Source organism: Anastrepha obliqua, chromosome 3, assembly GCF_027943255.1.
Source record: "Anastrepha obliqua isolate idAnaObli1 chromosome 3, idAnaObli1_1.0, whole genome shotgun sequence".
Lineage (NCBI taxonomy): Eukaryota > Metazoa > Arthropoda > Insecta > Diptera > Tephritidae > Anastrepha > Anastrepha obliqua.
In genome coordinates, this window is record NC_072894.1 from 10300914 (window position 1) to 10414427 (window position 113514).

Below are 113514 nucleotides of genomic sequence, written 5' to 3' on the forward strand. Positions count from 1 at the left end.
ATACAATAGAACGGGCATGATGAGAGACTTATACTTCAGAATTTTTCTTCGCTCGATAAAGATAAGTATTTCGATTTTAGAGGTACTTATTTTAAAACTTTCCACATAGGTAATAGTACCGTTGAAAATCTTTGCAATACCATGAAGACAAACAAGAGGAACAACCTTTAAGTTAAGTTAGAGCAGGTACTGGAGGAAGCGCATTATAACAACAGCAAAATTGCTGAATTTGGTAAATTTAGTGCCGCAGTGGGTAAAATAAATTAAATAAAAATAAATTTTTAATAATTATATTAGGTGCGCCACTAAGTTCTCGCTGTTTTTTTGATGAAAATACAACTTTATTCTGAAAAAATGGTTACAAGTGAATGATTGAAAGTATTGCCCATAGCTGGCTACTACTTTTCCCCATCTTTCTGGTAGATCTCGTATACCGTCGCGGTAAAACTGTTCATCTTATGAGGCTATCCACGGATCAAGCCATTTTTTGATGTCTTCATATGAATGGAACTGCTGGTCAGCTAGACCATGAGCCATAGATCGGAACAGGTGATAACGGGACGGCGCAGTATCTGGAGAATATGGCGGGTGGGGTAGGATTTCCCATTTCAGTGTTTGCATGTAGGTTTTAACGGGCTTGGCAACGCGAGGCCGAGCGTTGTCATGCTGTAGAATCACTTTTTCATGCCTCTCCGCGTATTGCGGCCGCTTCTCGCGCAGTGCTCGGCGTAATCGCATCAATTGAAGTTGATACCGATCCCCAGTGATGGTTTCGCTTGGTTTTAACAGTTCATAATAAATAACACCAACTTAGTCCCACCAAATACATAACCTTCGCAGCGTGAATATTCGGGCGAGAAGCATAATCGGGCAGTCCCCATGACTTTCTTTTCTTTGGATTGCTAGAATGAATCCATTTTTCATCACCCGTCACGTTGCGACAAAAAAAACCGTTCCTTTTTTGCCGCTAAAGCAGTTGTTCACAGGCGAAAAAACGACGATCAACATTACTTGGTTTTAACTCATAAGGAACCCAAATCCCCTGTTTCTGAATCATTCCCAAAGCATACAACCGTTTGGAAATGGATTGGCGGGTAACTACTAATATTGAAGCAAGCTCTTCTTGCGCTTGACATGGATCCTCATTGAGCAATGCCTCCAATTCAGCGTCTTCGAAGGTTTTTGTCCTTCCTTCACGCGGACGGTCGTCAACATTAAATCACCATCTTTTAAGCGACGGAACCAATCTCGACACGTTGTTTCACTTAAGGGGGTGGTAGGGTTTAGCGCTAAAAAAAAACACTTTTTTTTTGAATTTTTTACAGAAATATGGCTTAAGATACTTTAATAAAATCAGTTGCATGTTATTGTACATCTTTTCAATAAGTTTTTAAAAAATATTAATAATAAAATATTGACAAATAAGCCCATGACAGAGTTTTTTTGGAGATATGTTTTTCGAGAGGTGCTCTGCGGTGCCAATCGGCATTCGTCGTAGAATCATCTGAAACTAAAAAAGTCGAATTTTTCAGTTAAAGTATGACGTAATGTGCCAAATTTAAAAAGAATCGGTTGAATAGTTTCGAAGTTGTGATCGCACCAACTTTTAAGAAGTCGTTTCGGGAAAAACGCGTTTGAAAAAATGACTCTGAAAAATTATCGATGCTCCGCATTCGAGGTAGAGTGCCTACAAAGGCTATAACTTTGAGAGTTCTGCTCCGATCCACTTAAAATTTTTACACAACATTCTTGAAATGATTTACTATAAGATGAGTGAAGAAAAAAAATTTCGATTTTGTGACCTAAATGCCTTATGATTCCTTTATGTAGAATATATTGTGATTATTTTTTTGAAGAATAACACATCAAAAACGAGTATAAACAATATAAATATATTGCAAGCGTATTATAAAAAAGTTTCTAAATTACTTAAGTTTGTGTTAAGCAATCGTTAAAAACTTAGATATTAAAAATCATGATTTTCGAAGTGACCGGATATAAATACTCGCAACTGTTACTTATCCCTCTCATCTCTGGCAATTATTCAATTAAATATTCTAAAATAAATTTATTTCTAAATAATCAAGTGGTGGCCATGTGAGTTCGCCCACAATAATGTGACATATGAAATGGCGTCATAGCAATCGAGTTTGCTGGATGTTCGAGCAATTGAATAATTCGAGAGAGCGAAAATTCCATTACAGTGTTTGTTTATCATCCATTAGCAATTTTCGACAGTCCGAGGCTTTGACTCAGTAATATTTGAATTTTTTGTATTTTTTGTCAATAGAAACAAGTTTTTTCGAATTTCTCGCAACGTACGTACATATTTATCATTCTTACTTACCCATAAACAAGTAAAAATACTTAGTAAATAATTCAGCAAGCGCTCATGCTTTGCGTCGCCTCAAGCTTACGAGTAAATGTGAGATTGTTTGACTTGTACATTGAAGTGTTGAAATTTTGTTGAGAAGCGTAAAGCGCGTTGCCAATTGGTTAACTTGATCTTCGCCCTGAAAATAGCGATACTGAATTGCGATATCGAAATGAGACTTAGTAAATGTGTTGTTGGTACTGAAAATGCAAAATATACTTTTTTCACTAATTAGCAAAGCAATTCAATGTAAGAATAGGAATGAGGCAACGCTCAACGCATATACAATGAATTGACTTTGTCATGCAAAATTTTGAAAACAATTGAGATCTGATAAAAAACCACAAGCACCCAGCAAAACTTTTGTTGCGCCGTACGCGCAATGAATAACTGAAGCGAAATTTGAGATGTTCTAACGAAACATCCCCAATTTTAAACGGATAGTTAATTAATCTTCATGAAGGTATTTCTGTAACTAGCGCAGAAAAAAAAAATTTTAAGGGGGAAGTCTACTGTGAATTTTTCAAAAAATCGATTTTTTTTTATTAGCTTAAAAAATACTTTGAACCCTCTTAAATAAGGTACAATATGTGTTACAGCTGGCTAAATTTTTCTTCGTTGAAATTTCGACCTTTTCCCGAAGCGCTCCAAAGCGCGTACCTGCGGCACCTGAAACTTTAAACGCATTTTTCTCGAAACTAAGTTTTTGTATACGGTGTACACGACTTCTCGAGTTCTGATAAATGAATCAGCTTAAAAATTTAATTATATATTCTCTGTAATAGTGTCTCTCGTCTGACATAGGATTTTTTTGATATCGTTATTTGTTAAATTGTTATAAACAATAGTAACATCAATTTTAGGCAAAAAAAAAAGAAAAAAATTTCAAGAATTTTTTTTTCAACGCCAAAATTTTTTATCGACATAATCCTACGTCAGACGAGAGTCAATACTATGTATATGATAACAATATTTTGTTTTTTTGTTTTAGATCACCGAAACGTAAGATTTCATGTACACCGTTTAGGCACCTAAGAAAAGCGGACCTGCGCTTGCAGAAGTGCCACAGCGGCCATTTTGAATATTTTGACTTAAAATTTTTTTTTCAAAAACTTAAATATATAATAAAGATAAGAGTTTAAATAGATTTTATGTACGAGCAATATATTGTTAGAAATAAAATCCGGAAAATAAGCCTGTTTTTTCCCTTGTCACAGTAGACTTCCCCCTTAATTAATTTTGTTTGGGTGTGACTATCTGTTGGTACTGCCCAGTTGAAAAAACTCGCTGTGGGCACGAAAAACCTGCCCCTCGGCAGGCAATGGCATGCCTCCGAAAGTATTTCTGCCATAAAAAAGTTTGTCACAAAAGAACCATCTGCTGTTCGGAGGTTATAATAAAGGGTGGTTAAATTTCAAAGGCCGATGTTGAATGTGAACCACAACGAAACGTCAACGACACCGTTGGACTTCTTTCTTTGAGATTATTTGAAAAAAAAGGTGTACGTCGATAAGTCAGCAACAATTGAAGAGCCAAAGGATGAGATAATTCGGCACATTAACGGCATAGAACCTCAATTATGCCTCAGCGTCATCGAAAATTTGGACCATCGGATGGAGGTGTGCCGTCGAGGCCGCTGATATTTTATCTCATACGTAATTGAGCCATACCAATATTAGCATAATAAAGAGAAATGATAATAATTTCTTAAAAAAATTGTATTTTATTCAAAATCAACACCGGCCCTTGAAACTTAACCACCCTTTAATCGTTTGCTCTTCGGAGGCGGCATAAACTGCACGTCTCTCCATTTCTGAAAAAAAAACATCAAGACGCTCACCACAAATAGTAGGAGTGAAATAATTGATCTTGGTGTGGTATTTGACTCTAAATTCTCTTTGCAAAGACATCAAAATCACCACATTTCAAAGTCATATCCCATACTTGCTTTTATTCGACGTTTTCGTTCGGACCTTGTTGATCCATATGCGAGGTATGCTCAAAATATAATGTGACCTGGTCTACGAAAAGGTACCTTACGTGCGATAACAAGTTTTCGAGAAAACAGCAGTTAAAACTTAAAATTCTAAAAACCCTTGTAACTTTTTTAAATATAAATATTTTTCAATCCGGTTTGGCTTATTTTCTTCAGCATAGATCACAGTATCAATAAAATCACAGAAGCAGTGAAAAGTTAATGCAAATCGCAGAAATCGTTTTAAAAAATAAGTTAGCTTTTGTACCGACATCCATGCAAAAAAAAAACATATGAGACCCGGTGACACAAATTTTTCGAAGTACTGATTACGATTCTGGTGTCAAATTTGAAAAATTGTAAATGGCATATCCAAGATGGCGCTCGAAACATAGAAAAAATAATTTAAGTTTTCCAAATAGCAACAAAAACTATAAATAAGTGGCACATGTTTGTAAAGGTTTTTAAAGCCACTGACTACGAATATGATGTCAAATTGACAATTTTACAGTTAAGTAGTCTTTTGTTCACGAAACAGTGAAAAATGAGTGTTGACGAGGAGTTTAGTGCCGTTTACAGTAAATATTTTCCTAAAAACGAAGAAGACGCCATTTTGATTTTAAATAATCTTACTTCATATTCATATTCCCCCCCCCCCCCCCCCCCCCCCAACAGTTTTTAAATATTTTAATTAACTTTTGATATTAAAACAATGCTACAATTCGTGACAAAAATTTTGACAAATCCTTAAAAAACACCATTTATAAAGTTATGAATACATTTTTTGTTACAAATTTTTTGAAAACAGACTTCAGTATTGTATTCATTACACCTCAGACTGTCCAGAAATGGTTCAATTTTTAATTTGCACAAATTATTATCTTCGTTATTCTAATTTGTATCATGACAAAAAAATCAGTCTTTTTCGTATTTGTACTTTTCTTTTTTTTACTTTTAACAAACTTTTAAACAAATTATGACTTTCTGGTTTTCATCATTTTAAAGAGCCTTTCACACTCTATTCGAATCAACAAAAAAGTGAAAAATGATTTTTTGACACGTAAGGTACCTTTTCATAGACCAGGTCACATATGGCGAATTTTAGTTTATCTCAAAAAATATTTATTTATTCATCATTTTCTATTTTATCTCCTTCACAGTAGTCCTCCTCAGATATAATACGCTTGGGACCGCGTTTTTCCAATCCTCGAAGCAGTTCTGATTTGCACTTTTTGGTAATTCCTTGAGCTCTCTCAGCGATTCAAACGCCGTCCTTTCATGGGTGTCTTCAATCTTGGGAATAGGAAAAAGTTGCAGGCGGCAAAATCTGGTGAATGCGTTGGCTGAGGCATGATAACGGTGTTGTTTTTGGCCAAATAATCTCTCACAAGCAAAGATGAGTGAGCAGGTGCATTATCATTATGCAAAAGCCATGCATTTTTCTTCCACAATTCCGAGCGTTTTTTCGTATTGCTTCACGCAACCGCGCATACCATCAAGGTAATACTCTAAACTCTTACCGTACGACCCTGTGGTAAGAACTCCTGATGCACTACGTCTTGGTAATCGAAGAAAACAGTAAGCAAAACCTTCACATTGGATCGAACTCGGCGTCCTTTTTTTGGTCTTGGCTCTCCTGGACTCCTCCATTGGGATTATTGGGTTTTGGTTTCGATGTCATAGCCATATACCCATGATTCGTCACCAGTTATGACCCTTTTAAGCAAATTTGAATCATCGTTTATCATTGACGTCATTCAACAATTCCTCAGCGATGCTCATGCGCCGTTGTTTTTGGTCAAAATTCGGCAATTTTGGAACGAACTTCGCTGCCACACACTTCATTCCCAAAATTTCCGAAAAATTCTATGACATGAGCCAACCGATATGCCGACATTCTCAGCAACTGCTCTAATTGGGATTCGACGATTCTCTATAACAATTTTCTTCACTTTCGCAAAATTTTCATCGGGTGTTGATGTGCTGGGGCGTCCAGAGCGAGAGTCGCATTCATATCTTCTCGACTTTCTGTGAAAAACGTGTATCACTTGTAAACATTTGTTTGACTCAGAGTACTCTCACCGGATGCCACTGTCAACATTTCAAGTGCTTTTGAGCACTCATTTCCTTTTTTTACACAAAATTTGATGCAACTTCTCTGATTCATTTCTTTCGATAGCAGAAAATCGCCGAACACGCAAAACACTTGTCTTATAGTACGAGTATTTATGCCTCTCACAAACAAAGTAAAAATGCCATATTGCTAAAACCGTGAACACATCTTCGAGACGAGTGTACCAACATAAAAAATAATAATAATCGAACGCCGAATGTACGCAGCCCTCGAAATTTGAAAATTGACCTTTATTTTGAACACACCTCGTACTTGTTTTTTATTCATTCATTGTAATGGTCACAATTTTTTAATTTTTTTGTTGTTGAATAGTTGAAGAGCAATTTTTGTTAATTGATATGTCCATGGTAAGCAATAAGTTGAAAGTAAGATGTAAATTGAGGCTGTGCCTATTGCGGAAACAAATACCATTACGATCAAGTGCAAGTGGTAGGAAGTCAGTTTTAAATGTACAAATATTCATTAATATTTTAATTTTGGTATTTTATTGTGCTTTTGTTTTTGAGACGAAATATACCCATAGTAAAATGCATACATCCTTGTAAGTTACTTAGACCAAGGCTCTTCATCAATAGGGGTGTGCGTCTTGATATTTTTCCACAAACGAAGGCCTGTACAGTTTTATGTCATATTGGGTCTACGAGAAGTTCTTTCATGGCAGAAGTGAACTCGGAAATTTGTCATTGCCTTGCGAGAGGTGACTACTGTTATAGTTAGGTAGGTAGGTAAGATGGCAAGAGTACCCCAAATACCCTACAAGTAGCACTTACGTGCCGTTTTGATACCATAATGTGGACCACTACCAGTGAAAGAATTTAGGGAGGAGAGAAAACCGTCTACAGCCATCGAGTGCTGTTGATGTAACGGAGGAGAGAAAAAGGATCTAGGCTGCAGAATTTATTCAAGTCATCCCCAAAGGGCACGTTAAGGAATCTCAAGCGCCTAGCCGCCAGAGCCGGACATTTGCAGAGAAAGTGTTCCACAGTCTCTTTCTCTGCAGGATCCCCACAGCTTCTGCAACAGGGGTTGTACGGAATCCCAAGCTTCTCCGCATAAGTACCGATCACCCAGTGACCAGTGAACACCGCAATGAGTTTGGAAATTGAATAGCGGGGGATTCCCATCACCTTAAGCGTGTTATAAAAAAGGCAAATGTTTTCCAGAGTAGAGTTGGTAAACTGAGTGCCCTTTGTTGAGCATTCAGTAAATGAGCCTTCGCATAAGTGAGCTGGTTCACTTTAATTCAGTAGTTAACTTTTGTTCTCTATTATTCTTAGTTTGATTTTCTTGTTTAAGCCCAACAACTATGGAGAATTTGATTTTTAATTTTATTTGTAATCAGATCAAATCTAACAGAGCTTCAAACACGGCTACTTAACAGTTCAGTTCTTTTTTTTTTTGTACATACAGGTATATTTATTTATTTAAGACTAATGTAACAATAATTTTCTTTTTCATTGGTGGAGAATTTTTACGTGGATGTTACCAAATCCAGCGCAAAACCAAATATTCTAAGTTGTTTCACCTTCTCACATTAGCTCGCTCTCAAACGGATGCCCAAAAGATACGTAGATGTTACCTGGCTAAGGCCCGGAAGTTGTGACCTGCTTAGACCATATGCAGAATACTCGTCCTGGCCACCCCCAAGTGAATGTGTGAGCTTCTACATAAGGAATCATCCTCCCCTCTCTCTACGAGCAAAACTAACACTCTACAAGACTCTCATCATGCCCTTTCTAACGTATGGCGCAGAAGCTTGGACGAAGACAATACCCAATGAGGCGTTCCTTGGAGTGTTTGAGAGAAAGATTCTGCGGAAGATTTTTGTACCGACGGAAGAATGAGCCGTATGAGCTTTACTATGGCATAGAGATAGTACAGCGAATAAAGATCCAACGGCTTCGTTGGCTGGGTCATGTTGTCCGAAAAGCTCCGAGTCTGAAAGGATTCGATGCGCCACCGGCTGGTGGTACCAGAGGAAGAAGAAGTCCTTCTATGGGTAGTAAGATCAGTTGGAGAAGGACTAGGCTTCACGTGGTGTATATAACTGGTACTGGTTGGTACGAGAAAGAAACGACTGGCGCGCTTTGTTGAACTCGGCCAGAGAAGCAGAATAAGAAGAATGTACTAGTAGTTTACTTATAGACTATTGAAAATTTTGTGCTTAAACTACGAGAATTAATGTAACACTAAAATTACTCGTCCATAATTTAGAAATAAAAGTATTTTTACAGGCTTAATGTATCCAAGTCAAATTAACTGTAAAATTCATTTCATAATATTATAAATTTAGACTCCGAAAAAAATAAATCGCAGGCCAAAGAATTTGGAAAGGAATTCAATTCTCTTAAAGCCCTATAAACTGGAGCATTGATAGCATAACTAATTCTAACTTGTTTCAAGAAAAAAGGTTCATTATTCCGTAGACAGCTTTATGGGATGTGAAACTTAATGCATTCTAGAAGAAAGCTGGCAGTCAATTATCTCATTAATAATAACGAAGGCAAATGAAAGGGAGAGAATAGTTCTGATTAGCTAAAATCGGCACTATTCGATGGGATTGGGTCCAAAAAACTCGGAGATCGGAGTCATATAAGGTCAACATAAGATTTCCAAATGAGGATCGATGTCGGGACGCATGCAAGAGTTTCAGGGTATACGGATCAATAAAATTAGAGCTAAAATGGCGAATAAAAGTTAGCATGGCATATTTTTTGGTAATAGTACAATTCATTTTACTTAGGAATAAAAACTTTGAGTCAACTATAACACCCAGGTCGGAGATGTCGTACAAAGTAAAGAGACGAGAACTGCCAATAGAATAGAAAGTGGGGAAAGCGAAACGAAATTTTGCGAAAAATACTTTTTAAACATTTATGAGTAGATTAGGTTAAGTTGAAGCGGTTGTCCGGTGGGACACACTCAGGCTCATAGCCCATTGTGATGTCGCGTGGGGAGGTTGTCCCTATCTCTCCCAAAACCAGTGTGTGCTTTTCAAAAATTTTAAAATATCTCTGATTTCTGTAGAACTGAGATTTTTCAACTCATCAAAAATTGCTCACCCAGAATAGTAAACCTGCGTCTGGATAGAGCAGGACAGTGGCACAGCAGGTGCGAGATTGTCTCTTCCTCGTCCTCATCTAGACAACTTCTACAGAAGTCATGTGTTTTCACACCCATTCTTTGGGCGTATCTACCTATTAGGCAGTGCCCCGTTATGACTGAGATCAATGTGCTAAGACTGTGTTTATTTTGGCTTAGCTGAGATTCTGTGCGTTTAGCATTTAGAGTCGGCCACAGTTGACGGGCGATTTTGCAGGTGGCTTCATTACGCCATCTTTCGTTTGCTTTCTTTACAATTTCTTCAAGGATGAGTAGCTTACATATTTGTAAGGGTATCCTTATGTCATTATCTATGTGCTCATTAGTCAATTTAGTGCCGAGTCTCGCTAGTTCATCGGCTCTACAGTTACCCTTAATGTCGCGATGGCCAGGAATCCGCGTTACCTTTAGGTGAAATGACTCAGCCGTCTCGTTAAGAGATGCGCGGCATTTCATGGTTACCTTGGAGGGTGTCGACTGTTTTGTGAGGGATTTTATCGCCGCTTGGCTATCAGTGAAAATGTAGATATCATTTCCGGATATCGCATCACACTGTATCAGTGTCGCGGCTTTTATTATTGCCATCAGTTCAGCCTGAAAGACACTAGAGTAGTCGAGGAGCCGAAAGCTGAAGGAGATCCCCAGATGCTCGGAATATACACCTCCGCCCATCGAGCTTTGAGCCATCTGTGTACATATACATGGTTACGAGTAAGTTGTAGATAATTTTTTTGATACCGCACATTAACTCTAAAAATATCAGTTTGGAGCTTAATTGAATCGGACGGATCACAAATGGTAGAATAGATTTTCAAGTCGTCCAGCATCTACATGGGATAAGGATATCAAAATACTACACTGGAGAACACCAAAAGAAGCTACAAAATAATAAGAGGAAATAATATCGACAACGAGTACAAAATTAATACGGGCGAGATACGAGATACGATTTTATCCAAGTTAAGAAAATTTAATGAAACCGCAGACCAACTAGTTTGGCCTCTACGTAGAGGGGACTAACTTTGTGAAATGCCTTGCTTAGGTGGCCATAACAACCCGTTACCGAGTTACGGCCGACCTCACTAGCTTTCTCCAGGTTTGTAAAAGTCGATCTGTGTCTGCAAGGTCACGGTACAAGCAATACAGGAAATGTTGCTCGAAAATGTCTAAGACAACCCGAAAAATTTGGGAAATGTTTGGAGCTCGGTGGAGAATATGTCAAAAAATGAAGAAGTATTTTACTGTGCTTTAAAACCAAATAAAATTGACTTGGATAAATTAGAAAAACTTTGTTTTAAAACGTATGAAGACCACTACACAATATATCCATGGGCCAGACTAAGTCCAACAGTACATAAACTTTTAAGGCATGGATGTGAAATTGCCCGTCAATTTAGTCTTCCTATTTCATATTATTCGGAGGATTCAAGCGAGGCGTGGCATAAACACAACCGTAGAAACATGCGAGATCATGCTCGACAAAGCAGCTGCGTAAACAGAATTACCGATGTCTTTAATTACGCAATATACTATTCTGACCCAAAAATATCGCTAACGTTCCTCAATAATCGATTAAAATTTCAAAAGTTAATGGAAATCCCTAATGATCTGGAGGAGTACATTTTAAGGTAACATACCTAAGCTTAAGAATGTAATTTTTTCAAAGATTATAACTTCTAAAGAATTATATAAGATAGTTTTGAGAGAAAATTCAATTTTATGTATATTTTTAATATTTTTTTCAGTAGTACCAGCAATATAGGGGATTTAGAAGATTAGTCATAACAAAAATTTTGAAGTATTTATAAGAATTTTGTTGATATTTTGATCGCATATTAAGCGTTGTGGTTCAGTTTTGGATAATAACGAAAAACAAATTAAAAATGAAAAAATCGACATCTTTAAAGTATCATAACTTTGGGTCTGTAGCACCTACAGACATGAAAAAACTATCAAACTTCCATTTCACTAATACTTTTCTTAAAAAAAGAAAAAATTACATTTAATTACCTTTCAAATGATATATCAAACATATCCGTAGCTCTTCTCTAAGAGGCGGAAATTAGATATGTCCCTCGCAACCCCGTTTGAGACTACTGTGCGCCTCTGCTTCGCGCGCGCCTTCTCCAATTCTGTACACCAAGCGAGCATAGGGTTTCCTCCACCTGGTCTTTCCACCAGAGCAATGGTCTTCCTCTGCGTCGGCTGCCTTGGACTTCGCCCTCGAACACCTTCTTTACTGGAATTACCGATGTCTTTAATTACGCAATATACTATTCTGACCCAAAAATATCGCTAACGTTTCTCAATAATCGATTAAAATTTCAAAAGTTAATGGAAATCCCTAATGATCTGGAGGAGTACATTTTAAGGTAACATACCTAAGCTTAAGAATGTAATTTTTTCAAAGATTATAACTTCTAAAGAATTATATAAGATAGTTTTGAGAGAAAATTCAATTTTATGTATATTTTTAATATTTTTTTCAGTAGTACCAGCAATATAGGGGATTTAGAAGATTAGTCATAACAAAAATTTTGAAGTATTTATAAGAATTTTGTTGATATTTTGATCGCATATTAAGCGTTGTGGTTCAGTTTTGGATAATAACGAAAAACAAATTAAAAATGAAAAAATCGACATCTTTAAAGTATCATAACTTTGGGTCTGTAGCACCTACAGACATGAAAAAACTATCAAACTTCCATTTCACTAATACTTTTCTTAAAAAAAGAAAAAATTACATTTAATTACCTTTCAAATGATATATCAAACATATCCGTAGCTCTTCTCTAAGAGGCGGAAATTAGATATGTCCCTCGCAACCCCGTTTGAGACTACTGTGCGCCTCTGCTTCGCGCGCGCCTTCTCCAATTCTGTACACCAAGCGAGCATAGGGTTTCCTCCACCTGGTCTTTCCACCAGAGCAATGGTCTTCCTCTGCGTCGGCTGCCTTGGACTTCGCCCTCGAACACCTTCTTTACTGGAACTTCTTCATCCATACGCACGACATGCCTTAGACAACGCAGGCGTTGGATGGCGTAGAGCTCATACAGCTCGTGGTTCATTCTTGAACGGTAGTCTTCGCCAACGCGCACAGGACCAAAGATCTTATGAAGAACTTTTCTCTCGAAATGCCTTAGAAAGCTAAATACAGGTACAGAATACTTGCAGATGATCATTTAAGGCAGACATGCAAAACTCAGAAGATTTTTTGTAGCCTTTTCAAATTTGGCAAAACTAAGTTCGTCGAGTGAAGGGAGTTGCCAATAAATAGGTTTTTGAGAAATGCCAATGACTTTACGGATGTGTACAAAAATTTAAATCTAAAACTATTCAAAGTGGGATTTGGCTCCCCTTCTTATCTCTCATCTACTATGCCCAAGTGCACAGGTTATCTTTCCATAAAATTACAGGTGAAGTGTGCAAAATTTATCACGATCATAATAATTCTGTATAATTTTAGACGTTGAAATAACACGATTTCTTCTCTATATGCCCTTGCATACATATGTGTGGATGTTTGTGCTGAAATTAACCAAATATAAAATTAGTCGAAATATCTCGACCCCAGAACAATCTATTGATAACGTTCGAAAAATAATTATGCTTGACAGCCCAACATCTTACCTAAGCGCCATTGCAATCGTCTGCGCGGATAGGAAAGACAAACAACCATTTTTATAAAGGGAGGTTCAAATAAAAATTTATTTCAAAAACTACAAATTAAATAAATAAAAATTGTTTTTTGTTGACAGATATACGAGCGGTTGTTGTAAAATAGAAACACTGATGTTGGGATGTACAGGGTCCGGCACTCGCAGTGTAACCAACTGCAGACCGCTCGCGCAGCTCATGGACGGGCATTAGATGTCTGTTAGTTAGCTAAATGGTATTGTTTACAAGCGCGCCGAAGTATTTTGCTGAGAGTAAACGCGAAAAAAGAAAATAAGTAATGGACTTCAAACAAAATAGTGTGATGCATTATATTTGGAAAATTACAGCCAGCACTTTTTCGTGAACTCGAGCACCTTAAAGTGAATAAAGTTTTTGTTTAACGCACCATTACTCATTACAATGATACTCGTACTGGTAGCATGGCGAAACGTCATGGAGGTGGTCATCAAAAGACTGCAACGTCACGTGAAATGGTGCAAAAAGTGAAGAAGCGACTTGAGCGAAATTCCCGATGAAGTGCCAGTCAAATAGCGAAAGAACTGAAAATATCTTACTGTAGTAGCCGCCGCATAGTAAAAAATTATCTCAAAGTCAAGCCTTACAAGAGCCAAAAGGTGCATGATCTCACACCAAAGCAGCCACAAGTCAGACTTGAGAGAGCGAAGGAGTTGAAGCAACTGAAGCTTGGCCGAAAGCAATCGACTTCTGAACATTGTTCTCTCTGACGAAAAAAATTTTCAAATTGAACAATTCGTAAACTCCCGAAACGATAGGGTTTATTTGACCGACCGTTCATACGAGAACTTGAGTCATCGCTTGGCCACCAGAAGGCAGCACGCGCCACAGGTAATGGCTTGGGCTGCTTTTCATCGAGCTTGGCGTCAAGGTACATGCGAAATATTATCGGGAAAGTATTCTGGAGGTTGCTTTAAAGCCGTAAACAGACAAACATTTCTCTGACATACCATGGACGTTTCAACGGGACTCGGTATCGTTGCACAAAGCTCGAGTGAACCAAGAATGGCTAAAAAACAACGTTCTGAACTTCATAACGTCCACATAATGGCTCTTAAATTCACCAGACACGAATCCGTTGGATGATTCTCTTTGGGCCATTTTGGAGAGCAAGGTCCGAACTAAAACATTCACCAGTCTTGAGGCGCTGAAAAAAGCCATTGTCCGCGAGTGGGTCAAAATACCTGCATCACGTTCTGGACCGTCTCAAGGCCATAGTCAAGGCAAAAGGTGGTCATATCGAGCAAAGGTAAATTGATTCTTAATTTTGTATTATTTTCACACATTTTTTACTTTGAATTGAATAAAAGTAATTTTCTAAACCAAAATGTATGGCCTTTTTCATTGGTTAATCTTCGAGTGCCGGAGCCTTTAGTATCCGAATATACACCGCCTCCCACTTAATCGTTGAGTTTAGAACCGTCGTTATACAAACTGACTCCGTTTTCATAAAATACTAAATTATTTTTCCAGTCTTCTGTAGATGGAAATTTGATCGACCTGACACATAACTTCTGCAGAAGTTGTCTAGAAGAGGAAGTGGAGCAGACGATCCCGCACCTTTTGTGCCATTGTCCTGCTCTATCCTGATGTAGATTTACGATTTTAGGTAGACAATTCTTGAATTGGAAGATCTTAGTTCTGTTGAAATCAGGGATTTTTAAACAATTTGAAAAGTGCACTCTGGTTTTAGGGGAGATAAGAAGAAGTTGCTCACGCGGCATCACAATGAGCTATGAGACTGAGTGTGTCCCACAGTGGACAACCGTTTCAACCGGTAACCTAAGGCCTGTCAAGATGTAAATCCACCAGTTAGTAAATGTCGGAATGCAAGGAAATAGTCTGAGAATACCTCTTGTTATTTATTTCCAGCATTGACGATTCTCTCAATCTTAGGGCCGCTTTAATGGCTGGTTGTTTACACGGCTGATTTTTTATAGACGTTGTTGTCAAAAAAGTCTTGCGGTAATTCCGCAAGCTTGTCTTTGCAAGCGCGTAATTCTAGTTGTATTCGTCGCATCGGTTCACGCTAGAGCTTTTTGGAAAGCTCTTTTCATGTGCTAACACGTGTTTGATTAATTGTTGTTTGCTTTTAGTCGTTCGTGAGTTATAGCGTCGCAAACATGGAGCAAAATAAAGAGAAAATACGGCATATTTTACAGTACTACTACGATAAAGGCAAAAATGCATCTCATGCTGCCAATTAAATTTGTGCAGTTTATGGACCCGATACAGTTTCCATTTCCACCGCAAAACGATGGTTTCAACGTTTTCGTTCTGGTGCAGAGGTGATCGAAGATGCGCCACGGTCCGGAAGGCCTGTTGTCAAAAACTGCGATAAAATCGCTGAATTGATCGAAAGAGACCGGCATAGTAGCAGCCGTAGCATCGGCCAAGAGCTGGGCATGAGTCATCAAACCGTTATAAACCATTTGAAGAAGCTTAGATTCAAAAAGAAGCTCGATGTATGGGTGCTACACGATTTGACGCAAAAAAACATTTCTGCCCGTATGGATGCTTGCGAATCGCTTCTGAATCGCAACAAAATCGACCCGTTTTTGAAACGGATGGTGACTGGTGATGAAAAGTGGGTCACTTACGACAACGTGAATCGCAAACGGTCGTGGTCGAAAAGCGGTGAAGCTGCCCAGACGGTGGCCAAGCCTGGATTGACGGCCAGGAAGGTTCTTCTGTGTGTTTGGTGGTATTGGCAGGGAATCATCCACTATGAGCTGTTCCCCTATGGCCAAACGCTCAATTCGGGCCTGAACTGCCAACAACTGGACCGCTTGAATGCAGCACTCATGCAGAATAGGCCATCTTTGATCAACAGAGGCCGAATTGTCTTCCATCAGGACAACGCCAGGCCACACACATCTTTGGTGACGCGCCAGAAGCTCCGGGAGCACACCGTATAGTCCGGATCTCGCACCAAGTGATTACCACCTATTTCTGTCCATGGCGAACGAGCTTGGTAGTCGGAAGTGGTCCTCAAGAGAGTCCTGTGAAAATTGGCTCTCCGAGTTTTTTGACAATAGGGAAGCGAGCTTCTATAAGAGGGGCATTATGAAGTTGGCATCTCGTTGGGAACTCGTCATCAAACAAAACGGCGCATATTTGACTTAAATCGCATTATTATAACCAATTTTATGAACAATTGAAAATTCAATAAAAATACCGCAAGACTTTTTTGACAACCATATATAAGTATTTTTTTTCCTTGCTCACTCCTCCCAGGCGCATAGCACCTCCACAAGACTCTTCCATCGTACATGGTTCTGTGCTGTTGTTCTTGCACCGTCCCTTGAGATTTCGGCATCAGATAGTTCGCGCAATATCGACCTTCTTCAAGTGTTTTTTGGTCGACCGCGACCTCTGCTCCCTTGCGGGCTCCAGTCCAGTGCCATGCTCGTGATGTTATCTGGTGGTTTTCTCACCGTGTGACCTATCCACCGCCGCTTTCCTCCTTTGGGTTCCTCATTCGTTAATCTCCACAGTGCGCCGTTACTGATGGTGTGTGGCCAGAATATTTTACAGATGATGCGGACGCATTTGTTGACGAAAGATTATACATAGAATCTGTGTGATGGTGTTAGAGACCAGCCATGTTTCGCTTCCTTACGGAAATACGGACTTCGGGATTCACTTCGGCCTCCCCCATACTGTATGCATTCGCCCGATTGCCGCCCTTGCTTTGTTTAGCCAGCAGTTCACATCTTCATCTGCTTCACCATCTGCCGTGATGTTGCAGCAGATAGATATATTTTCCTTTAATTCCTAGTAGAGCAAAGGGCGTCTACTCGTATGGAGTAACCTGCCTCCCATCAGTCGCGTCCCCAGGGGGCGGATAGGGAAACGCACGGCAAATATGCAAAGTAGCTGAGAAATAAAATACCAGCCGCGAACCAAAACGGGCAACACCTGTTTGGAGGTGTAGATAGCTTTCATCTATCACCAAGCCAGGATTGCCCGCCTATTCTACTTATTCGAATCTAAATTGCTAACAAATCGTTATAAACGAGTTTCATGTATGAAATTTTTGTTCAAACTTCAGTATAGTTAGCCACAGCGATCACATGCTAATCGGTAGACGTCGCGCGGCAACGGGATCATAAAACTAATTTTTTCCCTCCTAAGATTTAAAAAGAAACTTGTGTACGAACCACCCTCTATGCACAGATAAGAGAATTTAAATAACTTTCATGCATTTGCACATTCGTTTATTTATTGAAATTAAATACACGTTTCTCGAGGTACAAAAATACGTAGTAGTGGTAGTAGCAGACGAGCCGTATCTGATTATAAGTAGATGAAAAACATATGGCATGTTTTTGCAAGCCTAAGTTTGTTTACCCTTTTTTTATCATATTTTGTTGTTCACCTTAATCAATTGTTGTTCATACTTAGTATTCTAACTTTGGCACGGTTTCTAGTCTTTTCGCACGAGCAGCAAATGCGAAAACACAGACTTCCAAAATGTTATCGGGCCTTTAAATACTTATCAGCAGCCGTCTTTCAGCTTCTTTTATACAACTAACGTCGCGGTGAAGTCATTGGCGCTCCAATGTTATCTAACTGGAATGGAAAAGTAATCTTAGCACACATACCATAAACTCAGTTGTTTGTTGCTTAGTAAAATTTGAAAAGGCTAAATTTAATTAAAACCTTCAGCTGCTCAGACATGTTTTAAAACTGGTACCATTTAAAAAGCAGCAAAAAAAAAAGCAAGAACGTTTTTTGTTTTTGTTTTTATTATCATTTTTAATGTTGCTTTGGTTTTTTATTTGAATTAAAAAAATAAAATAAAATGCGCTTAGAACTGCGATAGCAGCAAATTCATTTACATACAAAATTTTACGACATTTAGGCACAAATTGATATGTAAGAATTTATGTACAGTCATTCCTGGCATATAAATTTACATACAGATATGTAAGACATTATTTTCAAAATGCATAATCGAAATGCAGATAATGCAAAGGCACACAATTCATAATTTTTTTAGTTAAATAAAGCAGAGAGGTTGGATCTTTAAGCGCTCGGCTAAAGCCGCACAAGTCTTTAATTGATTTTCCAAATACTGGATGCCACCAACTTCGTCCACTGCTTTCATGTTTAAGTCCTCTTTGTCGCCAGCGACTAAAACGGGCTTGGATGGGTCAGTCTGTTGATGAGAAAAAGTTGATAAGTTTGTATTAGAGTTCGAGAGCTAAATGCGATATATTTATTTTCTACATGATTGAATGATTGGAAGCAATTTATTTTATGTCGAAATTCAAAGACCTTTTTAGTGACCACAAAGCAATGAAGTGATTTGATATTTATAAAAAAAAAATTATTTTGACTCATTATTTATAAGTACTTTTTTACATCAAAATGTTAAGAAATATTTTTGGGAATTATTTATGTTTGAAAATAGTTGCACAGTGTAGTAAAATAGTGTATTCAAGTTATTTTGTTTTACTCATTTTTATTTTTTTATGCTATTTTTTTATTTTTATTTATTTTATGTTTCTTTTTTTTGTTTTTTTTTTCTTTATTTTATTTTTATTTTTTTTTTATGTTAATTTTTTATACTTTTGTGTTAGTTTTTTGTTTTTTATTTTTATTTTTATTTTGTTTTTTCTTTCTGTTTTTGTTTTAAGTAATTTTGTGCATTAAAATATTTAGAAATATTTTTGTTAATTATTCAAAATAGTTACACAGTGTAGTAAAACAGTGTATTCAAGTTATTTTATTTTAATCATTTTTATTTTTTATTTATTTATGCTATTCTTTTTTTTATATAATATATTTTGTTTCTTTTTTTGTTTTTTGTTGTTTTTTTCCTTATTTTATTTTATTTTTTTTTTTTTAATGTTAATTTTTTATATCTTTGTGTTATTTTTTTTGTTTTTTATTTTTATTTTTATTTTGTTTTTTTCTTTTCTGTTTTTGTTTTAAGTAATTTTGTGCATTAAAATATTTAGAAATATTTTTGTTAATTATTCAAAATAGTTACACAGTGTAATGAAATAGTGTATTCAAGTCATTTTATTTGACTCATTTTTGTTTTTATTTTTTTTATTCAATTATTTTTTTTTTACTTTTTTTTATTTTTTTCATCCTTATTTTATTTTTATTTTTTTTTATTTATTTGATGTTTGCTTTTTTTTATGTAAGTGTTTTCTATTTTTTTTTATTTAGTTCTTTAATTTTTCTTTTGTTATTTATTAATAAATTTTAAATTAAATTAATTTCTTATTTGTTTTAATTTATGTTTATTTTTCATTTAACTATTTTTTTCTTTTAATTTCTGTTTATTTTTTATTTATTAATTTTATTTTTTTTTTCTCTCTTGATTGTTATTTTTTTATTATTATTTTTTATTTATTGTTTTTCTATTGTAATTTTTTTTATTAATTTTATGTTCATTTTTTTCTTTTTATTTATTTTATGTTTATGTTTTTATTTTTATTTGTTTTTGTGTCTTGTTTTGTTTCTTATTTTTTTCGGGTTTTCAAGTAATTTTTTTATTGTGTATTTATTTACTGTTATTTAAGTTTTTATTTATTTTAATTTTTTTTTAATTTATGCTTATTTTTTATTTATCTGTTTTTATTTTTATTTTTTTATTAATTGATTTTTATTCTTTTTTCTTTTTTTATTTACTGATTTTTTAATCTTTTTTCATTTGTTTTATGTTCTTTTTTTATTTATTCCATGTTAATGTTTCTGTTTTATTTTTTATGTTATTTTTTTTGTGTTTTAATTATTTCTTGAAGTAATTTTTTGTTACATATTTTTTTTTGTAATTTTTTTTTGTTATATATTATTATTTATTGACTTTTATTAATTGATTATTTTATTTTTATTTATTTTACGTTCTTTTTTTATTTAATTCATGTTTATTTTTATTTAAATTTCTTTTTTATTTATTTTTTTTATTATTGGTTTTTATTTTTTTATTATTTTTTTTATTTAGAGATGTTTTTTTATTTTTTTATTTATTTATGTTATGTTCATTTTTTTATTTTCTTAAAGTAATTTTTTTGCTATTTATTTGTTTTTATTTCATTTTTTTTATTTTTTACTTTCTTATTTATATATTTTTTTTAATTGAATTTTTTATCTCATTTATTCTATGTTTATTTTTTTATTTATTTTTTTTTATTTATTTTTTGTTATTATTTTTTCATTTATTGGTTTTAATTTTTTTTTTGTATTTAATTTATTATTTTTTTTTAAATTAATTATTTATTTTTTTAATATAATTTATGCTTATTTTTTATTTTCTTATTTATACACTCTTTTTAATTAAATTTTTTAGTTTATTCTACGTTTATTTTTTATTTACATCTTTCTTTTTATTTATTTTTTTATTTATTAATTGATTTTTATTATTATTATTTTTTTTAAGTTTTTTTATTATTTTTTTATACATAAATATTTTTTTCACTTTAACATAATTTGCTAGCTAAACAAATAATTCTCACTTACTGGTTCGCATCCTCTAAGGCGGCCATTGAAGTCAGTTAGCCGTTCTTCAAAGCCTGGCGCAAAACAATTGGGATCTACGGCAATGAACACTTGTCCCAAATCAGCTGCAGTATTGGCGCCTGCATGCGTCCATTTGCGAACTTTTGTCGAATAATTGGCACCCGCTGATACGCCAGAAAGAATATCCACCATAGCGCCAAGTCCATAACCTTTGTAACCGGAGGAGATTTCAGCGCCGCCAAGTGGCATTAAGCAGCCGGTGCTGAATGCCAGCTCAGCATCATTGGTCTGCTTGCCTGTTGGATCCTGCGCCCAACCGTCGGGCAGTGGTTCGCCTTTGCGACGTTGTATTTCGATTTTACCCACTGCTACTGCAGTCGTGGCCATATCTACCAGAAATTTGTCATCTTTTGCAGGTGCACCGAACGCCAATGGATTAGTGCCCAATGCCGCTTCCTTAGAGCGAGTGGGTGCCATCAATGGTGACGTGTTGGTTGTGGTTAAGCCCATCAAACCCTCTTTCAGAGCGCGTAATACGTACCAACCTGCAATGCCATAATGGTTGGAGCCCTTCGCACATACCCAGCCTACACCAACGGTTTTCGCTTTCTTTATGGCCAAATCCATGCAGAAGTTACCCACAACTACACCCAAACCATTGCACCCATCCACCCAAGCGGTGGCTGGTGTCTCCTTGAGTATTGTAGGTATGGCAGCTCCATTCGTTGAGTTGATCGCCAAATCGTTAATGTACATTTCGAGACGATTCATGCCATGGCTGAAGTGACCACGATAATCAGCAGCTACTAGCAGATCTGCCATGGCCTGGGCATGATCCTTGGGCACATTGACAGCCAAGAAGCAATCGGTCATGAAGCGCTTGGACTCCGCGACTGCTACCAGTTTGGGTTGCTGACAACTCGACATCTTTCTGTGCGATATGTGTTGACTATCTACAAATATGTGAATAAGTGAAACTTAGCAGAGCGCACTTAGATTCTTAAATTGATGAAAACTACGACAAGAAATCAAATACAAAAACGAACTGAACCGCCAGCGAAATAGAAACGACGATCGCGCTCGATTGTTGGCGAACGAATGAGAATAATTGGGTTGCTGTCTCTGCGTTCAAATACAGTGAATAAGAATGAAGCCGCGTATGACGAGCTTAGGAGCGGAGAGGAAAGCAGAAATTGTTTTTTTATATTAACATTTGTACAAATAAAGGGTAACAAAACAAGAACGATAGGCAACAAAATTTAATAAAAAGCTAGGGTGTTAAATTGATATATTAAACTGATACTTCCTTTATTTTGAAGGTAGCACAAATTATAATAATTATTGGTAGTAACTGAGTCGAAATTTCAAAATTTTTAAATTATTTTTAAGCACTCGGAAAGTATGATTAAACAGGCACTTAGATGCCCAATACATCTCTGCTAATGGTCTCGTGCATTCATATTGGAAAAACCAACAACTCTATGTGGTCACCCGTTATAGATGTACAGGTATGTTTTGGATTTGCAGCAATGGCTTTTTATTCGAAAGAATCTCTTCGAAAATGTGTTATCGGCTGTGTCGTATAAAATAATAGCAATAAATTCAACACGAGCGGATGCCTGGCTAGCAAAAGTAGTCGTCATGTGCACATTATTTGTTCATGAGTGTGTGTATAAATCTTCTTATGAGCCATACACTGCTTAAATCGCACACTTATATGTGAGTTTATACTAAAGCATGCAGAAAACATATGTACAGTTGCGGCCATTGAAATCAGAACACTTCCAAATTATGGTTTTTATTTCAGTCGAATGTTCGGGATTTCATTTTCCAACAATTCCACATGTTTTACAACAATTCCAAAAAGTTTACAAGTGGTACAAGCTTTTCACAGAAGATCGAGAATATGTGAATGACGACGTTCCCTCTGGACGCCCCAGCACATCAACAACGGATGAAAATGTTACGAAAATGAATAAAATTGTTATAGAGAATCGTCGAGAGACGTTGTTGAGGATGTCGGCATATCGGTTGGCTCATGCCATACAATCTTTTCGAAAATTTTGGGCAAGAAGTGTGTGGCAGTGTGAAAGTTCGTTCCGAAATTGCTGAATTTCGATCAAAAATCACGTCACATCAGCATCGCTGAGGAATTGTTGAATGACGTCAATGATCAACCATGATCCAGATTTGCTTAAAAGGGGCATAACTGGTGACAAATCATGGGTATACGGTTATGACATCGAAACCAAAGCCCAATCGTCCCAATGGAAGAGTCCAGGAGAGCCAAGACCAAAAAAAGTATGCCGAGTTCGATCCAATGTGAAGGTTTTGCTTACTGTTTTCTCTCATTAATCATGGCGTAGTGCATCAGGAGTTCTTACCACAGGGTCGTACGGTAAATTTAGAGTATTACCTTGATGGTATGCGCGGTTGCGTGAAGCAATACGAAAAAACGCTCGGAATTGTGGAAGAAAAATTCATGGCTTTTGCATAATGATAATGCACCTGCTCACTCATCTTTGCTTGGGAGAGATTATTTGGCCACAAACAACACTGTTATCTCAGCCACCGTATTCATCAGATTTGACCACCTGCGACGTTTTCCTGTTCCCAAGATTGAAGAGACCCATGAAAGGGCGGCGTTTGGCGACGATTGAGGAGATAAAAGCCGAATCGCTGAGAGAACTCAAGGACATACCAAAAAGTGCATATCAGAACTGCTTCGAAGATTGGAGAAAACGCTGGGACAAGCGTATTATATGTGAGGAGGACTACTTGGAAGGAGATAAAATAGAAATTGATGAATAAAGAAATATTTTTTGAGAAAAATTAAAATTCCCCTTATTTTTTGCACACACCTCGTATGCTGACTTCCTGCCTGATTTCAATTTTTGCAACTATATGTTATGGCAAAGAAATCAAGGGACTATGGTATTCCACTCGGACAGAAGCTGCTGTAGGATCAGTTTTCTATACCAAATCGAATACAAAAAGCCAATGACAATCATCGGGGATGCAGTGGTTTTTTTTGTTTTTTTTTTGTCGGGACAACTAGCAAGTGCAGCAATCAGACATTGGATGCAGTGATTACTGATTAAACTCCGATAATTTAAGCAACATTTTTAATAAAATCGTTAAGCTCTTTTTGCATCGTGTCCATTTCTATTTCGTACCTATTTTAATGTCCACATCAATATTGCCTTTTTGTTTCTTTTGTCCCGGGTTTCAGTTTCAAAAGATCCTCAAACTATTATTTATCTTTGTTATATTAAACTTTACTTGGGTTAAAACCAGACTAATTCGGCCGCAAATATATTTATAAGAAAAGGTCAGGAGAATTGCTCAACCTCTCAAGAGAGAACATCTCGAAGGTTGTAGCTTGTGTTACCGGTCATTAGATGTTAGGTTGGCACTCTTCTCCGCTAGGAGTATTTTCTCGGGAATCCTTCAGAAGTTGTGGAGACGAGAAAGAGGAAGGGGAATAGTAGACCACTTTTTCTGTAATTGGCCAGCCTCAGCTAGAAGTAAGGCAAGATTGTTAGGAAAATACTCTTTTGACTCTCTTCTTGAACTATCTGATGTTGAGATAAAACCTATTCTACGCTTCATAAAAGCGTCTAAATGATTCCAATAATGAATAAACACTGAGGATCCCGTATCACACAGTGGTACCACCACGGACCTACGTGGCCTAAGGAAGTTGACTATTCTAAACTGACTGCCATAAAAACTTAACCTCACCCCTGTATGAATTAAAAATAGATACAACGGAATATCTATTAGTATTAATAAAAAACTTGCATTTTCAGTATGAACGTGGGGCTTACCTATTTTAATGGCCATATGTGTATATAAGTAAGTATGAATTTATCAAATATTCATACTTTTATGGATTTAGATTGGATATAAGCCAAGTAAGAATTAGTTAAGAAATATATGCATATGTGCATGTGTATGTGCATTAGGCCGGGTCGATTTGTGGGGAGGCAAAAAAATCGCCCATTGCTCTGTGAAATTCATATTTTAGGGATCAAAATAAGAAACTTTGCCGAAGGAACCATACCTCTAAAACGAATTCTGATGTCCTCCAATTTGGGTCGAACTTTTTAGTTTCTTTTCTATAACTCACTTAAATCAATTTTTTCATTTACATATCGCTCATTTGCTGCAACGTCGTCATAACTCAAAAATCGTAATAAAAATTTTAGTTAACATCACTAATATATCGGAAATAATATGTTTGATCAACTGACAAAGTGTTATATCCGAAGTTTTAACATTTCACGCAGCATCGCGATAGATGCCTTTCGCTCTAATTAGATATCCTATTGCATCGTATTTGCAACAACGTATTATCTCAGTTGTGCGTCGGCTTTTGTGTGGTTAACATCGTGAAGTTCTCTAGAAAAGTGTCATATTTCGTTTTGTGACAATATTAATAAAAGGTAAGTTCACTTTTATATCTCTTTCTCTATCGTGTATATTGCATTATTTTAAGATATGACGTTGTGCATGTAAAAATTTGAGTGAACTCCTGTAGTGTTTTTGAGTGTTATGACGTTTTTGCAGAAAATAATAATTTTTATTTCAGTACTATTTTGTCTTGAAACACTATTACAAATAAGATGTATTAGTGAAGCAATAGTGTATTAAAGAACTATTCACTGTTATGACATTCTTGCACTAAATATTTTTTAAGTATAAATTATTTGCTATGAATCATTTCCATTTATGTCAGTATTGTTGTCATTTTCAGACAAAAAATAATGGAAACTAATTCTCCATCCGCCAAAATGGTGGGAATGGCTTTAAAAAACAAGATGGAAAGGGTAAAGAATGCCAGATAAAAAGTACATGAACAGTGAATTTTGTTGAAATGAAATCAGACTCATTAAGCTCGAGCTCATTTTCTGTGGATGATGACGATTCCGTACGTGATACCACATACATTCCACCCGATATTGTCAGTAAGAGTAACAGTCACTGCGAACCAAATTCAACATCAGACAGTTCTGAGGCTAACACAACCGGTGTCGAAACTCCGATGATTTTAACTAGTCCACGAAAACGAATTTAAGGTGGCAAATAATATCATTAAAAAGAAAAACATGAAGGATATTACAATGACAAGAGCATTTTATACAAAACCTCAGATAGCGGACCGCAAAAAAAGATCTGCTAGAATTGATACAGAAAAATCACATTCCTAAGTATTATAGACCTTTTTACGAGCAATTGTAATCCTTATTCAATTCATTTTTTTATTTAAAATGAATATTATTTTTTACGTAATTTATGTTAATTTTTATGTTACAATAAAATATGCAATGAATGCAATAAATTTTATTTAATATCCATATTTTTGTCTCTTATAATGTTTAGTAAGGTGCAAATATAATATAGTCACAAGTCAGAATTTGCAATAGATTTTCAGCTATAAAACTTTTTGTTATATGCAGTAACGTCACAATTTTAATTATGTCAGACCATAAAACCTATTTTTGCAGCAACAACGTCATAAGAAAAACTCGGAGTACTTTTGAAGCTACAGAACCTTTCAACCTTTAATTTACATACATATACGTCTTAACCAGATGCTATTTCAGCAAATTTAACCATAATTTTCTTTTCATATACAATTTTAATATATATAAAACAATTTAAAAACTGAAAAATGCGTCTCCTGTAAAATCACAATTTTTGAGTTATGACGACGTTGCAGCAAATGAGCGATATGTTCTGACTAAATAAATTTCTTAAGAGAAAAAATAGATATTATTATAAATAAATAATAAATATTATTATAAATAAATAAAAATAAAGAAAAACCATAGCCATTTAGCTGATTTTTTCATGTAAAGGCCAAAAATGGTGAAATTTTGAAAATACATATAAATATACATATACATATATACATACATACATATATATATATATAGAAGATATAAAATACTTTTGTTTTTTTTATTTCTTATCTTTATTCGTTCAGGCGAAACATCAATCACTTACGATAATTCTCTGTATTTTATCAACTGCAAATACGACTAATTCACGTTTCTTATATTACTACACCACTTCATTTTATATCAATGAACGAATTACAATCAAGTATACATACATACATACATACATACATACATATGTATCTATTTTAATATCACATTTTATGAATGGCATTTACAAATTGCTTTTCTTGAGCGTAAACTAACATAGCGCACGTGCGGCCAGTGAGTGCGTAAATTCAGCAGAAGAAGACCTGGCGCATGATTTCAATAAAATTCTTTAATCCTAACCACATGAAGATCGTCGTCTATTATTATTCGGGTTGGCACTTGTATATAGACGCACGGACGACCAAAAATAAAAATGTATTTTATAAATGAAGTGGGTGTGGTTGAGGTGTAAATTTGTTAATATTTTAATCACACTGAGGTAAAATAAGTCGCAATATGTTTATGGAGGTTGCGGCATTGGATTTTGCTTTAATTTCATGTACAGCCAATGCGCATTCATTAAAGGTGGAGGACCTAAACCAACAACAATGTTGATTGTCAAAGCAAAGTATTGGCAAAGTAGAGAACAAAGAATGAATTCGCCTTGTTTCAATCTGGGCTGACAGAAACGTGAACACGGTGGTAGAAAAAAAAACAAATCAGATGATTTACCGATACTACCTTTAAAAGATTCGTCTTGTGCGTACAGCCATAGTCCAAAGTAAGCTGAAATTTAGCATGAATTCAAGCGCTTGCTTAATGTAAAATCTACCGTTGGTGTCCTTGAATTTGCACTAGTTATCTTTGCATACTCTAAATATTTCAACAACAACAACATTTTTCAACAAAGTTGTTTAACAACAACAAACAAAGACTTCCTAGCAAACATTGTGAATACTTTTGTGTAAATACTTTTGACTATGGGTGTATATAGCTGAAACTGAAGCCCCACTCATTTTCGAGAAATGGTACGCATACAAACCCTATGATCAAAAAGTACCGGGAATGTTTAAGGGGGGGGTAGGGTCACAAAATCGAAATTTTTTTTCTTCACTCATCTTATAGTAAATCATTTCAAGAATGTTGTGTCAAAATTTTAAGTGGATCGGAGCAGAACTCTCAAAGTTATAGCCTTTGTAGGCACTCTACCTCGAATGCGGAGCATCGATAATTTTTTAGAGTCATTTTTTCAAACGCGTTTTTCCCGAAACGACTTCTTAAAAGTCGGTGCCAATCACAACTCCGAAACTATTCAACCGATTATTTTCAAATTTGGCACACGTTTTCTAAATCAAAAATACCTCCCCCCACACTGTTTTTTTTTTATTTATTTTTTTTTAAGGTTGTTTTTCACTTACAAATATGGCGAAATTTTTCGCCAAAAATGCTCGTTTTACGTTTTTTTGCCACCAAAACTACAAAAATGAAAAAAAAAAAATTTATTAGTGGGGGGGGGAGGGGGGGGACTCGCATTACGTCATACTTTAACTGAAAAATTCGACTTTTTTAGTTTCAGATGATTCTACGACGAATGCCGATTGGCACCGCAGAGCACCTCTCGAAAAACATATCTCCAAAAAAACTCTGTCATGGGCTTATTTGTCAATATTTTATTATTAATATTTTTTAAAAACTTATTGAAAAGATGTACAATAACATGCAACTGATTTTATTAAAGTATCTTAAGCCATATTTCTGTAAAAAATTCAAAAAAAAAAGTATTTTTTTTTTAGCGCTAAACCCTACCACCCCCTTAATTTAAACGAACCGCGCATGTGAGAACCGGTCCATATTTTTTCTTATGTTGGAAGGACTGTAAGACACACGTATGTCACTATTTATCCGTTTTGAAGCAGTTGAGAGAGATGCTGTACGTCGCAAACGGCCGGAAATGTGGACAAACAATTCTTAGATTTAGCATGATGATAACGCGCCAACGCACTGAGCCCAAATTGTGCTGGTTTATTCGACCAAACACCAAGTAAATACCATCGTGCAAGCACCGTATTCACCTGATTTCGCCCAGTGCGACCTCTTTTTGTTTCCCAAGTTGAAGTTACCACTTCGTGGAAGGAGATTTCAGCCGATAAAGGAGATCAAAGAGAATGCGACGAAGGAGCTGAAGGTCATCCCTTCGTCGGCCTACCAGGGGTGTATGGAGGACTGGGTTAAACGTTGTCACATGTGTGTTGCTTCGGACGGGTCATATTTTGAAGGAGATACATTTGCCTGATTTATGTTCCACTCGTATACAAATTTTACACAAATTTTCTTAACTAGGCAATGAAAAATTGTAAACAGAAAATTGTATGAATTTTCTATGAAAGGCGGGCGTGATTATTGACCTTGATTGTTATTGATTATTAACTTCAGAAACATTGACAGATAACATTTGACGCCGTCAAAAATCTAAGTTATAGTGCTAATTACGCCTAAATTTCAGCGAATTTTTTATCATTTATAAATTGTAGACAGATTGTAATAATAACCAAATAATTAATTTTTATTTAATATAACATATGTATATTTTTTTGAATTAAAAAAAAAAAATTCAAAAATAAGAGACCTTATTCTAAGTAAGACCAAAAATAACACATGGGCTGAAAAGTCTCGGACCTAACAAAGAAAACACTTTTTCTTTGTTCGAAGTTGCTTTTAGTTTTATTCATCAACGTAATTTCCATCAAGAACAATACAATCATTCCAGTGCAGCTCTAACATTTCAATACCACTTTTTTAGAACGATTTATGTTTTGCCTCAGTTTCAGCGATAACCTCTTCATTAGAGCGAAATTTCTTACGGGCGAGCATTCTTTTAGGTCTGCGAGCAGACAGTAGTCGCTGGGAGCGAAATCTGGCAAAAAGTGAAGAGGCGACTTGAGCGAAATCCCCGACAAAGTGCCAATCAAATAGCGAAAGAAGTGAAAATATCTTACCGTAGCATTCGCCGCATACTGAAAAATTATCTCAAAGTCAAGCCTTACAAGAGCCAAAAGGGGCATGATCTCACATCAAAGCAGCAACAAGTCAGGCTTAAGAGAGCGAAGGAGTTGCTTCGCTTGGCCGAAAGCAATTGATTTCCGAACATTTATTTTTTTTTTTTTGACGAGAAAACTTGCACATCATTTACTCTCAGAAGCTTATCCTGAATATGCTCCAGAGGTTAGAGTATGTCAGCAGTGGTTTGCACGATTTAAAAGTGGTGATTTTGACACAGAAGACAAAGAGCGGTCAGGTCCATTAAAAAAGTTTGAAGACGAAGAATTGGAGGCATTACTCGATCAAGATCCATGTCAAACTCAAGAAGAACTTGGAAGTCACTCAACAAGCCATTTCTAAACGTTTAAAAGCAGCTGGATACATTCACAAACAAGGAAATTGGGTGCCACACGAATTCAAGCCGAAAGACGTTGAGCGACGATTTTGCATCTCTGAAATGCTGCTTAATCACCACAAAAAGAAATCGTTTTTGCATCGTATTGTCGCTGGCGATGAAAAGTGGAATCATTACGACAACCCAAAGCGTAGAAGATCATATGTGAAGCCAGGCCAACCAGCCAAATCGACACCAAAGCCGAATATTCATGGTTTGAAGGTAATGCTCTGTATTTGGTGGGATCAGAAGGGTGTGCTGTACTATGAGCTGTTAAAATCGGGTCAGATGATCACGGGAGAGTTATACAGGCAACAATTGATACCTTTGAAGCAAGCAATAACCGAAAAACGACCAGAATGGGCGACCAGACACGAGAAACTGATTTTCCATCATGACAATGCTCGGCCATATGTTGCAGTACCGGTCAAAAATTATTTGGAAAATGCCGGATGGGAAATTCTACCTCACCCGGCTTATAGCCCAGACATAGCTCCTTCTGATTACCACTTGTTTCGCTCGATGCAGAATCACTTTTTTGGAATACGGTTCACCAATGTTGAAGTTATTAAAAAATGGCTTGATGACTTTCTCGGCGCCAAAGATGAGAAGTTTTTTTGGAATGGAATCCATAAATTGCCTGAAAGATGGGGAAAAGTTGCCGCTTCCGATGGACAATATTTTAAATAAAATATTTTTTCACTTTTATATAATACTTAAATAAATGGTTTTTCTTAACAAAAAAAACGAAATTAATTAGTTGTACAGCCATAAATTTATGGCCTTTTTAATTGGTTACACTTCGAGTGCCGGACCCTGTATTTGTGTGGTTTATTTATATGTTACGCAATGAATTCAAAATTGTGCAGCATCATTTGGTGGCAGTCTTACAATGATTTGTAATGCTCCCCAATTGATGCCAATTGCAGCTTTTTTTTTCAAATAGAAAATTATTAGAACAAATGTCACTGAGTTAGTTATTGCGTTGTGACCTTTATTTTCAACTGTACACAATTGAAGTGTTGTATTCATAATTGCATATAAAGAGTCAAAAGTACTAGTTGGGGAAAATCCGGAGACTAGTATCATACTAAATTCAACTAGTTCCACTCTAGTCTAAAAGCAATCCATTATACGTCAGGAATATACACATATTGTATTTATATATAACATACATATGTATATTAAGTCGTATGTGAAGGCGTGAGTAAATAGATTTTTTTTTTCAATCGTGTGTAGTGTGACTTTGTGTGTATGTACATATTTATATATGTGCATATGTATTTTTGCATTCATTCTTGCTATTTCTACAACACTCATGTTATTATGCAAGAGAATTAGCAAACTTTTTAATTGTGTGTGCCAAAAATATACGCACACAGTGAAACTTTTCGAATTGGAACTCGATGAAAATTATATTTTTATGCCCAGAAGGGTTGTTTGCATCAGTTTGTGCCCGCATCGAAATAAATAAAGACAAATGTATATGAAAATGTTTAGCATGAGCAGACTAATCGGTACATTCACACGCGTACACGGATTTCAATGAAATTTTGTAAACTCGCTAGTATTGAAAATGAATAAACTCGAACAAGTACCCCGCCCAGTGCATTCAAAATTGATTAAATCCGTTAAAAGACTAAACTCAAATGTAGATATCTGATAGTTTAAAGTTTTTTGGATAAGCAACTTTCTTCTGCACGTTTTTCTATGTATATAAATGGGCAATAACCGGAACAATAATTGAGGCCTTTTAAAGAAACTTGGCAAATATGCTAATCTCGTATGTAACGATCAGTTTTACAATCGCAAATAAGATATTTTATATTACAATATTTTTCAGTAAGCAAAAATAAAAATTTGTATAAGATTAATTTTAATAAAATAATTTATGAAAATAAAAAAAATGGAAAACAGAACCGACTATTCATTCATTTAGTGCCTTGAAAAACTTACTTAAATCACTTAGTTTTAATAATCAGTAGGGTTTCGAAGAAAACATTAAGGGGGGGGCCTGCTTTAGAGGCTTCAAAACATCAATTTTTCGTGGATTTTTTGGGGAAGGAAAGAAACATTCGATTGAAACGAAACTTTCTGGTTTTATAGTTATATATTTCAACAGTCTTCTCAAATGTTTTCATTAAAATATATGCCATATTATGCCTGGTACAAGCATTTTGCCGAGGCGCCTCGAGTGTGCATGTGTCGTGCGGCGGGAAAGATGCAGGTCGCAATTTTCATCTGAAACCAAACGCCCAAAAAGTTCTTTATTTTGGTATAGTATAGCTTCTAGTTAAACCAAGAAAATTAAACAAAAAGTGAGAAATTCAACAATTTTTCGCTAATTAAAAAAAAAAAAACTCATTTTTTTGGAAGAAAAAATGCACTTTAGGTTGTTTAAAAAGTGGGTTGATCATAACTTTCTTAAGGTTTTTTAGGTTCAAGTAGAAGAGAAATTAATTCCAAATACAATCAATATTATCTCGTTTCGATAGGACGTTTAACTTTTTCCCTATCTTTCCCGCCAGTTAGGAAAAATTGAAAAAATTAAAAACCGAGGAATCAGGCGTTTTTGTATATAAAAAATCCGCTCGTATACCTGCTCGACGCTTGCTCACAATTTCTTCTGTAACTCCGAAAATATTTTTAATTAGCTTCTGAAATTTTGAGAACACATTCTTGAATAGTTTGGGAAGACATTTATGCAAAAAAAAATCGATGTTTTGAAGCCTCTAAAGCAGGAAATGTTGAATAAAGGAATTATCAGATAAAACTTTTGCTTTGTGTTGCTTAACAGATTCGCTTTGACGAAATGGACGAAATTCATACAAAATATAATATATCACATAAAACATTTAAAATGCAGTCCAAAGCAGGCGGCTGCCTTAGCCGAAAGATTTGTGCGTCACTACCATTCGGAAGAGGCTGAGTTCGAATCACCAAGCACGAAACGCAAAATTATTGAAACAATTTTTTCTAATAGCAGTCACCTCTCGGCGGGCAATGACAAACCTTCGAGTGCGAATCTGTCATGAAAAAAGCTACTCATAAAAAAACCCATCTACCGTTCGGAGGCGCTGTAGCATATCAAGCACATCATAAATTAGAGGAGGTAGAGGAGGAGCTCGGCCAAACACCAAAACAATAACCTTATTTAATTCTCCGACATCGAAATGTACAATTACGGCAATAAATACTTGAAAAAATAAAATAATGGAAACTTATAGAGGCTATGAAAAGGCAACACGTCAAAAAATACAGAAGGCTACTCTTTTGAAATTTATCCTGGATCTCGTTGGTGCATTTTTGCAAAGCTGAAAGCGAAAAGGCCTGCATTGTCACGATCTCGCTAGAGCTTTCGCACGCAGCATTGACATTTTGAAGTTTTCTACAAGCACTCCGATGCCTCTTGCATCAAAAGCAGAATTAGTAGTATTTATAATATATTGTCAAATAACCTTTTGAAAGTTTTTGATTTTTTTTACAATATAAAAATTATTTAAATGTATAAAATTCATAGTCGGCTTCGCAAGTAAGCAAACAATGCGGAAGTGCTGTAAATTTTTTCATCGTGACATACATCTTTCGTTTTACGCGTGCGGGTCAAAGTTAGAAATGCCAAGCGAAGTGACAAAGTTTTTTCTGACATGAGCCACTCAGCAAGGCGCTGAATACTCGAAAGCATATGAAGGAATGATTTTGCTTTGTTTTTGTTTTTTTGCTTGTTCACTCCTCTCGGGAGCATAGGGCCTCGACAAGACTTGCCTTGCATTGATTGCGTTAATCTATTTGATTTCTGACAAGGTAGGTGATTAGCCTGCCGCTACCAGTCCTAAATAGTGGGAATGCCCACCTGTCGTTGCTTAGGAAGAACGCCTTCTTACTGCTTGGAGCGCCATCTGTGTTTCACAATTTTCTGCCAGAAGGATCGCACAGATGGTTGGGGACTTCGATAAATTTGGTGTGTCTGCGCTACTACCGCAGTTGCCCGCTTCTCTTGCTGGCGCCACTGATGCAATGTGTAACTGTGTGGCTTTCTTTGTTTTAGCAGCCACAATGCAAATAATGCGCTGACTTTTGTGCGGGAGTAAGGATGGAAAGGATAAGTTTTTTTTTTTTTTTGTTGAGTTTTGAGATATGGGATTTTTTTTCTGAAACAGGGAAATTAGCATCCAAATGCTTTAGGACGGTGCTTTACGTGGGACTTAAGGATTAAAATATTTCTAACGTGTCGAAAAAAATAGTAATTATAAAAATAAAACAATATAATAAATATCGTAGCCATATGTAAATATGTAGTAAACAAATCCGGAAATTTACTTACCGCAGTAAAAGCTTTTCGCAGCTGCCTGGTTTCGCTTTTCGAAGTTCTGCTCACGTTTCATCGTTAAGCTGCTGGCATTTCTTATAAATGCAGTCATCAACAAGTTTTGTGTGTTGTCTGGATATTTTTCATGCAGGAATTTGAGAATCAGGGATGACGAACAGCGCCACTGTGCATTGCCAACCAACCGCGAAGCAACAGGGCAGTTTAATATCAAAGATGTCATTTTGTTATTGGTACAGAGTCAGGCGAATTCATAAGCCGAAATACTAAAAGGTTCTCTGAACTATCTCTTATCTTTTGCCCTTTGTTTTGCTATTAGTAATCAGCTGTTCTGGCTATGCGGCGTGGTTCTTGTTGTTTCTAGACACAGGAAATCATTACTTCATAATAACTTTAAACACAGAAAGTGATAAATAATACAAATATAATAGTAACGACATGTGTACATAACTATGTTAGATTTGTGTATGCACGTGTAGATATGCGAACATACATACAAACACACATACTATGTACTAGGCAATAAGCTGAAGCTGCACACGCATATCCATACATAAGCACATATGTACATATATACATTTAGTAATATAAAAGCCCAAGTACACAAATATATTGAAAATAATGCACTCGAATTTTGATTGAAAATAAATGCATTTTTGTCACTGCTTTATTATATCTTTTTTTTTATACGAATGAAGTAAAAGCAGCTGCATTTGCTTCATTCATTTGATAAAAATGACCAACACTCACTTTAATAATAACAAAAAATTCTTTAATTTTTTCAAGCTCCCAAATATTCGTAACCTTAGCAGATAACGAACGCCAATCCGCCCAGTATTGTGCCCGCGTCCAGCTCTCGTCGCCCACTGTTTGAGTCCGCCGAATACTACTGCTATAATTGTCCAAGTAACACGCTTCTACTTATATATATGTAAGCATGTTTATACAACCTTGCTTAAGAATATTAGCATTATACAGCCTACAGTCAGTGCGAGAATATTTTACGCGGCTCACCATTTCTCGCAGTCTCTTTTTCAGATATTATTCGCCTAAGCGATTGCGAATCAAATTGGTATTTATTTACTCAATGTGTTGTTGGTAGAAGCCACAGAAAAAAATTAGCGATTTGGCACTTGAGAGCAGCCAAGAGAAATCGCAAAGTCTATCTACAGCTGCTCATATTCTGTATATGTGCATATGCATGTGTGCACTTTGGCGCTGAGAGAGCAACAAATTTAAAAGTCAATTTTAAAATAGTGACTGTGGGCAGTATTCAAAGCTCATACCTACACAAATATTACAAATCAATAAATACATTGAATTAATCAATAATTATTATTTTCCGCCTTAAAAATATGCAGTTACTAGTTGAACGTTTGATGCTTTTAAAGGTATTAAAACTGTAGAAGTTTTTTAATACAATTTATATCATTTTATTCTATTGCTGTTTTTGTATCATAACCAAATATAAAATAAATATTAAGTCTAAAATATGAGTGAAGAACGGATCATGAACTAATGTTTTTGTGAATTACTACAAAAAGCGGCATCCAATACTTTCCAAACATTTTTTCTTTATTAGAACTTTCTTTATTTAGCACTCTCTGAACTATTGTCGAATATTTTGGGTTGTTCAGAAAGTAATTTCGTTGTTTTGTGGATGGTTAATGGTAGTAAAGGGTTAAGGTATGGCCCTTTAGCACTGCGACCATATTGATCTATTGTGCACCCTATGCTGTCTATTGAGTGCTAAGTATGCTTATGAATTGTACCAGCTCCTTCTGAGGGAGTGATTGAAGGTCTTCATCTGTAAGCATGAACTTGTTTAAAACCCTTTTCCTTCTATACGTCAACCCCGGACATTCGATGATGAGATGTTCTATAGACTCCTCATCTTCGCCGCAAAATCTGCAGGTGCTGCTGTTAGTTATGCCTAATTTATGTAGGTGTTTGTTGCAGGTGAAGTGACCCGTGAGGGCGCCTGTGAGAGTGCGAATGCTCTTTTTGTTTAACGTGAGGGCCATGTTAGCTCTTTTAGCGTTGAAGCTAAGGAACTTTTTGGAGTGTCTAAGACCCTCTACGTTGTTCCAATGCTGATTTAATAGAGTTTTGGCCCAGTATTTTACTTTTTGTTTTAGGCTGTTTTTGTTGAATTCAAACATGGGACTAGGTCCGATGAAGTTTACATCTGCCCCTTTTTTGGCTTGAAAGTCTGCCTTTTCGTTGCCGTCATATCCCTCATGTCCTCGTACCCAAATTAATGAGACATTGTTTTTGGATGCCAGGTTATTGAGTGCCTTGTGGCATTCTAAGAGAGTTTTTGAGATGTAGCTATCTAAAGCTTTTAGAACTGATTGGCTGTCCGAGAGTATTTTAATCTTTACTCTCTTGTGGTTTCTGCGTTGCATGATGTTTGCTGCTTCCATTATTGCGTATAATTCCGCTTGGAAGATGGTGGTGTCCCTGGTGAGAGTGAATGATTTGTGGATTCTGGGCCCCACTACTCCTGCTCCTACACCATAGGGTGTTTTTGATCCATCAGTCTATCATTTTTGTGAATAATCATTCATCCATTTTGGGTTTGTTTTCCGGTCGATCCTCTCAGGAATGTGGATTATCGAGCTTTGAGGTTAAACCGAGGCCTTTCAGGTGATCATAAACAGTTGAATTCGATAAATTTAACCTCTCACCAATCTCACGTGTTGTTATTCGCCGGGTTGCATCAACTAATGCCTTTATCGCGCTTTTTATCTGCGTCAATCAGCTTTCCAGACATCAAAATTGCCGGATCGAAATTTTGCAAAGCAGTTCTGGCACATCGGTTAATTTCTTTCTAGCTTGAACAGCATTTTTACCTCTTCTATAGTAAAAAAGTAAAATATGATGAAAATGCTGCTTATTGCTCTCCATATTTAAAAGGGCACCGACCAAAAACTACAGCGTAAAATCAATTGAACTTATTCACACAGAAGCCCTGCTATATCAGCTGTCAAAACATATGTATAATGACAATGGGACTTAAGTGTGAAATTAGCTGTGAAAAAATACAATTAAATCCTCTGTCGGGAAAAAACGAAAACACTTTCCGAACAACCCAATAGCTTCATTCAAAACCTATCACTGCTGGTCATGCAGTAACCTAGCGTATCAACATATTTTGCAGCACATTTCCGATAGCTTCGGTCCCTATATCAGCATTAACGTGAACAGTATTGAGTTTAGGTGCCTGAATTGTTTCTGTACTGTCGTAATAACATCGATCTTTGGTGGCACTTCAAAAAATATTTTAACGGTGTCAAAGCGCAGTGAATGCTAACTAACACCACCAAAACATCTCATTACACCTGAATCGTAGCGCGTAGTGTCAATGCATTTCAAACATTCCACTGCAATCAGCAAATTGGTTAACACAAGGCTTTTGGCTCCCCGTTGACCAAAAAGTTGCTTTCGTCGTGGTTTTAGAAGGTACTTTTAAGTCAGTCCAGCAGACATAAATCTTAACATTTTCCCCAAATATTTTGGCGGAAGTCTTAAATTATAATACATCTTACAAATCCGATGGAAAACAGGACCGATTTTGTTTTGTATGGAAAGTGATGAACGATGAACCAGAGCAGAAATGTTTAATTTTTCTTATCTTGATCCATTGATCTTTTACGGGAAAAGCTTCCGGACCGTGTTATCTCTTGAAGTAGGGATCGCAATTGGCCACCGAGATCTTTTCTTTGAGGCCACGTGAAAGAGAAGGCCTACGCCAACAGTCCAGGGTCGATTCAAGACCTCAAAGATGGAATTAGTGAGGTTAACGAGGACAAAGAGCAGCCACTTTACAATTCGGATATTGTCCTGTAAGCGTGGTCGTTGTGGTCATTTGCCTGATGTTATTTTCCACTATTAACGGAATACTTTCCTCTTTATTAGGAAATAAACATCCGCTCATTTATATTAAAAAATAGCATTTTTCCTTGATTATCAAAATAACACCTCTGTTTGGAAAACCCTATAAGTTAAAGTTGTGTGAAAACGTCGTGAAGTTTCCTTAAATGTTATTCAAAATAAAAGAAAATTAGTTTTACTTTCAAGTTGTACCCAAATTCTGCACGGGCAGGTGAGTTAATTCACTTCCGAGTGAGTTTCATTGAAATTATGTGGCAATTGCATTGAAACCCACTCGGAAGTGAATTGCTGCCCGATAGTTTCGAACTTTGGGTTTCCACTCGTTACACTTGCCAACGCTGAATATCTTTCGCCGCACACACTTGGCTGTGTATAATCTGACTGCCACATCGCCGAACATTTTCGTCAGTTTTGCTCAAATTTCTCTTGTTTGCGAGTATGACCCCTCATTTGATCAATAAAAAGTTTTTGTGGTTGACTGTCAACATTGAGTAAGAAGCAATTATTATAATTTTTTTTTAATAACATTTAATGAAACTTCACGCATTTTTTACAGAGTCAGAAGGCCTTATTGCTTTTTTGTCTAATAATGTTAATCATAAAGGGCTAATCAATGGGAATATTTCCAGCGTTGCACCCATTTGCCTCTTTTGTGGCTTGCCTTTTTTTTATTAGTTTATGCGACAACACAGTGCAACAAGATTCTATGTATACTATATAATTGGCTTGTACACCCTTTTTAGGTGTTTGGCCGAGCTCCTCCTCCTATTTGTGGCGTGCATCTTGATGTTGTTCCACAAATGGAGGGACCTACAGTTTCAAGCCGACTCCGAACGGCAGATATTTTAAGGAGATTTTTTTAATGGCAGAAACACACTCGGAGGTTTACCATTGCCTGCTACCGCTATTAGAAAAAAACTCTTTCTTCATTCCACTGAGATTCGAACCTTTGTTCTCCCTGAATTCCGAATGGTAGTCACGTACCAATCCATTCGGGTACAGCGGCCGCCGTATTTATAAAACCAAAAGTTGATGAAAGTTAAAACCTCTAAAAACAAAACGCAAATTTTTAGCCTATAAAATTGGGTATGAGCAGCTAATGCATAATGGATTTATGTAAAAGCAAAAAGAAATCGAGATAAATAGATATAGATATAAGAACATGGAATATACCAAATGCTCAGGATAATGAGGAGTCGATTTAATACACTTGCTGTGCTGCACAGGAACCCCATTTACTTTCATTCGTGGAATCATTTTGTGGCTCTTATGAAACGTAGAATTGATCCCATCCCCACGCCAGACAGCTCTGCAAGAGAATTGAAAAAGTATTAACCTAGACAAACTGCTCTGATTTTAGCTAGGAATGGATAATTGTTCAACTGTTTTTTCCTCTTCCTCATCTCTACATCTTCTACAATATTCATGGGAGAAAACTCCTAGTCTCCAAATAGCCAATGACCGGTTAAACAAGCCACGACCTTTGGATTATCATCTCTTGAGAGGCTAAGTAGCTGTTACACATGTATCTTCATCTCTCCATGAACTATTGGCCTCTCGGATAATGTTGCTTTTGATTATTAGTTTACTCGTGGCCAAAGGTATTCCAATAGTACTTTTATCACTGAGCAGTTGAAGAGCAGTACCTTTCCTGGTTAGCTCATCGGCTTTACAATTTCCCCCAGTATTTCTGTACCCCTGAACGCATATAAGGCTAGCCTTAAATACGACGCTAATATCATTTAGGGCTGCCCGGCGTTCCTGTGCAACCTTCGATCTTAGTATAGCCGCATTCATTGATTTAATGGCCGCCTAGCTATCCGAGATTATATTTAGTATAGTCGTTTTGTCACGGCATGCGTATTTAGATATGTAGCCACTTTTTTATAGCTAGAACTTCTGCTGGACAGACGCTGCAGTAGTCTGATAGTTCCAGTCCTAGTTCCTTCGAAAATACTCCATAGCCAACCTTATCGTCTAGCTTGGAACTATCTGTATGCGGTATACTCGTCTTGGAGACCCTGTCGAAGATGAGTCTACGAATAGAGTAGTCTATTTCTTGTTTGCGACATAAATGTTACTGAGATCGAGCAAAAATCACTCCTACTTAAGACTAAATCTCTGTTCGTCCATCAGGGTTAGAGATAGTCAGAATTTGCCAAAAATTAATTTTCTTAAAGTATAATATCTTAAAAATATTGTGTGAACATTTGAAGTGAATCAGACAAATTCTTTTCGAGTTGTTCAACAATTAGCAAAGGGCGCTCGGGTGCTCCGGAGCGTTCCAGAGCAAGTAGCTAGCAGCAACTGTAAGCAACCGACTTCTCGGGTTTTTGACGTGATAACGTCTTATAATTCGATTTAACAGGCTGCACGCACGAAAAAATGTGTCGTTACCTTGCTCACTAGTGTTACCTTGCTCATTGCCGTTACCTTGCTCATTTGTCGTTACCTTGCTCATTGCCGTTACCTTGAATGAACTGCAAGCGAAAGCGCTGAACGAACGACAAAGCAAACAAAGCAAACAAAGCAAACGAACGGCAACGTTCGACATCTTGCTCTCTCCTACTTAAGTGAGCGTATATGTGTATGTATATGCGCATATGTACATATATAATATAAATTCACGTATTTGTATTTGCATATGCCTTCTTATTGATTATTATTAATTTGATTTACTTGAAGAACTTAAAATAAAACCAAGTTTGTTAATAATACCTGTTATTTTAATGTTATTATTATTTTTTGACGTGACAACGTCTTATAATTCTATGTAGCCGGCTGCACGCACCAAAAAATGCGTCGTTATCTTGCTCATGCGTCGTTACCTTGCTTGAAGAGTATGTTATGTTATGTTATGATATGTTATGTTATGTTATGTTATATTATGTTATGTTATGTTATGTTATGTTATGATATGTTATGTTATGTTATGTTATATTATGTTATGTTATGTTATGTTATGTTATGTTATGTTATGTTATGTTATGTTATGTTATGTTATGTTATGTTATGTTATGTTATGTTATGTTATGTTACGTTATGTTATGTTATGTTATGTTATGTTATGTTATGTTATGTTATGTTATGTTATGTTGTGTTGTGTTATGTTATGTTATGTTATGTTATGTTATGTTATGTTATGTTATGTTATGTTATGTTATGTTATGTTATGTTATGTTATGTTATGTTATGTTATGTTATGTTAAAGTATATTATGTTTTGTTAATGTTAACTCATTCTCTATATCCATACAAAATATCTATCAAACAAATAAAATTAAAATTTTCTTTTGAAAAATGCAACCATTCAATCAGTATTTTCTTATGACGTTATCACGTTAAACTATCGTCAGTAAACCGACTTTACAGACAACCTCTTTTTTTGTTATGAATGTTCATTTTGATGTATTTACATATAGGTAAGTATACCTAATTATATATATACTCTATATATACCCTTCTATATATATTTACAATTTCTAGGTAGTACAAGTGCTGAAAAATATTTCTTGTATTCGTTGCACTGAGCAATCGATAGTTGTGTATTAAAATAAATTATTTTGTAAGTAATTTACCATGGGACGTGATTCTAGAAAGGTTTCAAGACAACTTTGGAGTTCTGAAAATATTAATAAGTCGCGTTAATATATTAGTAAACAGCGTATAACTCGTATAAATCTCCATAAATCGATAGCAAAACTTTAAATGCGTTTTGCTCAAAACTATGTTTTTTGAACTGGTGATCACTGTAACTTGAAAAACAGCTTGGTAGATTTCATTAACTGCTTTTAAAAAACCATAAACAACTCGTGCCTGATCGAAGGATTTTTTTTAATTTCAATTTTTTTTTAAACAATTAATTTTTGGTTTTTTCTCTCGAAAATCTGAAACATATTTTCTGAGGCAGCCATATTAATTTTGAAAACAAGCTTCGATCAGGCACAATATTATCTATTAATAAAACTAATTTTCTTGTCCGATTGATTTTAGATGAATCTTCAAAGGCTTATGATGATCATCGCAAGAGACTTTTGGAGAAACGGGCTCCACACAAACAACGATAACTTTTAGAATTAGTAATTTTTTTTTTTTTTTTTGAAATTTCGCTAAAGTCAAGTCGAAACATGATGTATTAATGTAATGTTTTTATTTTTGTAAAATAAAGCAATTGACTAGCAAAACAACATTTTTTTGAAAATCATCATTTTTTCGGGTCTCTGACTATCCCTAATCCCATAAGTGAAGATGAGAGAGAAATTGCAGTTTTACAAGGAAAATTACTTTTTAATTAAAATAATATTTTTATTACAAAATACGTTGTTCTATGCATCTCGAAAAAAAATTATGATATGAAAGTATACAAAAAATGGGGGCAAAAACTTATGAAAAGGAAAATCCAGAAATTCCATAAAACAGATGCATTTTTGACTGACGCGCTTGTTTGCCAATGTGGCAGTTACCTAAACCTACTTTGCGAGAGAAAACGTAGATAGCACATTCTCATGAGCGGCGAGACTCGTTTCACGGCGAATTCTCAAAACAACAAACACACGAATACAAAATTCCGAGACAATAAAAATCATAATGAACTATGCTGCTCTAATTCTTTTTTTTTTGCTCAATTTTTTTACATTTTCAATCTGTTCTGCTGCCCCACTACACAACTTCGTTAATAAACTTTTAATTTGATCTAAGTTATTTTGCAATCGGCTGCGGAATAGGTTGAGCGAGCTGTTCGGAACGGAATTGCGACAATTGAAAATAAGTGCGTAAATTAGCGGGTCCGAGTTGTTCGTTGTGTTTACAATTCACCTTCATTGTTTGAGTGGGCGATACAGGAACACCAACTATAATTTCGACTACAAGCAAAAATTAAGGAGATTCAGAATTTTACGTGTTGTGCAATAATTTACGTAAATGTTTGGACGGTGTAATTTTGTGGCATTTAAAAAATATCGAATTTTGTATGAATCTGTGTACAAGAAAACATTTGGAACGCACACTTTTCTAACTGCAGCATCAGCCACAACCACCAAAAGTGATCAGCAGAGTCTATTAATTTTGCGTAAGTTCATGTTCATATATTCTCTTTGCTAACTCTTAAGGGCGCACTCAGGCGCTGCAGTAGCTAACTACTAACGATTCGCAAATAATGACCCCGCATTTAATCGATCTCACTCGATCTCACGCGAAAATACTTATGTGGACTAATGGGGGCGCTTCCGCCTCTTCTCTTCCGTTTCATCATGCTGCTAACTAATTCTTATGTAAGGCAATTGTTTACAACATTCACCGACTAACACCTGCACTCATAATGCCCTCAAAGCACATACATACATACATACATACTTAGGAAATTGTTTGTTGTCACAAATGTAAGCATACGAGTAAAATTAACTATTTTCATTTTTGTTTTGGCGCTGCTTTCGTAGTTTCGTTGCATTGTATGTATGTGTAGCGCTTGTTTCTTATATTTGTGGTTCTGTGTTATGTGCATCAAATTCTTTGGAGTCATTCACAATGAAGCGTCACTACTAGGGCCCACACATGCAGATACACAGCCAAGCAAATAAGGAAATGCTAAGCGTTTCGAAGCGGGAGTGAGAAGTGAGTCCTTAAGAACACCTCGTGGGGGCGTTTAGGGTTCACGTTGTGTAACTTTGCTATCTTGCTACGATATTTAGTAAATATATTTTACTTGCTTTTATTAATTACGAGTATAAATAAACAAAATAGTTCCAAAATAACTCATCTCTGTTATCTTCGGATGATTTAAATTGATTTGATTGATTTATTTGAAATTTAATAGAAATGTATAGTATAGAGAACTTTAAAATAACTTTTAAGATACGAAAGATTAGTTTGACATTAGCTTTGCTTAAAAATGCCTGCTTCGGTCAGTCTTACTTCCTGCAAATTGTGCATTAGCTTTTGAATAGTCTACAATAAATCTAGAGAGAGTTTTGTGATTAAGGGGTTATATACAGTTAGAAGGCCGAAAAAAAGCGAATTTTTCAGAATTTTTTCTGTGAAAACTTTTATTGATCTAAAAATCTATACACATAGATGCTTTCCATTTCTATTCAACCGGGCTATTCTTATATAATTAAAAAATCGATTTTGAGCCGAAAAAGAAAATTGCCGATAAATCTTGAAAAAAATCTTTTTCAGGCGAACAAAAAGAATGCGTGTCTCATTATTTTGATCAGAGAGCAACATATTTGAGTTACATCGAAATCGGAGAACATGTCCCGAATAGGCCGGTTGAATTGAAATGGAAAGCATCCATATTATGTTATCTTTTAACTGTATTTTTGAGACATAGTATTAGTAAAAATATTTTTTTGGAAATGAGCTACAGCTGATATCCGGGAGCTCTTCTCAACAAAAACATTTTGCGGTGACCACTATATCTCTGAACTGGATACTCTGAAATTAAAAAATCAAACAAATTTCGTTAAAGTAATGGTAAATCTAGAAATTAATCGAAGGAAAAAAGCAAAATAAACTCTTTGATAACAAAATGGCGGTTTCTCAAAAAAAGAAAACGATTTTTGACCAAAATTGCTAAATAATATGTTTTAATTAAATTAAATTTAATTAAATTGTTATAAAAAATATATATTTATCGTTGAGAAAAAATCTTCGACCACTTACTAAAAATATATATTGAAGAAGCTCGTGTTAAAATTTGAGACTAACCCTTTGAAGCACACATTTTACTTACCAACCGCTTTTATGATTGCATGTAATTTTAAGGGTTTCAGGGGTCGCTGATTACGAATCTGAGGTCAGATTTGAGAAATTCAATATGGCGGACATATTTTTTGAAAAATTGTTGGATACTCACCAAGTTTGATATTAGGGAGTTTTTGGGGTCGCTGATTACGAATTTTGGGTCAGATTTGAAAAATTCAAAATGGCGGATACAAAATGGCGGACATATTTTTTGAAAACTTGTTGGATACCAAAAACTCCCTAATATCAAACTTGGTGAGTATCCAACAATTTTTCAAAAAATATGTCCGCCATTTTGTATCCGCCATATTGAATTTCTCAAATCTGACCTCAGATTCGTAATCAGCAACCCCAAAAACCTTATAGTATCATGTCCCATCTTTATACATTATGTACTTTGTTGAAAAATGAATTTTTTCCTGAAAATAGACGATTTTTTCAATTTGTTTATCTGTAATCGTTTATAAATTCACGCAAAACAATTTTCTTAGTTTCAGTTACATTCTTTGATATATGGATTATCATATAAATAAATTTTCTCGGTCCCATTTTCATAAATATCAAATCTGTAGAGAAAAGTTGAGAAAAAAGAAGGTGGGAACCTGGCTTCCCACCTTGCTCCTAAGGGCTAATCGCTTTAGACGTTTTCCAGTAATGTTGGTCACCGACTTTGAAAATACCATTTTGAGAAAAACGCGGTTAAAGTTTGCACTCTGAAAAGCCTTTTCAAATTTGCGTGTAACTTCGAAAATATTCACCGAACGATATTCAATTTTCTATGTGAATTCTTAAATTTATGTACATTAAGAAAATAAAAAAAAAATAGATTTTTTGAAAATTCTTACTGTATATAATCCCTTAAAGAGGAAAAAACGGTCTGTCATAATTTATAATCAGGCAAATCGAGTATAAAATGATAGAGTCGTGTAATGAAAGTGCTGGAATTGAGTGATCTATACAAGGTTTATATGATCATCTGTACAAATTAAAGAAATTTATTACTATAAAGTCGCTATAACCGAGCGTACTTATAGAAGAAGATTCCGGTATATCAACAGCATATTGTCTGTTCAAAATCTACCGATGAAATTTATAATAGATAAAGTTTTTCTGTAAAAGCGTTAGCTGCTTTGAGTGGTAATTTCTTCTTTTAGAAGCGTTCCAGTAAAAACTATCAGCCGTTCAGCGTAGGTAGAACAAAACACTTATCAGGCTCCAGAACATTGAGATGAATTGCAATATAAAGATCTCAAGCTTAGATCCACCACGTTAGTATACTATATCATATTATATTGGGTGTATTTAAGAGCTTGAGAACTTAAAATGATAATACAAAGCACAAATATATTTGGGAGGATTTTTTTATTACAATCTAACAGATAGATAATTTCATGGCATTTATTTTTCGAGTTATACAGGTTAAATTGCTAGCTGATAATTTTTGGAAGTAAAAATTCAGTCAACTTGGCTCCATAGCGCTTGCCTTTATCGCTCAGCTCAACTTAATTTTTTTTCGTCAGGCTCTCGCCTCATTTAAAATGGTGTGTTTTTGGGTGTTTCTTTAAAAGCGTGTAAAACGGAAGCGAAAAAAGATTTTTTATTTTTGTTTTGAATTTTGATCTATTGTTAAAAAATAAAAATTTTCTTTTGGCCATTCAAGGTTCGTTCAAGAAGTTGTCAGCTGTCAAACTCTAGCTATCGATAATTCTCATGCAGCTAGAAAACAACACCCATTATATGTGCATAAATCATAATCATATAGAATGTTGGTTTTTACATTTCAACTTCGTGGGTATATCGTTTCGAAAAATATATCTTTTGCGGTTGTCATTAAATACAATGTGTATATGGTTTAGCCGCCGGGTTAGTTGGGTTGGTGCGTGACTACCATTCGTAGAGTACGTATGTTCGAATCTCCGTGAAACACAAAAGTGAAGAAAAAGTTGTTTCTAAAAGTGGTCGCCCCTCGGCAGACAATGGTGAACCTCCGAGTGTATTTCTGCCATGAAAAAGCTCCTCATAAAAATATCTGCCGCTCGGAGTCGGCTTGAAACTGTAGGTCCCTCCATTTGTGGAACAACATCGAGACGCACGCCCCAATAGGAGGAGGAGCTGGACCAAACAACCAAAAAAGGGTGTATGCGACAATTTCAATTCCAAAAAAGGAACCGCGATTATTCCTGCAGTATAAAAGATATATATTTAAAATTCTTTTACATGAAAGTATGTACAGAACTGCGAGTCGCAATTATTCAATAGCCTGGCACCTTCTTCATGCTTTGAACCAGCTTTTCTGCGTAGCTCGTCGACAAACAGGACTAGATTTTGCGAACTTGATGCACGAGTTGCTTTAAATGATGGACTGGTCTTCCGGCAAGATGCGTTTTCATAGTTCCCCACACATTTTCAATGGGGTTGACGTCTGGGGACTGGGAAGACCAGTCCAATACTGTGACGCCATTTTCTTGTTTTGTTGTTTCTCAATGTTTTTTTCTGAGAGCAGTGTTTTTGACGATGTGGAACGGTGTAATATGTTCGCCTCCTTCAGTCGTCGTTCGATGGTATTGATACTCACATCTATTCCCTTTTCAGCAAGAATTGTGCTTGCTTGGCGTAGTCGCAAAAGAAGGGTCTCGCTTAAAGAGTTAGACGATCACTTTATCTTGCTTTTTTGTCGTCACTCGCTTCAAGCCGCGTTCGGAAAAGTCATCAACATTTTTATACACCTTATACTGCTGATTGGACATCCCAACAAACTTTTTTGCATTTTTAATCACTTTTGCAACCGTGGCGTAAAATAATTTCGGCCCTTTCGAATGCGTGCATAAAAACACCGCCTAAAAACGCTTCGCGTACTTCTCACTCATTTTTGGTTGGTTGCGTTTACGGGAAAGTTTCGAACGTCACCAACCTGAGTTAGCACTGGCGGGGTAGCCCTTGAGTGGGACTATTAAGCAGCAAAAAGCTGAACGAAATATATCTTGAAGTTACTAGAAAAAAAACCGTTTCTTTTCTCCTGGCACGGGCTGTACATTTATCGAAGAGAGATTACTTTGGAGGCTGTACAATTTTTTTATAACCAAAGTCACCCACCCGTACAGTTTTGCACAGGATAAATCGACGAACCTAATAATATATTTTTCCAAAGTACTTTTAGTAGCTCACAAATAAAATGTGTTGTTAATACATGATTTTTTTTATCAATCCATTTTTATAAATAACAAAAGCGACCTCACAACTTAGCAATTTGTTCGCCGCTGTTCCGCAACCCAAGAGTCAATTGTGAATTGTAAATTTATTGTGTTCCACACTGGCATACGAATGGGAGAGAGCACCTACTTGCTACTGACTAATCAACAAGTGTTCCGCGGCTGTTCGTGCATCATCATAGTGAGTTTGTTAGTGGTTGGAACAAGTTTAGTGACAATTGTTAAGTTTTGTACTGGAACGTTTTAAGTCTTCTGCTTTAAATTTTAAAAGCGAGACTAACAAGTTCATTTGTCAATAGAAAATAATAAATTAAAAAAAAAATTAATATAAAAAAAAAAAATTTAAAGCAGTTCTAAGTTATTCAACAATGCATTAAAGTGAATTCCAGTTGTGTTGGTTTGGTTAAGGCATTTGGTAAAAATTTGGCTAGCTTGCTTTTGAATCCAAAATATTAATTATTTTGTCTTTAACGGTAACTTAGATCATCAACCTAAGAATAAATGACTGGGCCATTTTAGACTCGTCGTCATAGCAAATCAATGCGATTCGCGAGAATGATTGAAAACAACAACCAAAACTGTTTTGCGACATCTTCTGATTGAGTATAAGTAAACAAATTCTAAATTCTAGAAAACAAAAAACAAAAAACATAAACACATATTGACGCTGTTCAATGAAAAACATGTATAGCCATAAAGTAACTGCTAGAATTTACCGTATAAGTAGCAAAGATTCTAGCAACGGAACTACGAGTATTCAGTTTTTTGGTAATACTTTGCGCATTCCAATTAGGTATTTTTCTTACTTAGCTTAATTTTAATTCTTATCAACTGTTGATGGCGCAAAACATACAAACTTACGCACCTCAACATATGTATGTAACTACATATTAAGGGGTTAGTCTACTTTGTCACTTTAAAATTTTTCAATTTTTTTTTTTTGCATAATTTGAAAGTATATATATCCAGAAATGTTGTGTAAAAATTTTAAGAAAATCCGAGCACTCTAACTATTTTTTTTTTACCTGAACATCAGTACCTTATTTCGTCTACCTGCGCGTATAGTGTGCATTAAAAACTTTAAACGCGTTTTTCTCAAAACAACGTTTTCAAAATCTAGCTCCACTGTATCTCAAAAACTAATCAACCGATTTTCATAAAATTTGGATCACCTATTCTAGACATAATTTGCACCAAATTGACGCTCGGGGGTTTTGAAATTTTAAATTTTTACTATATATTTTTTTTAAATATGCGAAAAAAAAACCGTTCTATCAAAAATTTTCCATTTTTATCAGCCATTTTTTTTGTCTTCATTAAAACCTAATATCCGAGGGTCATTTTGTAGCCAGTATCTTACTGAATCTGAAACATTTTGATTTTTTTGTTTCAGACAAGCCGTTCTTGAGTTCTGATGGAGCTGCCTCACCAACCCATGTTTGAGACGTTACGCTTCACTGCTATTTTTTTACTAAAAATACTATAAAATTGAATAAAAAAAAATTTATTTCTGAATTTTAAGACTTTATTTAATAAATCAAACAAATTTTATATTACTATCATTTATAGTTTTCTCAAAAAAAAAATCACGAATATAGCCTTTTTTTCGAGTCTCCAAAGTAGACTGACCCCTTAATGCATTAGGGTGGATCTATTGGAGCTATTGAGCTGTCAATTACAAATTTTTTTTTTTTGTCGGGACAACTAGCAAGTGCGGCATTTATACGCAATTAAGTCCATTGTACTGCACTCTAGAGCCCGCATTAGAAAAGACAATAGTTTTCTCCAGTATTTTTTTGTTTTTTGTTTTTGGTATTTTCAAGTGAGGCAGGGAGTGCTTGATGCTTTGACATGTCTATGGCATACCACCGGACCACAATGTACAGCCCCGTAAAAAACTATAGCACCTCAATATTTTGCCCAAATTTTGACTATTTTTCTTTTGCTTGTTTAATGCTAATTATTTTATTTATAACAGTAAATAACAATAACCGCCGTAGCCGAATGGGTTGGTGCGTGGTTACCATTCGGAATTCACAGAGAGGTCGTTGGTTCGAATCTCGGTGAAAGCAAAATTAATAAAAACATTTTTCTAATAGCGGTCGCCCCTCGGCAGGCAATGGCAAACCTCCGAGTGTATTTCTGTCATGAAAAAGCTCCTCATAAAAATATCTGCCGTTCAGAGTCGGCTTGAAACTGTAGGTCCCTCCATTTGTGGAACAACATCAAGACGCACACCACAAATAGGAGGAGGAGCTCGGCCAAACACCTAACAGAAGTGTACGCGCCAATTATTTATTTTTTGTTTTTAAATAACAATAACCATAAATTTTAAGTTTTTAAATTACAATTTCTGTTAAGTTTTTGGTGTTCAGTTTTATAGAAGTTTTAGTGAAATAAATATGAAGCGTAAAGTGGCTCGAAATTTACGCATTTCCTCCATACAAAAAAGAAAAAACATAGTGCAGTCAATATACCGAGACTATTTGTAACACCAGTGAAGGAAAAAAGTTATGAAAAATTCCACGAGATTTTCAAGCATCTTCAAATTGACAATTGATTGTACTAAAATTTAATAAACTATAAAACTGCATAGAAATTTTTTGTTTAGAAATTCTATTAAAAAGCTTGAAATTTTGATGAACCACTATTGAATTATTTTAATTCTTGTAGAAAGTTCTAAGCTTGGGTTTATATGGATTTTTTTTTTTTTTTGGCGATGAGGTTGGGTTAAAAATGCCCTCGCACCATATAGTAACCGTCGCTACTACGTGTGTGGTGATTCCACTAAAAATATCCCTCCTCTTCTCTTGGAGTTTTCCCTCCACCCCGGGACTGCTTCCGCATTGCTTCGAGGTAGAGGGCCAAGACGGCGTCCTAAGAAAGACACTTACTTACTCACCCTGCGTCCAGGGTCGCCTGTTTTGAGAAACCTATGCTCAATGCTCTTCAGCATAACTTTTCATTTCGCGCTTCTTTTTTCGGATAATATCCTCCACAAAATTTGTGACGGCATTCCATTTTTCTTCGTCTATCATCATTTTCTCGATAATTTCTTCAGGTGTAAATACACCAATAGCTCGTTGCAGACCTGTTCTCTCTACGTTCCACCTCTCGCATTTAAAGAAGGTGTGCTCCGCATCATCGTACTCAGTATCTGTGTAATATATAAAATGAGCGATTAGTTGGTTAGTTAAAATAGTGATGCATCCACAATCCAACTAACGCTTCCGCACCATTTTGTTGCCACATCCTCGCTATCAACTTGTTTAACGGTTATTTATAGCATGCCTATATCCCGTCTGTGCGGCCCAAAAACTTTTTTAGGTTGACGTCTAAGTTAGACAGTTGTTTGAGGCTCTCGAACAGTGATTTGCCAAGGGTGCATATTCTCTCCTTCCATAAGGCACGACATTCACAAAGGAAATGGATAATCGTTTCCTTTTTCTTTGGCTGCTTACAACATTTGGCTGATTGTTCTCCGATAGGCCAGAACCAGTTATCACTGCAGTGAGTCTACGGGCATCCCTTCGTTTCATATTTATCAGTATTGACAGTTGTTTGTGGTTGTTGGTGGGCCACAAGCTCTGCTAACTTTGTATGTTGTCTAGTCTTTCCATCTGCATTCCGCGACTTGCAGATATTTTAAGGAAATTGCATTCTTTATTGCACCTACGGGTGTGCACAACGACTCTGTAGATCCCCATCTTGCCGTCTGCTTTTTCGTTACCTTCAGTGTTCAATAAGGAAGATTTTGAGATTAAACTAGCAAAAGAAAAATAGTCAAAACTGGTAGAAATGTGGGGACGCCATGGTTATTTCTCGCTCTACAAATTCATGACGCGCCGGAAACTGAGGGACCTTTGCTGGGAAGCTTTGATTAATCGGCCATGAAGTCCTGACATTGGATGTGGACAATCATTGGCTTCTAAAAAACTCTCTTCAGCGAGTTTAACTGAATTCATTAAAGATCTGCAAAATAAAGTTGAAGCAGTTTTTTGAACAGCCATCTCAGAAGATCTATACTGAACGACTAAAGGTTCTACCGAACAAGGGTCAAACGGCACATATTTCGGTTAACGAAATGGATTAAAATAAGCAAAAAATGAATTTATAGCTTTGCTCAAACTAAGCCACCGGACTTTGGTTTGGAATCAATTATGTTAAACACAACAAAAATTAATCCAGATCATTCCTGTAGCATCTGATTTCGATAGAAAGCACGTTGCACAAGGTGGGATTGTTTTTCGTATCGTTTTTACTACATATAAAAATGATTTTGAGTGATGGAAATCTTGATTAGGACCTTTACGCGCTTCATTGTTTGTCTGTTTGTACTCGTTTCATCAAGCTGTCTAGTTCATAAGTGTCATATATGTATGTTTGTTGAACGGTGCCATTTGCAAAAATTATAAACCTTCAGATAGGGTGATTAATTTCGCGCCACGAGTACTCACTTTTTCCAGATTCGATTATGTACAAATAGTCCAGGAAAGTAGAAAATCTAGTAATTATTCTTAACAATTTGGTAATTTAGCAACCTTAAGGTTCTCTTATCAGTGGCTTCAAAAAAAGGTGTTTTTTCTAAATTTTTTTTCGAGGCGAAAAAAGCGACACACAGGAATAATCTTTTGCATTTATTTGAAGGCATGATTGAAGAGTAATAAACAATTTTTTACATAAATAAAAAAACAAAATGGCGGACGTATGAGGGATCTCGTACAGCTTCTCGTTGCGCGCTAGTAAAACGGCGTGTAAGATTGCGGTCGTAGTTTTTACCTGAAACACAAAAGAAAAAGATTGTCTTATTCAGAAGGCTTTCCCGCATATAATAGACTACTCTTGTACAAAAATATGAAAAAATGAACACACAATTAATTATTGAAAAAAAGTGCTTTTTTTCGCAATTTTTTTCAAAAAAGGTGTTAAATAACATTAAAAAATGATTTTTTTTTTTGTATTTCGTTAGTTAATTAGTTCCGCATTTTAATTATCTTTATATAGATTATCGGTTTGAAACGATAACTTTCGTCGTTTTTTTAAATCTTACACGCCATTTTTAAAACATGGTTTTGAGAAAACAAAGTTTTCAGAAGGTAGACAGTATACTCACACGAGGGACGGTACACAGGCCTGTAACTTAGAAATCTCTTTGAATTCCGCTATAAAATTGTGAGGGCTTATTCTCCTATAATATATAATATCTATCGATTGCAGTAAAAAAGGGAAATCGATTTTTTGAAGCCGATGAAAGCTGATGAAAGGCCCCCCTTAAAGGATTATATACACTTAGAAGGCCGAAAAAAGCGAATTTTCCAGAATTTTTCCTGAGAAAACTTTTCAATTTCTTGATCTAAAAACTTGTACACATATTATGTTATCTTTTAACTGTATTTTAAGACTTAGTATTAGTAAAAATATTTATTTGGAAAGGAGCTACAGCTGATCTTCGGGTGCTCCTCTCAAAAAAGACGTTTTGGGGTGACCACTATACCATATCTCTGAACTGGATTCTCTGAAATCATGAAACCAAACAGATTTCGTTAAAGTAATGTTAAATCTAGTAATTAACCCCTTGAGTGAAAATTTTTCTGTACTCAAATTTGACGAATTTAATGTTTAAAATCATATGAAATTCTTTAAACTTGTGAAAACAAAAATATTATTATTTACCTCAATATAGATAACTGTTTAAGAGTTTCTTTTTAATAAACCGATGATTATTCCACTCATAGAATTGCGCTAAATTTAATAGTCTGCACGCGTACTATTCTTCGAGATTTAATCGTAAGGCAAGTAGTTAATCGAAAGAATAAGAAGAATAATTTTTTTTGACCAAATGGATGGCTGTTTCTAAAGACAAAAAAATCGATTTTTTGACTAAAATTGTTTAATAATATGTTTTAATAAATTGTTTATAAAAAAAAAATATTTATCGTTGAGAAAAGTCTTCAATTAATTATTAAAAGATATATTTAAGAAGCTCCTGTTAAAATTTGAGACCAATCGGTGTAGCCGTTTTCGAGTAATGGTGGTCACCGACTTTGAAAACTTTGAGAAAAACGCGTTTAAAGTATTTTCTTGTACTTTCAAGCACTCTGAAACGCCTTTTCAAATTTGCGTGTAGCTTCGCAAATATTCACCGGAGCGATATTAAATTTCCTGTGTGTATTCTTAAATATATGTATGTACATTAAGAAAAAAATAAAAATAAAAAAGTCGGTTGTTTGAAAATTCTAACTGTATTAACCCCTTAATTAATTTTAGTTTTAATGTTAGAAAAATAAAATTTCCGCCATCGTAAAATATGAGCCACCTTAATGTATATGTGGATGCTCCCAACATATACTTATACTTGTCAAGCATCTACATATCATACATATCTACGTATATGTAGGTATATTGTAGAGTAAATGTATCTAATTTTATTACTTTTTCTACAATAATATTATTACCTAAAAAGTAAAACACAACGAAATTCAGTATTTAAATAACAAAATATAAAATAGTTTTAGCCCACCGTAATTGATCTTTTGCTACGCCTATTCACAGCAACATTTGAAGACGTCCCAAAAAATTCGATTACGCAGGTTTTGGTGATGAAAATTTAAAACTAATCAATATAGCCGTCTAAGTGTGGGTAACTTATTATTTGCGCTTGGGAGAAGGTTCCAGCCGCCGATAGTTAAATTATTGACAATTTCTATATTTATGAAACAAAACGATTAATATTTTTTTAGTATGCCCTGGAAAATTCGTGTTTTTTGCACTGCCAATTATACACAAGTAGCCGAATGATTGGTGCGTGACTACCATTTGAAATTCAGAGAGAACGTTGGTTCGAATCTCGGTGAAACTCCAAAATTAAGAAAAACATTTTTCTAATAGCGGTCGCCCCTCGGCAGGCAATGACAAACCTCCGAGTGTATTTCTGCCATGGAAAAACTACTCATAAAGAGCATTTGCCGAAGTCGGCTTGAAACTGTAGGTCCCTCCATTTGTGGACCAACATCAAGACGCACACCACAAATAGGAGGAGGAGCTCGGCCAAACACCTAACAGAAACTTACGCACCAATTAGTTATTTGTTTATTTATTTAATAGAAACCGTAAAACATGGCGGCGGGATGCGGACGTTTCTCCTACTTTGGAGTAAAGTACTAAAGCACTTATCGAAACTATTAAACTAGTTTGAATAAAACCCCAAAATTTGGAACCCAAAGTCATCTTCATTATTATATTTTTAATTAGTAGAGTCTTTGGCCACAACATGGGCCGGGGCCCGAAACATGGTAGTCTGTAGCACCAGATTCCAGCATAAGAAGATTCACCAAGCTACCTGGCTGTCTCCAGATCGAAAAACGCGAAACCAGATCGATCATGTTGTGATAGATGGAAGACACGCTTCTAGTGTATTAGATGTACGTACGATCCGAGGACCCAACATCGACTCGGATCATTACCTTGTTGCAGCCAAACTGCGCACACGCCTCTGTGCAGCAAAAAACGTACATCTACCTACGCAAAGAATGTTCGACATCGAAAAGCTGCAATCACAACAGACAGCCAGAAGATTCGCCACTCGACTCTCACTCCTGCTCTCGGAGAGCACTGCCCAACACACCGGCATGCGCGAGCAATGGAGCAACATTTCTCGTTCCCTACGTACCGCCGCCGAAGAAGAAATCGGATTCCGGCGAGCCCGAAAAAACAATTGGTACGACGAGGAATGTCATGCTGCTGCCGAAAGAAAAGATGCCGCCTATAGAGCCACGCTGCGATCGGGCGCAACGCGAGCCATGTGGGATCGCTACAGAGAGCTAAAAAAGGAAGAGAGACGTATTATCCGACAGAAGAAACGAGAGGCCGAAATACGTGAGTGCGAGGAGCTTGAGATGCTGGCCAATAGGAACAACGCCCGAAAATTTTACCAAAAAGTTCGGCGGCTTACAGAAGGTTTTAAGACCGGGGCGTTTTCCTGTAAGAACAAAGACGGCGAACTGGTGACTGACATCCAGAGAAATCTTAAATTATGGAGGAAACACTTCTCGAACCTGTTAAACGGTGACAGCTGCGCATGTCATAGAGAATGTGAAGATCCCGATACCCCAATCGTTGACGACGGAATTGTCGTTCCGTTACCCGACCATGACGATGTGAGAATAGCAATATCACGGCTAAAGAACAACAAAGCCGCGGGCGCCGACGGACTGCCGGCTGAGCTATTCAAACATGGCGGCGAGGAGCTGGTAAGGTGCATGCATCAGCTCCTATGCAGAATATGGTCGGATGAAAGCATGCCTGCCGATTGGAATTTAAGTGTGCTCTGCCCAATCCATAAGAAGGGCGATCCTGCAATTTGTGCCAATTACCGCGGGATTAGTCTTCTAAATATCGCCTATAAGGTTCTAGCGAGCGTATTGTGTGAAAGGCTGAAGCCCACCGTCAACCAACTGATTGGACCTTATCAGTGTGGCTTCAGGCCTGGAAAGTCTACCATCGACCAACTATTCACAATACGCCAAATCTTGGAAAAGACCCATGAAAGGAGAATCGACACACACCATCTTTTCGTCGACTTCAAAGCTGCATTCGACAGTACGGAAAGGAGTTACCTGTATGCCGCTATGTCTGAATTTGGTATCCCCGCAAAACTAATACGGCTATGTAAGATGACGTTGCTCAACACCAGCAGCGCCGTCAGAATTGGGAAGGACCTCTCCGAGCCGTTTGATACCAAACGAGGTTTCAGACAAGGTGACTCGCTGTCGTGTGACTTCTTTAACCTGATGTTGGAGAGCATCGTACGAGCCGCAGAACTTAACCGCTCAGGCACAATCTTTTATAAGAGCGTACAATTGTTGGCGTATGCCGATGATATTGATATCATCGGCCTTAACAACCGCGCTGTTAGTTCTGCCTTCTCCAAACTGGATAAAGAGGCAAAGCGAATGGGTTTGGTGGTGAACGAGGACAAAACGAAGTACCTCCTGTCTTCAAACAAACAGTCGGCGCACTCGCGTATCGGCACCCACGTCACTGTAGACAGTTATAATTTCGAGGTTGTAAAAGACTTCGTTTATTTAGGAACCAGCATTAACACCGATAACAATGTCAGCCTTGAAATCCAACGTAGAATCTCTCTTGCCAACAAGTGCTACTTTGGACTAAGTAGGCAATTGAGCAGTAAAGTCCTCTCTCGACGAACAAAATTAACACTCTACAAGACTCTCATCATGCCCGTCCTAACGTATGGCGCAGAAGCTTGGACGATGACAACATCCGATGAAGCGACGCTTGGAGTGTTCGAGAGAAAGATTCTGCGTAAGATTTTTGGACCTTTGCACGTTGGCAACGGCGAATATCGCAGACGATGGAACGATGAGCTGTATGAGCTTTACGACGACATAGGCATAGCGCAGCGAATAAAGATCCAGCGGCTTCGTTGGCTGGGTCATGTCGTCCGAATGGATACAAACGCTCCGGCTTTGAAAGTATTCGATGCGGTACCAGCTGGTGGTAGCAGAGGAAGAGGAAGGCCTCCTCTGCGTTGGAAAGATCAGGTGGAGAAGGACTTGGCTTCACTTGGTGTGTCCAATTGGCGCCGGTTAGCACGAGAAAGAAACGACTGGCGCGCTTTGTTAATCTCGGCCAAAATCGCGTAAGCGGTTATCGCGCCAATTAAGAAGAAGAAGTCTTTGGCCACAACTGCGGCGTAACTCGGCCATCCGTAAACACCAATTTTGAATGACTCGCTGGAGGACTTCGGTTGGTATCTCGTGAATAACTTTAGTAATGTTAGCTTCCAAAGCCTCAATCGAAGCTGATTTTTCTACAAAGCATTTTGACTCTACATACCCCCACAAAATGAAAGTGCAAAGATGTGATATTACACGATTTTGGTGGCCAAGTCCGAGACGAGCGCTAAATTGCTCACCGAAACGACCAGCAAATCTATTGTTTCATGCGCTGCATGGCAAGTAGCGCCGTCTTGTTGGAAACAAATGCTGTGGAGATCACTAGTTTCAATTTCCGGCATCAAAAAGTTGTTTATCATGGCACGATGGCGTTCACCATTCACTATTACATTGGCGCCAGCCTCGTCTTTGAGGAAATATAGGCCGATGATTCTTCCAGCCCATAGGCTCCACCAAACCATTGTTTTCAACAGATGTAATGGCTGTTCTTGAAGGGTTTCGGGTTGCCCTTCAGCCCAAATACGGAAATTTTGCGAAATTGACGTAGCCATTGAGCCAAAAATGGGTATCATCGCCGAGCAACGACTGAAATTATGATGCTTTAGAAGATCGCCCGGCTTCAAATCTAGAACTATCTCTATTTTATACGCTCTCAAATCAAGATCTTTGCGTAAAATTGCTCAAGTAGTGCCATAAGATAAACCAAGTTGTTAAGATCGGCGCCGAATCGTTTCTTCCGGGTCTTCGGCAAAACTCTCATTTACAGTCGCAATACTTCACTCACTTCGGGCTGTACGTGGTCTAATCGGTTGAGCATTATCCAATAATGTAAAATTATTTTCAATCTCTCACTTCTGACAGAGCGTCGATTTTCGTATTGTAATTGTACGATTTCTAAACGTTGTTGAGGGCTAAGTCTTTCCATGATAAAATGTCAATGAATACTGAAAAAAATTATGTATTTAGTTTGACAGTAGTCACGCGTGATCTGTCAAAAACAAAACTCCTATTAAAAAAGTACCTCCAATCTGATCCCCCTTTATATGTACATATTCGTATTTAATTTTTTTTTTTTTAACTTTTACTCCATTGTGTGTATGTGTTTTTAAAATTTATGGCTATACAAAGTAGGCTAAATAGTTTAAAATACCTATTAATAATCTTCATTATTCATATACTCTGCTTTAGTTAAGTTTGACTTGCCAAAATGTAGGTTCGTTTAACCAATCATTATTTTAACTATACTAAAAAACGTCACAAAACAACACAACCGTTAAATAGCAAAAGAAATAATCACATTCATGTTTATGTTTATATGTAAATGTGCGCTTACACCTGTGTGCAAAACAATAGTAGCGCGACGAATTGCCAAGCTTTGTTATTATTTTTTTGTATTTAATTTTTATATGTTTTTATAAAAGTATAGCGAATTCTACAACAAAAACCATATAACTTAAGCACCAAACCTGGTATGAAATTGACAAAAATTTAAGGAATTTCAAAAAAAGTACATTAAAATTTCCAACTTTTTATTTAAAATTTTTAGAAAAATTCTTTAAAAGAGGTTTTTATAGCCCGTTGATAGCTCGTTGATTTTTAACAATTTTTTTCGCTGTGGTGCTGAGCATTTTCTTCCACATGAAGGCCTTCCGAATATGTGCTTTATATGGAAGAAAAGGAAAAGAAAATTAATGCAAAAAAAAATTACAAAAAATTTATAAATAAACGCAATTTCTAGCGACTTCAAACTTACATTTTAGTTATTATTAAAATTTAATGGGCTATAAAACTGCATACTTTGAAGTTTTCTAAAGATTCTGTTTAAAAAGTTGAAATTTTTTATGATACTTTGCTTTTTAATTTTTTATGAATTTCGAACAAATTTTTTACCTTTAAATTATATTGTTTTTGTTGTGCAACTTTTATTAAACATAAAAAAATATAAAAAAAGTTAAAAAGTAGTAATTCGTTTGTTACTAATATTTTGAACACAGGTGCATATACGAGTATAGGTATGCACATACATATGAACATATACATATACCTACTACCTACTATGTTCTCACAATCTTGAATACTTTCTCACGAAAATCTTTTTCATTCCGTACATTCGACTGCACATTTTCGAGCGTAAAGAAGACCGAAACAGACAAAACTTAACGCTCAAAGAATTGATGAGGCATTCATAAATTAAAGTATGTACGAGTACGCACTCGCACCCAACTATCCACAATGTATACGTACGTACACACATACACACCTATGTGGATACTCGTATACTTCCTCTTACTTTCGCACTTCCATCCGCAAACGTTTGCACTCGAAGTCAGCCGACCAGCAGGTCGGCCTCGTCATCCAACTCAGTGATCCACTGATATTTGAGTGTATATGTGTGTGTGTGTATTCTAGTCATGCATTCGGTCCACAAACGTTTCTTGTTGGTATAATCTATCTGCACTTTGTCATTTTCATTGGTGTTTCGATGTTGTTAGTACTAAATCAACAAGCACAGTAGTAGCAACAGCACCAAAAAATAACAGATTCGAGTATCGCAAGCGTAACAGCCGGAAAGGCACAAATTAACCAACCAACCAACTGTTCAACCAACCGCATATTTAATAACAATAAAATAATTAAAGTGTCATTGTTGTATCTCTAATGAAAACGCAACCAACATTTTCAGAGTGTAATTTATTGCGAAGACAGTAGATAACTTGGAAAAAAATAGTCGGCACGTAAGTACGCAATAATTTTATATATGATTTATTGTTTTAGAATGAAAAGTATGTGAAATGACATATATGCAGTGACTAAAAAGTTAATAATACGAAATAAATTTCCATATATGGGGGCTTCCATTCAGAGTGTTCGAATTGTGACGTCTATAGCGGCCCATTTGGTAGAGCTACTCCTGTAAAACTTGTGGGAATAATTATTTAGTCTTCACATTCAACCGTGGAATGCTTCATGAAATGTTTTTCATAAAGACAAAGTCATTCGTGGCATATACAGACGTGCTACACAAAAATTGCGAGTTATTCATAAGAACTATAACCGTTAATCAGTATTATTTTATTTTATGACATTTCAGTACTGCTCTTTACAATAAATAAAGAAAAAGATTAATTTTATACATATAAATATTGAATGCATTCTCTAGGTCTTGGCTTTATTTGAATAAAATGTCAATACCTGTCAATATTACATGACCATTCCCAGGCAAGTTTGTAGACGTGGAATAATTAAACTGTCAAAAGACATAATCGCTGGTTAGTGATTCCTTAGTGATTAGCCTTGGGGTTTGCTTCACTAGTTCCGCAACGGATATTCTTCAGTCCCATTTAAATAAATTATCACGCGAACCCATCAAAGTGAGCTTTCGCAAATTCTAGTCTGGTATTTCTATTTTTGCTGAAATGAATCACTTCTTAGCCGGCCGTTGACTGAACAACTCTGCTTCAACTGCTGGCCTTCTAATTGTTCGCTCACTAACTGACAAACATAAACTCTTTTGAAGTGAAACTTCTTAGGCGAGCAAGAATGGAGAGTAAAATTTCAAGGCCATGCAACGTTTTGGGAATTTTCTTTCCGCGAGAGAGAAAAAAGATATAACGTAGAGGAAAAGGCGAGATAGAGCTATACCTTATTAATATCTTAGATACACTTTAGGCTATTTTTCCTGAGTTTTTCCTTGTGGTTGCTAATTTCTAGTGAGAAATAACACTGCCTACTTTTTGGCGCTTGTTTGTTGGTGCAAACTTGTAGGAAATATTTTTTGGTGCCTACTTTTTGGCGTTATATTTCCTTGGTGCCTACTGTTTAGGGCGTTTTTTGGTCCCAATTTTTTTGGCGTTTTTTTTGGGCCTACTTTTTGGCGCTTATTTCCGTTTCCTAGCTAGTGCTTGTGCGTACTATAAAGTGTTATCCATTCCGGCGTCGGATTTATTGGTATTGCCTTGCGATAATTTGTGGTGCCGTTGCTGCGGTCCTGGAATCGTTGCGTTTGTGCGCCTTGTTGCCACGGTTTGTGTCCGGTGTTTATCTACACCGGTCGACCCTTCTCCGTTTTTTGTAAATTTTGTCTATTTGTATTCTCTGCAAATAATGTGAATTTATTTAGATATATATTCTTTCTCTCTCTCTCATTCTCTCTCTCTCTCTCATTCTCTCTCTCTCTCTCTCGTTCTTTCTCGGGTCTCTCCCTCTTTCTTTGTCTGCCTTGAAAGTTTCACTTCCGTTATGTGTACTACGCTACACGCACTTTTTTTAATTGGACTGAGAGAAACTGTTGGATCCTTTTGAATGTGTTTTTTTATCAAAGAGTCATCCTGCCCAGAGGTTTTTTTTTCCTCCACTATATACGGTTATAACATTGCCACAGTGTTGCAATTGTCTTATAAGCCGCGATACGACAGACCTGTTCATCGAATAATTTGCATTAATTTTATGTCGAGATAAACCATTTTTCCAACCAATCATTAGTTTGTCTTTAGCATCTGTAAATTACGTGTTTCTTGCAATTTTTACGCACAAAGGACGAACTGTTGGAAGCTGTAAAAGCAGCATAGGAAGGCATATCGCAAGATGTTATTGGTAACTTAATAACTTCAATGCCTAAAAGATGCGCTGCAGTCATCCAAAATAAGGGGTTTTCTGCACAATATTAGCATAGAAACGTATTTGTTTTCACCACTGTAGAGGGTGCTTTAGTTTTCTTCATTGCTTTTTGGACTACTGCGAACTATTTTATATTAAAGTTTTGAAATAAAAAAAATTGGTCACACATACAGGCCTTCCGGCAAGATGCGTTTTCATAGTTGCCCACACATTTTCAATGGGGTGAGCGTCTGGGAAGTGGGAAGGCCAGTCCAATACTTGTTTTCTTGGACGGTAGGATATGTTCGCCCCCTTCAGTCGACGTTGCATGGTATTGATACTCACATCTATTCCCTTTTCAGCAAGAACTGTGCTTGCTTGGCGTAGTCGCAAAAGAAGGGTCTCGCTTAAAAAGTTAGACGATCACTTTATCTTGCTTTTTTGTCGTCACTCGCTTCAAGCCGCGTTCGGAAAAGTCATCAACATTTTTATACACCTTATACCGCTGATTCCACATCACAACAAACTTTTTGATTTTTTAATCACTTTTGCAGCCGCGGCGTAAGATAATTTCAGCCCTTTCGGATGCGTGCTTAAAAATACCATCTCAAAACGCTTCGCGTACTTCTCACTCATTTTTGTTTGGTTGCGTTTACGAGAAAGTTTCGAACGACACTAACCTGAGTTAGCACTGGCGTCATAGCCCTTAAGTGGGACTATTATGCAGCAAAAAGCAAACCGAAATATATCTTGAAGTTACTAGAAAAAAACCGGTTCTTTTCTTCTCACACAGACTGTATGCTGTTTTATTAAAAGTAAATATATAAACATACATAAATAAAATTCAAAAAAATATTCTGCTTTCATTGTTTTGAGAAAATCAGCAATTGCAAAAAATGCACTACTGGGGTTATAGTTTTGACCAATACTGTATGTCAAGTCCGTCATGAAAACTAGGAGCTATGTTGTTGTTAAAATATAAAGCGTTTTTCTTAAGCTTTGGGGGAATGGTTTTGCTGAAGTTTCTTGGTTAGATATAAATTCCGATAGTTCCGGTAACATTGACTCGACTTTCATGTTTAGTTCATGTTAAATTCTTGTGATATTTGTCGGAGCCTTTCTTTTTTGGAAAAAAAATTTAAATATTCTTTTGGTTAAAAATTAAAAAAAATCCTTAATATTTCAGATTTAGTAACATTTTAACATTTTAAAGCAAATACCTGAAATAATACTCAATGTCCTGAATTAAAATTACAAACAAACAAAAAAAAACTAAAAAATTGGATCGAACGAAAGAAAATGTGGAAATTATTTATTATTTATAAACAAAGTCACCTTTCTATTTGATTACAGTAGTATATTTACCGCATAATTTTAGGTCACTGCATATGTGTTATACTCGCATATTTTTCAATTCTCGTCGACTTTCCAAAGTCTACATTCATACTCTTTCACTACCTTAATTACTCTGATTTTATTCTCTTTTTTTCTTTCATATTTTACAATATAATTTATATTTTTGGCCGTTGACTGATGGCTCATAATAATGATTTTTTATATTCTTATGCCGCCATGTGAAAATAATTGCCATCAATAATAATCATCAGCAATTGTCAATCGCAATCGCAGAAATAATAACAATACCGGCTTTGAAATAAAAAAAGTTATCAATCAATAAATCAAACAAAAAGATACAAAAAAATGCAGCAATTCAAATTAACCGAAATGAAAACGAATCTGCTGTACGCGCCCGAGTCATACGCGCTGGCGCACGCCGTCTCAGCCGATTTGAATACGATGAAAGGCAGTCTCGCCTGGCAGTTCGCCGTCATTTACGGCAATTTCGATGAGCTCAGCAAGCAGCCAATAACGGTGGGCAATGTCGCAGTCATGGAGCAGCAGTCGCGTTTCATTTACTTTCTGGTGACAAAGGAAAATGTCTATGAGACAACAACATACAATACATTGCATGCAGCGTTGATTTGTATGCGTGAACATATGGTAATTTGGAATTTCTAATACAACACCGTTTTCATATTATTACAATAGTATGCTGCCAAAATAAAAAGGGGGGCAAGGTGATAGGAAATAAGAAATTCTTAGCGGTTTTGAGGACACGTGATATGCACACGAATGGGGTATAGATATGAGACATTTAGATAGGCTAGGAAGTAAGAAAGTGAAGAGAGATAAGATTGATAAATACATAGATTGTTATACAGTTATAGTGGAGAAATATCATATATACTCGTATGTATTTTTATAAAATACTCTTCTTCTTCTTAATTGGCGCGATAACCGTTTACGCGATTTTGGCCGAGTTCAACAAAGCGCGCCAGTCGTTTCTTTCTCGTGCTAAGCGGCGCCAATTGAGCACACCAAGTAAAGCCCAGTCCTTCTCCACCTGATCTTTCCAACACAGAGGAGGGCTTTCTACTCCTCCTCTACTACCACCAGCTGGTACCGCATCGAATACTTTCAGAGCCGGAGCGTTTGTATCCATTCGGACGATATGACCCAGCCAGCGTAGCCGCTGGATCTTAATTAGCTGCGCTATGTCTATGTCATCGTAAAGCTCATACAGCTCATCGTTCCATCGTCTGCGATATTCGCCGTTGCCAACGTGGAAAGGTCCAAAAATCTTGCGCAGAATCTTTCTCTTAAACACTCAAGCGCCGCTTCATCGCATAGATAACGGGTGATCAATCATGAGGTGCTTTTTTCAATAGTTAAAAAAAAAAAACAAAAATGTAAATTATGTTCAAAACCTTTATTTATCATTTGAAAGGACATTCTTTGACATTTACTTTTTGAATATGACTTCATTCAAATGTTGGCCGCAACTACGCTTAAGGTGGTCCATTCTGAAGGTCCAATTTTCAATCACTCGTTCGAGCATTTCGACTGGTATGTCTTGAATAACACGCGTAATGTTGGCTTCCAGAGCTTCAATCGTAGCTGGTTTATCAGCATAGACCTTGGACTTCACGAATCCCCAAAGAAAAAAGTCCAAAGGTGTGATATCACAAGATCTTGGTGGCTAACTCACAGGTCCTAAACGTGAAATCAGCTGCTCTCCGAAATGACTTCTCAATAAAGTCATTGTTTCACGAGCTGTATGGCAAGTGGCTCCGTCTTGTTGAAACCAAATGTCGTAGAGATCATTAGATTCAATTTCAGGCAGCAAAAAGTCCGATATCATGGTACGGTAGCGAGCACCATTCACAGTTACGTTGCGGCCATCATCATTTTTGAAAAGATATGGACCGATGATTCCACCAGCCCATAAACCACACCAGACCGTTGTTTTCTCTGGGTGTAAAGGTAGCTCTTGAACCTGTTCTGGTTGCTCTTCATCCCAAATACGGCAATTTTGCTTATTGACGTAACCATTGAGCCAGAAATGCGCCTCATCGCTGAACAAAATTTTGCTCGAAAACAGCGGATCTTCTTCAATCTTTTCAAGAGCCCAATCAGCAAAACGGTGACGTGCAGGAAGGTCATTTGGCTTTAGTTCTTGTACGAGCTGTATTTTGTATGCTTTTAAATGAAGATCCTTCCGTAAAATTGACCAAGTTGTTCCATACGACAGTCCAAGTTGCTGAGAACGGTACCGAATCGATTCATCGCGGTTTTCACGTACACTCTCTGCTACTGCCGCTATATTCTCAATGCTTCTTGCTGGACGTGGTCTATTCGGTCGAGAATTATCCACCAATGAATATTCGGATTCAAATTTATTGATGGTATCTCGAATAGTGTTTAAGGCAGGCCGATTATGTTGACCATAATGCGGTCTAAGCGCACGAAAAACATTTGTCACAGAACGCTGATTTTCATAATACAGTTGAACAATTTGTAGACGTTGTTGCGGTGTAAGTCGTTCCATGATGAAATGCCAAACGCTGTTCAACAAATCCACGATGACAGTTTGCCACAACTCGCGCGCGATCTGTAAAAAAAACGCAAATGAAAAAAACTCCTCTTAATTGATCACCCGTTATAATATATGTAATTGGCGCGTTCATTCTTTGTTAGATATTCGATGTTAGGCCGAGAGCCCCTCCTCCAATTTGTGGTATGCGTCTTTATGTTGCCCCACAAATGAAGGGATCTTCTCTTTTATGCCGTATACGAACGGCTGACAGTTTTTTATGAAGAGCTTCTTTATGGCAGAAATGCACGCCTCGGTTGGTTATCAACGTTACCAAAGTTGACTCATCTGATCACTGTACATTTTATGGTAACGCTGAGTAACTTCGCCAGGTTTTTAAAACTTTTGAAAAGGATGAAAGAATCATAAACAAAAATTACACATGTAAAGAATGCACTTCTTGTTGGGAATGTTAATTGAGTTATGCAAAATCAGAGTGAACGGTGAATTTCAAGCAGGTAAATTTCAGACTTCATTTCGGAGTTGAGAGTTAAAAAGCCGTTTTTAGTCGTTTACAATTGCAACGGTATTTTGATTGTATGCCCAGGGCTAGGGGGTGTAAAGATATATATGAAATTATTTTCTCCTTGTACGGGAGGGTTCAATAAGTTACCCGTTTAGGAATGAAGACACCATTTAAAAAAAAAAGTTTTTCTTTTTATTTTTCAACAGAGTCCCCTTTTAGAAAGATATCTGCTCCTAACTTAATTTTTTAACCCTCCAAAAAATAGAATTTGTGGAACTCTCCAAAATACGCCTCTGTTTCGGCGATGACTTTCTCGTTTGAACTAAACTTTTCTTTCCTGCGAGCCATTTCTTCATGTTAGGGAACAAGAAAAAGTCGCAGGGAGCCAGATCGGGTGAATACGGGAGGTGCGGCAGCAATTCGTAACGCGATGCAAGCAATTTGGCGGCTGGTGCGTTATTGTAGTGAAACAGCCGCTTCCTTTTCGCCAAATGCGGCCGAGTCTCCTTCAAGTTTTTGTGAAAGCGTTCCAATAACTCCAGTGATCGTTCTTCCTTTTTCTAAAAACTCCATGAGCATGACGCCGTTCGCATCCCAAAAACGTCCGGCCGATGGTACTGTCTTCGCCTTCTTGGAGCAGATTCACCGTGAGAAATCCATTGTTTGGATTTTTGCTTAGCTTCCGGTGTATAATGATGAATCCAGGTTTCATCAACGATGACAACTCGATGCAAAAATTCCTTCGGATCTCGCTTAAGTTGCTCCGAGCACGGCTTCGAAGTTAACAGCCGCATGCGCTTCTTGTTGCTCGTGAGCAATCGTGGCACCCACTGGGCCGACAATTTGTTCATCGCCGACTTATCATGTAAAATATTAATTGCCGTTCCGGTCGACTCACCTATGTCCTCTATTACTACGCGCACTTTCGTTCGTCGATCAGCGAAAATCATGTCGTGGACTTTTTAAATGATTTCCCCGGTAGCCACGTCTGTCGGGTGTCCTGGTCACTTCTCATCAAAAACGGAAGTTCGCCCACGTTTCAATTCGTTGATTAAATATCTAATTGTGGCCATAGATGGCGAAGCGTCCCCATAAACAGCACCCACGTTCCCATGAGAGTCGGATCTACGTAACCGGAATGACCCGGATTTATATCCGGCCAAGGACTGTCACTTCAGTAGCATTTCCAGTATATGTATGGGGATTGTTTATGCTGCTACAACAGCATCCAACTTGGATTTAATCTCCTCGTATTTTTCCCCATCCAAAAACAAAAAGCAAATTACCGAACGATGCTGCTCTTTTCCCATCTTAGCGAAAATCACGAAACGCATCTTACTCGAATAGCTGCCAAATCCAAACTAACCTATCAATCAGGCTGAAATTCGTTTTGCCGACGTTTGATAGATGGCGCAACGCACGATGCTAATACCAACTTCCCTCAGGAACGGCCTCCCTCATCAAGCACGAGTACTCGTACCGCCCTCGTATATAAGTATTCTCCTTTAAGGGGTTACATGGGGTTCGTCGGGTAAAAAAAGGCCTATTTTCAATATTTTTTTTTTTCTATGTAAAAATTATTTATTTAATTCAAACCTTTAAATGTCTTGTAGATACATATTTAAAGAATAATTTCTGAAATTAATAAAAAAAAAAAAATTAACTCCTCTATTGTGACGTCATTTCCGGTGACCCCTCGAAAAAAAGGTGCGTGCGCGTTGCCAGCATAACTCCTGACAGGATCATCAAAAATGAAAAAACAAAACTAAGTGTTTTAGTTAAGACCATAAACTCGTGCTTGAACGAAGGAAAGAAAAAAAGTAAAAATTGCAATTTCGGCAGACATTTTTCCAAAAAAAATGAAAATTTTGGTCAAATTTGCTTGACATTTTGTTGTTTTTTTTTAATTGAAAAAAAAAAATCCTTCGTCCAAGCACGAGTAAATTGTATCTCGAACACCTGTGTAAAATTTCATCAAGATCGGTTGAGTAGTTTTCGAGAACGTTTGACAATCGACTTTGAGAAAAATGCGTTTAAAGTAGGGGTGGGACTATTCGAATAAAAATTATTCGAATAATAAAATCTTTTATTCGAGAGGTATTCGTAATTCGAATAATATTTATTCGAATTTTTTATTCGTTTATTCGAATAATGCTATTCGAATACCTCACTATTCGAATACATCACTATTCGAATACTTCACTATTCGAATATTTTTGGTTAATATTTATTTAGATTAGCGGACTACTAATCGGTTTATGTACAAGTGCATCCACCATGAGAAGGGCCAATGTAATTTTTATATTCTTAAAAGCATTTTCTCCCTGATGTAAATGAATATATAGTGAGGTATTCGAATAGTGAGGTATTCGAATAGTAAGGTATTCGAATAATGAACTATTCGAATTATTTGAAACGAATAGTATTATTCGTTTTATTCGAATAATGTTTATTCGAATATTATTCGAAAATAATCCCACCCCTAGTTTAAAGTTTTGAGTAACAATAAAAGTGGCTTGGAGCGCACACCTTCCAAAGGCTGTATCTCCGAAACTATTACTCGGATCGACTTGAAAATTTAGAATAATATTCTTGAGATGTTGTAAAAATTATATTAATAAGCCAAAAAAAATCGATTTTTTGAATCCACGAAACCCCTGTAACCCCTTAAGCGTAATTCACTGCTGAGTTATTTTACCAAGCATATTTGGGCCACCAAAAAAAAAAATGTTTTTTTCTATGCCTTTATTGATTCTTCAATTCAGTACCGTAGCTAGCTGACTTTTTGTTATTAGGTGTCCAAATTGGATTGTGGATTAGGTTGTAATCAAGCAAACATTATTTACTAATGTGGCTGATTACTAGGTGTGACTGTGAAGCGAATTTCCCAATTACTATAAATTTATGTCAAATCAAATCAGCATTCAATCATTCATCTTTCATTCTCTACTTGTACATTTTTCCAAAGCGCATTCATGAGATTACAAAAATTGCAATGCCGCGCATTTGCTGTGGCACTGATGGCTTGGATTGGCAGCGGGTGAAGCAGTTAATACGCACAGTATTTGCCCGAGACAGCAATGTCGAGATTTTGGTGTGCAACTACAATCAGCCGGTGGTAAGTCGACGAATGGAAGAAATGTCAAGACTAAAATTTTAATAATTTTACATGCATATGTATGTGCACGCATGCATACATACATATTTCGCACTCAAGAAAATTCCGCCGAAATGCCAGATTACCGAAGTGAAGGGCAACATTTTCAGCGCACCGCAGGACTTCTCAATGGTGCAGTCGACTAGTGCGGATTTCGCTATGTCCAGCGGTTTGGGCTTGCAATTCAAATGCAAATTCGGACAAGTGCATGAGTTGCAGAAGCAAAACAAACATATTGGCAACGTGGCGGTGTTGAAGGACAACAATCGTTTTATTTACAATTTAATCACAAAGGAACGCAGTCACGAAAAGTGCACATATCCGGCGCTCTATTACGCGCTTATGTCGATGCGCGAGCATATGGTAAAAAAATTATGAATATGAATTGTGAAAATTACTCGCAATAATGCTTTATTATTTGTTTGCTTTTTTGTTTTTGTTTTTTTGTGTAACAACAGGAACAAAACAATGTGACGAAAATCGCAATACCCAGATTTGGCGGGGAAATCGATCGTCTAAGCTGGTTGCGTGTTAAGAACATTGTGGAATTTGTATTTGCTAATTACGAAGTCGATATCATTGCATACGTTTTCGATCCACCAGAAGTGGTGCGAAGACGTTCACGCGATTCACGTTCACGTTCGCGAACAATGGAATCTATGGTCAGCCGCATGTCACTCTCGCGCGACTTGCCTTAAATAGGAGCGCACAAATCGCAAAAGAAAGCAAAACTTCAAGTTTGAGTATAAAGTTAAATGTTTTGTTTAATCTACGTTGACGTTTTCTACGAACGCATCCACTTAATTTATTAATTTTTTAAACTATACTCGTATATTTATAACGCTGGATTAAAATTTGCACAATGACTGATGTAAAAAAACTCTACACGAAGATTTGGTTGCGCAAAGCTCAACTCGGATTTGTGAAATGGAAAACAATTTTTGACAAAAAATTTAAGAAAAAGCGAATATTATATTTTTTTTAATATGTATTTGGTGTGAATATGCCTTTATATATTGTATAACAAAACTCTCGGCTCAATAATTTTAAGTGATGGGACCAATATCATATTTAAAATTTTCGAATTTTCAAAATATAAGACTAATATTTATTATACATTATTTAAAAACTTTTACAGAACGATAAAATGGTGTATTTGGAGTTGAAGTTTTGAGTAAAACGATTTATATGTATGTATGTATGCATTTGTATGTATTCAGGTAGAGACGAATGTAAATCAAAATTTCATTATTAATGCAAGAATAATGATCCATGGTGAAAAGATTTTTAGATGTATACTACCTAGCAGACCGTTATTCGGCTCTGAGCGAATTCGACAGACATGCCGATGTCATTTGTTTTGTGTTTCACTAAGCTAAAGCTAAATTTTATGGAACACTAAACGAATGACTTATGCTGAAAATAGTGACCGACGTACGTAGTCCCTTATCGCAGCCCCTAACGAGCACAAAACTGAGCAAAACTCATCCCGTAGAGAACAACTGCGTTCTTTTCGTTACATATTTACACAATACATCGGTTTGTGTGTGTATGTGTTTGGCTGTATCTACACAATGTTGCCATTGATGTTTTTGCTTGCACACTTTTTCACACATCCGCGTTATCAGTTACAATTTCTCATTGTTTAATAAACCAAAGCCAAAAACCAACAAATGCAAATAGTTCATTTACCTATAGTTAACATTATTCAACAGTGTTTTTAAGTGATTTTAATAAAAATTATAATTTTTCTAAGTTTATTTTGTAAATGATTTCGAAATGTACTGCTTGGCAACACTGTGTGGTGAGAGAGTAATCAGCTGACAGGGTTTTACGGGAATTTTCAAATATCGTGAAATAAAATCTACGATACGGAAGAAAGGAATTTTTCATTTACATGGGGTTCTCTTTACTTTGATCGTAACAGCTGACAGGGGGACTGCGTTTACGTCGGTCACTGTATTCAGCATTAGAATTCAAAGTTCCCCTCAAACAATTTTTTTTCATCATACCTAACGAGCAAACCTGGTATCTATCATCCTTGATAATGATCGACTTTTGTTGTTGTTGTAACAGCATAAGCATTCCCCATGCATACATATATGGGGGGAATTCTGTTGAAGTGACAGTCCGAAGTGAAGACAGTTGGCCGAACATAAATCCGGGGTCATTCCGGTTACGTAGAACCGACTGTCGTGGGGACGATCGACTTTTGTCTTTGTCTTCAATTCTTCTGTTCAAGTTTTCGTATTCAATCAGTTTGTTCTAGGGTAATGATTTACACATTTTTTGTTTTTGCTTATAATCACAAGAAATAAATAAGAATAAGAAAAGTACCCTGAAATCTTTTCTTATTTTTTAAATTTATTTCGCTGAAATAATATTTTTTTGTAGCAAACTAAAATATTATTTATATTTTTTCGCTGAAGAATAATACTTAGACTTATCCCGATTTCCATGCGACTAAGTCGTTTTCATGTTGTTGTTGTTGAAGTGGTTGAGTATTTCTACTGAAATAAACAAGCAGCACCGTTTTACTACCACTGTCCTCGTGTGATGATGTCTTGTTTTTTGTTTTTGTTTTTTTTTTGTTTTTGCTTCTAAGTCTGATCCATTTTGTGAGATCCAAATATAGCAGCAAATCTTTATCTCGATGTCTGATCGATCTCAAAAAATGAAAAATCGTTTGCATAACTTGCAATATGACACAAATATGAAAATTTCCTAATATATGTATGTGTTTTTTTATTTTTTTTTTTAGCAGAAGTTGCTTTTCTATATATTAACGAAGCTTAAGTTTGAGTTTTTCTGTTAAACTAAGTTCAGCTTCGTGTTCATCAAAATTAAATTAAATTAGTAGCCATACTAAATTTCATATTAACTATTCAATAGCTTATTTAGTTAAAGCCGAGGCGAAAATATACATGAAATTATGAGATTATGAGTAACTTTGCCCAGGCATGCAACATCGAAAAATTTAATGATGAATGGTGGCTAATAATTCTTGGAAAAACATAAATTCATTTATTTTGCGAACTGTTTGAGTCGTATCAAAAAAGACCAGATTCTACCCATCCTCGTAGCATCCGCGATTTCAATTTTCATGTGTTTGGCATGTGGCATAATTCTTGAATAAATTCAACAGCTCTTTCGCTGGAAATTTCATGGTAATCACTACTACCTTCCAGTAATACACAGCCGGAAAATTCTGCAAAATTTTTTTCTTCATTGCAACCAGCTGTGATCAACCCATAAATATGCACATCTCTTTGGAGGCCTTAACGCTTTATAGACACGAGACATCGCTTGAGCGTCAGTAGCGGAACTCCAGTTTCATTTCATTTCATTTTGTGCCCAAAATCATTTTAACTCCAGTCGTTATCAAAAGTGTTCATTTTGTTGAAGTCCAACACATCCAGCATTACCACTAAGTTATAATAGCAACGAATCGTCAGCACCACCCAAGGCGAATTGTGTACCTATTCAATCATTCGATCTGTTCATGTAAAAATTATCCAGTAACTTGCCAGTAACTTAATTTCCGAGAATTTGCTCTCGAAAGAGAAAAATATCAAAAAAAGTACATGCACGCAAAACCTGTAGCAGTTTGAAGGTTTAACGAACAGCTGATTAAATTGTTGGCAAGAAAAATCACAAACATTTTTTATTTGAGCTACCTCGTATTAAATTAAAAAAAAAATAAAGGAAATAAAATGCAAAATAACGAGCTTACGAATCACATGATTTCATTTTGTCCACAATACCTTGCTCCATTTCATCATCACTGTCAGATGAAGAACATTCCATTAGCAATTGCAATTCACAAATTTTAGTTCTTATTTAATTTTACTTTGCGATCAGCTGTTTTTCTTACTTGCAAATTCCTACAAGTAAAAATTTGTCCAGTAAAAACTTGCAGCTTCCCCTTAAAATTGAATGTCATTTTGCTCTCTCACTTTCCCCTACTTTGCAAGTGCTTCTGGGTACCAAAACGTGATAACAATTCAAGGCGAATTGGATTTTTCTATCATTCTTGATAACAATTGTAAAAACTATTTACTTCATGAACAGACTTAATAGCAACGAATCGTCAGCATCGCCAATGAATGTGAAGTTTGCATTATTTGCACCAATACTTTTAGATACATCTAAACGTAAGCATTTGATGTCCAAAAAATCACATAAACCTTGCACTTTAAGTGTTGCTATGTGGTTTGAAATTAAAACGCATTTTTTCGATTTTGCACAGCTGAAGTGACTAGACAATTCTGCACCAGTTCTAATTTCGTCGAGTCAAGAGGGCTAATTTCTGAATAATCTGGCAAGCAACGTTCCAAAGTATGATACGTGACAATAAATTTGACCAAGGAGGGATGGCTGCATATTTTCTTTAGTACACTAATTAATTGCAGCGGCGTTATGGCTTTCAGAATAATTTTTTTTTTCGTTGGGCATATAGTTGAAGCTCTTTTTGCAATATGAACTGCTGAAGTTGCGAGGGTTAAACAAGTCGTTCTTCTTGGGCAAATATTCTCCATTCACCTGTTCGTAAGTTCGTAAGTTCACGAGTCACAAATCGTTCTGAGATTCGCATAATCTCCTGTATGCGTTGCGCTGCTAAGTGCGTTTTTTTTTTTTTTTTTCTTTGTACTACATTATAATCTATGAGAACATTTTGTTGAGACGCTATAAGATTGATTATGTTTTCGCTATAAGACTGATTATGTTTTGAATTAAAAATTTTCTTATTCCAAAAGTGAAAAGCTACCAAGTTCGCTTCTGAAAACATTTATTTAAATGCAAGAAGGAAGAAAAATTAAAAAAATAAGCTTTGGGAAATGCGAATCTATTGAAGGTGGTATCGGTAAATCAGCTGATTTATATTTTTTCTTTCGCCGTGTTCATGTGGCTGTCAGCCCAGACTTCAAACAAGGCGAATTCATTTTTTGTTTTCTACTTTGCCAATACTTTTCCTTGGCAAGCAAACTTACAGAACATTGTTGTTGGTCTAGTGCCACCACCTTTAATGAATGCGCCTTGTTTCAATGCAAGAATCAAGGTGCAAGAAAAATTAAAAGCAAAAAATAATCATTTCCTAAAATAACAAACTATCTCTTTTCTTTCTAACCGTTTATATCCAGTGATAAGCAACTTTGCTAAGTTCAAATACTTACCGAAAATGCGATAAATCCCAAAGAATGTAAACACTTTTCATCAACGTCGTGGAAATCGATTCGTTTGGAGTTGTTTTTGCTCGGAATACGCGAAATTTTGCATGAGGAATGTTCTGGAAGAAAATGACTTTCACAGACTTTTAGTTTTTTTCTTGTTTTTGTTTTTGTAAGCACCGAAAAACTGGACTTAGCAACTTTTCACTCTAAGCGATGTGTTTATATTTTTATCTATAATATATTATTTTGACATTCAGAAATTTTATTTTTTTTAATTAAATTTGAAAAATTATTGAAATATTGAGAAATTATTGAAACATATTTTACATAGGATGAGCTGCAAACTATTTTACCAAATTTTTTTTTATATGTACACACTTTATGAAAAGGTATTGTGTTGTCTGTCGCAAAGCGCTTAATTTCAGTGACTTCATACAAACGCGCCTACATACATGCATACATACGTACATACTAGCTTTGTAGTGAGTGCGCGAAATTAGGGGCAAAGCACGCAGTGCAGACGCAGTAGGTTAACATAATTACATTTGTCAACAATCTTGACGCCACACACACACACACAAACACAGAATCTAATTTTTAACAAAAAATGTAACTTAATAGTCTTGCTAACCACAGCACTGTTTGTACTTCAAATGAATAAAAATCAAATTAAAGCATTCCAAAAACAAGTGTTTTTTGTTTTTGTTTTTGTTTTTACTTTCGTTACAAACTGCATTTGCGCTCATTCATACCTTTCATCGTATTTTCCTTAACTAATTAGAATTTTAAATATTTTAGCTCAACTTAAAACTTCCCATCAATCGCCATTTCACACCACTACTGTCCAATATTTGCACCAAAACATGTCATCCGATGCGAAATTCAAATTGACCGAAGTTGAAGGTGATCTCTTCAGCGCACCAAAATCACACTCACTGGCGCATTGCGTTGGCGCCGACTTTGCCATGGGTGCCGGAATTGCGGTAAAATTCAAACAAATCTACGGGCAAGTGGACAAATTATTGGCCCAGGGCGTAACGTCAGGCGGTGTAGCCGTGTTACAAGACGAAGATCGGTACATATATTATCTGGTGACAAAGCCGCAAAGTTGGGGTAGTCCCACTTATGATAGCCTACGTTCGTCGTTGACTGCTATGCGCGAGCATATGGTATGATTGGAGTAATTTCTTGCCAAACTTTGAGTAATTGCGATTTATTGATTTTATTTTGTTAGCGAGAAAAGCACGTAAAACAATTGGCTATACCGCGCATTGGCTGCGGCATTGATGGACTAGAATGGGATAAAGTGAGCAACGAATTGGGTAACGTATTTGGTGGCGAGGAGCTTGAAATTGTTGTATATAATTTTGTGCCTAAGTAAGGCAAATGCCAAAATAAATTCAGCGATGTGCTTGCAATCGGAGATGGTTTGTTAATTAACTTTAAGCATTACTAGAAAATGTGTACATGTATGCATATGTACATATGTGTGTGAATCCATATTTTTTTGGAGCAAACAAAGGACTTAATAAATATTTCAAATATATACATATGTACCTATACATCTATCTATGTTATATATATTATATAAAAATATATATCTTTATATATATATTTCTTATGTTCGTGTGTTTGTCACTGAACTCCTCCTAAACGACTGAACCGATTTTGATGAAATTTTTTGTGTGTGTTCAATGGGATTCGAGAATGGTTTAGATTCACAATTTGGTCTCCTGGAAAATGTCTAGGGTCTCGAGATAGAGACCAAAACGTGGAGCCTAGAATGTGTATGTACAATATGGGTATCAAATGGAAGCTGTTGGTGAATGCTTTAGTTCAGAGTATTTTTCACGCCGCTCCGTGACTAGGGTCTCGAGATAGAGACCAAAACGTGGAGCCTAGAATGTGTATGTACAATATGGGTATCAAATGGAAGCTGTTGATGAATGCTTTAGTTCAGAGTAGTTTTCATGCCGCTCCGTGACTAGGGTCTCGAGATAGAGACCAAAACGTGGAGCCTAGAATGTGTTTGTACAATATGGATATCAGATGGAAGCTGTTGGTGAATGCTTTAGTTCAGAGTATTTTTCATGCCGCTCCGTGACTAGGGTGTCGAGATAGAGACCAAAACGTGGAGCCTAGAATGTGTATGTACAATATGGGTATCAAATGGAAGATGTTGATGAATGCTTTAGTTCAGAGTATTTTTCATGCCGCTCCGTGACTAGGGTCTCGAGATAGAGACCAAAACGTGGAGCCTAGAATGTGTATGTACAATATGGATATCAGATGGAAGCTGTTGGTGAATGCTTTAGTTCAGAGTATTTTTCATGCCGCTCCGTGACTAGGGTGTCGAGATAGAGACCAAAACGTGGAGCCTAGAATGTGTATGTACAATATGGGTATCAAATGGAAGATGTTGATGAATGCTTTAGTTCAGAGTATTTTTCATGCCGCTCCGTGACTAGGGTCTCGAGATAGAGACCAAAACGTGGAGCCTAGAATGTGTATGTACAATATGGGTATCAAATGGAAGATGTTGATGAATGCTTTAGTTCAGAGTAGTTTTCATGCCGCTCCGTGACTAGGGTCTCGAGATAGAGACCAAAACGTGGAGCCTAGAATGTGTATGTACAATATGGGTATCAAATGGAAGCTGTTGGTGAATGCTTTAGTTCAGAGTATTTTTCATGCCGCTCCGTGACTAGGGTGTCGAGATAGAGACCAAAACGTGGAGCCTAGAATGTGTATGTACAATATGGGTATCAAATGGAAGATGTTGATGAATGCTTTAGTTCAGAGTATTTTTCATGCCGCTCCGTGACTAGGGTCTCGAGATAGAGACCAAAACGTGGAGCCTAGAATGTGTATGTACAATATGGATATCAGATGGAAGCTGTTGGTGAATGCTTTAGTTCAGAGTATTTTTCATGCCGCTCCGTGACTAGGGTGTCGAGATAGAGACCAAAACGTGGAGCCTAGAATGTGTATGTACAATATGGGTATCAAATGGAAGATGTTGATGAATGCTTTAGTTCAGAGTATTTTTCATGCCGCTCCGTGACTAGGGTCTCGAGATAGAGACCAAAACGTGGAGCCTAGAATGTGTTTGTACAATATGGATATCAGATGGAAGCTGTTGGTGAATGCTTTAGTTCAGAGTATTTTTCATGCCGCTCCGTGACTAGGGTCTCGAGATAGAGACCAAAACGTGGAGCCTAGAATGTGTTTGTACAATATGGATATCAGATGGAAGCTGTTGGTGAATGCTTTAGTTCAGAGTATTTTTCATGCCGCTCCGTGACTAGGGTGTCGAGATAGAGACCAAAACGTGGAGCCTAGAATGTGTTTGTACAATATGGATATCAGATGGAAGCTGTTGGTGAATGCTTTAGTTCAGAGTATTTTTCATGCCGCTCCGTGACTAGGGTGTCGAGATAGAGACCAAAACGTGGAGCCTAGAATGTGTATGTACAATATGGGTATCAAATGGAAGCTGTTGGTGAATGCTTTAGTTCTGAGTATTTTTCATGCCGCTCCGTGACTGGGATCTCGAGATATAGGTCAAAACGTGGACCCGGGTAACCTTTGGTTGTGTATGTACAATATGGGCATCAAATGAAGACGTTCTAATACCGAGAATTCCAATGATTCCACCTGAATTGCCATTTGAATTCAAGCGTTTGCAACTACCCATTCGCCTAACATTTGCAATAACTATCAATAAATCACAAGGGCGAACTTTAGAAATATGCGGGATGAATTTAGAAGAACCAGTATTCACCCATGGTCTACTATACGTTGGCTGTTCACGTGTTGGGAAGCCAACAGCATTATATATTTACTCAAAAACAAATAGAAAAACAAAAAATATTGTGTATGCCAAAGCGCTGGAATAAAGAATAAAGAAATAAATAATATGAAAACCATATCTTTTCTGTTCTAAACCATATCTATTCTATTTTAGTGTGCCCAGCGAAGCGGGCGGGGTTTGCTAGTATTATATAAAAATGAATTGCTGTTCGTTAGTCTCGCTAAAACTCGAGAACGGCTGAACGGATTTATCTTATCTTGGTCTTGAATTATTCGTGGAGGTCTAGGGAAGGTTTAAAAGGTGAGAAAAATTCGAATAAAGATATAGGTCAAAACGTGGGCCCGGGTAACCTTCGGACGTGTATGTACAATATGGGTATCAAATGGAAGCTGTTGGTGAATGCTTTAGTTCAGAGTATTTTTCATGCCGCTCCGTGACTAGGGTCTCGAGGTAGAGACCAAAACGTGGACCCTAGAATGTGTTTGTACAATATGGATATCAAATTGAAGCTGTTGGTGAATGCTTTAGTACAGAGTATTTTTCATGCCGCTCCGTGACTGGGGTCTCGAGATATAGGTCAAAACGTGGACCCGGGTAACCTTTGGTTGTGTATGTACAATATGGGTATCAAATGAAAGCTGTTGATAAGTGCTTTAATACGGGGTAATTTTCATACCTATTGATGACTAGGGTCTCGAAATATATGCCAAAACGTGGACCCGCCGTGTCTTTAAACCGAATTAAACCAAACTTACACACATTGTTAAGTAGGTATTGAAGATGATTTCCGTATAGTTTGAATACCTATTGGTAGATAGGGTCTCGAGATATAGGTCAAAACGTGGACCCGGATAACCTTCGGATGTGTATGTACAATATGGGTATCAAATGGAAGCTGTTGGTGAATGCTTTAGTTCAGAGTATTTCCATCCGCTCCGTGACTAGGGTCTCGAGATAGGGACCAAAACGTGGACCCTTGAATGTGTTTGTACAATATGGATATCAAATGAAAGCTGTGGATAAGTGCTTTAATACGGGTTAATTTTCATACCTATTGATGACTAGGGTCTCGAAATATATGCCAAAACGTGGACCCGCCGTGTCTTTGCACCGAATTAAACCAAACTTACGCACATTGTTAAGTAAGTATTGAAAATGGGTTTCGTAAAGTTTGGTTGTACAACGGGTACAGCGTTCTTTTGATCCAGCCATAATGTCGCTTACTTTTTTAACGCTTAGGGCGGAACTGAACTGTCAAATTGACAGTGTGAGTTACAATGTGTCAATATTTCTTTTTGAATGAAATTCGAATGAAATTATGTGTGAATGAAATTTTTTTGAAAAATATAAATGGATAATGGTTAAAAAAGCTCCAATGATTAATAAAACATATAAATTGAAACGAGAAATTCATGGATGATCAGGAAAAACGACGATTGTTTCTTAGTTATTCATATGCGTTGATTTGAAATTTAAAAACCATCTTCTTTTTTCCTGATTTTCAATTTATATTTTATATATATTTTATATTTACTCAAAAACAAATAGAAAAACAAAAAATATTGTTTATGCCAAAGCGCTTGAATAAAGAATAAAGAAATAAATAATATGAAAACCATATATTTTCTGTTCTAAACCATATCTATTATATTTTAGTGTGCCCAGCGAAGGGGGCCGGGTTTGCTAGTATCTGTATAAATATCGTTTTGGTTTTTGATGGTGACTTTAAAAATGGAATACAAATAATATTTCCTTGGCGCGTGTTTATGCCGATTTTTTTATAATAAGGTTAGGTTAGTTTATACTGGCTGGCCGAAGCCACTCAGAGACTATTTTGGTCCATAGCGAAACCATATCAAAGTCCCATTTAGCGAGAATATGCATCACTCAAGATGTACATATTGTTGGCGAATTTTAGGCGTCGCTGGAGCTCCAGTTCAGGGATAGATTCTAGCCTTTTAAAGCTGTAAGCACCCAGGTAGTATATTCTAGTTTTCGAGATTACCGGGCAATAGCATAGAAGATGCTCCAAGGTTTCTCTTGCACCCGGCTCATTATATTTCCTGCAAACGTCGTTAATGGTTAGATTTGGCTAGTAAGCGTGTGCTGCAACTAGGTAGAGGGTCCTGTTAGTATACCAACTAAAGTTCTACAGTTTCTTCTGTCGAACGATATAACAGATTTAGTATACTTGTCAACATATGCGGGTTTTCACATAATCCTGGCAATTTTGCAATTGGTTAGGCTAAACCATTTGCCTTTTGCCTTTCTTAGCATGCGTTCCTCTAGTTCCTTGTTTTTTAATTGTGCGCAGGGCTTTAAGTATCTGACTTATTTGATCCCCTGTAAGTTTCGCGCCTTCTTTTAGCTACCTCCTTTCCGTATATGCCCAAGAAATCCAATAACCACTATGAAACTCCCAACCTCCTCGGGTCCCTATAGAACATCCAGGAAATTTTTCAAAATTAGGTTTTTTACGACCGTATTTGCATCTTAGCGGCCACCGTAGCCGAATAGTTGGTGTGTGACCACCATTCGGAATTCAGAGAGAACGTAGATTCGAATCTCGGTGAAACAGCAAAATGAAGAAAAAGTTTTTTCTAAAGCGGTCGCCCCTTGGCAGGCTTTGGCAAACCTCCGAGTGTATTTCTGCCATGAAAAAGCTCCTCATAAAAAATATCAGCCGTTCGGAGTCGGCTTGAAACTATAGGTCCCTCCGCCATTTGTGGAACAACATCAAGACGCACGTCACAAATAGTAGCAGGAGCTCGGCCAAACACCCAAAAAGGGTGTACGCACCAATTATAAAAAAAATTTGCATCTTGTACTGAAACATAATTGAGAAACATAGAGAACATAGTTGAAACATATGGAAATGTATAAAGCAATTGTCAACTCAGCAAGCGTTTAACTTAGGTTTTATAATTCATACCACTTATGGAAAAAGTTGTTTTATCGTAAAATTTATAAGTGCGGCTGGCAAAAATTTAGACTAAAAAATCGTGCGACTTTTCCACTATATCACTATTTATACATTTTTTTTCTAATATGTATGAATGTATTTTTCAAACTAAAAACGCGCCGCAGGCGAAAATTTTGAATAAAACTCACGCGATTTTTATTCCAAATTTTCACTTTTTAAGAAAATATTATTTTATCGCGGGTTTTAGACCAAAACATTTCACTATTTTTGAAAATAATGATTTATCGAAGGCCAAAGGTTAAGGGGGAAACCAGTTCAGACTTATCAAAAAATCGACTTTTTTTTATTGCATAAATTGTTAGTATAACTACACAAGAATATGTGGTAAAAATTTTAAAGCGAAATTCGCATTATTCCCGATTCTATGAGCACTTAAGTGCGTTAGTTAGAACGACGTTCTTCTCGAAACTACCTTTTCTTCAACTGGTGGGCACTCTAGCTCAAGAAGTTATCGACCAATCGTTATAAATTTTTTTTGGAGTATTCTTTATTCAATCCTAAGTCATATGAACCTAGTTCTGGGATTATATTATCATTAAAAATATTTTTTTAAGCAAAATAGATGAAAAAATATGGTATGAAAAAATTACAAGCTTCAAGCTTCAAAATTACAATGTTCAAGCGCCTCAAAGATATGCAATTTTCAATATTATTTTATCAAAATTAGGTTCATATTCTTAGGAAACATGTTGTTAACGAAAAAAAAATTGTTGTTGATTACGGAGGAAAATTGTAACTTCAGGAATGCCCACCAGCAAGGTACTCGGATGGCGATCGTCCATGGACAACACGCTCTAACGCCACTATTTCCGGGGGAAATGGCTTGAAAGAATTTTAAAGTTTAGTTTTCCAAGTTTAAACAATTTCTGATTATTCATTCCTTGTTCAAAAAATTTACGAAGAACACCAAAATTTCGTCCACCTAAACCGGTTTCCTCCCTCAATTTATATTAACTCTTTTAAAAACTAAAAAAATGTTTTTGCACCCCTTTGTTGGTTGACTGTGTTTTTTCGGTTTCGCTTTATTTTTTTCTCACTATCTTTCCTTTGACAGTTCGTCCCGCACATTTATTTTACACGGTATTACAAACGTTCAGAAGAACATTTGTGATAATACATAGAATTTGTAAAGCTGTATTTATTTTACAAAAAATTTAATTTATAAATATAAAAAATAAATATAACTCCTGTATTTTGTAGAGTTGTGTTTATTTTAAAACGTATAGATAACGGTAAGAAAAACTAAAAACAAATGCGTTTAGTAAGCTGCGCGAGCAAGAGCAACAACTGTTTTGCTGCGCTCAGCCAACGCTGCCCACACTACAAAAGTAGTCCTTGGCAAGCACCTAAGCTCGGCTTGCCGCCGATTACCAAACCATAGATTCGGCCATTGTCTATGACCAAACGGAATGTGTTCTTTCCAAGAGCGCGGAGGCTTTTTATAGGCAAATCCTGTTATAAAATTTAAATTTAGGAGTGAAAAAACAAATCTAGTAGTAATTACAATTTTAGGGCACATAAGATAAACTCTAAATTAAATGTTAACAAGTAGAGTAGAAATAAATACATTAACAATTTATAAAATATATTATAAGTATGCTCCAAATTTTAATACAATTCGTACTATTATTGAGTAAAAATAGCTTTAAATCAAATCTTAAGGGGGGAGCCTAGATTATAAGGTCAAATAAATCAATTTTTTTTTTCGTTTTAAGCGATTCCTAATATATTTCAGAATATTCACACAAAGTTACAGAGCCTAATTCTCAATATTTCCGTAGATACAAAACCAAAGGTAGGCGAGCGTTAGGTAGTTACGCTGTGACCGGACAGCTATAGTACAAACTTTATCTTCTTTTCTCGACTTTTCATATTTATGATTTCTTTGAATTGGCGTACATGAATGAAAAAAAACGAATGAACCTTTTGAAATTAATCATAACTTGTTCCCTTCAGTATTAAATTCTCTTCTATTTGAACTAACAAAATAGATAAAAAAAATTTTCAAGATTTTTATACAAAGTTGAAGTGATTTTTTTTTTATAGAAAGGCATTTTTTTCTTTAAAACCTCCAAAAAGTTGAAATTTTGGAATTTCTCTCAGTTTTCTTAGTTTTCTAGAATAAAAAATCATGATAATTTTTGCTTTAGATAATAATTACGAGCTGTATCTTGTACGCCAGTTGGAAACTCCAGCGTTGCAGCGCTCTACTAATTTCTATGTTAAACATTCTTTTCAACTTATTTTCACCAGTACAAAAATTTTGTATACTTTTCAATTAAATTTCATTAAAAGATAGAAAAAACTTTGTAGTGCTAAATAAATTTTTTCCTTAAAAAAAAATCGCAAAGAGATGCAATTTTTAGACCTCATAAACCAGGCTCCCCCTTAATGAATATTGTTACTTTTTTCGTTCGTAATAGGGCATTTTTTCAAGCTTATGCAAAAATTAAGCATTTTTAACGTTAAATATTGCTATTAATTCTTAATGATAATTTATAAAAAGTACTAAAAATCAAAAAGCTGATATATTGACTACATTTGTGTTTTATAATTTTTGAATTCGATCCACGCACTTAGATATTATAAGCAAATTTATCGTGGCAGCAATGGAAAGCCAGCCCAAAACATATTGCAAAACAAAAATAAAATTGCGGGCGTTCCCACTATAGTAGCGTCTACGTAAATTACACAACCTGTATTTGTTTGTTCAGAAGACAGCAGACCTACATTACCGCAACGACGCCGATTTAATTTCGACCAAGGACAGCTATTGCGGCTACATTCAACAAAATTTTTTCATGAATATTTCATGCTTCTTGCATAAGCCACATCTCTAACCAAATAATAAATGCGACTGATGTTTCAAGATGATCTTAAGATGATACTGCAGCAAAAGTTTGTAAATGACATGACCCTATATTATGTAGTTTTGAATTGTACAATACATTGACAAGGCGAATCTAATGAATTATGAAAGCGCCTTGATACATTGAAAACCAATTTGTTTTAAAATTCATGGCACGTAATTATAAACAACTATTTCAACCGAAACTTCTTTGAAGACTTCTCTCAACATATCCTTGACTTTTTGCCAAACCAACCCATCTAGTCCGCATCCAATGCGTGGTATAGCCAATTTGTTAACATCATGTTTGAGCTGTAGAGATGTAGGTATGCATCAATAAAATGGGAAAATCGTTATATTCAATAAGTTGGCGTTTATTGAAGGTTAGGTTAGGTTAGTATGGTTGCCCAGGGAGTGGGCACACTTGGACGAAGAGAGATTCGTCCTTTGTGATACCATTGTCAAGGAAGTGAGGAGAGGGGAAGGTCCGATGATGTGCAGGGGGAGGGCGGGGAGAGGTGGTGATGGGAAGGTTAGGAGCGTGCGGATTATTTATTGAAACTACACGGAGAATTACACCAATTTTCAAATATTATTTACCATACATATTTAGTTCGCTCATTTACTCACCATATGCACTTTCATGGCTTGCAGCGAGCTGTGCAGCGTTTGATATGTTGGTTTACCCCAGCTGCTTTGTTTGGTGACCAAATAGTATATGAAGCGCGACTTGTCTTGTAAAATCGCCACCCCACCAGGCTTCGCGTTTTGTTTCTTTAGCCTGGGTATTTGTGCAAATTTATTTCTAGAAGTATGCGAAAAGTTGCGTAGATTGTAATTGCTTTAATGTTTAACACTGAACGCGCGAATAGTTTATGGTACTTACCTGAATTTTACTGCGATACCTTTGCCCAGCCTCATATCGGCTGCAACGCAATGTGCCATGGAATATTTCTCGTCTGCGTTAAACAAATCGCCATTGATTTCTCTTATTGTACAATTAGACATTTGGGATGCTCACTTCCGTAAACTTAAATGCAGTTTTGATTTTCCTAAAAAAAACGAATTAACCATAACAACAACAAATGCACAACGAAGCTCCCGCCTTCCAACTCAATCAGCTGTTAATCAGTGGATCCCAATTCAACTGCAAATTCATTCACAATAGTGACAACCATGGATCTGAACCACATTCATATTTAGCAATTATTACTACAGAAATCATAAATTACGAAATTTTTTTCTCGTTAGAGCGCTGAATGTGCATTTTTTATAACATTCATCAGTAATGCCACACCGAAAGAAACATTGAATGGGTATTTTTTTAACGAAAATTGGGATTTTTTAGTTTCCACACAACCATTAAGGTTAATACTTAGTGAGCGGTTGCCCAGCAGCCTTATATCACCCGTAACACCCACAAATCATAAATATAAGGAAAATCCGTATGAAATTTGTACATAAATAAGCAAAACATACAAAAATTTATATGTTTATGACATTATTCAAAATTGAAACACATCTATACTATAAAGGTGAATGTTATACGTCCGCGCATCACTACGAAACGACACCAAATGACATAAAAATTTTTATACATTCATATTTTCACCCAATGAAGGTTATAGGCATGTTTTTATGATGGAACTCCTTTCCCACAGCCCCCAGGCCACGCCACCACTCTCATTCTTCACTAATAATCGAATATTTGCTTAAATTTAATCTAAAAAATCTTGGTTTTTCCTATTTCCCACTATTTATAGCACACTCTAGACTTCAGAATCCGCATAAGCAGTTCAACTATGACCCAAATGCAAAGTTCAAAAACGGTTTGAGATAGAAAATTAATAAAAATAATTTTGCTTGATTCTGATTGGTAGTTTTGATTTTATTCAATGAGGCCTAGCAAGGGATGCCGGGTATTGTAATATTATGGTTATTAATAAAAAAATATTTTCTATGAAATTATTGTTTGTAATTCTTTTATATACATATCCTAAATCCCTTAAAACTACTCCTACGCTAGCGGGGCCGCGGGTTAAAGCTAGTAAGTTATATATTAATTATAAAGTAATGAACACGAAAAACATAGTTATAAATAAACTAGCACACCCGGCCCGCTTCGCTGGGCACACTAAAATAGAATAGATATGGTTTAGAACAGAAAAGATATGGTTTTCATATTATTTATTTCTTTATTTTTTATTCAAGCGCTTTGGCATAAACAATATTTTTTGTTTTTCTATTTGTTTTTGAGTAAATATAAAATATAAATTGAAAATCAGGAAAAAAGAAGATTGTTTTTGAATTTCAAATCAACGCAAATGAATAACTAAGAAACAATCGTCTTTTTTCCTGATCATCCATGAATTTTTTGTTTCAATTTATATGTTTTATAAGCATTGGAGCTTTTTTAACCATTATCCATTTATATTTTTCAAAAAAAACAAAAAACGAAAAAAATTTTTTTTTTTCACGAACACATAATTTCATTTGAACATTCGAACTTCACATTAAATTCTCAAATTTCGTAAGAAATTTTTCACTGTTTCAAAATCCAATCCAAAAAAATTCACAAAGAATTTTTACACTTTGCACTTACGTCTTCTTATGGCATCCAAATCAAAAAGAAATATTGACACATTGTAACTCACACTGTCAATTTGACAGTTCAGTTCCGCCCCAAGCGTTAAAAAAGTAAACGACATTATGGCTGGTTCAAAAGAACGCTGCACCCGTTGCCAGTGTTCCGAATTACAACCAAACTTTACGAAACCCATTTTCAATACTTACTTAACAATGTGTGTAACTTTGGTTTAATTCGGTGCAAAGACACAGCGGGTCCACGTTTTGGCATATATTTGGAGACCCTAGTCATCAATAAGTATTAAAGCACTTATCAACAGCTTTCATTTGATACCCATATTGTACATACACAACCAAAGGTTGCCCGGGTCCACGTTTTGACCTATATCTCGAGACCCCAGTCACGGAGCGGCATGAAAAATACTCTGAACTAAAGCATTCATCAACAGCTTTAATTTGATACCCATATTGTACAAACACACTCTAGGGTCCACGTTTTGGTCTCTATCTCGAGACCCTAGTCACGGAGCGGCATGAAAAATACTCTGAACTAAAGCATTAACTAACAGCTTTCATTTGATACCCATATTGTACATACACATCCGAAAGTTACCCGGGTCCACGTTTTGACCTATATCTCGAGACCCTATCTACCAATTGGTATCCAAACTATACGGAAACCATATTCAATACCTACTTAACAATGTGTGTAAGTTTGGTTTAATTCGGTTCGAAGGCACGGCGGGTCCACGTTGTGGCATATATTTCGAGACCCCAGTCATCAATAGGTATCAAAATTACCCCGTATTAAAGCACTTATCAACAGCTTTCATTTGATAACCATATTGTACATACACAACCAAAGGTTACCGGGGTCCACGTTTTGACCTATATCTCGAGACCCCAGTCACGGAGCGGCATGAAAAATACTCTGTACTAAAGCATTCATCAACAGCTTCAATTTGATATCCATATTGTACAAACACATTCTAGGGTCCACGTTTTGGTCTCTATCTCAAGACCCTAGTCACGGAGCGGGATGAAAAATACTCTGAACTAAAGGATTCACCAACAGCTTCCATTTGATACCCATATTGTACATACACATCCGAAGGTTACCTGGGTCCATGTTTTGACCTACATATATCTCAAACCCTATCCACCAATAGGTACCCTATATTACTTCTATCAGCTCCAAAAACATGTGTACAAAGTTTCGTAATAATCGGTTAAGTAGTTTTGGCGTGAAAGCGTAACAAACAAACTTACATTCACATTTATAATATTAGTAGGGATACATAAAATATTGCGCTTTTTTAATATAACTGAAAAAGTGAATAACAAAAAACAAAAAAATCGGACACAAAATAAGTTAATGCAGGTAACCTTTAATCTTTGTAAAATATCGTATATTCACATATGCATTAATTACCAATAAATCTGGTAAATAAATAAAAATAAATCTACCGGTTCATATATGGCAGTTTACATGCGAAATAGACAATCAGCTGTCAATACTTTAAAAGCTTTTGCTGCATAGAAATTGCTGTGGTGGAATATTTTGGAGTTTTTGGTTTGTTCAATTATTATTAACTATATGAAAAAAAGGCAAGGAGAAGTAATACCTAATTTAATTGCGTAACTAGCTGCTAATAATAAACAGTTGGAGGAAGTCTATAAACGACGTTTACTGAGGTTTGAAAAAATTATGGCAGCAATACGTATTCGAAATTCGTAAAAACATTTTATAATAAGTAATAAGAGGACAAAGCATTTATAGACTCACGCTTTTTTCTGTAAAATGAATCCATAATTAATAATATTTAACGAACATTTTATTACAATTATGTTTAAAGACTGTTTTCTTTGCCGGCATCCATTTCATTTAGTCTTTATTTTGATGTTTCTTCTTACATTCGTAATAATAGTTATGGATAACACAGAAAACACAGGGTTGTATGTCAATAAGTATCGTTATTATCTAGGATTATTTTATAATCTCAGATTTTGGGAGAGAAATTTTGTAAGGGAAATCTCGCTTTTTAATTACGGATTGGGAGTTAAGCACGGAAAAGTATTAGACTCGGATTCAATTCCCCTACCTACTCTTTTAAACCATAAATTATTTACTATAAACAAATTTACAAACATGAACCAACACAGAGTTTTCGATAAAATTACATGTAACATGTATTTATATATGTATACAAGACGGATTAGAAGTAGAATCGGAAAAGGCCTCTTGTCTTGAAAAATTCTAAAAACTCACTTCAATTTAATTGATTACGTTTCAATTGAATTAATTTTAAGACAAATAACTATAAATATTTCAATCGCGTCATTTCTCTATTAAGCAAAAACGAATTGTTTTCATTAATTATTTTCGGTGCGTTTTTACTGCTAGCCCGCCATTTCGCCTATCAGCTGTTCATCATCCCGTAAATGCTGCTAAGTTTTGAAATGAGCTCACTGAAAATGCAAGAGTTTCGGTTCTTATCTATGACAAAAAAAAGAGGTTGTCTGTAAAGTCGGTTTACTGACGATAGTTTAACGGGATAACGTCGTAAGAAAATACTGATTGAATGGTTGCATTTTTCAAAAGAAAATTTTAATTTTATTTGTTTGATAGATATTTTGTATGGATATAGAGAATGAGTTAACATTAACATAACATAATATATTGTACTTTAACATAACATAACATAACATAACATAACATAACATAACATAACATAACATAACATAACATAACATAACATAACATAACATAGCATAACATAACATAACATAACATAACATAACATAACATAACATAACATAACATAACATAACATAACATAACATAACATAACATAACATAACATAACATAACATAACATAACATAACATAACATAACATAACATAACATAACATAACATAACATAACATAACATAACATAACATAACATAACATAACATAACATAACATAACATAACATAACATAACATAACATAACATAACATAACATAACATAACATAACATAACATAACATAACATAACATAACATAACATAACATAACATAACATAACATAACATAACATAACATAACATAACATAACATAACATAACATAACATAACATAACATAACATAACATAACATAACATAACATAACATAACATAACAACATAACATAACATAACATAACATAACATAACATAACATAACATAACATAACATAACATAACATAACATAACATAACATAACATAACATAACATTACATTACATAACATAACATAACATAACATAACATAACATAACCGTTTTGACCTATATCTCGAGACCCCAGTCACGGAGCGGCATGAAAAATACTCTGTACTAAAGCATTCACCAACAGCTTCAATTTGATATCAATATTGTACAAACACATTCTAGGGTCCACGTTTTGGTCTCTATCTCGAGACCCTAGTCACGGAGCGGCATGAAAAATACTATGAATCAAAGCATTCACCAACAGCTTCCATTTGATACCCATATTGTACATACACATCCGAAGGTTACCTGGGTCCACGTTTTGACCTATATCTCGAGACCCCAGTCACGGAGCGGCATGAAAAATGCTCTGAACTTAAGCATTCACCAACAGCTTCGATTTGATATCCATATTGTACAAACACATTCTATGCTCCATGTTTTGGTCCCTATCTCGGGACCCTAGTCACGGAGCGGCATGAAAAATACTCTGAACTAAAGCATTCACCAACAGCTTCCATTTGATACCCATATTGTACATACACATCCGAAGGTTACCCGGGTCCACGTTTTGACCTATATCTCGAGCCCTATTTCCAAAATAAAATATAATCCATGTTATTCGTGGATTATGTAGCTTTCGAATGGGGAAAGAATTTTTAAAATCGGTCCAGTAGTTTTTGAGCCTATTCATTACAAACAAAGTTTTCCTCTTTATAATATTAGTATAGACAACATATCTTATAAGGTATATGGTAAATATTACCATACATTTTTTCCTTCATATATAATAAAAAAATTAATAATAATAACATTAAAACAACAGGTATTATTAACAAACTTGGTTTTATTTTAAATTCTTCAAGTGAATCAAATTAATAATAATCAATAAGAAGGCATATGCAAATACAAATACGTGAATTTATATATGTACATATGCGCATATACATACATATATACGCTCACTTAAGTAGGAGAGAGCAAGATGTCGAACATTGCCGTTCGTTTGCTTTGTTTGCTTTGTCGTTCGTTCCGCGCTTTCGCTTGCAATTCATTCAAGGTAACGGCAATGAGCAAGGTAACGACAAATGAGCAAGGTAACGGCAACGAGCAAGGTAACGACATATGAGCAAGGTAACACTAATGAGCAAGGTAACGACACATTTTTTCGTGCGTGCAGCCTGTTAAATCGAATTATAAGACGTTATCACGTCAAAACTTCTAATATTATATACCGCGTAAAGTTAATTACACGAAACATAAGCTGCTACAACAGCAATAATAATAGTTTTTGGGAACAAACATGAAAGCTTCACGCTTAAAAATACTTTCGTTTCGCTTAATGCCTCCGTCGCTTGAATGCTGCACGACCTACAGTTGCGTTGAAAATTCATGAACTTGCAAGTATGGCAGCACGGCACGCATATGGTTTTTGTTTTGTTTGCTAATTTGCAATTTTTCTCCAATCAGCTGAGTGCTTTGCATTCACTTTATAGGATCTTTAGAACGCAAAATTTCCAAAGAGATTTTATACAAATCGTAAGCAAAATAGCAAAATAAAGAGAGTAACTTTCATTCCAATGTGTTTGAGATGAGTTTTTTACTTGAGCTGATACAAGCTTTTATACAGAAGATGCTTGCACTTTTATCGTTTGGCCAGAAGACAATTACCAACTCCTTGAGTATATACATAAAAACAAATACTGGTCGCACCCTCTCTGTGAATTTAGAACCGCAATGGGACATAAAGAATGTGAAGGAAATTGTAGCACCGCAATTGGGCCTGCAGCCGGAAGAAGTAAAAATCATCTTCGCTGGGAAAGAACTCAGTGACGCAACAACCATACAAGTAAATACGATTTCAACAATTTTAAGTAAACGCTAAAGTGCGATTTTTATAGGAATGCGATTTGGGCCAGCAAAGCATTTTACATGCAATACGTACTCGGCCGCTACCAGCACGACAACGTTTGCAATCAACGGTAATGGAGGAGGAACCTCAGGACGCTACTGGTGGCACAGCTACGCCGACTGGCAGAGCGACGCCTTCGCTCTCAGAAGAGCCGTCGAAGCCATTATGTGAGACATTGGTCGATCTGCAGTTACTAAGCGATGAGCGCATCAACATTAATGAAGAAGGTGAGCCAAGTAAAATTACATAAATTACATACAGACTTACATACATACACGTGATATTTTATTAAATCTTACAAAAATTGCATTTCAGATCGACTACGCACAAAGGCCCATTTTTATGTACACTGCTCACAATGCAACAAGCTTTGCAAAGGTAAGCTGCGTGTACGCTGCTCGCTCTGCAAAGGCGGTGCATTTACGGTGCATCGTGATCCCGCATGCTGGGATGACGTGTTGAAACCACGACGTATAACTGGCCATTGTGAGAGCCAAGAAGTGGCTTGTTTCGATAACGCTACAGGTGGTCCGCCATACACTGAATTCTATTTCAAATGCGGCGAACATGTGTCGGGTGGGGAGAAAGATTTTGCTGCGCCGCTGAATTTAATAAAAATCAATATTAAAGATGTGCCTTGCTTGGCATGCACAGATGTCAGGTGAGTGTATGCTTTTTGCCAATACTTATGACTTGTAATTACCACGTTACTGCGTTTTTTTTTAAGTGAAACTGTGCTTGTCTTCCCCTGTGAATCGAAACACGTTACCTGCATTGACTGCTTTGAGCAATATTGTCGCTCGCGTTTGTCTGAGCGACAATTCATGCCACATCCTGATATAGGCTATACGTTGGCATGCCCGGCGGGTTGTGAAAATTCTTTCATCGAGGAAATACACCATTTTAAGCTTTTGTCCAGCGAAGAATATGCGCGTTATCAGCGTTTTGCAACCGAGGAATATGTGCTGCAAGCTGGTGGCGTTTTGTGTCCACAGCCTGGCTGTGGTATGGGATTATTAGTCGAACCAGATTGCAAAAAAGTCACCTGCCAAAATGGTTGTGGTGTATGTGCTTTATTCGAATTGCATGAATGAATTCGTGGTAAAATTTTTCAATTGCAGTATGTCTTCTGTCGCAATTGCCTACAAGGCTATCACATAGGTGACTGCTTGCCCGAAGGCACGAGCACTAATGCGAGCGGCTCTTGTGAATACGCTGTCGATCCCAATGTAAGTGTTAATCCAATTAAATGCGTGCATTAATATTTCTTATAATAAAAATACTGTATGTAATATAATATTTAACATAGCGCGCTGCTGAGGCTCGTTGGGACGAAGCGAGTAAGGTGACAATCAAAGTTATGACAAAACCATGCCCGAAATGCCGCACACCGACTGAGCGTGATGGCGGTTGCATGCATATGGTGTGTACACGCGCTGGATGTGCTTTCGAATGGTGCTGGATTTGTCAAACCGAGTGGACCAGAGACTGCATGGGTGCGCATTGGTTTGGCTGAAAGTGTGGGGAAATGTTTATACAATTTATTGCTGTTATATTTTGATTACGAAAGCTCATTTTTGTAAAGATGTATGTGTATACTATGTAAAGTTGACATTGTTAAAGTTTAAAATTGACAAAGTACGCGCTTAAGAACAAATGCAATATAAATCAGAGTGTTTATCGAGAACAACTGTTGCTGGTTTCAAATGTGGTCGGGAAAAACCCGAGTCATTCCGGTAACGTAGAACCGGCTGCCATGGGAATGGAATCTCATTGTGTCATATCATATGGTGCTAGAAAGGTGACATATTAAGCTTCATTTAACCAAAAAAAAAAATTAAATTCGGAGAAATTGAAAAAAAGTTATAGCTGTTCAAAAATGAGTGAAAATAATGAAGAATTCGCTATATTTTGAAATTTTTGTATAAAAAGGGAAGAATGCCACGCAAGCCACCAATGAAATTTGTGAAGTTTACGGAGACGATGCTGTTTTCAACCATTTAAAAAAGGCTGGTTGCAAAAAGAAGCTCGATGTTTGGGTACCACATGAATTGTCTGTGAAAAATTTAATGGACCGAATTAACATCTGCGATTCTTTGCTGAAACGAAATGAAATCGAACCATTTCTGAAGCGAATGGTAACAGGAGATGAAAAGTGGATCAAATACGACAATAATGTGCGAAAAAGATCATAGCGCAAGGGTGGTGAAGCTCATCAAATGGTCGCAAAGCCAGGATTGACGCCTCGAAAGGTTATGCTGTGTGTTTGGTGGGATCGGAAAGGGATCATCCACTATGAACTGCTCCAGCCTGCTCGAACGATTGATTCTACACTTTACAGTCAACAACTGATGAGATTGAAGCAAGCGATTGAAAAAAAACGGCCAGAACTGATCAGCAGAAAGGGCGGCGTCTTCCATCAGGACAACGCTAGGTCACACACATCTTTGATGACTAGGCAAAAACTGGGAGAGCTTGGCTGGGAAGTTTTGTTTCATCCACCATATAGCCCTGCATTTGCTTCGGTCAATGCAGAGCTCCCTTAATGGAGTAAAGTTGGCTTCAAGAGAAGCCTGTGAAAATTACTTGTCGCAGTTTTTCGCCGAGAAACCACAAAAGTTTTACACTGATGGAATAATGTCTCTAGAAAAAAAAAAATGGCAAAAGGTGGTCGACCAGAATGGTACATATTTGGTTTAAGGGGTTATATACCTTGTGGTCCGGTGAAATTAGCGAAAGTTGGGTTTTTTTTAAAGATATGTAGCAATAATTTTATTGTATAAAAGTTTTTATTATTGGATATTACAATGTTTAAAGAAAAAAAAGGCTTTGTTTGTGTAAAAATATTTAAAAATGGCGGAGTTATGGCGTTTTCCCCCAAGACCCTTTTTTTGGAAGAGGCTTGCGGTGGACGCGATTCAAGTCCACCAAGTCAACTGAAATCAAAAAATCGAAAAGATTTCATTAGTATAGGGTTATATGTTCTTAGTGAACGATCAATACATTAAATATTTTGATTTTTGTGAAAATAGGAACATGTTTTTAAAAAACTCCACTTCTACAGTCCTAAAATTGGCATTAAAAAATTCATATCTGCAAAATAAAAATTTATACATAAAAAGTTGATCGTTCACTAAGAGGCGACATCAATTACGAACAATTTAAAAAAAAAATTATAAAAATCGGTTGAATACTTTTTTTGCAATCGCGTCCACCGCAAAAGCATTTTTGGAAAAACACGTTTTTGAGATAATCGCGTTTAAAGTTTCAAGCGCCGCATGAGGCCGTACGCTCAGGACGTGACGACGCACAATTTAAAACGCTGTAACTTTCGATCTATTGCTCAGATCTCTATGAAATTTTTGGAAAATGTTCTCAAGGGATTGTACTTTACGACAAAGAAATAAAATTTATTTTGATTTTTTTGAAAAACACAAGGTATATAACCCCTTAATAAAGTTCATTATAATTAAATATAAAAAAAAATGAGTTGAAGTTTGATTAGAAATACGAAAAGACTTTTTCGACTACCCAATATTAGTAAAACAGAACTTAGTTACGAAAATGTAAGCGCACGAGCGCGTTTAGGTCAGCAACTTCACGCACCACGCGCAAGTTTAATCTTTCCATTGAACCTACTAGAGAAAGTTGTAGTTAGATATTATTGTATATTATGGCATTTATTATTTTTTGAAGATTAGTTACTTGGTGAAAAAATTAGTTACATGGTGAATTGAAACTTCAATGGCTTGCACATAAGCTTAGACTTTTTTTGTTATTTATTGCTATTCATATATCCTATGATCAAAAAGTACTGGGAAGGTGATGTTGACTGTCTTCGATTACCAAGGCGTAGTGCACCATGAGTACCTTCCATCAGACCAGGCAGTCAATAAATAATATTATTTATCCGTTTTGAAGCGTTTGAGAGATACTGTACGTCGCAAACGGCCGGAAATGTGGGCAAACAATTCTTGGATTTCGCATGATGATAACGCGCCATCGCACCGATGTTGTTGTAGCAGCATAAACATTCCCCATATTTACATACGGGGATTGCTGCTGGAGTGACAGTCCTTGGCCGGATATAAATCCGGGTCGTTTCGGTAACGTAGAACCGACTCTCGTGGAAACGCACCGATCCCAAATTGTGCTGGATTATTCGACCAAACACCAAATAAATAACATTGTGCAAGCACCGTATTCACCTGATATGGCCACGTGCGACTTCTTTTTATTTCCCAAGTTGAAGTTACCACTTCATGGAAGGAGATTTCAGCCGATAGAGGAGATCAAAGAGAATGCGACGAAGGAGCTGAAGGTCATCCCTTCGTCGGCCTACCAGGATTGCATTGAGGACTGGGTTAAACGTTGGCACATGTGTGTTGGTTCAGACGGGTCATATTTTGAAAGAGATAAAATAAATTTGCCTGAAATTTAACTCTGTTTTGTTTTATTTAAACATTAACCGTACTTTGTGATCATAGGGTATACACATTTTTATTTTTTTTTTTGATTGTATCCACGCAAAAGGCACGAAAGGAATTGTGAAATAGTAAATATTGTTACAAAGATAAGCGTTAGTTGCTCTTTTACAAATGCTCTATTCTTTTTATTCATGTTTGTACATTTAATCAATACAAATGTCCGTATACAAGCGCTGGCGTCTGGGGGACAACAAATACAACAACAGCAAATTACATGTATGTATTATTGTACCGCATACTACCAGCAGCAATTTTAAGAGTTCAGTTGGAGAAACTGCGTGCTGTCGTTTCTTTCATTTGTTATCACAGGGCGTATGAGCAACATTTTGCAAGCGCCAATATTGCATTACTCATACCACCTGTAATACCGCAATACAAAGTCTTCCATATGGTAGACGTAAGCTAAAAGAAATTGTGAATCGTGTAAGAAAAATATAAAAATTAGTTAATTAACTTACATATTTGTTTAATAATTGTAATTTGTTTAATATTTTATTGCTTTTGAAATTTTTATTTTTTATTGTTTCAAAAGTCGACCTCCGCTTACAAACACTCATATCCACTGTACGCCCTTCCTCTCCTTGCCTTACTTTACGTCTGGTTGGTTTTTTTGTTTTTGTTTTAAATCTCTCTCATTTAATTGATTTTTGCCATTTACAACCACTTTTAAAGGCTAAATGCTCTCTGTTTTTGTTTTGATTTGGTTTTGTACATTTTCGTAATCATTTTACCCATTTCCGCTTTCGCTGTTGTTGTGGTTGCTGCTATTGATAGCAGCGGCCAATGTTACGAAAATGCGTGCTAAGCGTACAGGGTGAATTAAACACGTTTTTACTTTATTGGTACACCCCTATGATTTCACAACTTTAAAGAGTATTTCTCTCTCTTATTACTTCAGCTCTTTCTTCCCTGTTATCATCCAGCCTTCAACTCGTGCTCACGCTTGGGGTCTTTGTGCGTTGGCAAATCGTTAGGCCGTCGTGTTTGCACAATCGTTATCGGTGGTTTTACTGCGAAATCGCGCCATACACAAATCAGCTCTTACTGTTGGAGCGAGTTTTTTTTTGCTTGAGTGATTATACCATACTTGACAGTGTCTTGTTTGCATGGAAAATATTGACATGAAAAATATCGTCGTAGCCGCTACATACAAATTCCAATATGGTTATATTATTAAGTTCTTGGTAAAAATCCGAGTAACTCCTGAATCGTCGTTAGTCTCTCTTGGCTCATTCACTTTTTGACTGAATATTTATTATGATGCTAGCGAAGAACTTTTTTAGCAACTAAGATGGAGGACATTTTATTAATTGTTTTTAGTCAGGCTACTAACATCACATTTTAAGTGATTTTTTCTGTAAACCAGGAAACTCAGTTGAGGGACTTGGCTTCACTTGGTGTGTCCAACTGGCGCCGGTTAGCACGAGAAAGGAACTACTGACGCGCTTTGCTAAACTCGGCAAAAATCGCGTTTATCGCGCCAATTAAGAAGAAGAAGAAGTAATGTTGTTGTTGTACTACATACATACATACGGGGAATGCTGCTGAAGTGGCAGTCGTTGGCCGGATATAATTCCGGATCGTTTCGGTAACGTAGAACCGACTGTCGTGGAAACGTTATACTGCTACAACAAGAAGAAGTAATCTCAGTTGCATGGAAGTAGGATATTTTCAAATCCTAATGTAGAGTACCCTAGCGATTTGTGGAATTCATTCCCGCCACCTTCGTTAAAGCACAAAAAAAAGATGGAGAACCACGAAAAACCCGTTCCCAAGTCAGTCGGTTCTACTTTACTAGTATGAATTTATATCTGGTCAATGGCTGTTACACCAGCAGCATACCCATAGATATATGATGAATGTTTATGTTGCAACAACAACAATAAAAATCAATAAAAGCCATAGCGAAAAGATTTTTAGAGGTGTGACCAAGATCACGCCGTTAATCGGATCTCAGCAAAATGGGCTGATGGGCCGACGTAACCGGGTTCATTACAATGGTTTGCTTATGAAAACAACTGAGATTGTGTTGGTGATATACTATGATTTAAAGGGTGAATACGTGTGACATGAGCGGTCAGAATTCTACTGCCGATGAGAAAATCCCACGTTTTTTTTAGATAGGCAGGAGTAGGATGATTAGGAGGTGATGATTATTTTCCTTATATTTTTCCTGAAATTTAATCTCCAAATAGCGGATGATGTGTGGAGAGCGAGCACTAATAGAGAGGCAACTCAAAGTTATGTGCTCTGTAGCCTATTTCCTCCATGGCTTAAGGGTCTATATAACATGCGTCCAGAATGTTAAAAAAATCGATTTTTTCGATATTTCGAAAGTATAATAACTTAGGAATATACCGTGAAACTTTCATGCGGAATTCCCCAATATTACATACCATAGAGCTTCTACAGCCAATTAACTAGGTAGAGAGCGGTCTCCGTGCTCCTGTACCTCAAACTTTGAACTCGTTTTTATCGAAACTACTTTTTCCGGCGCAGTATGCATGATAACTCATACAGTTTTTAATATTTTTTATGCGATGTTTTCTTTTAATATTCGAAAGTGTTTTCTCTATAGATTTGATTTTTGATATTTTTATTATAAAATTTTATAAACATAATTAAAGTGTGACATTTATGACGCAAAACGCATAGTTTTTTTTTAAATGCCGTAAATTTCAAAATTTTTCGAAATTCAAAAATGCGGCTCGTCAACTATAACTACAACTTTATTTTACAAGAATTTTTTTACTTTTTGCAAATCCATCAACATTTGAAGGAGAAATGATGCAGACCGTGGATCAACTTTTTTTCATTGTACTTTGGCTCATGTGATTTTTTATGTACTAATTTTTGTAAAGAAAAATTAAAATAAATTTTTTTACAAAATTTAAGTACTAATAAACAATGTATAAAATTTGTTTATATTTATTTCTATTGTTATCCCTTCTAAAAACAGCTGTTCTTTTAGCGCATTTTTGTCGCTACTGGCCGTATGTAATCTTAAGGGGGTATTCTAGTCTAGAAATTTGAAAAAATCGAAAATTTTTTTTTTCAAAATTCGATAGTTTAAGTATTCAAAAATATCTCCCTAAGCGGATTTTTCAAAATTCGAATTATTTTCGAAGTTACAACTATTTTAGTGACGCGACAGCTAGACTGGTTTGAGCGGACGCCGAACTTCAAACGTGTTTTTCTCGGAACTACTTCTTTCGATACGGTCGACACGATATCTCAAGTTCTAATCAACCGATTTGCTTGAAATTTATCATGAATATTCTTTAAATATATCTCTATCGCATTACGCACGAAAAACTGGAAATTTTAATTTTTTAATATGTGTAAATAATTCGAAAAAGCTTAAAGATTAGGGAAAAATCGACCTCAATTTTTGAGTAGCCGTCATTTTATGAAAAAAAAAATGTTTCACTTTTTTTCTGCGTCATAGGATAATGACATTCATATTAATTAAGAATCTGTTTTTTTTTTTCAAATGACCACAAGGGTAGAAATCTTGACGACGAGGAGACTGCCTTTTGTTTTCCCCTTCCACTTCAAGGACGCATAATTCCATGAAAAATTATATTTTTTTTAATTCATTTTGTGTGCTCTTAATATATAAATAAATAAATGATAAAAAAATGGATAGTAAAAATATCAAAAGCTTTTTTTTATTCACCGTCAAAAAATGAACGAAGTTCGGGCCTCTAGACTAGAATACCCCTTTAAACGCAGTTTACGTCTAACTACAGATAAACTTCGGTAGTTTCAACCGTAGTTTTTTTCAATCAACGGAGTTAAGTCAATTATTGGCCTGTAAGAAAATAAAGCTGTTTGATGTTCCTGAAGCTTAAGGGAGCTCTCATCTACAGTTAGGTTTAGGTTAGGTTATATTTGTTAGGTTAAGTTATTTGAGTATTTGTGGATTACGAACGGTGACTAATTGGCCTACAGTTACAGTTGCCAATAAGCTATTTGTCTTGACCGTAAAATGCAAAAATTGAAAATATTCATTTTATAGTTTTGATGATGTATGAATCAATCGATTCAAAGTAATTTGCAGAATACCTTAAAAGGCTTAAATTAAAATGAAATAGTGCGTTCCACTCTACATTCCACTGTGCAAAATGAAAACTCGATTGGCGCTTCTCAGCGCTATTGCATATTTTTTGGTGTGTGCGCGTATTGGTGCTTTGCCCAATATCCTCGCCGCCGACGCATAACGACCAACTGAGCGACACGAATGTCTAAATCGTGCGCAACGGTATGCCCCATTAGAGCTGTGCGGTCGATGCCTGCATTTAGGGTGCTGCCCAATATTTGTGTATATCTACATATATGTATGTATGCACTGTACATATGTATGCAAGTGTGTGTGCATATTGATGGCGTGGTGTATGTTGAGTGCGGCAGCCATCAGCAGTCAGCTAGCCGGGCCGCCAAGCTTTGAGCCAGTCTTCATAGCGCTTTTGAAAACAACGGTCGCACTTTGGTGAATAAAAACGCACGCATTTCTTTTATTTCTCCTTTACTTGATGTGCTAGGTGCTACACAGGCTACCTACCTCAGTGACCGTGTTTGTGTGTGTGTGTGAATTATTAAAAGTTACTCGGTGCTGTTGTTTTCGGTGTTATTTGACTTCCTGGTCTCATCTGTGCATGGGTGTGGATCGAAAATTTTACAGTTATTTACAGGAGTTGGGGAAACATAAGGCATTTCGATCGCGCGTTGTGTTAGTTTGCTCTTGGCAATTGAGCACAAAATGCGTTTACTCATACATACATACGAGCCTGTGTGCATATGTACTATGTTGATGTAACTATTCATATATAACGGTTTTGAATTTGAAAATTTTACAAAGTAAACATTAATATTCGAAATCAATAGCCATTGTGAAAATTGTGTTCATAGCAAAAAGTCACAAATAGGCATTTAAAGCTAATCGAAGTGCAGAAAAGTGAAATACGAGCCATTGCAAAAAATTTAAAAAAAGGTAAACATATGTTTTTAATTAATTATGAAATATTATTAATTTTTAATTAATATTCAATTGGTTGAGCTATACAAACGCAGCTTGACTTAATTTTTGTATGAAACATTAAATACAAAGAGTATCAGAAACACTTTCAGCGCTAAAATTTCAAGGCTTTTATGGCTTTATATATTTTTTATGATGTTTAAGTGACATTTTTTTCGTTGCTTCCAGACAAAAGTTTTAAAAACTCGAAAGCAGTAGTAAATTTCCACTTATTCTTACAAACTTTATTTCACTACACACTTTTGCTGTTGGATTAACCTTAAAAGTTGCAAAGTGACAACTTTTCAAACGCCTTTGGGCGGCGGGCAGTTAACAGTTTGGCGGACAACACCTTTTTACTTCCATTTAACGTCAGATTCGCCCGCGAGCATAGTTTGCACAGGGGGAAAAATTGCCATGCGAAATGCAAGCCACGCATTCACATAATTACATATATACATATCCACGCATGCACACATATATACATACATACATACATATATACATGTGTGCGCATATGTAAATACAATATGTATGGTAGATGCCTGTGCTGTTTCCCTCCTGAAGTGAAGGCGCAAAATTAATCACCCATTTTCGTTTTTTGAATAACTTGTTTATTAAATTAAAAAAAAAAATAAAATTATTCTGAGTGATAGAAATCTTTATTTTGACTTTTACGCATTCCATTGCTTGTCCGAGGTGTGTTCAAAAAATAGGGTAAATTTTCATTTTTCTCAAAAAATATTTATTTATTCATCAATTTCTATTTTATCCCATTCAAAGTAGTCTCCCTCGGCTATAATACACTTTTGCCAGCGTTTTTTCCAATCCTCGAAGCAGCTCTGATATGCACTTTTTGGTATGTCCTTGAGTTTCCTCAGCGATTTGGTTTTCATAGCCTCAATGGTCGCCAAACGCCGTCCTTTCATGGGTCTCTTCATTCTTGGGAACAGGCAAAAGTCGCTAAATCTGGTTAATACGGTGGCTGAGGCATGATAACGGTGTTGTTTTCGGCCAAATAATCTCTCACAAGAAAAGATGAGTGAGCAGGTGCATTATCATGATACAAAAGCCATGCATTTTTTTTCACAATTCCGCACTTTTTTTCGTATTGCTTCACGCAAACGGCGCATAACTTCAAGGTAATACTCTAAATTGACCGTACGACCCTGTAGTAAGAACTCCTGATGCACTACGTCATGGTTAATGAGAGAAAACAGTAAGCAAAACTTTCACATTGGATCGAACTCGGCATACTTTTTTTGGTATTGGCTCTCCTGGACTCTTCCATTGGGACTATTGGATTTTGGTTTCGATATCATAGCCATATACCCAAGATTCGTCACCAGTGATGACCCTTTTAATCAAATCTGGATCATCGTTGACGTCATTCAACAATTCCTGAGCGATGCTCATGCGACGTTGTTTTGGGTCAAAATTCAGTAATTTTGGAACGAACTTCGCTGCCACACGCTTCATGCCCAAAGATTGCCTGGCATGAGCCAACCGATATGCCGACATCCTCGCAACTTCTCTTATTGTGATTCGGCCATTCTCTATAACAATTTTCTTCACTTTCGCAACATTTTCATCGGTTATTGATGTGCCAGAGTGAGCGTCGTCATTCACATATTCTCCAGCTTCTGTGAAAAACTTGTACCACTTGCAAATATTTTTTTGACTCAGAGTACTCTCACCGATTTTTGACTCAGAGTACTCTCACTGTCAACATTTCAAGCGTTTTGAGCACTTAATTCCGTTTTTTACACAAAATTTGATGCAACTTCTCTGATACATTTCTTTCGATAGCAGAAAATCGCCGAACACGCAAAACACTTGCCTTATTTATGCCTCTCACAAGCAAAGTAAAAATTCCATATTGCTAAAACCAAAAGCATATCTTCGCGACGAGTGTACCAACATAGGTTAGGTTAGGTTAGCCTGGTTGGCAATAAGCCGCGCATAGACCTTTTGGTCCCTAGCGATACCAAATGGAGACCGACCTCTATGAATACTTGAAGTAGACATCATGTAGGATGTCAGCGCTTTTGGCGAATCTAAGTAGGGCTGGGAGCTGCGCTTTTGAGACGTCTTCCAGACCCTCAAACAGTGGGGCTCCTAGGCATTTTAGTCGCGTTTTTAATAATGCCGGACAAGCGCACAGAAGGTGTTCTAAAGTCTGCTCAACATCCTCTCTGCATTTTCTGCATTTGTCCGTGTTAGCAATCCCTATCTTGTACGCATATGCAGCCAATAGATTGTGGCCTGTTAGCATACCTATGATAGTTCTGCATTCCTTTCGCGAGAGCGTAAGTACGAATGGAGTCAGTTTTTTGTCGTTAATTCTACACATGACTTTTGCTGTTTTGCATGTGGTCAAGTTAGTCCACCTAGCTTCCACTTGCCCTTTCATGTGGTCGTCCATTTCGTTGTATATTGTGTTTAGCGGTTTTGGTATGTCGTTCTCTTGTTCAAATGGTAGCCTCACAGCACTTTTTGCTATCTCATCTACTATTTCGTTCCCCATAATGCCTTTGTGACCAGGTACCCAGTAGATATGCAGCCTACTGTTTCCGGCTAGCCTTTCTATGGCCTCCCTGCTCCGTCGAACATTTTTGGACTTAATACAATATGAGCTTATTGCTCTTATTGCTGCTCACCTGTCCACGTATATATTAATTGTTGAGTTCTTTCTTGTTCTAGAGTAGGCTAGCTCCACGGTCTTCCCCACAGCAAAAACTTCCGCTGTGGTCTGGCAGCTTGATAGGCTGCCTTATTCCTAGTTTTGAGCAGTAAATACCCGCTCCCACTCCGTCTGGAGTTTTCGAGCCGTCTGTATAGATGTGAAAAGTTCTATGGCCATGCTTCATGCCTTTGTGCCATCCCTCCTCTTCAATTGTAGTGCGAAACCTTCTCTCCCAATTAAAGTACGGAGTCATATAGTCCGTGCCACCTGAGCTCCACTTTCCTATTGAGCTGTGACCGAAGGTTCTGAGTGTACCAACATAACAAATAATAATAATCGAAAGTGTCAGCCACTATATGAACAAACTTTTGAACATTTTGTTGTTTCATGCACGGAGATTCGAACCCATGTACTCCCGAATGGTTGTCACGCACGAACTCATTCGGCTAGGGCGGCCGCTTTTTCTGCTTTGCGTGAACGAATTTCGAATTTACGTGCGAAGCTATTTGAATTCAGTGATAGGGGTTTATTTATTTGTAGAAGTAAAAATTAGTCAACAAAACCAATTTGTGTTACATACTAGTACAGATTTTGTAACAAAAAATGTGATAATAATCTTTACGAGTAGGAAGAAAATATAGCAAAACACTAGACATTACGTGCATCTGCTTTTAAAGATGGTACTTAGGTGGATGCCGTATATACCGATTTATGGAAACCTTTTTATAGATCTCTCAGTAAATCTTAATATATAAACTAGCGGATCCGACAGACTGCGTTCTGTCAAATAGATTTTGAATATGGCAGTTTATATTTCGACCTTAAGATGTTTTTACTCTGCTGACCCTCACGCACCGCCCTCTCATCATGGTGACGGGTCTGTTCAGAAGAATTAAAGAAAAGGGTCAGTTTGGGTGACCTAAGTATGATATCTTCGCTTCCACGAACTTTGGCCACCCTTTTAGGACCCACTAAAAACCCCGACTGGGATGTTTGCCAGAGGGCGTCAAACTAAGAGGGGAACTTAAGGTTCAAACCTGATTGAAAAATAATCTAAAGGGATAGTGGGAATATAAAGGTGACAAATATTTATAAAGTTGGTGCTTCAATGACAAAACATAGAGATAATTAATTATTTATTATTATTATTATTAACATAGGGTTAATAACCGATATAATAAAGAATAATGAAATATTTGTTTTTATGTTTTATTTTTATTGTAGTGCTTTATGATATACAATGTTTTTTGTTTAATTACCTGGTGAATGTACAAAAAAATCTGATGGTTTTCCAACACTGGAACAGGCAACATACAATTAACCATGTGAGAAACATGGGTTTTCTGGTATTATAAAGGGTGGTTAAGTTTCAAGGGCCGGTGTTAATTATGAATAAAATACAATTTTTTTAGGAAATTATTGTCATTTCTCTTTACTATGATAATACTGGTGTAGCTCATTTACTTATGGAACAAAATATCGGCCAAATGGCTCCCACGGCCTCGGCGGCACACCTCCATCCGATGGTCCAAATTTTCGATGACGCTGAGGCATAATTGAGGTTCTATGCCGTTAATGTGCCGAATTTTCTCATCCTTTAGCTCTTGAATTGTTGCTGGCTTATCAACGTACACCTTTTCTTTCAAATAAGCCCAAAGAAAGAAGTCCAACGGTGTCGTTGACGTTTAGGTGTGGTTCACATTCAACATCGGCCCTTGAAATTTAACCACCCTTTAGAAGATTTGTGAATGCAATCATTCCTTAACTCGTTCTGAAACTAAAACAAGAAAGAATATTGCGAGGCCAATCAAATCTATAGCTCTCACATTTTTTGACTTTTCAATTTGATCGCGTTCACGATATTATCACTTTTGTGTGAACGCATTAGATCCTGTAACGCGAACACGCACACACACGAACGCTCACACACATACGAACGCGCAATATTTATATGGGAAAACGAAAAGGGCTGTTTATAGGTTTTCTCGGAAATTATTCGAATTTTTCTCGCCGTAAAAACCATCCTTGGACTTCAAGGAACATTTTACAAAAAGAATTGTTAAGATTGCCCCATACGTTGTTGAGTTATGCGATTACCAACACATTTTCCGAATCAAATTTCTATTATAGATTTGAGTATGTGGACTGACATACCTGGTTCTTTCCATGAACGATATTGACTCTCGTTTCAAATTTTCCAGGTCTTTACTTCCTGCCAGGTTTAAGGCAAAACTGCTGCAATCAGATTGAGAGGTTCGGGCTGCAGGTTCGACCTCACTTTCGGACACTCAAGTGTCCTTATAAACTTTGGGTGCATTCCCCTGTTGACGGATCAATGTACACCGTCGTTTAGCCCAAGCGTAACATTCTCCACTCACATTCTATTAAGGGAGGAGTGGACGGATATAAATATTTACTCCGATAGCCAAGTGGCAATTAGGGCCTTCAGCTCATTGATGGTGCATTCGAAAGTGGTCTGAAAACGTCTGGCTTTCGACTTTCGATTGCATTCGAGACATAAGGCTCCTCTGGGTTCCTGGTCATAATGACATTGCATGAAATTGTGAGGTGGATGAGCTGGCTAGACCAGAGGCCTGTGCGGGTATTTCCCTTCGTAAGGAGAGGATTGATACCACATGGGACCCCATCTTGACCAATGCAGAGGTGCAGATGAAGGTGGTGTGCGCCAGCGCATTGTCGTGATGAAGGGTCCAATTGTTGACGAGGTCGGGCCGAACCCGGGCGACGCGGTTTTTCAGCCGAAGGAGCACTTCTTTGTAAAATGCCGCGTTTACAGTGCTTCCTGGAGGTACAAACTCCTTGTGGACGATGCCTCGAGAGTCAAAAAAGATGATCCGCATGGTTTTGCCCTTCGATTTCGACATGCGCGCCTTCTTGGGTCGTGGCGACTGGCCTTGCTTGAACGACTTGTGCCACCGTTTTACCTGGGCACTGGACAAAGATTGGTCCCCATAAGCCTCCTTGAGTAGCCCAATGGTTTCGGTACTCATTTTGTTTAGCTTTACGCAAAATTTGATCGAGTAACGTTACTCCAACGATCGCTGCATTTTCGCCACTGCAAAATCCTAACACACTTTTAAAAAAAGCTTTCACGCGCGGAGCGATGTTGACTGCTCCGCTGTTGCCAGCGAACTGGGACCGGTTTCTAGTGGAAGGGGAAGGTTCAACGATCATTTCCCCCCCACCAGCCGATTCGGTTGATCGCTTGGCAGACGCTCCGCGCGGGAAGACTCATTACTTTTCAATCAAACCCTGTATAGAGGAAGTATTGGAAATAACTCAGCACCTTCTCCTTGGGAGAAGCGTCGCTTCATCGGATGTTGTCATCGACGCGCTTCAGCGCCATACTTTAGGACGGGCATGATGAGAGCCTTGTAGAGTGTTAGTTTTGTTCGTCGAGAGAGGACTTTACTGCTTAGTTGCCTACTTAGTCCAAAGTAGCACTTGTTGGCAAGAGAGATTCTACGTTGGATTTAAAGGCTGACATTGTTATCGGTGTTAATGCTGGTTCCTAAATAAACGAAGTGATATAGCAAAATTTGATATTAAAAATCTGATGATGAAATCCTTTCCCCCCACCCCTCCTCACCCTCCTTTCGTCTTATCGGTCTCCCTCCATCTTACATCCTTCGCAGTAGTATCACAAGGGATTAATTTGATTTCTTCGTCCAATTGTGCCCACTCTTTGGGAAAACATTTTAACCTATTCTATGTCTATGACCTCAAACTCTTTCGTACGATTAATGCTTTATCAAACGCTGCCTTTCTGCAGCACGACTTGAAGAACCTTGCTAATTGCTGTTATATAAATAAGATTTTCCTAAATTTTATTAAATGTTTTCATATTACTTTCTCGAAATCTGTAATTTTCAAACCTCCACTAGAAATTAAACGTCTGTTCACAATTAGTTGACTAAGGTGTAGTTTTTTATTTGAATTTTGCGTTTGTTAATCATATCTGTTAAGTGCTTCCGAAGTCTTTCACTAAGGAAGAATGCACGTGATTGACCCTGAGGCCTAAGATACATAGATAGACCTTTGACCTCATACGCACATTTCATCTGGTCGCAGTTGCGAGCCAGATTTTCGCAGATTACGGTGGCATACAACCACTTAGAGCGCTTACCACCTCCTTCATCAAAACCGCCGTTTGACTGATCTATGTCATGGTGCGAAAGGTCTACCCTGAAAACTGGCTCTCGGATCGGCGCAGTCTCGAAAGTCTATGCTACCTTGGCGTTTGATGAGATATTTTTGAGCTCATACGCGCGATGCTTGTTTATAGTCCGTGTTATTGACATGTCCTAGAAATACTTAGCTTCTGATCCATTTTCACGTCGTCGCTAGTGCTGCAAAACAAGTCTGGATTGCCGACTTTGCACTTCGGAGCCAGTCAACGTATGCTCAATATTGCCTGGATGAAAAGACTTGGTATGCGTTCTAAAGTGGGATGCACGAATTGACAGCAGTGCAGGTCGTCCTCGCCAAGTTTCACTTGCCCTCTTTTGCCAAAGCGCGAATCTTTGCGATGCGCTAGTTTTCATATTTTCAAAATTTTTGTGACGTGACTAATGAAGTCAATGAAGTCAATGATGTTTTGCGTATACATTTTACCATATGGAATACTGAAAACCAGTAGTTATAACAAAATCAATACAAACCGACACTCTCGCTGGGAAACTGGCAAAAGAAAAAAGTTCGAAAGAAAGACAACACAACAGGCTAACTGAAAGAAATACCGAGAAGTTTGCTGCTTTATTTCTTTCTGCATTTTGTTGCTGCAATTTTGAGCTTTCGAGTTGATTTCTCACTCATACATACATATGTATGTATACAGTTGCTTTCCACAGTTTTGTTTGTTTGTATTTCAGATTCATTATATACATATGTAGTTGTTGGCTGTTCACTTGCACCTCCACCTTCCTATTTGCTCGCTTCTTTATTCATTTTGTTTTATACCGTTATTCCGCCAGTCAGTTTCAATTTTTGCGCTCTTGCAATATGTGGTGTTTATTGATTTATTCCTTGTTGTCGTTATTATTGTTGTCGCACACACATAACTACATACAAACGTGTTTCAAAACATTGTACGAAGCTAAAGCAACAATAACAACAACAACAAGCTATATAGAGCTGATAGCAAGCAGGAGCAATAACGCCACGTGGAATATGTAAGTATATTTCCACTATGACATCCCTTACATCCTGTGCACAAAACTAGCGCACACACATGCGCAAACTAACAAATCGTTCGTATACATATGTATAAGTACGCATGTATGCACATACACGTGCAACATCACTTAGCCAAGCAAGCGGAAATCCCTTTGGTAGTAGGTACATAATGGCAAAGTTCTGTTCTGCACGCTCCTCGGTGCGCATTTGCTGCGAATATGCCGTTCGAATGCTTCGACATTTGCAATGGTTATTTTCTGCCTTAATCCACATTATCTCAAACTTTATGGAAATCGCCATACGTGCGCTTAAAGATGCATAGAAACAAACATACACACATACATACATATAAAGATATCAATAAATGCAGAAACGCAGTTTTGTTCTTTTAGTTTTAATCTTGTGTCTCATGCTCATCATCTTCTTGGGTACTTAATAATACCAAAATACGAGTATAGAGAGTGCGCTGCTTTGCTTTCCAAAGATTCTTTAATTTCTCTTCTTCTCACGCTTATTAACTCTTCAACGGAATTTCACTCACACCATAGAAATTCGTACATAGAAAAGTACATTTACTCATTTTGATGCTCTCTTCTTAAATTTATTGAAAGCCACATTGTTTTGCTTCAATCTTTTTCCACTTCCTCTGTTGGCTTTTATGTTTTGCTAAAGTTTTCGTCATCTAAACTAGGTACGCACGCATTACACATGATATGTATGCGTGTATGCGTGTATGTAGGTATTTATGTATGCCTGTATGTACGCATATACGCGTATACGTATATGTAACTATGCATTTGTATTGGTGCGGTTTGTCCCGCAGGAAAACCCTTGATTGACGAGACGGCGACTAGTTCCTATCTAGTGGCATTCGGCAAAGGCGAGGAGTTATTTGTTTTGCATTGAATACAGTAGCGCGATTCACTAATACATTTTAACGATATTCGCGTTGTTTTCTTTCCTTCACCACAATTCTAACGATTTTGCTATTCGGTAACCCATTTCATAACGATAATCGATAGAACAAAATCAGCTGTTTGGTTAACCTATCGATTATCGCAAATTAAGCGACAGCGATTTTGGAGTGGTTAAATTGAACGAGAAAACAAGAATTAGTAGATTGAATTAAAACGGTAAAATTATTGTATATTAACTAAAACTTACTAAAACAACGCGAATATGTACATATTTCGAGTATTTGACCTATGACTTATCGCGTGGAGACAAAGTAGTGAACCCTCAAGCAGTGGATCAACGTTTGCTCTGGAATGTGGGCAATTCTTTCCACTTGGCTGTAGCGGAGTTCCAATAACTATTCCAGTTAATTCCTGACTGGACTGAGGACCTAATTTATCAGGTATACAGTCATCTAAGACGTTCCAGAATAACACCGATTTTGACTGAAAAACAGGTAAATCTCGCAATCTCTAAACGACCCGTTGGTAAGCAATGGGGAATATCCATGAGCCAGTCATCCACTAGCCGAAGCATACATAGAGTAACAGATGCCATCAACCGTTCCATGTTTTGCGCAAGAGTGATGCTTGAGAATAAAATTACACTGCATACCTTTCGCCGTAGCCCAATGGGTTGGTACGTGATAACCATTTGGAAGTGCGAAGGTTCGAATGAAACACCCAAATGACAGAAAATGATTTTCTCTTTCGGCGGTCGCCCCTCGGCAGGCAATGGCAAGCCTCCAAGTGTATTTCTGCCATCAAAAAGTTCCTCATAAAAATCCTCCAATTATTTATTTTATATTTACATAGCATTCTGAAATTTTTGTAAAAAATTTTGTATAAAATTTGAAGTGTTAAAGAAAATTTCATTTTCCCGCGGCAGTTCGGCTGCAACATAACTGCATATACGGGCTATCCGTTTACAATTTTCTCTGCTATTTTCGCAGCTCCAGCAAAGCGAACAGTAGTGGCTGCATAGTTGAGAATAAAGTAGCAGCAGATCTTCATATCTCATCAAGACTTAAACGATGGCAGCTTTGAGAACCCACACAAGTTTATTCACCTTTTTATCCGGAGTCTGTGACATCAAATCGACTTTGGGCATTGAGCACTTCGCTGCCTTCGCAATATTACCACGTACAGCTGATAGTATCTATCTATTGGAGTTTTCAGTGACATTCAGGCTGCACTGAAGGCCCTGGAGAACGCGAAGCAAACCTCAAAGATTGTTCAAGAATGTAAGAAGAGGCTTAATTCTGTCGCAAGACAAAACAGGCTTGTACTTATATGGGTTGCGGGACACTCCGGTGTTCAAGGAAACGAAATTGCTGACGAATTGGCCAATCGTGGATCAGCGGTACCCGCACAGTTCCGCAGGAATCATGAATTGGATCACCGATTATATAGGCAACTACATAAAGAGCGATGGTCCGGTCTAGAACGCTGCAGAACTGCAAAGTGTTTTGTGACAAGTCCGAACAGAAAACTGTCAAACTTTCTACTAAAACTTGGAAGGAAAGACATTCGGTTGATGGTTGGTATCATTACGGGACACAACCCATGAGTTCAGCACCTGACTACCATTGGAATCATTGAAGACCCAGTAAGCTTGTCATGCTTGGAGGATGCGGATAGCACTGAGCACTTTCTCTGTGAGTGTCCTGCCATTGCTAGAGCACGGCAACGAGTTTTGGTTTCCGATGTCATGAGAATGAGTAATATTCGTATTCTAAAACTGGAGGGTACTTACAGATTTACCAAAGAATCTGGCAAATTCTCACAGGACTAACTATTTCTATCTCTGTCTCTATTTTTTCCTATATCTTTCTCTGATACTTTTCTCCTTCCCGCCCTGACTATCTACCCCCTTTCCAGAGCTTTAAATGCAATGGACTTTTTAGCCTGAGTGTTTTAGGAGCCACCAAATCTCCTGGTGCTCCTTGGCTCGACTTTTTCAAATTTCAATTTCAATTTTCCACCTATCAGCTCTTTATGGTTATTCAAATCAATATTATTTGAATCAACCAGACGTAGATTCTTACGATCTACCAGAGGTTTTTGTGCCATATCCTTACGTATCAAAGCTGTGATTGGTGCAAAGTGAAACACGCATGACGTGCAACGGGTGTAAGGTGTATAATGGCTCAGCTAACAACTAATTCGTAAACAAATTTTAACTGAATTCTGAATTCCGTCAACCATTAGAAAGTTCATCAACCTTTTTAATTTCAACTCCTAAATTTACAACGAACATCCGCAAGAGTAAAGTTGATTAATTGGCAATTGAAAGACGACAGGTCAAGAACCCAGTTTTATGGAGTTAATTGAATTCTATTCGCACAGAATCAACAACTACTCTCATGCGCACATACATACAGACGTTTGCGCAAACACAGTCATGTATTTGCCTATGCACACTTTTGTACAAATGTTGTATTTGTACTTTGTGTATCGAACACTTTGGCATGG

At 36.5% G+C, this 113514-nt stretch overlaps 5 protein-coding genes across 8 annotated transcripts; 3 read left to right on the top strand and 2 right to left on the bottom strand.

Annotated features, from left to right (window-relative positions):
- Window positions 1–18002: 18002 nt before the first annotated feature.
- Window positions 18003–75555, bottom strand: LOC129240369 (uncharacterized oxidoreductase YjmC). Of its 2 annotated transcripts, none has more exons than XM_054876126.1 (4): window positions 75325–75555; window positions 34451–34813; window positions 20758–21710; window positions 18003–18442 (listed from the first exon to the last, which is right to left on the bottom strand). In XM_054876126.1, exons 2-4 carry the CDS (start codon window positions 34674–34676, stop codon window positions 18284–18286), a joined length of 1338 nt encoding a protein of 445 aa, XP_054732101.1. In that variant the 5' UTR covers window positions 34677–34813; window positions 75325–75555; the 3' UTR covers window positions 18003–18283. The 2 variants fall into 2 exon arrangements, with proteins under 2 accessions (XP_054732101.1, XP_054732102.1); XM_054876127.1 differs by lacking the exon at window positions 75325–75555 and adding an exon at window positions 35204–35277.
- LOC129240371 (ADP-ribose glycohydrolase OARD1) lies at window positions 42975–76862 on the top strand. The gene is made up of 3 exons (XM_054876130.1): window positions 42975–43417; window positions 76120–76490; window positions 76556–76862. The coding sequence occupies exons 1-3, from the start codon at window positions 43270–43272 to the stop codon at window positions 76700–76702; spliced, it is 666 nt and encodes a 221-aa protein (XP_054732105.1). The 5' UTR covers window positions 42975–43269; the 3' UTR covers window positions 76703–76862.
- Window positions 43317–71206, top strand: LOC129240370 (uncharacterized). Of its 2 annotated transcripts, XM_054876128.1 has the most exons (6): window positions 43317–43417; window positions 60681–60732; window positions 64201–64594; window positions 69962–70111; window positions 70211–70513; window positions 70609–71206. In XM_054876128.1, exons 3-6 carry the CDS (start codon window positions 64295–64297, stop codon window positions 70846–70848), a joined length of 993 nt encoding a protein of 330 aa, XP_054732103.1. In that variant the 5' UTR covers window positions 43317–43417; window positions 60681–60732; window positions 64201–64294; the 3' UTR covers window positions 70849–71206. The 2 variants fall into 2 exon arrangements, with proteins under 2 accessions (XP_054732103.1, XP_054732104.1); XM_054876129.1 differs by lacking the exon at window positions 60681–60732 and having other exon boundaries at window positions 43329–43417.
- An 8045-nt stretch (window positions 76863–84907) lies between the features above and the next one.
- LOC129241302 (ADP-ribose glycohydrolase OARD1) lies at window positions 84908–86085 on the bottom strand. Its single transcript, XM_054877553.1, has 3 exons — window positions 85853–86085; window positions 85597–85771; window positions 84908–85278 (listed from the first exon to the last, which is right to left on the bottom strand). The coding sequence occupies exons 1-3, from the start codon at window positions 85972–85974 to the stop codon at window positions 85135–85137; spliced, it is 441 nt and encodes a 146-aa protein (XP_054733528.1). The 5' UTR covers window positions 85975–86085; the 3' UTR covers window positions 84908–85134.
- Window positions 86086–92262: 6177 nt separating this feature from the next.
- On the top strand, window positions 92263–94384 carry LOC129242661 (E3 ubiquitin-protein ligase parkin). 2 transcript variants are annotated; one of them, XM_054879440.1, is made up of 7 exons: window positions 92263–92353; window positions 92419–92637; window positions 92690–92927; window positions 93016–93361; window positions 93428–93764; window positions 93822–93929; window positions 94010–94384. In XM_054879440.1, the coding sequence occupies exons 2-7, from the start codon at window positions 92422–92424 to the stop codon at window positions 94214–94216; spliced, it is 1452 nt and encodes a 483-aa protein (XP_054735415.1). In that variant the 5' UTR covers window positions 92263–92353; window positions 92419–92421; the 3' UTR covers window positions 94217–94384. The 2 variants fall into 2 exon arrangements, with proteins under 2 accessions (XP_054735415.1, XP_054735414.1); XM_054879439.1 differs by having other exon boundaries at window positions 92263–92637.
- Window positions 94385–113514: the final 19130 nt, after the last annotated feature.

Coding starts and splice junctions, on each gene's coding strand:
- LOC129240371 (XM_054876130.1), top strand. CDS start 43,270: ATGTTTGGACGGTGTAATTTTGTGGCATTTAAAAAATATCGAATTTTG. Junction 43,418..76,119: donor GCAGAGTCTATTAATTTTGC/GTAAGTTCATGT, acceptor TAAATATTTTAG/CTCAACTTAAAACTTCCCAT. Junction 76,491..76,555: donor CTGCTATGCGCGAGCATATG/GTATGATTGGAG, acceptor TTATTTTGTTAG/CGAGAAAAGCACGTAAAACA.
- LOC129241302 (XM_054877553.1), bottom strand. CDS start 85,974: ATGTCTAATTGTACAATAAGAGAAATCAATGGCGATTTGTTTAACGCA. Junction 85,772..85,852: donor GGTATCGCAGTAAAATTCAG/GTAAGTACCATA, acceptor GCATACTTCTAG/AAATAAATTTGCACAAATAC. Junction 85,279..85,596: donor AAGCCATGAAAGTGCATATG/GTGAGTAAATGA, acceptor ACATCTCTACAG/CTCAAACATGATGTTAACAA.
- LOC129242661 (XM_054879439.1), top strand. CDS start 92,380: ATGAGTTTTTTACTTGAGCTGATACAAGCTTTTATACAGAAGATGCTT. Junction 92,928..93,015: donor CATCAACATTAATGAAGAAG/GTGAGCCAAGTA, acceptor ATTGCATTTCAG/ATCGACTACGCACAAAGGCC. Junction 93,362..93,427: donor TTGGCATGCACAGATGTCAG/GTGAGTGTATGC, acceptor TTTTTTTTTAAG/TGAAACTGTGCTTGTCTTCC.
- LOC129240369 (XM_054876126.1), bottom strand. CDS start 34,676: ATGACATCTTTGATATTAAACTGCCCTGTTGCTTCGCGGTTGGTTGGC. Junction 21,711..34,450: donor TGCGAAAAGCTTTTACTGCG/GTAAGTAAATTT, acceptor ACATATTTGTAG/ATAGTCAACACATATCGCAC. Junction 18,443..20,757: donor GCCTTAGAGGATGCGAACCA/GTAAGTGAGAAT, acceptor TCTCATCAACAG/ACTGACCCATCCAAGCCCGT.
- LOC129240370 (XM_054876128.1), top strand. CDS start 64,295: ATGCAGCAATTCAAATTAACCGAAATGAAAACGAATCTGCTGTACGCG. Junction 70,112..70,210: donor GCAACTACAATCAGCCGGTG/GTAAGTCGACGA, acceptor TTCGCACTCAAG/AAAATTCCGCCGAAATGCCA. Junction 70,514..70,608: donor TGTCGATGCGCGAGCATATG/GTAAAAAAATTA, acceptor GTGTAACAACAG/GAACAAAACAATGTGACGAA.